The 128,822-nt window shown below is 34.5% G+C and overlaps 5 protein-coding genes across 6 annotated transcripts; 2 read left to right on the plus strand and 3 right to left on the minus strand.

The window, feature by feature from the left end:
• Nucleotides 1–5,924: 5,924 nt before the first annotated feature.
• Nucleotides 5,925–26,968, minus strand: LOC123532306 (uncharacterized). 2 transcript variants are annotated; one of them, XM_045313714.2, is made up of 7 exons: nt 26,899–26,968; nt 22,659–22,789; nt 20,923–21,087; nt 16,134–16,253; nt 14,820–14,952; nt 10,363–10,571; nt 5,925–7,872 (listed from the first exon to the last, which is right to left on the minus strand). In XM_045313714.2, the coding sequence occupies exons 2-7, from the start codon at nt 22,770–22,772 to the stop codon at nt 7,603–7,605; spliced, it is 1,011 nt and encodes a 336-aa protein (XP_045169649.2). In that variant the 5' UTR covers nt 22,773–22,789; nt 26,899–26,968; the 3' UTR covers nt 5,925–7,602. The 2 variants fall into 2 exon arrangements, with proteins under 2 accessions (XP_045169649.2, XP_045169648.2); XM_045313713.2 differs by lacking the exon at nt 26,899–26,968 and adding an exon at nt 22,962–23,099.
• Nucleotides 26,969–30,625: 3,657 nt separating this feature from the next.
• On the plus strand, nt 30,626–64,824 carry LOC123531459 (cell division cycle protein 27 homolog). The gene is made up of 19 exons (XM_045312449.2): nt 30,626–30,723; nt 35,332–35,407; nt 36,288–36,435; nt 38,409–38,632; nt 39,453–39,664; nt 41,490–41,680; nt 42,396–42,528; nt 43,720–43,817; nt 44,371–44,440; nt 45,234–45,432; nt 46,072–46,244; nt 47,407–47,559; nt 48,015–48,095; nt 48,707–48,834; nt 52,699–52,816; nt 53,341–53,469; nt 57,667–57,741; nt 58,669–58,825; nt 60,234–64,824. The coding sequence occupies exons 1-19, from the start codon at nt 30,700–30,702 to the stop codon at nt 60,323–60,325; spliced, it is 2,481 nt and encodes an 826-aa protein (XP_045168384.2). The 5' UTR covers nt 30,626–30,699; the 3' UTR covers nt 60,326–64,824.
• Nucleotides 64,825–70,601: 5,777 nt separating this feature from the next.
• Nucleotides 70,602–98,454, minus strand: LOC123531745 (uncharacterized). Its single transcript, XM_045312983.2, has 5 exons — nt 97,936–98,454; nt 77,417–77,484; nt 76,129–76,226; nt 74,348–74,515; nt 70,602–72,797 (listed from the first exon to the last, which is right to left on the minus strand). The coding sequence occupies exons 1-5, from the start codon at nt 97,996–97,998 to the stop codon at nt 72,703–72,705; spliced, it is 492 nt and encodes a 163-aa protein (XP_045168918.1). The 5' UTR covers nt 97,999–98,454; the 3' UTR covers nt 70,602–72,702.
• Nucleotides 98,455–105,431: 6,977 nt separating this feature from the next.
• LOC123532040 (heavy metal-binding protein HIP-like) lies at nt 105,432–109,358 on the minus strand. The gene is made up of 2 exons (XM_045313378.2): nt 108,837–109,358; nt 105,432–108,373 (listed from the first exon to the last, which is right to left on the minus strand). Exons 1-2 carry the CDS (start codon nt 109,255–109,257, stop codon nt 107,964–107,966), a joined length of 831 nt encoding a protein of 276 aa, XP_045169313.2. The 5' UTR covers nt 109,258–109,358; the 3' UTR covers nt 105,432–107,963.
• A 4,823-nt stretch (nt 109,359–114,181) lies between these two features.
• Nucleotides 114,182–118,936, plus strand: LOC123531725 (uncharacterized). The gene is made up of 2 exons (XM_045312942.2): nt 114,182–114,694; nt 117,010–118,936. Exons 1-2 carry the CDS (start codon nt 114,650–114,652, stop codon nt 118,831–118,833), a joined length of 1,869 nt encoding a protein of 622 aa, XP_045168877.2. The 5' UTR covers nt 114,182–114,649; the 3' UTR covers nt 118,834–118,936.
• The last annotated feature ends 9,886 nt before the right edge of the window (nt 118,937–128,822 follow it).

The following is a 128,822-nucleotide window of genomic DNA, read 5'->3' on the forward strand; positions in this document are numbered from 1 at the left end:
TAAAAAGAGGCAGCTTTGTACATGAAAAAGAAAAAGTAGAAACTTCACAGGTCGCTCAAGAAACCATGAAGCTCAACAAAACCTTTGCAGAGCATCTTGGACAACCCACTACTCCTTTCACTGTTCAAGATCTACCAGAACCGTGGCAACATGACCAATCCAACCTGACTATATACCAATGTTCCTGGTCTTCACCCTGGTACTTTAGATGAAATGGCCAAGCTATCCTTTACACAGGCCATGATCCAAGACACATACCCGTCAGAGACATGGACACAGGTGTACAAAGACGGCTCAGTCTCAGCTGCAATAAAACACGTAGGAGCTAGCATCTTCATACTGCATACCTCGGGAAGACCAGAGACAAATATTATTCCAACCGGAAGGCACTGTACCACCTATAGAGTAGGGGTTAGGGTTTTAAACTCATTGAGGAGTCTCCAGAGAGCTGTCCCAACGTGGTTATCTTCACGGATGCTCTGTCAGTTCTCCAAGCTCTGGAAAATTCCAAACAAACATCAGTCTCCAGGGCACTGTTCAGCTTGTGCAAAACAAGAGTTGTGTCCTTACAATGGATACCTGCACACTGTGGTGTACCTGGAAATGAGAATGCAGACATATTAGCTAAGCTTGGAGCTACAGATAACCAGCCACAAAATGCCATTTTTCACGAGGAGAAGGTGACAATGATCAAAGCCCTGACAAAGCCAAGGCCAATCAAGGATGACTACCACCTACTAGACAGATGGGAACAAGTCATCATCTTTAGGCTTCGCACAGGACATAACAGGTTAAATGCCCACATGTGCACAAAGCTTAAATTGTCTCCTTCTCCGATGTGCCCCTGTGGCCTGGAAGAGCAAACTGCTGAGCACATTCTGCAGAGATGTCCACGTCTGGAGAACCAAAGGAAAAGTGTGTGGCCAAACAGCACCCCAATGAAAATCAAATCGCACGGCAAGATGGAGGACCTGAAGAAGACGGCATCCTTCATTGCTGGATCAGGGGTGACGGTGTAGGCAGTGAACGCCAAGAAGAAGAAGAAGAAGAAGAAGATGATGATGATGATGATTTTGAAATAGGCTGGTCATTTTAACTTTCGGAGTTAAACAAATTAAACAGTTTGGTATGACTGAAGTAGTATATACAGGGATGAAACACAAAAGAAGTCAATACTGCATCTGGAATTCTGAAATGACGTCTAATACATAATATGGCCGTTATTGTGGACCATATATGCTGTATTATTCTACTTCTAGTCTACTATAGCTCCAATGTCTGCTGTGAATATCGGAAATAAAAAATATTTTAAGATTTCTAGGAACTTCTAGTTGTCTGTACTTAGCATTTTTACCATCTCTGTCAATAATCCTCTATGTGTAGAACTTGAAAACATAGAATTTTCAACCATAAGAATACAACAGAACTTGTGAAACACTTAATTTGGTTAATAGTTGCGCCGCTTAACAATCTTACTTAATATCTTACTTCCAGCCACTGAAAGTGTCAGTGTCTCTTAAGATTATAAAACAGCGATAAAACTTTGTTGGAATGAGTTTCGGGTTTTTACATTATTTCTAGTAATATAACAGACCTACACACAGGTGCCAGACACATAACCAAATATTTTACTTAATAGGCCTATATATGTATATTAGAGACTTGTATACATATATAGGCCTATTAAGGAAAATATTTGGTTATGTGTCTAGCATATGTGGACCTACATGCTAAACCATATCGAAACAATACGAAGAGGTTATTCGCCTGCGGAATAATTTCACGAGGGTGTAGCCCGAGAGAATATACATGCGGCGTATAACCGATTCGTACTTCTGGACAGTAATACAGTAACATAGGTCATTATTCCGTGACAGTCTTCATGTTTAGTCAGGAGTATAGGCAAAGTGAACATTACATAACAGGACAAAGAAAGTTACTATTTAAAATAGGCAGTCATAAACTAGATAAATAAGACTGAGTAACACTAACTTGCTTGGATGCAACGATCTGATTTATGTATCCCATATGTCTCTTTGAGAAGTCTATCCATATTATCATGTCCTGAGCCTATTGGCAAAAAGGAAGTCTTCTATCGAATGTTCAGCAGAATTGAGCCGCAACATGAGAAAACCAACATAGTGCATTTGCGCAGTCTGGTCAGGATCAGTGCTGGTCTCTTTCAAAGCCTATTGTAATTAGAGAAACCGTTAGCGAACAGCATGGATCCTGACCAGACTGCGCGGATGGTCTGGATCCATGCTGGTCGCAAATGCACTATGTTGGTTTTCGCATGGTGCGGCTCAAATGAAGAGCAACGTTTGATGAAAAACATGGGTCACATATACTTCTAATATTACATTTTTTACTGTTCTTACGTTGCGATAGCATCTACTTGTTTTACAGTCCAAAAATTGTTCGTTAAGCGACACATGCGTTAGAGAGTCTTGTAGATTTTTGGAGCGTTTGTATGCCAGAACTGGTTTATTGTTGTACAAATTTTGTACAGTGTTATTGTCGAAAATTTTCAAAAGATCCCAGTATGTGTTTATTGTAAGCCCAAAATGCGGAAGGTACGGTATATACAATGTATATGGGACAACAAATATATAACCTGGGTCTTTAATGTCTGTATTTGTGTTGATTAGAGCTTCATCTTGCGTAGAATTTGGCACATTTTCAAATGCGGCTTTAAGTTTGCTGCCTTGATAATTCCTACAACTATGAATGTTGATCTCTTCTTCTGGATTGTCAATTTTAGAGTAATAATCCATGAACACAGAAGAAAAACTAACTTTTTTCGCTGATGAAGGCAGTGAGATACTGCCGAAATATACGGTAAAAAAAGTTAGTTTTTCTTCTGTGTTCATGGATTATTAGTCTAAAATTGATTCCTGTAATTGACTATTCTAAGATGACAAGGTATTCAAGTTGAAATTATGATGCGTCGACATCGCTTCGCTGGACTGATTGGTATGCCGACACGAACCGTATTCCGGGTATTGATGAACACCTGTAGTATTACTACACTTTTATTTATACAATTCTGAATATTCAGCTTTATTTATTGTGATGGGTTATGATCTAGTTTAGTGATTACTTTTCATTAGTAGTGTAAAATACTGAAAAATCTCTGTTTTTCTTATGTTGCTTCAGAAACTAGAAACTTACATATTGTAATTGTGTCATCTAAGACAAATCAAATTCTACCATATTTTTCATATAAATGTTGTTTCTGTTGTCATGGCACCGCAAATTCCAAAGCACCCATGCATCATGAAAATATAGAGGTGTATAGATAAAAGGCTCGTGATGAAACTAAAAATATATGGTCAAGTTATTTTTCAGTAAAATCGCTTTAAACTGTTCCTAAATATTCAAATGTATGATGTTAAGTAAGTGTTACGCATAATTTGTTCCATTAATGACTTGAAAAATACAGGGCATGCACAACGACGTCATACTGTTTTTATGACGTTCTTAACGTCACGTCTCAAAATACCCTCGGTGACTAACTTAAAAACATTGTAGCTCTTAAGATAGTGAAGATAATCACTTCAAATTTTCGGATTTGAAAGATAAAAGAATGTTTTTTTATAAATATATTATTATCTCAATTTTGAATTTTTTGTCACTAATACGGGTTTTCTCATGGAACGCCCCATATATATTTATTTTGTTAAAACAATCTTATTAGTTTTGCCTGTTTTTTAATCACGATAGAGGCATATTCGCTCAGTGAACGTAGTTCATTTATACTCTTGAAATGTTACTGTGGTTACGCCTTTAAGAATTACTTGTGTCAAATGTTCTATATAAAAATCTAAAACATGTAAATATTACGGCCGTTCGGGGGTATAAATGTAGTCAGGTGGATTTTACGGCGAACCGGCACAAAAAGGCCATATATCACCGTATAAATGTATTTTATTGAAGAATGGCATTTGTTGAAATTCAGCATACTCATTATTATCATTAGATCTACTGCCAGACTTATTTTAGAAATATTCTTTAAGTCTGCGTCTTTTTGTATAATTAAACGTTCTTCTGCATGTTTGATTTTACTGCTTTCTGTGTGATTTTGATTTAGGACAAAACTTCAATCCATTTCCTAAAAGAATAAAGTCATTATAGGTTTGTTTTCTATCAGATAAGTTTAGTACCGTTTGTTTCCCACGTTGGATCCTCTTTATCTTCTTCTTTTCCTGTCTCCATTTGTTTATTTGATGCATATTCCTCTTCTAATCCCGTCTACATTTATTTTTGTTTGCTTCTTTGACGAATTATCTGTTTCTCCTTTTATGCCGGTTTTTTGGTGTTCTTCAGAAGAGTTTACGCTGTTGACAGGAGGCTGAGAATAGTGTCGTGTACTGTTGTTTCTGCCCCTGACTATGAAGCATGTCGTTTATTGTGATGTACTTTGTTTTGCTGGCTTCACCTTGGTTATTCACCTTTGCCTTCTTTGAAGGTTTTTTTTTTTTTGGATTTTTTATTTAAGACTTCTGCTGCTATATTTCGATCTTCTCAGATCGTTCAACAAGACTTCTATGTCGTGTTATTGGTACTGTTTAGTTTATCAGTTTGAACATTTCAGCCAGGGTGGTTCCAATACTCCCGCTTTTATAGCTTTCGGTATTGTATAATCACCCCTTGGATATAGTGCCTGCTTTTTAATTTTATCTTTTGGCAGTTCCTGTGATATGCAGGCTCAATAACCTCAGACTCCCTTTCTAAATTCCAGTGTGTTTAGTTCTGCCCATTGTTTTCTCGTTTAGGGCAAACCCATTGCTAGTATTTTAACTGGGGACCATATGCCGCTTTGCATGGAATTACACGCTACTAAGTGTATCATTGAGGTTCCATGTGCACCGCCTTATGAATACATCTGCGCATGTCTCTTAGTTGTTTTATACTTGTAGCATGTGTAAATGTTGAGTTCTGCTCTGCTCAACCCGGGGCTAGAGGGCGTGGATGGTAACATGCATTTCCACTACCGTCCATGAACAGGCTCAATCAAACCGAGCCTGCAACATTTTCGTTTTTGTCGTGTTGAGCGACCTATGGGGTTTCCACTTTTTTCTATTTTTCTTCAGTTTTCTTCTACAGAATTGGCAGTAGTTTGTTGTGTTATGGTTTTCAATTGTAAATTTCTCAGCTTCTTATTATGTTTTTTTCTACAAGCGTGTTCCTTTTTCTTTATGTTTTCTCGAACACCTTCTAGTGGAAATCAGATATCTTTATACCTGGTTTATTCTTAGCTTATCACGTAATATATCCATTTCTTCGCCAACTGGTGAGCCGTATCTATACGTTCGCATATTTCTAAAGACATCTTATTTCATAGATTGCCTGTCGATTGTTACTTTCAATTTCAGCTGTAATCCTTTTCGGACGCATTGAGAGTCGATGCAATTTTGAATAAAATTAGCGTGCGAGCCGCTTTTCTCTTTTTTTCATATAAAGTTATTCTCATTGCCAGCTACCAGGCGCCATTACATGTGTTAATGCTATTGTCTTTTACTTGCTTTAAGTACGAGAAGCGAGCTATTTCAAGAATTATTATGTCAAGAATGGGTTTAGTGTTTAATACTTCCGCTCATTGTCATCTATTATTGTATCAAAATATATTATACTGACTTCAAAGGAATTAACTGTACACCCTCTCATTGCAGTGTATCGTTGTGTTATATTATTTAAAACTCAATTATGTCAAAGTTAATAACAAACAATTCGGACGTAGGGGCGAATGAACGAACGGCCTGGACAATATTGCTCTTGTATTGGTTATAGTAATGTTCTGTCCGATATTTATCAAATGTTGCGTTTGAATATTTATTGAATGTATATCTAAAGAAATATGCAAATGATAGGAATTTCGTAGTATACATAAGGATTTATAGACAAGAAAAACAGAAACCTCAGAATGTCGTTCGAGCTTTATAAAATAAATACATTAGTCACAAAAAAATTATAAAACAAAAACGAGACATAATGGATAAACTAGGAGCAAACAAGTAAATTATATAAATATATACCCGTATTTTATATAAAGGTATATAGTTTATACAGTGAATGATATAAACATACCTAGAATATATGATAAACGATCGGTGATATAAACACATCTAGAAAAATTAAATAAATATTATATAATTACACAACTATAAATCAACGTAAAAACTGTACATGCATGTGTCCTTCTAGTCTGTCCAAATTTTCTGTTTCACTTTCACTACGTTTCCCATTGTTTGTTACAAGGTCCATCACAAAATGTTACATTTTTCAACATTTATCATTTCATTACATTTTTTTCTAGCTCCACGAAACCAAATTTTACAACAATTGACCATGACTGAATTTAAACATGAATTTAGGCAGATACTTGTATATTGGCATTTCACCCATATCTCAGTCAGTATCATCATGTCTGAATGTTTGTATGTTCGTTATGACATTCATCCATCTGCGTGCCAGAAGTATTTCATTAATCGTATTTCATAAACTTTTTTAAATTAATGATTTCATTTATTTTGGATATTATTGCATATTAACATTCTTCGGCGTTATTGGCTTATTTCGTATTTTGTAAATATACGATGTACATGCATTTTGAATAATTGGAGTTACAGACTAATACAGACATATTCCTCAATCTGACTAAAGTACATCTCCAATTAACGCTACGCTTTTGTCAGTACTTTAGTCATATTAACATATTCCTGTACGCGATTTAATTTTGAAAACAATAGCTTTTACTTTATCCACTGCAATTACACAATCCTATAAAAGAAATTCATTAATCGATGTTTTGGAAAACGTGTTAGTAACAAACTTCGAAAGATAATTTTATCAAGTAAGAAAAGTTTTTAGAGAGCCATTAAAACTATACATATTTTTGTATTTATACATGCATATAATATGTTATTATGTAATTATATATATACTATTATTTTTCTCAGTGGTAAGACCAATGAAGTAAGCTTCTATGTATGTACATAGTGTGTCCATGTATACCTTATTCACCAAACAACTGCTCCAGAAGCAAGTGTATTCGCCGTAGCTGTGCTAAAATCATTTGAGCCGTGCCATGAGAAAATCAACATAGTGGCTTTGCGACCAGCATGGATCCAGACCAGCCTGCGCATCCGCGCAGTCTGGTCAGGATCCATACTGTTCGCTAATAGTTTCTCTAGTTCCAATAGGCTTTGAAAGCGAACAGCATGGATCCTGACCAGACTGCGCGGATGCGCAGGCTGGTCTGGATACATGCTGGTCGCAAAGCCACTATGTTGATTTTCTCATGGCACGGCTCATTTTTTTGTTGTATAGGACGCGGTGTCTGTGCTGATTCATCAAAGATGATTCTAATTATCCAACATATTTAACGTAAGACCTCAATTGTTTAATTTCCGAATTATTTTTGTTTTGTTTATAGATTTCTGTATATCTTAAAACCGAATATAAGTAATAATTACCTTCACAGATTTGTTTTCAACACTGTAGGCGTAAATCCTTTCGAACGAACACATTTGTTCCAAAAGCAGTTTCAGAGATATATTAAGTATTCACCAACGGCAAATATTTTATTAAGTCTTTCTACTTTCAATTATGTCCGATTGATCCGGCAATCCTCTGTTGGAAGTCAACAGTTAGATGGACATTATCAAGACCCCTGAGTGTACGAAGATAGTCAAAGCTGTTTTTCTGTTCCTGTGTCCGAATTCCTAGACTGTCATACAGTTTCTTGAGGCCCGTACCGCGGGCCTTTTCGACTGTACTCAAATAGTCGGCCTCAGACACCACCTGTATTTTCTTGGACTCGGATTCTGCAGATTGTCGGATTTCTTTTGCCTGATTTTTAATGTCTGCTACCTGAAAATGAGATTTTATGTATTTGTAACATCGCGTCATGCTTCCTGAAATTGAGATTTTTCGCAGCTGTATCTTTTTTTCAACAAACGGAAGCTTTAGATTTATTTCTTGCTGTACCTTTGTATTTGTTCATAAGGGTGAATAATACTTAAAAATTTGCTTAAAAGGTAAAGCCAAATCGTCCTGTATTTTACTTCTCATCGTTCCTGTAAACAAAAAGACATCCATCTCGTGTTTATTTCTCAAAGCTGTTTAAAACACTAAAATCCAAACTACTCCGTTTATCTTAAAACTTAAAATGACAAAACTTGTCGTTGCTTCTTCAAAATTCTGCTTTCACCTAAAAACATCTTTTAGACTAAAAGAAAATCTTTTAGAAATATAGAAAACAAAACTAGTATCAATATACCATAGTCTGTTACACTGATCTGTCTAGCAATAATATGTAGTATAAACGCGTGGAAGAGTCTACAATATACCAAAGGAAAAAAATGAAGCTCAAGCCGCTACTATGACAAACCGTTTGCACCAACATTCCCAAATCCTATGTTCTCCACTCACATCACAATTTTTTCTGAGAAACTACTGAACAATTTTAAAAAGGACATCTAAAAACATAGTCTAAATAAACAAAGAACTTTCGTTCTCAGTAAAATTTTAGGAACCTAGGTTCTCATCATCAGAACAAAGTATTTGAAACATTTCGTATATATTTCTATGTGAAATAATCTTACATCGATTGTCTTGTAAAAAGTATATCTTAAATATAAATATTTACACTTCAGAAGCACCATTTTCTTGTTAAAATCGTTAAGAAAACGTAATTCTACATATTATACACAGAAATTCATCCTATCAGGAGAAGGTACATAGGCTTCTTTAGTAGTAAAGGCTGGTAGTAGTAGTAAAGGCTGGTGATATTGTACCGGTACCATATCACCAGCTTTTACAACTTTTCATAACATCTTCTTTGGTTGCTTTTTTATGCCCCTACTTTGTTTTGTGTGTGTGTGTGGGGGGGGGGGGGGGGGGGGGGGGGGGTTCCATCCGTCCTTCCGAAAATGTTGTGTCGCGCCTAGCTCCAAAAGTATTTGACGTAGAGTCACAAAACTTTACAGGAATGTTGGTCAGCATGTGTAGTTGTGCGCCTGGGGTTTCGCGTCCGGATTCATTCAGTCGTGTAGGAGTTATGGCCCCTGACTTTGTAAAAAATTGGTCATTTTAGTGTTGTGTCGCGCCTAGCTCCAAAAGCATTTGACGTAGAGTCACAAAACTTTACAGGAATGTTGGTCAGCATGTGTAGTTGTGCACCAGGGGTTTCGCGTCCGTTTCTGCCTTAGTAAAAAATTGGTCATTTTAATGTTGTGTCGCGCGTAGCTCCAAAAATATTTGACCTAGAGTCACCAAAGTTTACAGGAATGTTGTTCAGCATGTGCAGTTGTGCACCTGGGGTTTCGCGTCCGGATTCTTTCAGTCATGTAGGAGTTAAGGTCCCTGACTTAGTTAAAAAGTTGATCTGTGTCCTTTGTCATGTAGTGGGGGCGTCTGTGCCCCATGGACACATTTCTAGTTAAGTCTGATTTCATCTGAGCAACTCATCAAAAGTTTTCATAAAATCCTTATACGATCATAACATTAACGGAACCGTGCAACATAAAGGTCTAGCACTTAAAGGTGGTCAATCACATTTAAACAACATTTAATGACATTTTTTACTTTTTGTATATTCTGGTAGAGAATTATTTAAGGAACAAAAAGACCGATTACATGGAGTTAGATTCCTTTTTGAAATGTATATTTTATTATTTTTATAAAATTTTGTAATTACTCCCCTTTAATATGAAAGTATATAAAAAGCTGGGTATTTCTTTTTATTTCGATACAATGTCTAGTTTTACATTTGCATTTGATAGACATATCAACTATTGAACAATCTGAACCAAAATGCAAGTTTATAAGCTGTGTGTAGCTTCTGAATTCACTTAGGCAAAGGGAGGTAATAATAATTTTTCAAACTTGCGTTTCTAATGAATTCCATCTAAATACATAATTTTTAATGCAAATATTTTACAAATATATTACAATATGTCTAATATTTATACATTTCCTTAGGCAAAGTATGTTTATCAAATTTATACTTATGATAAAATAACTCTATCTTGGTTGGGCAACCAGGATAGGAAAATGAAATTTTAAAAATACCTCCAGTGAAAATCTAATTTGTATTAAGTGTTAAGTGAACATAAATGAGTGTAAATGATCAGATGCTAAAGTTTCGAACAAATCCGTTACATGGCCAAAATCTGATTATCCACCTTTAAAACTAAAATCCCAAATTCATCCCCTTTTTCCCATTAGATGATAACTTGTCTACATCCATCGTTTTGAAATAACAGCCCTTCTCACAAGTGTACAACAAAAGTGACAAAGTCACTATCTCTGTGGAAAGCTCTCTATTAATTTAGGAGAAAAAAATGGGTATGCACATACCTTCCCGTCTGTCTTTTTCCTGATGACAGTAGCGTTCTGTATATGCTTTTCTCTTAGGTTCTTTTCGACGAGAAGAAGATTTTCCATAAATCTTTCCATAACGTCATTGTGTATATTGATATTGGTGAGCTGAAAGTACTTCACATCCACATTAAGGGCCTTGAGATTGTCTGTACAGTCTTTGCGTTCTGTACAACCTTCAGGACATGCTGAAAACAGAAAGAGGCTCATGATGGCTCTAAGTCTCTAATCTGACCTTGACCTTTATCCATAATATATGTAGCTAACAATAATGCAGCTGAAGTTAGTCTGGAAATCATTCATTTCTAATTATATTAGGTCTGACCGAGTCAGTAAGCTAGACACATGAGAAGTGTGATCTTTTATAGCAATTATGAAAAGACACACTACCTGGCAATATATACCAATAACACTAAGCATTAAGAAGATTAAACAAACACTTAAAATAAAACAATGAATAATATTTTATAAAAGTAAGACACCTTAACAGACAGGAAGGGGCCGCTTATCCCATTTGAACAAAATAAGGAGAGGACCTTGTGTTTTCCAAGTTTGATGAGGACCCATCAAGCGGTGTATCTGAAGAAATCGTTAACAGACTTTCTAGTTTTTGTTCTAGTAGCAACCAAAAGAGCGTAACCCATTCCTTAATTTGCAACGACGAGAGGACATTATAATGATGCCACAGACCAAGTTTGATGAAAATTCATCAAGCCGTTCATAAGAAGTCATTTTAAGGTATTTCAATGTTTAGCTCTAGCAGCTCCTAAATGGGGGCGAGTTCCCCAACTTGAAAACAGGAGAGGACTTTACAATAATGCTACAGGCCAAGTTTGATGAAGACCCATCCAGAAGTTCATGAACAGTCGTTTAAAAGTGTTTTTATCTCTATTTTTAGCTCTAACGGTATCCGATTTAAGAGGGACCATGCGCCTTGAAATATAAGAAAGACTGCAGATCAAGTTTAAATTTAATGATGTTCTATTCACTTGTTCTTTAGAAGTCGTTTAAAAGGTGTTCATTGTTTAGCTCTAACTGTCCTAAAAGTAACAAACGCTCTTTCTGAAAAGGTAGGGAGAAGACCTTATTAAAATGCTACAGAATCAATTATGAAGAACATTCATCTTGCAGTTCACGAGAACTTGTTTAGGCTCTGTCAGTCCCTAAGACGGATCAAGCTAGACCAATCGAATAAAGTCAACAAAGGTCCGAGCAAGAACGTTTCTGATCAAGTATGGTGTAACCTTAACTAGTAGTTTCAGAGAAGATATTTAAGTAAAAATGTTGACGCAGGACGACGGACGAGGACGATGGACACTGGATCAACCACCTGTACCAACAAGCAGTTTTAGACAAAATGATTTGTATAAAGCTTTTCTTGTAAAGACATTTTATCCATGGACAAAGCCAAATTTTATCCCAGAGGCACATTTTAAACAAACTTTGTAGAGGTCCACTAAACAATGCTAAGTGCCACATAATATTATCTAACCTCCTCCGTAAGACGATGCTTGAAGTGCTTCTTATAGAAGTCTATATAAACATGTAAAAACCAGGGTGGGGCCAGTTTTGATCCAGGTTCATGATTTGAACAGACTTCGTACAAGACAATGACACAGTTCTATATATGGCGACTTTTCCCACCTTTGTTTAGTTTATACAGAATTTATTTTAGGTCGATTGTGAAGGAAGTTCTACAACTTATATTAATCACTCTCGACACCTCATTCCTGATGGAATCCATCGCCACGAGGGTATGGGAGAAGAGGCTAGTTTCCCTTTTTAATGCTGAGCACCAAGCAAGGGAGGTACTGGTACCATTTTTCACGTCTTTGGTATGACGCGGCCGGGGATCGAACCCACGACCTCCCGCACTCGAAGCGGACGCTCTACCACTAGGCTATCCAGGCATTGTTTCAGGTATCGGCGTGTATCTGAGCAGATCAACCGATCTTCCTTAAGTCAGCTGAATGGCTTCCTTACATGAACAATTCTAACCCCCAAGTGAGGTTTCGAACCCACACTGGTGAGAGGCAAGTGATTCGAAGACAGCGACCTTAACCGCTCGGCCACCACGAAAGCCCCTTGCAAGATTTAAACAACCTTGGTAGGGGATCACTAAATAATTATTCATGCAAAATATCTAAGCTCAGGCCGTTAGACTTTTAGACAATAAAACCGTTCATTTTTATGACGTGTGTGCATATAGCGTTGTTGCTGTCCGTACGTACGTTTTTACCGCAGTTATGGCCTTTTGATAACTTTGTATATAGAATATAGAGAAAAGTGTTGTGTCTAACTCCTCACACAATAATAGCCTAATTTGCTTCAAACTTTCACAGATGAACAAACTTGATGCGCAGATGACCATAAAGAGAGGACTTTTCTGTGATTATTTTTACCGCAGTTATGGCCCTTTGATAGTTTTGCTATATAGAATATAGAGAAAAATCGTGTGTGTCCAACTCCGTAAACACTATTGAAAAGATAAACTTGAAAGCTTTTTGTTCTAGAAATATGACCCTTTCTTAATAAAAGCGTTGCTACTTAGAGGATGGCACAGTATGTGGGGCATCCGTGACCTATGGACACAATTCTAGTTTTTTTTCCTGTATAAGTGAATCCAAGGGCGGTACCAATTTTATCCTAGGGGCATGATTTGAAACTATTTTGTGTAGAACTATTAGGCAATGATACATACCAAATATTCCAACTCTTGACATTGCGTGTTCGGAGAAGAATATTGCAAATTTGTCCTTTTCCGTTGTCATAGAATAAAAGTCTTAGAACAATCTTGGATGAGGACCATTATAAATGTTATAAACACTCGGGCCAAGTTTCATCAACCACGTTTGATAATTATCTAGCTACCAAGTGATTTATGAGAACTCATTCGAAGTAAAAATGTTGACAACATATGTCAGGTCATCCACTATACTTTTAAAGCATACTTAAAGCTTTAAATTTATGTAAAACATATGTAAGGACAGATTTATTCCCAAAATGTTAATAATCTTCATCCAGTCAAATTCCAGTATAGCCAAACCTATGTTTGAAACCACATAATTTCAACTTCAGCTGACTGAGAAAATACACAATGTATATCACCAACAACTATTTATATCCGGCATACATGAACAAAATAAATGTTTTAGATACCTTATAATGTGATCTAAGATATCATAAAATCTTACATAAGATACTTTGAAGCACATAAGCAAAAGCATACGGACACCAGTTTGATTGAGTCCGTTCGTTTGCTATACTCCGCACGATCTCAAGCACCATCATACATAGTAAACTGAAAATACCCCATGATCTAAAAGGGCAAACAAATCAAGCAAAGGTTCACTGACTAGATTTTCAAAGAATCAAATATTAGATCGGCTAAATAATAGATTTTTCATCCCTGGTCAAGGCTCAATGTGCAAGAAATTTTAATAAATCTGTCCAACAAGCAATACATACAAAATATTTATATTTAATAACATATCTTATCAATTATACGCGGGAAAGTCGTACATCTTGCATTTAAATCACAAAAGGTTCCCCCTTTTCATTTTCTTGTATCTTGTGTTTCTTGATATATACTTTTGCTGTTTCGCAGTATCCATACTCCCTCCCCTTACTGACATAGCTTTTCCTGTTTTAATTTCTTAACCGTTAAATTGAATAAAGTAAATTGAAAATTTACATAGTCTTTCATTTCCAAAATGTAACACATACAGAGAAATTAAGTGGGCGCCCCAGAGTTACACATCAGACTATGACTACAGACGGTTGATAAACATTTTCCAGATATTAAATCAATATTTAACATGATACATCTTTAAAAATAAAGCTATTCAGATCACCTAGAGTTTAGTGGACGTACCCATGGAAACATTTGATAGGAAAATTTATTGATGGAGATTAAATACATTGTTTTGAATACTGATAAAAATTGCCTTTTTCAGCTACAGTTTCTGATATCTCTCAGAGGAATACTTAAACAATCAAATATGTTCCAATCGTTGTCAGACATGTATCACTACGTTAAAATCGTTCCAAGCTTCTGAACAAAACAATTTTCTAACCACATTTCTGTCACGAATGTGTAAACTTTCATGATAAATGCTACATGTATTGGTACTAGCATAAGCATCAGGATATACGGACAAATTTATGTGGATTTTGTTCTTTCCTTACAATGTTTAGGTCAGCAAATCTTCTGACAGTCCTTAGTCCATTTTTGTCTGTTCTGAATCACGTAGACAGAAGCTTCAAAATAAGTATGTATTCAAATTAGATATAAGCCATAATGAAAAATTCTTGAAAAAAAAAACAACACGTTGCTTGAAACTTGAGAATTCTTATGCTAACGCAATGAATATCGGAGTATGTACGCGCTTGGCGATTGGGAATAACATTTCGTCTTTCGTTCACTATGTACTTACCGGCTGCATATGAATTACAGTCGGGTCTGCAGCACGTGCCCCCGAGCCTCTCCCTTACAGCTTTATACAAAACACGTTCAATTTCTGGCCGTTTCGTCTTCAACTCGGTTGTGTTGTAAACTGGAATGGCGCCCTGAAAATAAAGCCAAGTAATTTCGTAAGAAAACTAACCAACTTCGTTAAAGAACCAGTCCTGAAATCGACTTTTAGCTTAATTGTTTTTGGATCTGTTCAACCATTCAACCAAAATCCTGGTTTATGTAAGGTATACAAAAACATTGGTATACTGACTTGCTTTGATCTTTCCACAATGGTATATAAAAAACACAGACTTCACTTGTAACATTCTTCAAATTAAATTTAAGTTGACAGTCTCCTTAGGTGATTTCTAGGGTATCGACAGTCCATTATCATACCAATCCAATTAACAGTCTAAAATGCTACGTCCACAAAGTTTTATGTTGTTTTTTTTATCAGGAATAAGACGCATTATCTCTATCAAGAGCTATCAATGTATAAGAAGGTACAACTGCATCATCCACATTGGATACTAGCCGAAACTTCTGAAGTCCGCACGCAGTATCTATCATATTATGAAGTGTTCCAGACGTTTTACATATTAGTATTGAAATTTCTACAAAATCGAGTAATTCAATGATATCATTTCATTCTTTAAACAACCTCAACACAAATATCAAATACACACCTGAATGTTTTGTTTTACTAAACATGCAAGTATCATCGGGATAGGGACTAAATCTTTTCTTATATGCTTTAATATCAAGCCAATTTGTTATTGTGTCTAAGATATTTTAGAACAAGGAAGACACCCGCTTGTTATAAGTTTGTTTGTTAATTACATAGTGGATATTTCATGAGTGTCTTTTCATACTGAAATTATTAAACGAGTTGAATAAAATAATAAAGTGCGAGGCTCTGTCGAGCAGTTCATCAATTTTATTCAACGAGTTATATACATGATATATATTTAATGTGGAAAGTCATAAATGTTATGTAATGGCTTTACGTCAAACATATGATAAACTTGGATATACACCTCATCATCATACAACAATAATACGCACATAATAATATGTACTTGGTACCAACAAATTAGGATGGGACCTCGAAATTAATAAAACATAACACGAAGCCTACAAAATTGAATATATATTACTTACAACATGAGAAAAATTCATCAATATAATATCTATAATATGAAAGACATGACAAAATTATAGATATTTCGTTACGTGTGTGTTTTTATTATGTGTTCATAACAGAGCCGTCAGATAATTTTAATGTAAAATAAACCTTTATTGCGTCGACGGCGCTCCTACGCATTACATCTTCATAGTAGATATCATAGGCCGCATGTAGTAAAGGAAGTTCGTCCTTGCGCAAGAAATACTGCGCATGTGCAGTGATTGACACCTGTTGACAAAACAAAAGAATAATTAGATTAATATTATTAATTAATGAAAAATCTATAAGTAAATCATTATAAAAGTACAAACCAAACAGAGCCTATTCTTGAGAGTACGCCCCTCAGGCACCCTAGGAGAATTCTGTTATTCGGTAATATTGTATAGGATTCTTGATCAAAAAGCACCATTAATCTCCACAACACTGAATACACGGTAAACATGATACTAGAAAACAGTATGTGTTATACGTGCGTGCGTGCGTGCGTGCGTGCGTGCGTGGTGCGTGTGTGTGTGCGATGTAAAACCCTCAAAATAAAATTAATCTCCATACGAAGACATCGTATTGAGCAACCTGGTGAAGTGAGTTCCACATTATTCGTGAGTTTATATCTACAATTCATGAAAGATAAAAGGATTGGAATCTGAACTTCGAAAAATATATATTCGTTTTACTAATGCATCATTAAATTCAATGCCGTAATATCGAACTGGCCTTTAAAAAATTTACATTATGAAGGCCTTGTTACTTATTCATGTTTTGTATCATTTTAAAGTACAGGTAATCAGAAATTCCTGTGTGAATGGAAACCATTGATGATACTATTGTTTTGCCTGAATAATTCATTACTGGTTGAGTTCAAATTTAACGCAGTGTGAACAAAACTTTCGATTTTGTTGTGCACAATGCCAAGTTCAGTGGTTATTAAACAGTTAATCTACATATTGACATTAACCTTCCGCAGTTTAAAGGAAGATCAATCTGAGCATTTCTGAAATCACCTTTATTGAAGGGAAACTTGAAAATTTTAAAAAGACACGTGAGCAAATATATCCGTGCTATAGAATATTCAGAAATGTCAGTTTTCAAGTTAATCACAATACCAGCAATAAAAATATATGCTCACTATTTGAGGTAATTATCAGAATAATCGAAAATAGAAACTGCAATCTTTCAAGAAAAACACTTGCTATTTATAATATTTAACACACCTAGGCTTATCTCAACTTTCTTCAGGTATTGCCAATTTGATTGAAAACACTCGAGTATCAATACATTGAAGTCGGTCATTTTTATCAAAACAATCGTGAACTATTGATTTCATATAGTGGCTATTTGAACTAATTATAGCACACAATGCTACACACGCAGTTGGATAAGTCATCGTTAGGCGGCCTATAATCACCGCTGCTGGATCTATCAAGGAGAAAGCCTACCTAGCATATCAAGGTGCAAGGCCTACTAGAAGCGGAGTAAAACGAACTCTTTCCAGCAAACTTTCCGGTGATCATGTATAGGACTTACAAGGTCCCGTAATTGCACCCTTTCACCACTATGAAACATTATTTTGCTTCCCGAGTCTGTCAAAAGTTTGACGAACAAAATGGCGGGTAAAAACAAGGCGTATCATTACTCGATCAAACCAAATTTGCTATTATTATTTTTTTTTGGTTGCGCTCTGTGCTACCAAAGGATCTTCTTACATATTTTCAGTTCTGAGATCTGACTGGCTAATTGACCTTTCATTGAAAGAGATGGCTTAATATCAGTGTCAGTGCTACCGAGATAACAGATCATGACAAGGTGATGCAAACTTTGCGAATGACTCTGAAACTGGAATCATGGTAACTATCAAGATAGTAAAGTGAACACAATAGTTTTTCGTGTAACTTGTAACAGCATGCAAGGCATTAAGCAGCTTTGAAATTCGATTTATGATCAACTGTTGTGGATGTGACAATGGTGTCAATTACTATAGTAACGCTAGCTTGAGCATCGGTGACAAGTTATCGAAATTCAGCAAATGACATTAGTGATACTTCACAAAAACTCTTCCTCAGCTGAATGGAATATGTTACACAACAGCCTTCCCACAATACGTGCCAATCTAAACTCATGCTGCCGAAATGTAATTGCGTCCAAGAGCAATTTTTACAACCTGTGATTATTTTAAATCTGCGTGACTACCACAGTCAAGGTGAAACTTGCTGACAGAACTTGCAGCAGAACTTCCTTGATTATTATAAATCGAGCACATATGCGAACATCAACGGGACGGACTACCAATGAAATTAATTTATATTTGTACTATTATTAAATTTATTTAGGAATATTGTTTACTAGTACATGGATCAAACGTTCTCAACATTTGTTAGATTCGACATCTAACGACACAAATATCTCTCACCAAACTGGTCTTCGACTGGTCACTGGTACTAGTATTGGTTCTGGATCTCTAGAAGCACTGCTCTACTATTCAGGAAGGATAATCTGTTTCGATGCAAATGTTGGACGTAAAGCCCTAGCAAAAGCAGGCATTTAAGATAATTTTGTAGTCGGCTCCAACTGTGTCATCATTGTTGACATTACATACCACTGTTGAAATGACCGATCCTATATTTGACTCACTCGAAACCTCAAAGGAAAATAGATTACAATGCACAGTATACATATGTCGTACTATCCATGTATTGAGAGTTCGGCATCGTACTACATATAGCGTCCCTCATGCTACACATGAACCTGTCACAGTCTTCTTCCTCACAGTCGATGTAGAACACATCAATACAATAACAATCATGAATGGACTACGCGCTTCTGCACCAACGTTTCCACCACGGAAGATTTTGTTGTCATATCTGCTATATCATTAATAAGTATAGAATCATTACATGAGGTATGGTAAGTACAGCAGCCACAAGCGATGTAACATGCATTTTTTTTTTATTTATCTTACTGGTATGTCCGAGCTCAAACTGGAGCTGTCCGAAGTATTACACGAATACTTCCAGTTCAGGAGAACCTATATATGACTGAAATTACATCTTACTGTACAAGGATCGTGTCGTAATATCACCTTCTTTTTGTCAAGTCCTGGCTGCACTGCATGTTGCCGATCAAAGTGTTACTTGTATGACTTTAAGAACTGAGTTATCAATCTTTTGGCCTGGTATCACTCCAGCAATTGGAATACCCTACGTAACCCTTGTACACCACTATGTTCTTCTTAAATAACTTTATCCATTCCAATAAGCATGTGCTGACTTATTCCAATTTAAAGTATATACATGTAACTATTTGGTAGTGACAGAACATTATACCAACTAGCCGATTGTAGGAAGAGCCTGTAGTGGAGTAGACGGCCTGATCAACTATCATAGAACATTTTTTACTTTTTGAATGCCAGCTGAACTCGCTTGCTTCTGATGGTGGTACAAAGTTTACAGCTATTGCTACACCTTGGTTCCTTATGATTTAGGTCCTAGATATTGACCTTAGTCACCTTCGTCAACATTTGCCAGAGTTGAAAGAGTGGTTATGACAGTAGAGAGTCGGATCACTCTCAACCCTATCACCAACGCTCACTGCCACACACGCTATTCTTCAGTTAAGAAACACCCGGATAAGGATATAAAATAGTCACAACTTTTTTTCGGACCCATACGATACTTCATTCAAGTACCTGCGAGGAAGTTCAAACTGCACAGTACTTGCTTCAGACTATGTTATCCCGCGAGGATAATCGCCAAACAGAGTTGTGGAAAGCTAAGATTTTCGGCTCTTGCAGTCGAACATCACGTTTATGTCTAAATATCTTCTCAAGAGGGACAAATTTGTTTGTTTCTTTTTCATTCAGGTCGCCAATTAGATAAATACGCCGATAACACCGATACTCCTACTCGTGCCTCTCAAAATCTGATCATTCTGCTCTTATCGCAACGTGGGGCCCAGGAAGCAAGTTTGTCACGATATATCTTCAAAATATTATGATGTGTTCAAACGCACGGATACCATCTTGTTAAACTGAATATCTGATACATTTACATAGACTTTGTGCTTTCCAGACTTATCAACTTCTATTTGTAATGTTCAGTCAGCTTTGTTAACACAGAGTTTGCCATTTACAGTATCATATATATATCAACATATGCCTATCAACATGACCAAAGACTACTGGGCAGATGGAGGAATGTTTATATCTTAACCGAAATTTCTAACTTTTTTTCAATACTTTTTACAGTATCTGTGGTTATATCATCATATAGCATAATGAAATTTCAACAAAATCGAATTATTCAATATCATGTCACAAAATATGTACCTGAATGTTTCGCTTATATTCAATATCATTTAAATGGGATATTTGAGTGGTATACCTGAATGTTTTCTTATATATGACCATCAAGACAAATGTATTTTTCTAAGATACCCAAGTATTTTAGCTTCTATCATAACAAATTCATCCATGTTAAATATAGAAACTTGTGTAACTTTTAAAAATTGGATTCAGGTTGCAAAATGAATTAAGATATCAGAGCTTTTTTCAATTCTTTGAAATTTGAAGGTGTTATCGAAAACATATTGCTCTAACTGTATATGAATATTTAAAAACATACTACCTGCAATATGGAAAATATTGCAAAACATATCAAGGGAGACTCTTAGAGATTTCGTTGAGTGTATATGTTTGACCGTATTCAAGAGATTAATTCTATCTGTCTATTTGCAGATTGTATTCATAAAACATAAAGAATGGTTCTCTTATCTAGATAAATTCACTGGTAAAAAATGTCAATTAGATTACACGTAGTTCATCGTAAATAGTTATTTTGCCAAGCACGAAAACAATCCAATGTAAGTAAAACGCTGTCAAAATAGTTTAAATATTATAACTAACCTCTAGTTTATCTCGTGTAAAAACCCGGAAGTTGACCAGATCTAGAAATTGGGCATCTGCTTTGAACACTTTGAATTCGTAGTCAGGGCCTAGAAAGTGTTTACCGCCGGAATAGACTTTACTCGTATCCACAGTACCCGTACTCTTTTGTCGTCGGAAGCCATACTGTAATTTTCATTAAATTGTTTTATGTATAAGAATGTTATAAAACGTAGTAACTGTAAACATATTTATTCCAGGTTAGATCTAGGAAAGTATAAAATCATCAAGAAAAGTGATGTGTTTGTCAAATTCAAACTATTCTACTATGTTTAATCCCTTAGTACTACTATATACAATATATATTTGGTAAAGTATTTAATAGATCGACCAAGCTGTTCCTTGAAAATATATGCTCGTAACTACAGTCAATGTTTCCAATCCTCAATGCTCTCCACCCACCAGAACCTTTCCATCATGTCTTATTACACTTACAATGTGGAGATATATTTTTGTAAAAATTACAAGCAGCTACGAGTTACGGAGAAATGGAAAACTCTAACAATATTTAAAAACAAATCCCACACGAATCACATAATAAACGCCTCAAAACAGATGAATGACTGCATATTATACTATATAATCCCCCGTCTTAAATGTCAGTGCTACCGGATAAAAGCACAGGCGCGAGTAACTTGGAATGAATACAAATATCATGAGACTGAAAAAGACTGTTTTCATTTTGGTTTGATTTAGGATGAAACGGGTGTTTTTATCTGTCTGATTTATATGTTTGTAGTCCCGAATCCGATACTCATCCCTGTGATTGTGAAAGGCGAGACACCGGTTAAGTAATAGTTATAGTATGTGTGAGAGTGTGTTACCAGGATATATCAGAGCTAGGGGTACATCGAGGGTATTTTTCTCTGCACATATCGTCGAGGCCGGTAGGCCGAGACAGATATGTGAAGAGAAAAATAACGAGATGTACCCCTAGCTCTGATATATCCTGGTAACACACGAGCACTACATATTATAACTGTTTTATCGCATAGTTTATCATTAAAATTTATATATTACTTTCATTTAAATTTGTTTATTATTATTTTTACTATTTTGATTCCCTTTCTGCGCCTCGCTGACTGAGACACTAAAACTTCTGTTTTAGAAAATGTGTTGAACCCCAGATAAAAGTACCCAACAAATTTCTGCATTGGTTTTAAATCTTTGCATTTCATTGGCCAGACATATTGTAAAACTTGTTGTTTTGTTTGTAAAAAAAATCAAAGAAAAAGAAACATTTGAGAAATCTCAGAATTTCATATATTTCATGTATTTCTGAATTTGGCAATAACTATCAAGTTTTTGAAATATTCTAGTTTATTTATTCTTTTACTTTATAAATGTAGGTGTTTGTGACAATTCTTTCTCTGTGAACTGTAAATTGGAGCTAAAATCATCTTTTCTTTGAAAGGAAAAAAATATACTCCCTTGATAGGACCTCAATAGAGAAAAAGTGTTCCGATATATATCGGAACAGTTTTACTGTGCTGATATATATCGGAACACTTTTTTTCTTATGAAACTCTATAGAGATTTCCGTGTTGATATATATCGCAACAGTTTTGTAAGATATCAGCACAGTTTTGTAGTAATAATGTGTGTTACTATGTATAACATGCTGCAAAGATCAAAGGAAAATTGCCGCACTATGCGATAACATTAATAACAATATGAATATTAGTCATATAGCCTACCTCGTTGTATTCCAAAGTTACAAAACTCATTGGTAGTACTATAACAAGTATAAATCCAACAAGTGCCACCACAGCACCAATAACGTAAAGTAAACACCTGTTGTCTTCCGGCATCTTTCAATCCGCCTTCTCTGAAATGTTTTATTATCGTAAATGAAATTTCATGCACAGATTAGATCTAGATCTACTTAATTAACACAAACTTGCAGTTACTACTTTAACACTGCTGTAAAGCAATTCAGGTAAAACTCATCCTGTGTATATATGTTAACCTAAATGAAAATGTAAACAACATAATTTTACCTCTGCCCTGCCGAGTTTTCAATGTAACTCTCACACCATCTCCAAACGTACTAAAATAGAATAGCGTTAATGCCTACTGGTAATGTGGGTCTCTGTGTTTATCGATTAAAGATGTTTCTCCGGTCAATAATAAAAGTATTGGCAAAATACCGGAAAGAATAACGTGTGTGTAGAAGAAAATACATAAAGGATCCTGATTTAATGTAGAGAATTATGTTCTTCATCTTTAACTGAAACGTGAATTCAATAGAGTAATTGACACATAAATTAATAAAATAAAACCAGTAAAAACTGGTGGCAAAATAAATGTATATGTTCAGTGCATGTATACTTTAAAAATAAGTTTGAAGTCGTACAATAAGTAAAATGACATCATATTTGATATTTTAAGTAAATATTTAAAATTTGATTAACATTCGAGGACTATTTCTTGTAAGCACCGTCCATGAATTAATTTATAGTCAGGTACCATTAATCATTTTTGTGTAAGGCGTAAAAAATTCTTTGTTTCCGGTAACATGCTAAAAAGAATTAGGGTAGGTAGGTCGGATCTTTTTATTATTATTAGTAAGTGAGTTTTTTCGGAAATTATTTTGTGTCCAAAACTGAATACAAGTAAGGGGTTACGCCTTTAGAGCATCAGTAAATTGATTTCTAATATCACTGACCATGTTTAAAGCATAAAAAGTGCAGTTTTGCAACTTTTTGTTAAAAGGTTGAAAAATAAAAATACCCAAGGCCATAAAAAACATTTAGGGTCGGGTTAAAAATTTAGAGTAGGTCGGGATATCGGAAACAAACATTTTTTTACGCCTAATTCAGTGCTTGTATATATTTCTCAACACCACAAACGCAGTTCATGAAAAATAACATTTTGATGACAATTAATTCATACATGAATTTATATATGAAATATTTAGAAAACGAATTAATAAGTTTATTTGTAACATTGCTTAATTACAGGTGTTATAATACTTTTAATGCGGTCACCTGATAATCACATACACGTGCGGTTAGCCTGGGAATCCAGTCTACAATTTCTAACTTTTCTTTCTACCTGCAAGTTGATAACATCAGAAACTCGAATGCAAATTAACACTAATTAGCGCAAATTAAGTGGGATCTTTATGCATAAATATTAGGTATGATTTCTTCTGACAAAGCACAAATATTATCAACGGCTTCCCAGACTAACGTGCGGTATATAAACAATCCATGTGTTTGGACGATAAGACCTTTGAATTATTATAATTTCAATTTTATTTGTTTCTCTCAGGTCATAGATTTGTTTTCATTCATTGAGGAATAAGAACAGAACAGAAAAGAACAGATACTTTATTAAGACTTGTACATAGTACATCATCTATAATACATATTCTATACATATATAATATCAACGTGACAATAAACATGACATAAGGAATCTTGTATATTTTGTATTTTAGACTTGAATATAATTACATACACAGTAGAAAACATGTGGAGAATGTTCATAACATATCAACGTTCGACAGTTAGAATTGTATTTCTGATGGTTAGAGTTTCTTTTACATATCTAGATAATTGAATAAGTTCGGTTTTGTTATTTAAGTTAAGGAACTGTATGAACTTATACACCAATGGACGTCTAAAATATTCTACTTTTAAGTATTTTTCTTCTAATATCGGCGTAACATCTACATATAGAAACAAAATGGTATTCGTCTTCAATGTCTAAGTTGTTGCAACATAGACAATATCTTTCCTCCCGATTTTAAATTTTGGGCTACAAAAATAAAGTAACTAGTACAATAGACGATGAGAAACATAATGATTATGTGGTAACTGACTATAATTTAGGTTGGCGAACTTCAACGGTTCGCTAGACTTTTAGTAGTTATTACCACAAACAGAAAGTCACAAAGACTGCTGAGACTGACAACACAGATTTTTTTCATGCGCAATTCAAAATGTTCCGTGCTGTATATCAGTTTTACCATGAATTTGTTTAAAGATTGTTAAACTTGTCTGTTTCAATAAATCTATTTTTCAACCATTTTATGATCATGTTTTCTTCTAAAGGAAATATGTTTGAAAGTAAAAACAGATCTTTATAAAGGAGTGGCTAATTGCATTCAAACTAACTACATGTTTCTTTATTAAGCTGGCGTAACGTCACTCTGCTTCTTCATTCACTTACAGCATGCATGCAAAAAAAGTTTGTTTTTAGACTGTGCGATAGTCTTTTTTAAGCAGAAATAATGCCTTATGTTCTTACACAAACTAACAAAAACATCAGTAAGTTGATTTCTAACATCACTGACAATGATTAAATCATAAAAAGTGCAGTTTTGCAAGTTTTTGTCAAAAAGTTGAAAAAAAATCTCCAAGGCCATAAAAAAACAAAAAAAAACATTTAGGGTGGGGCCAAAAATTTAGGGTAAAACGGGATACTGGAAACAAACAATTTTAAGACCTCAATAGTGAAGATACCTAAGTTACTTTAAAAAGTAATGGAGTTTTCCCCAGGCATAGTCTATTGTTAGATTTCCTTAGATTATTTAGGCTTTTACGTGTTCTATTTTAAATAGGATATATGCGACTCATAATTTAAGGATCTTTTCACAGATTTTAGTAACAGGAAATAGTTCTCGAAGTTAAATCCAATTTTGAAAATTTTCTTGAATTGTCTATATATAATGTCATTTTATTTGTTTTACGACTTCAACCCAATTTTTAAAAGCCTAATGTCTAAAATTTACAACCGAACGAATTTTATTTTAATGCAGGAAATTCACTGTTTGATGTACACTGATTTGACAATGTCATTTACAAGCATAATTAGTTGTGTCACACATCATCTTTTTTTCTCGGAAACCATGTTGGAGATGGTACAGAATGCCAATGTATGTAAAGTGTTTTGTAATTGATGAGGACACTATATGCTCCAGGGTTTTGCAAAGAACACATGTAAGGGATATGGGCCTGTATTTTGCTTGTCTGACCTGCCGCCCTTCTTGTAGATAGGTTACATTTGCATTTTTCCACCGGGAAGGTATAAGATCACTCATCAATGGATTTCTGAAAGATAATTTCAAGGATTGGTGACAGTTCCTTTGAAAGTGCTTTAAGAATGATGGGCTTGATCTTGTCCGGCCCACATGCCTTATGAGGGTTGAGATTTGATAGGAGCTTTTCTATCCCATTGGCATTTACATGGATATTTGGCGTTATCGGGTACTTTTGACTGTCTGCAGGTGGTGAGTTATGTTTTTGATCAGATATGTCTGGAGTTTCATCTTGCGGTAGGATGCTAAAGTTAGAGGTGATTTTGGGATGAATACCGACTGGAATTGCTTATTTTAAGCTGAACAGCAACATTGCTTTTGAAGTTTAATCGGTGTGGAGTTTGTTTTGGTATTTTAAGGGTGGAAGGGATGCTGAATCTTGTTTGGAATGTTTGAGGAGGGAGTAGAATTTTTTGTGGCGTTTGTTTTTGATGAAGGCCGGGTGGTATCAGACTGGTTTACATTTAGAATATCTTCAAGGTATTTTCGGACTGTGTGTTTGAGGTCCAAGAAATATTTACGATCAGAGGATTTGTTTTATTTCCTTATTTTTTGAAGGCCCTATCACGCCTTCTGATTATCCTAGTATTTAGACTTTAATTTACCCAGGAAAGATGGTTTATAGATTTATAAATGTCGCAGTCCAAAATTACCCTGGCTAATTGGTTCGGTTTGGTTCTGCTCATACAAGTTCGAGACTTGGGCCAAGGGATAACTGGTCTGGAAATACACAAATGCGCGCCTATATAATATTTTATTTGTCAGCGACAAAAACTGTGGCCTTCGCCATCAATATTTCATTCCAAGTGCAAATACATAGAAATAACAAAACCGAAGAATAGCAAAATGTAGATAAATGATTAAGCATCAACAAAAATCTTCTAAATTACCTGGAAATACACAAATATGCGCCTGTATAATATTTTATTTGTCAGTGACAAAAACTGTGGCCTTCGCCATCAATGTTTTATTCCAAGTGCGCATGCGTTGTGCAAATTAGCCGGGAGATCTAAAATTAGAAGAGAGGCACATCCATGTGGTTATATAGTTATTATAGTTAGTTAATTATGAAATTTATGAATAAGTGATATGGGTAAAGACTGGACTATTGGATATGGTTTATATGAGGTGTATTGGATGAAGAATATTGCCTAAACAATACGGGACATACATAACATAAACATATAGAAAACATAAACTACGGGCAGCGTATACTTGACTCTGCGACATAAATACCGCTTTTAAATATATTAGCATCTTTCGTCTTTAATAGTGATAATTGTTAATAATTACTATCGTACTCACCCCAGCATTGTGTGAGTCAAAGTAACACTTGAAGACAATAGTTTTCAGAATTTATTCTTTATTTTCCTGACAACTCATATTTTATCTTGATTTGAGAAAAAGACAGAAATCTAATTAACTGTAAAAGTGATGAATAGCAAAATCTGCCTTAACTTAAAAAGAGGCTTTTACATAATTAAAACAGTTATTACATGCGTTTTTGTAGGTGGTTTGAAAACAGGTTATTGAATCTGTAGCTATGTTGAAAATACACGTGTTTGCAATTTGTTATTTATTTCTAAAGATGTATTGCTTTATGAATTAATTAATTGTTTTTAATTGTCCAAGTCATGACTTGACTTGATAACAATTTTATCATGTCCTGAAAGATTCATTAATCGTAAGTAATTTCCCAAAATTCCTTAGGGGTTTGAAAACTGGTAATTCGGTGGTATATTTGTTATTACAAAATGTATGTTTCATAATCTGTGTTTATCTGTGTTTACCAATAACAGATCTGTTCTATTCTGTTCTGTTCTGTTAACAGAGTTTACCATGCATGTCCCAGATTGAAGTTGAAATGTCCAAGGAGTTTGAACCTAAATGCTTGGTGGTAAATTGTCTCATGGGATTGAAATGTCTTGATGTCGAAATGTCTTGTTAACATCTTAAATACAAGCTGTATAGATCTATAGAATACTTTCTCTTTTATGCTGTATTGTTTCTCTATCTATCTTCCGTTAATGTCAAACTCCTCACGGGGACGTAGACATTTGGCGCGTCAAACCACAAAGAACATTAAAAGACTGAACTGTAAAAAGTTAGTTAAAAGCAAGGAAAAAAGTAAAAGTTTAAAAGCAGCTATCAATCAGTTTAAGGTGAGACATGATCAATACAGCAAATGGCTGCATTGAACTGCTCAGGGCTTGGGAGGTGGACAACAGCAGGAGGGAGATAATTCCAGTGATTCACTGTTCTGTAGAAGAAAGAAAACTTTGCGTAATCTGTAGTTGCCGTGATTATCTGGAAACTGAGGGAATGGAAGTGACTTGTTGGGTGAGTGAATAGAACTAAAAAGCCTTTTTGGGGTATGGCAACTAATTCATGGTGGATTTTGTACATAAGGGAAAGTCTACTATCAATACGTCTGAGGTCAAGGCGGCGAAGTTTGAGGGATTGTAACATGTCTTTTACTCTGGAGGTTTGACGGTAGTCAGCCTTAATCCAGCGAGCTGTCCGTCTCTTGGCAGCATCTATCTGGTTTATGAGGGTTTGGGTATAGGGTGACCACACTTCAGAGCCATATTCCAGCTGGAGTCTATCGAGCTTCTGGTAAGCCATGGACTTAATGGGTTCAGATTTGACCTTGATGTTTCTGTGCAGAAACTCTAACGTTTGATTTTCTTTCTTGGTTGACCTATTGATGTGGGCGTCTCATGAAAGATTATTTTATATATCCACGCCAAGGTATTTAGCTGAGGTGACTGATTCGAGTTGGACTCCATGGAGGTAGTACTGGGTGGGAATAGGATGTTTCCTTCTTGTGACGTAGATAGTTTGACATGTGGAGGGGTTAAATTCCATATCCCACTCCAACTCCCATTTTTCTAACGTTTTGAGGTCATTTTGGACGGTAACTGATTCATTTGCAGATGACAGTGTGAGATAGACTGCTGTATCATCTGCAAAGAGACGGACTTTGGAGTCATTTATATAAGTAAAAAGAGCCGGGGACAGGGATGGCATTGGAACTGGTGCCATTCAGGACAACTGATTGGATACGGTTATCAAGGAAACCTTTAATCCACTTGAGAATTTGACCTCTGACTCCATATTATAATTGTGCATTTTCAATAAGACTTTCTTATGGCTGACCTTATCGAAAACCTTAATGAAATCTAGTAGTATGAGATCAACTTGTTTCTTATCATAGACTGTGTTAACCAGGTCATTAACTAACATTTTTCACGAAACCCATGTTGTAGGTCGTAGAGGATACTGTGGCTGGTGAAATGTTTTACAATTGAAGAGAAAACAATGTGTTCCAATATTTTGCACAGAACACATGTTAGAGAAATAGGCCTATGTTTAGCGGGATTCGACCTTATCACCTTTTTTGTAAACAGGAGCAACATTAGCTGACGTCCGCTGGGATGGTTGGGATCCCTCATCAAGTGATTTCTGGAATAAAACTTTAAGATTTGGGCAAGTTCTTTATATAAAGATTTAAGTTTAAGATGGGTTTTAATTGACCGGCCTCTAGCCTTATGGGGCCTTAGGTTATTGAGAAGTTTCTCTATCCCATTTGAGCTTACACAAAGAGCTATAAAAATAAATAGATTGGCAACTTGAAAGGCATATAGAGCAAATCTCGCCAACCTCCCGTGACAAAAAAACGAGATCTCGTTTACCGGAAGTGGCGCTTTCTCCACGCGCCATTTTGTATGCGAAAGCAATTATTCACCGGTAAAATAATTATCGCCGTATGACCACGCTTCTTTCGATGGCAAAAAAAAACGTGTACTTCGTGTCTTAAGACCATTTCACATTAAACTAATTTTGTTTTAGAAGCTACCATGTATTTTAAATGTAGTTATAAAGGTACACATTGTAACTCCATGCTCGCCGATGTTTGTTTTTAGTAAGATAACGCCGAATCACGCTCTGACACGAGCTCATGCGAGATTACAGCCAGTTGCCATTCTGAGTATTTTATATTTCTTTGGCTTACATTGATATAGATATAGATCTGTCATGCCAGGGTTAGGGCTCGGGATGAAATTACCATTTTGATTAACAGACATGTCTTGCAGTTTCATTTTACAGAGTGAGGAAAGTCTCAGGGGAGATTTGGACTGTTCAAAGACGAGCTGAAAGTGCTTGTTTAGTACTGTGGCATTTCTCTTTCTCAGATGCGCGTCAAAATATATATCAAAATCTATCTCTTTCTACTTTTTATGTTGATAATGTTTACCTTTGTTAAAGGTAAAGGTAAATTTTATTTACAGTCGCTTTGTGAAACAATGAACATAAGCTCTGTAGAGAGCAGTTAAAACCAATTATATCTTAACCCCATCAATTCGTGACAAAGTGCCTTGCCCAAGGACACACCGCAGTGGGAGTAGCCAGGAATCGAACCCGGGGCCTTCTCGACCAGTGCGAGCTCATAAGGGCTTATGTTTATTTGTTGTTGTCTTGCCGACTCAAAATCTTAGCTTATCTTATATAGATCTATAGGTGTCCTTTTTTGAAGAAAAAATATCTCGCTACTTTCAACATCTTATTTAGCAGTTTAAGACCTAAATAATTTTCGTCCAAATTCGTTCTTCAAATGCGAAAGCGAGGTTGAAAGGAAAATGGCCAATTATCGACAGAAATTGTGTTTGTACGATTAATTCCCCATCACCATGCTTTTGCAGGAGCCTGTACAGGTAAATTTAAGAGTGAGCCTTCATTATTTGTTACTAGTTATGAGAAAGTTGCATGGGCATATTGATTATCGTGGGAATTGAGACATAAATTTGAAACTTGTTTTGTTTTGACTCGCCCAAACGGCGGAAAACACGAAATTTTTTTAGGTTGTGAATGCAAGTTAACATATTCAAGAGGAAATCAAAGTAATTGGACGGTCAGATTGTTTTATAACAGGGATGAGAATTTTCAGCAGTTTTATGAGGCCCGGGACCATTTCTGAGATCGTGTAAATTCTAAGAAGAAAATTTGAAGAGGAGGGGAATGTTCTTGGCCGCTTGACGCTAGTGACATTTTCCTTCGCGGTAGCAGTATTGTACGTTAGTCAAGCACAACTTGTTACGTTTAGAATTGTTTCCCTTTGTGCAGGTGCACTTCTTTTAACCGAGTCATTGATGAAAACTACAATGTTGTAAACCAGTCAAAGATTTTTATGGACTTGAAAATTATCAACAACACTTTCGCTTGTCGACCATGTGAAAAACAAATAAACAATCCGCAAAGATGTCGTTCAAAACATTGATTAAGTATGACGAAGTCAAAAGTGGTTAAAACAAATTTGCATGAGCTTGGATGGAAAGAGAAATTGATGTTGTTGTCATTTACTGTTGTGAACAATGGAATTTGGATTGGAAAAAAGTTCAAACTGTCATACTATTCATAATTTTAACATGTCCAAAACATTGTGGAATGATACTTATTTCACTTGGGTATTGATTACATTTTACTCGGACTTTATCATAGACTCCCTGTGTAAAATCTCAAACTTTTAACTAAAATAAAGCTATTAAATCGATATGATATTTCAATGAAACTTCAAAGTTTTGTCGTTTGTAGCATCATCTGGGACATGAGCAGTGAAAAATCTTAATTTGATTTCTAAAATGCTGTGATATTTGTTTCTAAAGTCACTATATGTTCATTGTAAATATACTTTGTTATACCCAAGTGGAAACTGGCAGGTACTTGAAAATGCAGCTCTCTGATTGGTCAGTTAGAACCCCTAATGTACTGTGATGTCATGATAAAGTTATGAATATCAGTAAGATTGACATACCTGGCAAAGCTCATTGAGTCATTGTGAGATAGCTTAATTGCCTATGGTGAAAGAGGTGTAAATGCAATAAATGAGCATTGTATAACATCAAAGAAGCATGCTGAAAGGGTGAATGCAAAGTGCACAAATTACTCTCTGAACTACCTGCTGCAAAGTCAACAAATTTCCCAGTCTCTATCAACGAGTGTACCGGCCTCTTCTGCAAAAAATAAATTGAATATTTTCTTTTTAAAGGCAGGATTGTAGATGTCAAGCGAAGCATTCCAATGTTGGCAAAAAGCCGGTCAATATGAGTATTGACCGGGCCAGCGGTCAATACTGGTTAAAACCGGTCAATACTGGTCAATACCGGTCAATACTGGTCGATTCAATACTTTGGTCACTCTTGGGTGTTCAATACTGGTTTATTCAACACTTTTACATAATGCACATTAACAGATTAGAACAAGCTGTAACAGTAATGTAAAAATTATAAAGCAATCTGAATAATATAAAATTTTGTTTGTTAAAAAGTATAGTGAATTGATGGTCAATACTGGTCGATTCAGTTTTGATCCTTATTTGGCAATGTGTTCTGGTCAGGCTCAGTTCTGGACAATATACTTAGACTGGTCAGTGGTCAATACTAGTTTATTAAATGCTTTTATCACTTTAAAGTATAGCCTTTATTTTGAATTAATTAAAAAATTATTACTATAAATTACACTCATTGAAATGGACAGTACTGGTCATTTCAAATTTTGGTCCTACACAGTATCCCTGATCAACACATATTGTGGTCAATACTGGTCATTTGAATACTTTGAATTGCATAACTAATTTTTTTTAGATAAAGTTACCATGTTCAAGCACCTCATTGATACAGTGGGATTATTGATCATGACAGCTAATAAGTGACTAGATAGACAGGCCTGCAACATATAATCTGTTGTATATTGTAAGACATGGTGTTAATTAGGCAATGTGACACTTGCTATCAAAACACAATTAAACCACTTCAATGAAAGGGTCCAGTTGTAGGCAGCAATTTTTCATTGAATTAAATACCAGTAAAAATAATTAGATTTATCACTTGTGAATCAAACACTTGACTGCTACAGTTTATGAAATACTTTCTACAAATGAAGTTCAGTTAAATTAGCAATATGATGACCAGTATCAACCAGTGCTGACAAATTGACCACTTCTGACTAATTTGGGAGTATTAATTTGGTTGCTTGAACTAAATATAATGCATGCAAATACCTTCATCAAGCCCCAAATACTCCTAACAGTCATTATTTAAATTGTTCATAAACTCAGTATTGACTAACTGACCAGTATTGACCAATCGACCAGTAGTGACCGGTATTGACCACTTCAGGGAGTATTGACCGGGGCGGTTTTAACCGGTTAAAACCGCTGGTTAAAACCGGGGGTGGTTTTAACCGCCCAACATTGAAGCATTCTAGTGCAGGGTTGTCAATAAGTTTTTGTTGAACAGGCTAAAATAGAAAAGTAGGCGGCCAGCTAGGGGGGTGGGGGGGCATGCTCCCCCGGAAAATTTTGAAAATCAGCGCTTAATTTCCTGCATTCTGGGGCATTTTGAAAGCATTTAAGAACATCTTTTCCACTGCATTTTAAAATACAGTATACCCTTATTTTCACATTTTTATGAGCTCACCTGGTTAATTTGGAGATAATAATAATAGTGAGTTTACATGTTCATGAATGCATTTTTCAAGTCTTGAAATGCTAATATCTAACTTGTCACCACACTTCAACTCTTTGTTGTACTTCTTTGCAAAATCAAATAGTTATTGCACTCCTGTATATCTAAATTCAAAATTCTACTGAGAATTAAACCTGTACTCGTATTTCTTTTGTGGGGAACAAGATTCACCAGATGAATTTTTACAATTTGGCATGACAAAAAATGTCACTGTTAGAACCATCAAAACAATGTACAGAGTTAGAAATAATACAAGTTTAGGCATAGAAAATCTACTGTTTGATTCTCATCCTCACCTATCCGTATCCAAAACCTTGATTTTTTTATTGATCAAAATCCAGATATCCAAAATTGTATGTCCAGATACTGTTACACTTTCGTAGACATTGACCAAATCTCCACTTCAAAGGATGTGTTGGACAAATTATGATGGTGCAAAGACAGTTTAACAGCATTTGACAGTATCTGATTAAAAAATTTACCTTGACATTTCCTCTTACTTAAAATGATTTAAGAGAAATATTTATCAAAAATCGGCCGGCTGATACCGCCACAATTACTGTACTTCCGATTTCAAAAACTTACAGAAAAAGGTAAAAGCTAATATATTTTCTGATGTAAATTTGATTGTGATTAATAATTTTTTATAGAAATTTTTAAAAATATCTGTCTCAGTTGTCACCACATTAAAATCAACACCTGGCTTTGTTATAAACAGCACTTCACATGGGTAAATAGGTGTGAAAATATAGTTATAAGCAATGTTGGATTATTAAATATAAAGGAGCTTGTGGATAATTTCTTTGCTTTGTTTTTTGTTGTCTTTTCTTTTAAATCAGGACCGTCGTTCATGATTTCAAAATTCTTGGAAATTATCGCGGATGTCCCATCACTCTTTCTTCCGAAGTTTTTGCTATGATAACTGATGAATATTTTTTCATGTATATCTCTAATATTAATTCAGTCCGTGAAACTTGATTTTCATCGCTTTGACATTAGCTTGGATTTCGTCAGTTATGACGTACGTATATCATCTTTTGTAAAGGCGGAGCTTAAATAGTTTTGCCGATAAAATACGTCACGCGTTCTACATCCAAAGCTGTCCTTGGTTTGTCGCGTGTTTTAACTCAAGTCAAAGATCGACAGGCACATGGCAGTGTATGAAATACACCTCGGCAATTAAGATTCATTGAACATCGCCCGTGATGACACGCTGTGTATTAATTATGAACGGAAACAACTGCGGGTAATATCGATTTTCATGACAGAATCGTGAAAAAAAAACTTTAAAAATACTATGGTGGGCGGGTTAAGGTTTTTAGGCCCGATTTTTTTTTTTCTTATTGACAACCCTGCTAGTAGTGTGTTGAAAAGTCCTGAAACACTTCTGTAAAACCGTATGCAGTCTCTGAATCCCTGGCGCAAAATTTTCAGAGATTTTTTACTGAAAGCCATTTTCATCCCTGTTTATATAATTTTTTTGATGGACAATGTAAACAATGGAGGATAAATCACAATACACAGTCATGTAAAGTTACTGATTTTTATGCGGTAAACGTTAATCATGACACACAGACAGAAACTGTTTCTAAACAGTAGTAGTAGTAAAAGCTAAGTTAGTCAGCTATCTGCATGTAGAAGTTGCATGTTAAGATAATTACATTGCATTTAACCAACATATAACCATTTTGATAAAAGCTTTAAGATCAATAAGATGTAATTTTAGGAATGATCCTGCAAAAATCACTAAGTATATGTTATAACACAATAATAGAACAAACAAAAATTTTTGTGTTTCAGGCTGCTGTATGGGATGCCTTGAACCATTATGACTATAAAGATGCCACTTTCCTTGCAGAGAGACTGTGCGCTGAAGGTAAGTCATTCCTAATTAAGGGTGACCCCATGTATTTGGTATTTTGTTCTTACCTTCGTTCTTGTCTGGTGAATGAATCATGTTTGTACCTGTATTGAAGCATGGCAAATCTACTTATCTGCTCGTAAATATGAGTAGTAATCTGCTGTGCAAATGGAATGTAATGGACAAGTGTGTTGTTTGTTTGTTTTTACCCAAAATACAGGAGCCACAGGAAAGTTGGACCATTGTCATTGATCAAAACAGAAGTTGATTTTATTGTTTTATAATTGGTGCATTAATATGAGGAATACAGTTAAAAAGGTATTTTTTCTTTTGTGAAATGCAAGACAAATCCAAATTCTAGCAGGACTTGTGAAAATCCTAAGAATTAGTCATGCATGACAACTTGCTTTCAAATAATTTGTTGAGCCCTATATGACATAATAAATATATATAATAAAATTTGGAGAAAAAAGAGCATAGTTCTGTATAAAAAAGATTGCCGGTCAGTGCCCTGCCCCAGTATCAGACCTAAGAAGCTATTATTTGTGTGGCATATGGTGTTAGCAGCTTGATCTGGAGTTGTTTGTTTGAATTCTGGTGAGGCTTCAACCAAAATTAATGTCATAGACACCTATGCTAGATTTTTTTTAGAATACAGACTCAAGCACCATTCCGATAAGGTCCCATGACGATGGACCAAAAAAGAATGGAAGTGTTAAAAAAGATGTTATGACAGTGTAATCTATATATATATAGTTAAGATGAAACACAAATGTGATATGTCTGTATGATAGAATAACTTAAAGATACTCTAAGTTACTCTGATGTCTTGTGACTCTTGTTTTACCAAATACAACCATCCATTTGTCTAGGAATGTTATATTTTGTATTTCAGTTGTAAGTGATGAGACGTTGTATTTATTGGCCACATGTTATTTCCGATCTGGAAAGCCACGACAGACATTCGCTCTGTTACAGAAGAGGGGCTATCATTCTCCCGAACTTAAATTTCTGTATGCTAGGTGCTGTATGGATGTTGGAAAGTAAGTTGTTTTTTTTTTGTCAAATTCGAAGCTACCTTTAATATCTTGAATCGGTTGTTAATGCTAAATAATAAAACTGAAAGTAACGTATAGTTAGTGCTTTCAGTTAAACACTTTAAATGGTATGCTTGCTAAGCTCCAAATACAGTCAGTCTCTGTTAACTCGAACTCAGTTTGAGAGAAGGGTGGTGTACGAGTTATCCGAGTTCGAGTTTGACTGTACTGACTGGTTCAAAGATTAAGGACTGTTCATTTTATATTGATCTAAAATACTATGGAACTAATTTTTGTTAATATCTGATATTGTCAAATCTACTGTAAAAGCACATATTTTCACTGGGTCAAAATTTCGCGAATTTGAAATATTTCAAGTATGTTCACGAAATTGTAAAATAATTAATCTGCTTGTTTTGGCTTTTAATAAGTCAGATGTACATAAAACTTTAAACAACATAAAGCATTAGCTAAAGTAGTGTTATTTCTAGAGCGACGCTGTGGGGCGCCCCGCCCTGCCCTTTTTAATTGCCGCCACGCTGCCCTTATAATGTGCCCTCCTGCCTTTGATCTTCTGCTAAATCCCGCCCTTTATCGTGTAGACATGCCTCGCTGATATTTTGATCAGCAAATTACGTCACGGCGAGTGCACACAGGTAATGAGAATCAATGAGGTGTTATGATTAATTGATAAAGTATTGATTATGACTTTTTTGTGTACTGTCAAAAAAGCGCCAATTAATAAATTATCAGTAAGCGGCCAGCTGATTACCGAGCACGTAAAAAGCGCCCTTTAAAATTTCTTCATGCAAGCTTTAAATTAAACCATTGTTTAGTATAATAAGAATATATCTTTGCAGTCTAATCCTACCTTCATCTTTACTAGAAAATCCACAAATTTTAATGAATTTCGAAAGCAAAAATAAGTTAAAGATATCCGTTCACAATTCTGATTACACCCGATGTCGTATGCAAACAACAACAACAACATGCAAATTTTCAATTATTCCGTCAAAAAAGCTGAATATCACTGTTTTTTTTTTATGATAAGTATCATCATAATTTGAGGAATTATCTCTGGTTTACCTTAGTGAGTCAAGTAAACTTAACAAAAACCACTTTCACATGTCATTCCGAAAGTGTACCAGTATCCGGATAGTACATTTTGGATACATTTTTTACAAACTTTTATAGCACTTTTCTGTTAATGAAATATTGATGAAAGACCTAATTAATATGACATAAATTTTGATACATATTAGTTTACAATGTGACCTGAAACTGACCTTTTTATTATGCTGTAACATGATCTTGGCTTCAAGCTTATTAGACACATATAACATATAAAAACCCTCCACTATATCATAATTATCCATATGAATAAGTTGACATCCTTGGTAACATTTTTTGAAAAAAAAGCTTCAATGAATGGTTTGAAAAAAAATATAAAGTAATGTTAAACCCTTTGTAAACTCTGTTACTGCTTTTGGGAACATATCTTTTACCACTTTACTCTGTGATTTAAAAGTATGTGCTCAAAAATCATAAGTGTAATAAATACAAAACTATAAACATCTAGAAATGTTACTACTGCTGCGGTAACTTTCCAGTTTAAAACGGCACTATGCCCCTTTTTGGCAGCACCCTGCCCCTTTTTAGACAGCACCCTGCCCTTTTTGAGCTCTAGAAATAACACTATAAAGACTGTCTACTGTAAATATCATCCATTATAGAAATGTAGCAGGGCAAGAGTTGTACATCTGTACAATGAAGCAGATCTGAGACTCTGCTTAAGTTCTTTAAATTTTGTTCATGGATTAAACACATTCTTTGCTATTTCCATTTTAAATGTCTGGCCATTCCATAACTTGAACAGAAAGTAATGTGTGATTATTCGAGGTAACAGTCAGCTTTGATTCTGTTGTATTTAGTTTGTTAAAATGATAGTAAAAATTGAACTTGAAGTATTTCGTTTGTAGGTGTGCAGATGCAGAGTTAGTTCTAGCAGGAAATATTTTAACCAGACAAAAGACTATAGATGAGATAGAGAAAGAATTTGGGAATTTAGCTAGTCATGTATTTAATATACTTGGTGCTTTATATACACGAACTGAGCGTGCTCAGAAAGCAATAGAGTGTTATAAAAGAAGTTTGAAACTCAATCCATTGTTGTGGTCTTCATTTGAAGGATTGTGCCAATTAGGTGAGTTAAAATATTTTGCTTTTTTTAAAAAAAAAAATCATAAACAGTTCCAGTTAATATTTCAAGAATTATCTTGTATTTTGAATAGCAACTGTTGTTGATTTCATATTCAGATGCTTGTAGATTGTCTCATTTGAGCTTTTTACTGCATTACATTTTTGTATGAGATTGTCAGCCTCCGTAGCCTAGTGGAATGTGTCTGCTTAGAGTGCAGGAGGTTGTGGGTAAGCTCCCATTCAACAGATGGGTGCAGTAACTCCCTCCCTCAATTCTTATCATTATAAGTAGAACCTGCTTCTTTCTTCTCTGATATCCTCGTGGTAATAGATACCATCAGGAATAAGATGTTCACAGTGAATACTGTAAGACCATTTTAAAGATGAAGATCTTTGATTATACACCTAAAATAAACTCTTGAGAATATTGCAAGTTACCTTTAGCATGCTTGTGACAAGTGATTTTGCCTTTGTGACCAGTGCAAACCATGATCAGCCCACATGTCCATGCAGTCCGTTCATGGTCTGCACTGTTCACTATTTAGTCTGTAAATTATCAGTGAGCACCACCTTGAAAAATGAATGGTACTGCCCTTCGAATAATGAACGGTACTGCCCAAATTGAATGATAGACCAGTCCCTTTTAGAAATTTAGCAGGGTAAATGTTAAAAGAATTAAGTGGTAATAGAGAAATTAAAGATACATCTATAAACATATTAGATATTATTTCTGTAAACATATTATAAACTGTTATGCACTGAGATTTGTCATTATCCAATACCAGTAAACTCTTGCAGCATTGTATCTATATTTTTGTCTGTAGGTGAGAAAGTAGATCCTACCAATGTCTTTCCCGTGCCCACTCAGGCATGTACTAACATGGTGATACAGAATACAAAACTGGCTCACACTGTGCAGAATACACCACCAATTATAGTCTCAGAGGTGCTTACACCTGTAGCCGAGGCACCTTCACCACAACCTCAGTCCCAACACCTCAATATTTGTACACCGCAAAATATACAAAACATGAAGGTATGTAAGTTTTGTTCATGGTTTAGGTTTAAGAAAAAATATATATTCCGAAAAGTTATTTTATCATTGAATAAAATCATTATTGGTAGTTCAGATGCTCTCATGTTATAATAATAAGCATCTGAATGAAAAACAGTGGTTTTATATGAGAGGAAATCACTACTTTGTTCATATTTTTTCTCTTAAGGCAACCAATTTTCAATTCTAACACAATATCAAGAACTGCTGTCTACATCCGATACACCAGACATTTGACTGTGTCATATTTATTGTCTGCATACCTCATGAAATTTGACGCTATGACATTTGACTCTATATGCAATGAACTGTTACATACAAACAGTTTTTTTTGCATAATAGTGTCATATTTTTCAGCCTTGTTAGTCCAGTAGGAAACAATTCAAATTGTGTTAGAATTTTAGTTCATTGTGTCAAAACCCTGTTTGATATTGTTTTCAAATTTAATTTAATATGTTACTGAAAGCAAACTTAATAGAGGTGTTATGATAGATGAAACTGTAGTTGGATTGCGATTGATGGTGAAAGATATGTCCTTACTGTTGTTGAGACTCCTTTGAAACAGATTGTTCTGATAGTTTACACAGAAAAAAGTTTTCAACCAGTTTCCCAAAATATTTTCCTGTACTGTCTTTAAATTGTGTCTTTTTACATTTGTCACATACAAAAATTATGGTGCAGCAGAACACACGCACTGTTAATTCCTTCAACCTAGCGCCTGTTAATTGTCAAATGTGCATGTAAGTACTGGAAATGGTCATCACAATACAAATAGAACATGTAATCTTCGTGCCAGCATCTCTGCAGTGGTAATATCATATGCATTGCGTAAGGTTTACATCACCACTCTGGCATTTATTTTTCATTCTGTATCTGTCCATAGTACTCAGAATCTGTGGGAATTGTCTGTTTTCAACATTAGAACGATTCACATGGTATAATGCAGACTTTACAGAAAAAAGTATCCCAATGCCCACGCATGGTTTATTTTAAGGTTGTACATTATGTTGTTAAATGATTTCTATAGATGTGCAAAAAGAATAACCAGTTGTGTTGAACTGAAATATAAAGTGTAAGCAGCATATCCTTTGTTCACAAATTAATGTGATTCTTCTGCTATAATAGGAACTGTATAGGTCTTTATCCCATCTGAAATTTCTTTCATATCATACAGTTCCCTCAAAAATCATCTTTTCATTAGGTATTTTCCATTGTCTTTGCCCAGATAACAACTTACCAAGTGATTTTTCTTCAAAAATCATAGACAAGGGTTCTTTCTCTCTTAGTAAAGAAAACCTTATTTATATGCCCCCAGCATCTACTGATGCGGAAGGCATATAGTGATTGTTCTGTCCATCTCTTCGTTCGTTCGTCCGTATGTACGAGGTTACCCAAATGGGACTATTTCGTCTAGCGTCAGTACCCCTTACTAGAATGACTTGATACTAATACAGATGTAAACTGTGACCATTCCTCATCTTCAAACATCACCTGACCTCAGTTTGACCTTGACCTAGTTTTGGACTTAGGTGCAAAATCTATCGACAAGGATGTCACTGGGGGCATCAAGCGTTTATTGAATGCAGCTTCTTGTTTAGATATCCTGTGATGAAAGTCTTCTGCTGCAGTGCCTTAAAATACAATGTATTTATAATTAAACATGAGTGAGAGATTAAAATCTTGTGTTTAATCAAGTTAAAACAAAATGATACAAATTAGCAAGTAGCATGTGTTGTAAACAAATTAGCAAATAGCATGTGTTGTAATTGCAATTGTAAATGAAATACTTGATTTTTCCGATGTTCAGCTTATGAAAACCCCAGACCCAAGTCAGTTAGAGAGTAGTCAGCACACACCAGAGAATTGTCGAGGTAATATACATGAACAAGTTATGGGCAGTATAACACAGGCTCCGAGAACAACAAGGAAGATCACAAAGACTCCTCAGACAGAGAACAGACTGAGAGAATGTTTGATACTGGGACAGTATTCACCAAGGTATTCTCTTCATTTCCCTTTAATCCGTTCCTTTATAAGATACTGTTTCATATGCGTATGTACTTTGCATTTAAGGAATAACTGTTACATGTATATTTACTCTTGTAAAAATACCGTTTTAAACATATATGTACAATGTATAAAATACTGTTTTACTTGTGTATGTAGTCTCAGTATAAAACAAGTGTTTTCCAGGTATATGTACTTCATGAATTAAATGCTATTTTACAACTTACTACTGTATACTATAAGATACTGTTTCATACGTATATGTACTGTTGTGTATGAAATAATGTTTTACTCGGTGTGAGTAAATCAAGGCAAATTTTATATGTTGCATTAAGCACATATTAAAGCCAGTAGCGTCCTTTTTTTCCGATATTCTGTATAATTCAGTTTTCACAAATTTTCATTCTGTCAATATGGATTAAAAGTTGGTTGAAAACTGTATTTCATGCAGTGTTTTCATAAGTTGACAACTTTGTTGTTTTATGAGTACATTTCTAGAGATCTTATGCTAAAGTTTAACTTACTTAGGTATATGTAAAACTTTCGTTAACATTATCAAATGCATTTCAACATTTATAGTAGTTTCTAGACTTGAATCTTTTCCAGAAAAGTTATTAGAAAATACCTGTTCGGTTTAATTCAATGTTTTGTTCAATGTAGTTGTAGTTACTGCAGTACTTATACATTATATTTGAATTTATTTCAGTTTTGGTATATTACCTATAAATACACCAAGTCCCGAGAGTTTACCTCCAGCACAGAGCCTTACAGCAAATTTTATAACCCCGTCTCCGGCTGCTCTGCATGAGTCCAGTAATGAATCAAAAGCTCCTAGAAAGGTAAATCTTCATTTTACATTGACACATATTATGCTTTTGTTGGTGGTGATTGTCAAACTGACACAATTATAGGTTAGCTACTTTCCAGCTTTTGACCCAAGGTCATGTGAATTATTTCATGCCCAAGCTGATGCTTGGATAGAAACACCGACTTTCAGTTAGCTATCTGGATGGCTTTCTCACATGAAAAAAATTCTACTTTGATGCCACAGCTTTGAAGGGCAAGTGATTTGAAGTCTGCAACTGTAAACACTCAGCCACAGAGGCCCCTCCATGACCCAGCTGAAGCAGTAGATTCAAGGAATGTTTTATCATTTGAGCAAATTGTAAAAGGATATATAATGGTGTTCATTTCTATAAATTGACTCCAAGTCATATATGCCTATGTTTATTTAACTGGTTATAAGTTACTATTGAGATACGCCTCAAATTTCTTGACCACGAATGTTAAAACGTGTTTGTCCTTCAGCAGAACTGTTGGTAGTGATAACAACACGCTGAAAATTAATTTCAAGCATGTAAAGGTGTTTTATTTTGATACATGTATGTTTGATATAAAAGTGATCACTTCTAAGTGTAGGGCTGTCATTGATTGGGTCTTAGGCGTATCGACGATACCGATATATCAGAAGACAAATATCGACGATACATCGATATATTGATTATTAAGTGAGATTAACGACCTATTTGTTCATATGCATACAATATACCTTCCTGTAAATGCTATTTTAAGTTTTATTGCCCACTTTCCATATTTCTGTTTGATTGTGTTGTATTTGCATTTATGAAATAAAAGAAATACATAAAAATTAATAACATCTTTCATTTTTATTTCCTTTATACTCCTTTTTTGCATTTATCCAAATTTACAACTTTGTGAACTTTAGTTGTTTTTTAGGGTCTAAGTGTTTATTTTGGTAGTTTTTTTCTCTCTGTAAAATATCGATTTTTGAAAATGGGAATCGATAATGGATCGACAAAAAAATATCGTTGATACATCGATATCGTTTCTATCGATGACAGCCCTATCTAAGTGAAGTTGTCACTAAACATGTTCTCACAATGGCCTAGTGATAAATCAGTGAATCACCTTATTTTGTCGTTGCATGTGGCCAGAGGCCTGTATTACAGACCTCATCTGTTTGTTGTCTATTTGTGAAGACTTATGTAAATTTATACTATATTCTTCAGCCGATTACAAGAAGAGCGAACCAGAATCAAACACTGATGCCAAAACCTCCAACCTTTAACCAGACTGGAAACACACAGGAGAATAATAGCAATATCAAGTAAGAGCCATTGAACTATACTGACAGGCATATTTATTTATGTAAGCAACAACGTAAAATGGTAATAATTGTCCAAATGGTTTTCTGTTTATCCAAGTGTCATACTTTGCCTCAATTTCTGTGTTGATGGCAGAAGGTTTAACATTGATAGAGGTAAAACTGGACATACAATCTTTGCACCATTTCTTATCTTAATGGACCTGCTATGTTTTAACTGCACAGATTTTAAAGCTACATGGTAATATCAATGATGGTTGTAGTGTTATTAATTTGTACATGTACCATTATGTTAATTGGTTAGCAGAGAATACAACTTGTAACAGATTTCTTTCAAATGTTGTAATTCATTATATTGGTCATCAGATTTGTTAAATGGCTGACATTGCCCTCTTGTTTAAGCTAAACAAATGATTCATAAACAGTTTTCATCATAAAGTTAATTTATATGAAATCTACTTTCAGAAATTTACATACTGTATACTCAATAAGAGGAATAGTGCCATTTTAGTATGTGTGTTACCTTAGTAACAAAAGGATATTTTTATAATTTCAGCACTCAAAATAACCCACCAAATGTACGGAGAAGCTCAAGGTTGTTTAGTCATAATTCCAGTTCTGTCAAGGTATGTGCCACAACAGAAACATGCTCTGGCATTCACCTCTTTAGCCATTTGCTGTAATTTCGTGAAAATGGCCCAAGCTTTCTTCATGTGGATCTTAGAATTAGGCAATTTTCTTAAATGAAGTTATGTAAAGTTTGCACAGAAATTTGCTTCAAACTATTTCAAGCTAGTCTGTCCCTTGATCTTGAACATTTACCCCCCGGTCTTTTTCAAGACCCTAGAGGGTTGAGTTTTATCTGACTGCACAGTGTTTATAACCCGTTCGCTGCTTCTCTTTCATGTTTAACATGTATATATGTTCAGTTTACAATCAGTTTTGAACTGGCATTAAACCCAGGAATACTAATGACTATTGTGTAACTGAAATACTTGAGAAAACAGAACACATGAAGCAACCAAATAAGAAATGCAAGTATATGGACTGATAAAAAAGGAAGAAAAGATGTTTATGTTGTAATACAGTTGAAGAACAACACTAATCAACAAACAGACCCATTCTTTTTCTGTAGAATATTGTAGTAAAGTATATTCATGTCCGTGGCTGAGTGGTTAAGGTAGCTGACTTGGAACTGGAGCCCCCTCGACTGTGTTGGTTCAGAACCTTGCATAGGGTGTAGAATTCTTTCATATAAGGAAGCCATCCAACTGGCTGTCACAAGGTTGGTGATTTACCTAGGACCTGGGGTCTTCATATATCAAAAGATCTAGAAAATTGCGAAATGACCTATAGTTGCGTCTTGTGACATTAAACACAACAAAAACCAAAATACAACATTAATTTTGTTCATTACAGGAAAATAACAAACAGCAAACAAAACCACGCTTCACAAGTCCTAAGGCAGTAGGCAGGAAGTCAAAAACCCGAATAAGTAAATCAAAACAGGAAATATCAGATGTAAACAAAGGGGAGATAATTACGGACAGTAAACCAATAGTGGTTCCAGAGCCACAACCTCAGATCCAGTTAGTTCATATGCAACAACAGTCATTAGGTAAGTTGACCAGGTTTGGGTTTGAGTCCATATTTTGTAGCTACAGAGAATGACTATTTTACCTGTTTATTTATTTAATATGTGCAGTTGATGGGACACTTTGTGTTTAGACCTTTTTACTAGAGAGCAGGAGAATGTTTGAAAATTCATTAACATTATGCTAAATTGACATATGGATAGATATTTTCCACAAGTACAGATATGACATTGGATAAAGTATTCTATGGAGTCTGTAAACTATGAAAAAGGTTTTGCCAAGAAATACAGTTAATGCATTGTAAGAGGTCAAAGATAACTTCTATTAATGTCTTGTTACAGTCAGGTATTTGCATATGAATGAGTCATTAAGCTATGAAGTTAAAGGGTTCCAATCTGCTCTCCAGCATAGCATGTCAACATCAGTTACAACAATCCAGTCCTGTTTTTCCAGTTGTCAAGAAACAGTGCATGTTGCAGAGACAAATATGTAATACCCTAGCCTGAGTGCGAACTTATTATAACATTTTATAATATAAATAAAAAACAAGAAACAATAAGATTTGTGCTCGGCCGTCGGTAGGCATAAACACCAAGAGTACTGTACTGATAAAAATCAGTGAAAGAGGTGTACTGGTTTAGAGCATGATTTCTTTGTTTCAGCTGGAATACTAACATTGCTCCAAGCCATAGGTAAAGCATATCAGGCATTGTCAGAATACAGCTGCCGTAAAGCGATAGAATTATACCAAGATCTGCCTCAACATCAGATGAACACGGGCTGGGTTCTATCTCAGATTGGCAGAGCTCATTTTGAACTACAAGAATATCATGAAGTAAGTGACCCAGGATGATGCTTTGTTCAGTTACATATGGTTGTATATAAAAGCTAAAGAAGACCTTTTCTTGTTAGTTATTTCGAAATAAAATATTAAAGATCTGTAATTATACCCCCACAAACAAAATTTGAGGGGTATATGGGTCGCAGGAGTGAGTTTGTCTGTCTGTCGGTCCATTGGTTTTCATGCTTTCCGGACAATAACTCGTGAAAGGTTTGACAGATTTAAATAAGTTTTGGTACACTGGTGAAAAATCATAAAATACAGGTCAGGTTCGACTTTGAGGTCAGTAGGTCAAGGGTCAAGGTCACAGTGGCCTTGAATTTTTAAACAGTTTCCGGATGATAACTTGAGAATGCTTGGGCCTAGGATCACAAATGTTTATAGGGAGGGTGGTCATGACTAGCAGATGACCCCTATTGATTGAAAGATCAGAGGTCAAGGTCAGTGTCCCGGAACAGTTAAACAATTTCCAGAGGATAACTTGAGAAAGCTTAGGCCTAGGATCATGAAAGTTGATAGGAAGGTTGGTCATGACTAGCAGATGACACCTAATGATTTTGAGGTCAGTAGGTCAAAGGTCAAGGTCACAGTGACCCGCAACAGTTTAAACGTTTCTGGACGATAACTTGAGAACGATTGGGCCTATGATCACGAAACTTGATATGGAGGTTGATCATGACCAGGAGATGGCCCCTATTGATTTTGAGGTCCGACCTTTGACATTGGCTTACTTTTGTGACAAGGCCGTATTGTGGGGGTATAATTCGTCACTCCTGTGACAGCTTTAGTTTTAATATGGGCACTGGTTGTTCAGAACTGACCAAATTTAGACTTTCAAACTCCAAAAGTTTCCAGTTTAACTTGACTAAAACTTTTTTGGATTTCAGTATGTAGTTTTTTTCAGGCTTCTAAATTTTTGAAAAAAAAAATTCCAGATCAGTTTCATGAATAGCTTATATCCATGTGCTTTAAGAAAGAAAAGAAAGTTTTTTTGACAGTTTGTGTTAAATATGCTTGTAAATAAAAAAAGTTCTTTTATCACAGGTTGAAACACACCTGGGTTCTAAGAGGAATTTGAAAGTGATGTCACAGCTTCTATAACTACAATTGTTTCATGAAGATTGTGTTTTCTATGGTCAGACTTGTCTTTTTTCAGGCAGAGAAAACTTTTAGAGAAATTTTACGCAATGAGCCGTACCATATAGAAGGGATGGAAATATATAGTACAACATTGTGGCATTTACAGAAGGAAGTCGAGTTATCCTACCTGGCACAAGAACTTACAGAAATGGATAAAAACTCACCTGAGGTAAACAAACTAGCAAATATATCAGTTCTAAATTTTATTTAAAAAAACATAGCATGAGTGTTGATATATCTCATTTAAAACTGAAGATAACACTGAAATCATGAAGTCCTTATGGATGGCTTCACATACGGAGTTTAAAAGTGCCAGTGAGGAAGATTGAGCTCCTGGTTATAATCACTGACTTCAAATCACTTGCCCCTCACTGTTTTGTGGGATGGAAACTTTTCTTGGGGTGTAGAATTCTTTTGTGTGAGAAAATATCATGTTTGCTTATGGAAGGTCTATGGGTCTGTCCAGGTGCCCACCAGTTCCTGAAATGCTTTGGGTTTGCGGGCAACGGGGGTCTTCCTCAGTCAAAAGCTGGAATGTCGCCGTATGACCTAAAATTGTGTCAGTGTTTTAAAGGCTTCTGGGGATATTTGTAGTTTTGTTTTAATTTGTGGTTTTCTTTTCAGGCATGTTGTGCAACAGGGAATTGTTTTAGTCTTCAAAGAGAACATGAAACTGCCATTAAATTTTTTAACCGAGCAATGCAGGTTGGTTTAATAGAATATACTGCCTAATGATAATAATTATATCAATGTTGTTAATTGTATTGGTGAAAGTGCTGGTATACAACATATATGTGTTATAATATACAGCAGAAACAGTCTTAAAGATATTAATTATCACACAAGTTAGTTCATATACTTATTCTTGCGGTATGAAACTTGTCCAAGTCATCTTCTTCAAAGAAAATATTTTGTCCATTAATAGTCATTTCAAAGTGAGTCGTTATGAAATACTATTTTCATTTAACATTTTGGTTTTTAAACCTGCCTGTCAAAAGGTGAATGTAATATCAGAAATGATATATAAATAGAATTTTGATTGTAAAAACTCATAAAGAATATGATGGTCACCTTAGTGCGAAAAGTGGGTAACTGCATTGAACTTGGGAATCACATATTAAGCTCTTTTGCACCGAAATGATGAATTATGTGTGTAATGTCTTGCTCCTGATATACAAGTTTTGATCTTCCATTTTAAATCAAACCTTAATGAGATGTAAGTATTATTTACAGCTTGTATAAATAGGAATTATTTTTGCAAATTTATGCTACAAAAAGTTTACCATTTGTAATGAAGATGTTCTCTTTGTTTACAGATAAATCCTTTCTTTGCATATTCTTACACCTTACTTGGTCATGAGTTTGTGTATACTGAGGAGCTAGATAACGCCATGGCATGTTTCCGGAGTGCCATTAGAGTTAGTCCAAGACATTATAACGCATGGTGAGTTATCTTACTACAGTACATCTTGCATTAAGTGATCACCTAGGGGACTAGCAAAAAGTGATTAAACTTGTAAATTAATACAACATAGTTTTTAGCTCGACTATTCGAAGAATAGTCTAGCTATTCTACTCACCCTGGCGTCGGCGTCGGCGTCACACCTTGGTTAAGTTTTTGCATGCAAGTACATACAGCCATCAATTAAAGGCATATAGCTTTGAAACTTATTTTTTCTTTTTCTAGGTCAATTACCAACCTCTCTGGGTCAAGTCCTATAACTCTGACATGTATTTTGAGCAAATTATGCCCCCTTTTGGTCTTAGAAAATTTTGGTTAAAGTTTTACATGCAAGTTACTATCTCCAAAACTAATGCAGATATTGATTTGAAACTTCACATGTGTCTTCGGGGTTATAAAACTAGTTGATAGCAGCAAGTCCCATAACTGTGACTTTCATTTTGGCCAAATTATGCCCCCTTTTGGACTTAGAAAATTCTGGTTAAAGTTTTGCGTGCAAGTACATACAGCTATTTTTAAAAGGCATATAGATTTGAAACTTATTTTTTCTTTTTCTAGATCAATTACCAACCTCAATGGATCAAGTCCCATAACTCTGACATGTATTTTGAGCAAATTATGCCCCCTTTTGGACTTTGAAAATTCTGGTTAAAGTTTTACATGCAAGTTACTATCTCCAAAACTAATGCAGATATTGATTTGAAACTTTACATGTGTCTTCGGGGTTATAAATCTAGTTGATAGCAGCAAGTCCCGTAACTCTGACCTTCATTTTGGCCAGATTATGTCCCCTTTTGGACTTAGCAAATTCTGGTTAAAGTTTTGCGTGCAAGTACATACAGCTATTACTAAAAGGCATATAGATTTGAAACTTATTTTTTCTTTTTCTAGATTAATGACTAACCTCAATGGATCAAGTCCCATAACTCTGGCATGTATTTTGGGCAAATTATGCCCCCTTTTGGACTTTGAAAATTCTGGTTAAAGTTTTACATGCAAGTTTCTATCTCCAAAACTAATACAGATATTGAATTGAAACTTCACATGTGCCTTCAGGGTTATAAAACTAGTTGATAGCAGCAAGTCCCATAACTGATATGCATTTTGGTCAAATTATTCCCCCTTTTGAACTTAAAACTCTTTTGATATTTAACCTTTTTGAGTAATATTTTCCTGCTTCTGGGACAATATTTCGAATAGTCGAGCTTGGCTGTCTTACGGACAGCTCTTGTTATTCTTGAACAGTACATAGAGGAACTGAAAAAGTTGTCTCTTAATGCATTTCTTGATAGACGTTTGTTTTTTTTTTTTGCGTAAATTTGACTATATAAAATATAATACTGTTATCTAAAGCTGTTTGAAGTCAACATACACTTGATAGCACTGTTAAGCAGATAACAAAGTAGCATTTATGTTTTTTAAAATACACTGCAGAATTTATGCACATAATTATGATCCTGTAATATGCTCAATAATCCACAGTTTTCACAATAGTTACAGAGTTTATATAAACATCCCACTTTTTACGGCCTCTTACCAGTCCATTCAGTAGACACTTAAGCTTCCAACCAGTAACTGGAAAATGCTTTTTACCTGCAGTAGCCAGTGTCCATAGGATAATTGTCTATGGTCATTAGCATAACTCTAAAATTTATAGGGGGTCAGTAGGTCAAAGATCATCAGAAACTTTCAAGACTGAAAATCGTTTCTAATCAATAACTAGAAAACATTTGGGTGATTACAGTGGTCAAACTTCACATGATTATTGTAGCCGGAGGTTGACCCAAAATGTTTTGAGAGTCAGTGGGTCAAAGTTCTATGTCACAGTGACCTTGAGCTTGAAAATGGGTTCTGCTCAATAACTGTAGAATTCTTAGGCCTAAAGCATTTAAACTACGTAGGAGTATTGCCTGTGGTCATTAGATGACCATGAATGTTTTTAGGGTCAAAGGTCTATGTCAGAGTGCTCTTGACCCTGAAAAAGGTTTATGAGAGACAACTGTAGAATGCTTGGGTCTGCAGTGGTTAAACTTCATTGAATGATTGCCTGTGGTCAGTAGATGATGGCATTTTTAGCTCACCTGTCACAAAGTGACAAGGTAAGCTTTTGTGATCGCGCGGTGTCCGTCGTCCATGCGTGCGTGCGTCCGTCCGTGCGTGCATAAACTTTTCCTTGTGACATCTCTAGAGGTCACATTTTTCATGGGATCTTTATGAAAATGGGTCAGAATGTTCATCTTAGTAAATTCTAGGTCAAGTTCGAAACTGGGTCACGTGCCATCAAAAACTAGGTCAGTAGGTCTAAAAATAGAAAAACCTTGTGACCTCTCTAGAGGCCATAATTTTCAATGGATCTTCATGAAAATTGGTCAGAATGGTCACCTTGATGATATCTAGGTCAAGTTCAAAACTGGAACACGTGCGGTCAAAAACTAGGTCAGTAGGTCTAAAAATAGAAAAACCTTGTGACCTCTCTAGAGGCCATATATTTCACAAAATCTTCATGAAAATTGGTCAGAATGTTCACCTTGATGATATCTAGGTCAAGTTTGAAACTGGGTCATGTGCCGTCAAAAACTAGGTCTGGAGGTCTAAAAATAGAAAAACCTTGTGACCTCTCTAGAGGCCATATATTTCACAAGATCTTCATGAAAATTGGTCAGAATGTTCATCTTGATGATATCTAAGTCAAGTTCGAAACTGGGTCACGTGGGGTCAAAAACTAGGTCAGTAGGTCTAAAAATAGAAAAACCTTGTGACCTTTCTAGAGGCCATATATTTCACAAGATCTTCATGAAAATTGGTCAGAACGTTCACCTTGATTGGTCAAATTCGAAACTGGGTCACGTGCCATCAAAAACTAGGTCAGTAGGTCAAATAATAGAAAAACCTTGTGTCTTCTCTAAAGGCCATAATTTTCATGGGATCTGTATGAAAATTGGTCTGAATGTTCATCTTGATGATATCTAGATCAAGTTTGAAACTGGGTCAGGTGCAGTCAAAAACTAGGTCAGTAGGTCTAGAAATAGAAAAACCTTGTGTCCTCTCTAGAGGCCATATATTTCATGAAATCTTCATGAAAATTGGTCAAAATGTTCATCTTGATGATATCTAAGTCAAGTTCGAAAGTGGGTCACGTGCCATCAAAAACTAGGTCAGTAGGTCAAATAATAGAAAAACCTTTTGATGTCTCTAGAGGCCATATTTTCCATGGGATCTGTATGAAAGTTGGTCTGAATGTTTATCTGGATGATATCTAGGTCAAGTTCGAAACTGGGTCAACTGCGATCAAAAACTAGGTCAGTAGGTCCTGAAATAGAAAAACCTTGTGACCTCTCTAGAGGCCATACCCTTGAATGGATCTTCATGAAAATTCAGAATGTTCACCTTGATGATATCTAGGTCATGTTTGAAACTGGGTCACGTGCCTTAAAAAACTAGGTCAATAGGTCAAATAATAGAAAAACCTTGTGCCCTCTCTAGAGACTATATTTTTCAATGGATCTTCATGAAAATTGGTCAGAATTTTTATCTTGATAATATCTAGGTCAAGTTCAAAACTGGGTCACATGAGCTCAAAAACTAGGTCACTATGTCAGATAATTAAAAAAAACGACGTCATATTCAAAACTGGATCATGTGGGAAGAGGTAAGCGATTCAGGACCATCATGGTCCTCTTGTTTATTATTATTAGGTCAAGGTCACGGCGTACTGATGACAAAAAATAACACTTCAAGTTACCTCTGACAGACCATCATCGGATTGGGTGGGGGCATTATGAGTTTTACAAACAACAGATTTTGTTTGTTTGAAGTATGACATGATTTTTTGTTTGAATATTTCAGGTATGGTGTAGGTTTGATATACTTTAAGCAAGAAAAATTCCGTTTAGCAGAGATCCATTTCCGGAAAGCTTTAATGATCAATCCACAAAGTTCTCCATTACTTTGTCACATTGGAGTGGTGAGGAGACATTCTTATTTTCATTAATTGTGTGGTTTTGATAGACGCCCAGATAATACCTTTTTTTCCCATGAAGCAGATTCATATTGATTTAGAGTATGTATTGAGCTGATGTGTATGTATAATATACTAAATATACTTCGCAGTTCCTACTTTTTAATTGAACTGGTATTATTGGCAAGAGGATGTGAAATTTCAAGATGACTTTATGTTTAAGCATATAAACACCAAACTTAGAAATACTTGCTTTGAGTTTGGATATTGTATGTAGTATGCCTATGTTTCATAACACAAGAGTTGCAGGGGTAGATTATAAGACCCCTAGTTCACAGGTTGTAGGTTTGAATCCCAGTGAGAGCGTTAGGCACAAGTACTGGTCAGAATTCCAGGATGTAGTCATCCAGTGTAAATTTTCATAAATAGTGAGAACTGACTTCCCAGTCAGTGTTGTATGTATAAATTTATTCTAAACAGTGCTTCTGATTTTGACATGTATTGCCATGTATTTTTTTTTCAACTTTCAGGTATTGCACGCTCAGCAGAAATCTGATCAAGCCCTGGCTACACTCGACAAAGCTATAGCTACAGATCCAAAGAACCCTCTTTGTAAATTCCACAGAGCCACCATCTTGTTTGCCAAACAAAAACATAAGGTTTGTGAATTATAGCCAAAAAATTTATGTTGTTATTTCTTAAAATCATGTTACAGATGCATGTCGCAAACTGTCTGCATCTGCTTTCTTCTGTTTACTACTCTTTCACCATTGTTGTACGCCTGTGCATCATTTCTTTGTATGGATTTTTGAGTCGGCTAAACGCTGTCAAGTGTTTGACGAGTCCTTGCTATGGCACGATTTCTCATTCTTAAATGGCCTCACAACACAGCGAAGTGATGTAGTTCCATTGGATTGTCTCTAATTTCAAAGAGTTCATTGATCGAATGAAGTTCATTTATGTCAATCCTATTTGCTATGACCAATATACGATGTAATCTGTCATATTTATGACTTGTAATTGTGCAATACTCGAATAAAGCCACGTATTTTCTTCCGCGGTAACTCATTAAGCATAAACACGCATAACGATTCTGCGGGCTTTGGTAATACATTTGCGCATATGATTATGGTGACGAATTTTATGCCCTTTTGTCACAAAATAGCAAATATGATGTTCACAAATTCAAATAAAAACTGCATATTAACTTATTAGCCAAATTATCCATTTGTTACCCTGTCCGTTTCAAAAAATAATCTTTAAAATCATTGCGCAAATAACAAATTTATTGTGCTGTGCATTTTATGAATTGCGCAGACTTACAAAGCTTGCGTAACATCCAGCGAAAGACAAAATATAGTTCCAGAACATACTGCTAGTATTTTATTGAGTGGGTACCTCTGAAAGCATTGGAATGTCTCTTATCAAAGAGTTTACCACATCGATGAAATTAAATTATGACAGCTTCATTTTAAATGACCCGAATAAGATATGTGCAGTACGTTAATTTTTCCGCGAGACTTCGCGGATGAATCCTAACTACATTCTGGACACTTCTCGGCGAACACGCATGACCTGTTTATAACAATGCTTCTACGACTTTGCGTGGGTTGAATTTTGTAGTCAGTAAACGGATAAATTATCAGAAGAAGAAGCTCTTACTGGTTTGTTTAGTTACTACTGATATTAAAAATGATATTAATTCTTATTTTTCGAGAAATAAACAAATCGGCGAAACATTAAATTGTATTTTCTTGTAGTTTTTGAAATCGAAAGTAGATCGTCTATGTTTGGCTGCTTTGACGAAACAAAACAACTTTTTTATGAAAAGATTGAAATAAGAGGTAATTTAACCGTAAACTTCAATGTCAGATACTGTCAATTGCTGCTAAATGTCTTTGTATCATCACAATTTGTAAAATATATTGTTGAAACTGGAGAAAAGTGTAATCGTATCCGGATATAATATTTTGGGTAAATATCGAGCTGTGTTATGAAATTTTAACATTCAAGTAACATACATGATAGATATTATTGTAACAGAAATGATTCTAGAATTTATTTTTATTACACCTACATATAATCTATGTCAGACTTGTATTCTAGTCCTGAGGCATGATCTGAAAGTAAAAAGATGAAGTGACAGTCATACTTTGGATATTGTAATACTAGAAAGAATCTAGATCGTAACCTTTCTGGAATTTTGACTGGTTTGGATAATTTGCTTACGATTCAGGTTCGCAAAAAAATGAAACCGTCACCCATTCTGCTTTTCATGATGACACATGGCTTGATTTTGCAGTCAGTAAGCGGATAAATTATCCCGAGAAAGAGCTCTTACTGATTTGTTTAATTACTACTGATTTTAAAAATGATTTTATTTCTTATTTTTCGAGAAATAAACAAATCGGCGAAACATTAAATTGTATTTTCTTGTAGTTTTTGAAATCGAAAGTAGATCGTCTATGTTAGAGTGCTTTAACGAAACGAAACAATTTTTTTTATGAAATGATTTAAATAATTTCACCGTAAACTTCAATGTCAGATACTGCCAATTGCTGCTAAACTGTCTTCATATCATCACAATTTGTAAAACATATTGTTGAAACTGGAGATTTTGGCAGTATAAAAGAAAGTGTAATCATATCCGGATATAATATTTTGGATAAATATTGAGCTGTGTTATGAAATTTAAACATTAAAGTAACAGACATGATAGATATTATTGTAACAGAAATGATTCTAGAATTTATTTTTATAATACATACATAGAATCAATATCAGTTTTATATTCTAGTGCTGAGGCATGACCTGAAAGTAAAAATATGAAGTGACAGTCATTCATACTTTGAATATTGTAATACTAAAAAGAATGTAGGTAATATTTAGAAATTGAAACATAAAATTTTCAGTTAGAAATCGCACCAAAGGCTGTATCAAGGGTCTACATTTTCAAAATTTCCTTGTGGTGATACCCCAAACCCTACTTGCAGAAAGGGGTATCCTTCCACACCCTCCCCCCATATTGCCACTTTACAGTTTGATACATTTGCCCTTTTACCACCTGCCACAATGCCCATTTCAAAATCTGACTGCAGTTCAAAGCGGGAAGGAACACCCCTCCCCACACCCACCCTGCTACCGACCACGTAAAAATGGCTCAAACATTTTTTCAGCCCAGTCTGGGCCTGTCTGTCTACATGAATCAAAACGGATAATTGAAAGTACATAGACTTGGGGACTACAGACATGGTTTTGAAGGGGTTAACAGGTCTGAAATAGAATAAATGATGGTTTTAACTAAAAAAGAACTGCATTTATTAATATAGGTTATCTTTTCCGAAATTGGTAGCTAGTCAGAGTAACTTCTCTTAGTTTCGAATGCGCAATTTTCCTGTCAGTGTAAACATTCATGACACTATATATTGACACTCAGCAACATTTACATATCTTTAAACGCAAAAGTAAGTATACTTTAAATTCACATCCTTTATAATATGATTAAACAATACCTAGCGTGTGACACGGTTATTGCCAGGCCCCTTATCTGTAAAATATCTGAACAGTTCTTTCGTCCATCCATTACAAATTGTATTTGGCAATCCACGCTATAAAATTTCAATATATAAATTTTCATATTCAAATTTTATCATGTGCGAATATATACCAGCCGATAATTGCCTGTTTTGGTAATGCCGCAGGCAAATGTTTACTGGAAAAATATTTATAGTCATGGGCAGTATCTTAGTGTCACCTGTCAAATTGAAGTTTGTACTTTCAACATTTTTATTTTTGCGAACCACTCTTCAATTTTAGAGAAATATATTGGGTTTAAATACTTGTATAATGTCAATCAAAGTTTTACTAGGCATCGATTGAATGTCCATTTCATCTATTGTATCAAAATCTCTATTCAGTTGGGGAAAAAAACTAAAACCAAACTGAAACTGGTAGACTATACTACCAGTACATCAATCATTAGCCGACTCTCAGGCCCTTCAGGCCTTTGATTATCTTTTTATGGATTTTCAAAAGTACAAATAAATATTCATGATTATAATACAAAGAGATGCACACAGGTCCAAGGTTGGCATCATACATGGAGTTCAAAGTTCAGGTAGCATTATATCAGTGTTCAGAGTGCTTGCCTTTCCTTAAGAAAAATGACACCTTCAAGATAGCTCTTACTAGTTGTTTTAGGACTGAGCTTTTAATACGCCTGTTTGAAAAACGGGATGTATTATGGGAACGCCCTGGGTGGGCAGGTGGCGTCCACAGACTTTGTCCAGAGCGTATCTTCTTCATGCATGGAGGGACTTTGATGAAATTTGGCACAATTGTTCATCATGAGATGGAGTGTCATGCGCAAGAACCAGGTTTCTGTGGTACAACATAGATATTACTTTCAAATTTTAGGTGTATTTTAAGGTATCCCTTCCTGGTAAGGATTTTTTTGTGGACTTTACAATAATTACTACGCAAACACAGAATTAAAATTCCATTTGCGAAAACAGGTGCTAGTGTAAAGAAATTTATGACGGGTGTATATTGTGAAATTCTGGCACTCTTGTTCAGCTTAAAATGCCATAATTATATATGCAGCTTGGTTTTGTTTTTGCTTGATGTAACATAGGGACAGTTAGGGGCTTCCATAACCCATAAAAGAATAAAATGGCCTTTTGACTTAAGATATTTGATGCAGCCATAACTGTTGTACAATTGTGAAATTTTGTACCTTATTTGAAATAGGAAAGTTCTTGTAGTAATGTAAACAAGAAGTTTATGTCTATGTACCAGGAGAATAGTGGGTGGTTATACACTTAACTATCATGATCAACATGTACACATATTTACAGGAGGCCCTGGATGAACTAGAGGAATTGAAGAGAATTATTCCAAAAGAATCTCTGATATACTTCCTTCTTGGCAAGGTAAGTCAATTGGCATCCCAACTTTTGAATAAATCAACCTGTACATTTTCATAACCTGGAGACTATTTATTATTTTCAGCCTAGTCTCATAAGTCAGATTACCAAATGATAGATATGGGATTTTACAGTGTCTGTCTGATAATGTGTATGTAATTACAATAATTAAGTTGGTAAACAATGTATACATACATGTATATTGACCACAGTTTACTGCACAGTTATTACCTGTATTACATTTGATTGACAATACTCCAGATATGAGGTATATGGGGGCTATTTTGGAGTCGTGCATGTCCATTGGATGTCTGTCCATAACTTTTGATCACTAATCTTAACTGCTGCGAAAATTTTCATCAGTTAACTGTTTTGACTTTTGCAGAGAGCATAACCCAGGACATTGTTTACAACTTGGGTCACTAGGTCAAGATCACAGAAAAAGGTTAAATAGCTTAACTTTGTGCCCACTCCATATAGTCTAAACCACTTGGAAGACATTCATAAAACTAGCATCATGAACACATGAGCACAAAGACCAAGGTCACACTTGCTGGTCAAAGATAGTGTCCACTCCTTACCTTCTAAATCACTAGCTAAGGATGAATTCCGTAAAATTTGAATGATTTTCTAGCATTACCCAGACTGCACACAGGATGCACATCCCAGGTCTCTAGGTCCAAGGTCAAGGCCACAGAGGTTAAAGAACAAGTAGTTCAAATTTGTCTGCTCCATATCGTCTGAACTGCTGGAAGGATTAAAACAACATGCAGAGTGTACAGTCTAAGACACTATAGCAAGGTCATAGTTACATTTGAAGGTCAGAGGTCATGATCACAATATTTTTCTTTTCCTGTATCAGAGTGGTGTCAAGGGGTATTAATCACCTTGAGTTAAAGCTCTTGTTTTGATTGCTTATATTTCTCTTTTCAGGTTCATAAAAAATTGGGTAACACAGATCTAGCATTAATGAATTTCTCGTGGGCGATGGATTTAGATCCTAAAGGACTCAACAATCAGATAAAGGAATCAATAGAGAAAAGATTTAACATAGAGGATGATGACTCCTTAGCAAGACTGAGTGAATCTGGTATGGTATTTCTATATCATTCCAAGTTATGATATTAAACTACAAGCAGTAGAGCAGTTGAAGTTGTTGACTTAGAATCACCATCACCTCTGGGATATAAATCCCCTTTTGTGAAGTAGAATTCTTTACTGTGAGGAAGCTGTTCAAGTGGTTTATGGATAGTTGATGGTTCTACCCAGGTGTGGGGCTCCGTGGCCAAGAGATTAATGTCACTGACTTAAGATCTCTTGTCCTTCACTGATGTGGGCTAGAGCCTTACTTAGGGCATATAATTATTTATGTGAGGTAGCCATCCAGCTGGCTTATTGAAGGTTTGTGATTCTACCTAGATGCCCTGCCGTGATGAAATAATTCCCAGAGGGTCGGTCACCTTGGGTCTTACTCCACCACAAAAAGCTGGAATGTCCCCATATGACATGTAATTATGCTGGTGTGACATTAAACACAACAAAAAAAAAGCAACCCAGGCTCCTGCCTCTGGCTAAAATAATGCCCAGAGAGGCATCTTGAGGGGTCTTCCTTCACCATTTAAAGTTGGAAAGTGGCAGTATTTCTAGAATTGTGTTGGTTTGACTTAAAACCTAATCAAACAAACAAATGCAAGCAGTGTTCAAGTTCCTTGTGCTGAAAATTTCTTTGTTTGAACCTTCTTTTTCCAGACATTCAATTTGCAAATTTTGAACATGATTGTCTACTAGGTTTGTAGGTCTTAAGGACAGGGTTTGATTGGTCTAAGGACAGTGTTTGGTATATCTAAGCTCTGTTTTGGGGTAAATTGGTCATAGGTTATATTAACCTTCTGTCTGAAAATGATTAGTGCAGCTAACACCCTGTGTCAGTATGGATAAAAATATAGATTTTTGGGTCAGGTCAAAGATTTAGTTAAGATGGTATCATAGAGAAAGTTTAATTAAATCAGTGACTCACAGATGCTTCTTTGTTTGGAATTCACTATCATAATTCATGTTTGACTGTAAAGTCATACTGACCTTATTAATAAAACTTCTTAAAGTAACATTCTGAGAAATTTAGAAATGTAAAATACCTTTTATTGTATGATGGTTGCTCCAGTTGTATTCGTTTTTGGGGTTTATGAAATGTGGTAAAGAATATTGTTTTTATACCAGAGACATTGCCCATTGGGGGTATAACACTGTGTATTGCATATATATTAGGCCAAACTGCAATCTGAAAACTGTTTCAATCATTCCTTGTATGACTACATGTTTCCAGATACTTCGCAGACCTTAGATTAAAATACTGCTGAAAGAGCTGTGAAAATACACATATTAGTTTCAGTTGTTGCCAAAGTTGCTTATTTTTGTCTCTTGTTGAAGTTATTATGGAGAATTGAATCTGCATTCTCCTAATATTATCCTAAAAATACGTTAACTTTGTTTTTTTCCAGATATGCCAGAAGTAGCGCCCTCTGGTAGTAACTCCTCATTGATGGATGCGGACGATATGTTACAAGCAGTTGAAAGTGATGAGAGTTTATGACATAGGCTTACAGACTATACATCCGAAAACATGTCAGGATAGAATTGACTATATGGTACAAACAATGTGTGATACCGACTTGATAAGGAACGAATATGTTACATAGATGACTGGATCATATTTACGATGGTTTTATTTCTGCTAATATTCACATACGTTTTGGCGATTTGCCAATTCTAAAGTCAGGAATATTATGCAGCATTATCTGCCTCCGTGTCCGAGTGGTTAAGGTCGCTGATTTTAAATCACATGTCGGGGCCTTGATAGCCAAGTGGTTAAGGTTGCTGATTCCAGATCATGCGCCTGTCTCTGCTCCTCTGGGGTTGTAAGAAGAGAAAACTATCCAGCTGGCAAATGGAAGGTTGATGGTCAGTGCTGGAACTAGCTTGTAGCAGAGATGATACCTCGGGCCTTTATTCTCCACGTCAGACTGGAAAGTCACCATATGACCTATAGTGTATTGGTGTGACTACAAACAGAACATTCTGCGAAAGTAAAACCAGCAGACTTGTTGCATCAGGACTATGGCTGTTGTCCATCAAACTGCTAGATACAAATGATATGAAAAGTTCCCAATCAACTCCAGTTGTATTTAGACATGAAAATTAGATGACGTTTTGTCATTGAGGGGTTTGACAAGAAGGTATACAGACTGAATCATATGTATTACAATTTTACCGAGATTATTCATAATGAAGCAGGTTATCAGTAGACTATCATGAATGTGTGCATAAAGTGATTGATGTTATGACACTGTGTAAAAGGGTTTTGTACTTCTTTATAAAAATTCTAGTGGGATTTTTTTATAAACAACTTGTTGGGTATTTTAACTTTTTCCTATGAATATTGAAGGAATTTGGATTCTTGTGTTCTATGGTTAAATATTTATATGTCTGGGTAAGTTATTTTGTATTACAGATTTTTCAGTTGCACTTTCCTAATTACTCAAGTGATCTCATTTCCTCTATATTTAAAATGTAAATAACTACGGCGAAGTAATCAATTTAGGTAATGAATAACATTGTTATATAACTCCTTTTATAAATTGTGGGTCCATAGTGTGTGCTTTATGTGACCAATCTTTGTTCAACTTAATGCTTGATGGGTTCAAGTTGAAACAGATGTCATATTATTAAACACTTATTGAATGGCTTGCTGGTTAATAAGTGTATAATATCACAGTATGTTGTCTTGGTGGGTTTATTGTTAATGGAATGGATTGCAAGTATTTGTTCTTTCCTAACACCATCTTTTCTTGTGAATTTAATATTGAGAATATGAATAATATGAATTACTTGGCAGAGTTGTAAAGCCATCAAAATCAAAAGAGATCTTATGGAGCTTTAGCAAAAGTGCATTTTTTAAAGAATGAATAAAATGTTAGTTTCAAGGAGTCCCAATTTTATTGCATTTTACCATTTTTTTTTATTGGAGTTCAGTCTCTGTAGATACCATAATTTTTTTTTTTTTCAAAATTGATATTACATCACTGAGATATTAACAAATGATGAAGTTATACAAAAAGACTCTTGACAAAGATATTACATCATCAGTTTGTTCACTCTAAAAAACATGTTCATCTGGATTGAAGTTAAATAAGGTTAAATTAAAACTTAAGGTCAATACAGCTACATGATAGTTGACCATTTCTGATGTGAGAGCTAAACTATTCCCCTGTCTATTATTCAGGAAGTCTTTGCATTTAGAGACAGGCTTTATCATTGAGAGTGACGGATGTATTTGTACCATTTCATACTTATGTAAAAGCATTTTCACCTCTGATGTCAATATGCTTGCAGGGATTTTGTTCAAATTTTCTAAAAGCCATTTTTTTGCCAGTAAATGTAACTAATATTTGTAAATTTTACTGATAGAATGTGGGTTTTTTAAACCAATTATAAATCATTATTAGCACAGAGCAAAGCTTTCATGTAGGTAAAATCTCATATGAAAATTACTAGAAATGTACACTGCTGCTTATTACCGTGTATGTTGGCACGAAATTTCATGATTTTGGCAAAAAGGCCTGTTTAGTAAGATGAGTTTGTGGGTTTCAATATTTTTTGTAGGAAAGTAATGGGAATTTTACTTCTTTGCTTGGACTTCATGTTGTGGATTGACCTGACTATGAAATCTATGAAAATTAGCTGCCCACGGTATTTTATGATTTCACAGTATGAAGATAGATGCCATTAGTTTATATACTTGAATTGGTTGCTGTTCAGTTATATTATCCATTTAATTTCCCAGCTTTGTCTAGAAAATAATTTTAAGCAGTTGAAATTGTGATAGATGCCTCTTAGAGAAAGTGCAAGATAGGTAACCATGCATATGTAACACTTACTTTATAATTGTTGATTTACCTCCCTTCTGTACCATTTTTTCCTGCAACTAAATCAACTTAAGGAAGTTTATTGCACTAAGTCTTGAAACAAACTTCTACCATAAATATTTATTGTTTTATCTCTTTTTCTACTTTGTTGCATTTTTATTTCTACTTAAATAGTAGATCTATGTAATAAAACTTGAGAAACTAGGTCATTTGGTCAAATCAAAGAAAAACCTTGTGTATGTGATAGAGGCTGTATTTTTCAATTGATCTTCATGAATTTTGGTCAGAATGATTGCCTTAATAAAATTTAGGTCAAATTTGAACATGGGTCATCTAGGGTCAAAAACTAGGTCACTAGGTCATATCTAAGAAAATGCTTGTTTAATCCCAAGAGGCCAATTTTTTGGTCTAATCTTAATGAAAATTGGTCAGAATATTTGTTTCCATGAAATCACTAGGTCAGACATGTTTTACACTGTTATGGTGTGTTTCTTAGGTGAGCGACCTAGGGCCATCTTGGCCCTCTTGTTTATTTTGAGTTTTATGTTAATATACAGGGAACTTGAAAGTATTGCTTTAAGTCACAAAATTTTAATAGTTTATAAAAGTTTCCTGCAGTAAGTGTTGAAGTATGTTCTGTTCAGTGACTTGGGGCATTAATTTGTAGCAAAGTGGAAAAAAACTACCTCAGTGGAGTTCATTGCTGTATGAAAAACACCTTCACAGTGTGCACTTTCCCATTTGGCTTGAACATTTAACATTAATCCAAATCATTTCAAGGTTAGTGGCAGTTTTTTTACTTTGTTTTAGACTTTGAATCTAAAAGCAATTCCTTAAGCCCAGAGAACTCCACTATAAACCATTTCTTTGTGTAAACCAAAAAAAATAGTGTGGCAGATAAGTATACTTTTCTGGACTGGTATTGTTGATTAGGTAGATTTTATCTATCAATTTTTGTTTTGTTACACAAAACATATGTCCTTGATCTTCTATCACATTTTATGTATTATTGATGTAATTCATCAGTGATTGGAATATATGTAATCTATTTTTATCACTTGACAGAAGCAACTCAAATGATTCATTTAGCTGGGAATTATTAATATAATTTATTATAGCAGCATACAAAACTACAAAGTGGGACTTTTTCATTCTGAAGGATAAGACATTTTGTGCTGTTGAAAACGAAACTCATTTCCATTGTGCCAAGTTTTTAGGTATAAAGAAAACTTGATATATGGATGCTGGGAAACTTTCTTGTAGACGAAAAATTTTGAATGGAAAAGTAATCTACCTGTGTTGCGACACTGCATCTGAGAGTCCTAGAATTCTTTTCTTTGGCATTGTTAAAATTCTAGAATTTGTTTCATACATTGACGCACATATATAGATAGTAGATAATTTTTTCTTCCCATCAGTAGCTTTATCGGAATATTTTACCTTGTGAAATTCAGTGGGTTTTTACTTTTAAAAAAGTTGCCTGTTAACAAATTCTGCTTCAGAAAATATCATAATTTCCCTGAGGATATTCCTTGATTTTTTTCTTTTCAAACCAGGGATTACAGAGCAGTAAAGTGGCTGATCAAATTCACTTGAAGTAATTATGCATGCTTTTTCCATGCATAATTTGCTGAGTATGAAAAGTACCTGCTCATTGAAGCCTACAATAAAGTTTTAGCAGAGTTATCTCCATTTATTTCCAAATATTTTAACCACGATCTTTTTTTTTGCTCGAGTAACTTTTTCAGAAACCGATCCTTCACTTATTTTTTCAGATGGTGAACCTACACATACCTCTAAATAAGTGATGGCTACTTGAATTTTGTATTTTTAGTTACCTCTTTAAGATCATCATTTTCAGACTGTAGATGTAGACTTGTAAAGTTCCTCTACATGAAACTACAGAAAATACTGTCCTTTGTATTTTACTTGTTATTGTGATGTATTTAATTTATTGACCCTTGTATAGGAACTTGATTGTTTATATAAAAAAACAACAGATCAGTGTGTGATTGTTTGAAATGTAGAATATATTTAACATTGTTTGACCAAAAATGAAAGGTCAATGACATATGTTGTTAATGAATGAAAATATTGCACCTTTTTATAAATCTTTTTGTATGTTCCTGTACAACAAATGCAAGATAAATACAATATTTGAAAGGTTGCCAGTTTTGTTTTTGACTGGTTGAATGTTAAGCTGGACTACTTTTAGCTCACCTGAGCACAAAGTGCTCAAGGTGAGCTTTTGTGATCGCCCTGTGTCCGTCGTCTGTCGTCAGCGTCAACAATTTGACTGTTAACACTCTAGAGGTCACAATTTTGGCCCAATCTTAATGAAACTTGGTCAGAATGTTACCCTCAATAAAATCTTGGACGAGTTCGATATTGGGTCATCTGGGGTCAAAAACTAGGTCACCAGGTCAAATCAAAGGAAAAGCTTGTTAACACTCTAGAGGTCACAATTTTGGCCCAATCTTAATGAAACTTGATCAGAATGTTACCCTCAATAAAATCTTGGACGAGTTCGATATTGGGTCATCCGGGGTCAAAAACTAGGTCACCAGGTCAAATCAAAGGAAAAGCTTGTTAACACTCTAGAGGTCACATATTTGGCCCAATCTTAATGAAACTTGGTCAGAATGTTACCCTCAATAAAATCTTGGATAAGATCGATATTGGGTCATCTGGGGTCAAAAACTAGGTCACCAGGTCAAATCAAAGGAAAGGCTTGTTAACACTCTAGAGGTCACAATTTGGACCCAATCTTAATAAAACTTGGTCAGAATGTTACCGTCAATAAAGTCTTGGACGAGTTTGATATTGGGTCATCCGGGGTCAAAAACTAGGTCACCAGGTCAAATCAAAGGAAAAACTTGTTAACACTGTAGAGGCCACATTTATGACTGTATCTTCATGAAGCTTGGTCAGAATGTTAATCTTGATTTTCTATAGATCAAGTTCAAATCTGGGTCAGGTGGGGTCAAAAACTAGGTCACTAGGTCATTTCAAAGGAAAAGCTTGTTAACACTCTAGAGGCCACATTTATGACTGTATCTTCATGAAACTTAGTCAGAATGTTAATCTTGATGATCTTCAGGTCAAGTTCGAATCTTGGTCATGTGGGGTCAAAAACTAGGTCACAGGATCAAATCAAAGGAAAAGCTAGTTTACACTGTCTGTAGAGGCCACATTTATGACCATATCTTAATGAAACTTGGTCAGAACGTTAAGCTTGATTATCTATAGGTCAAGTTCAAATCTGGGTCAGGTGGGATCAAAAACTAGGACACTAGGTCATTCAAAGGAAAAGCTTGTTAACACTAGAGGCCACATTTATGACTGTATCTTCATGAAACTTAGTCAGAATGTTAATCTTGGTGATCTTTAGGTCAAGTTCGTATCTTGGTCATGTGGGGTTAAAAACTAGGTCACAGGGTCAAATCAAAGGAATAGCTATTTAACACTTTAGAGGCCACATTTATGACCATATCTTAATGAAACTTGGTCAGAATGTTAATCTTGATGATCTTTAGGTCAGTAGGTCAGGTGAGAGATACAGGGCCTTCATGGCCTCTTGTTCAACTTACAGAGCTATTGTTGTCATTATTGCAGTAGTGTTAGCATCCACATTGAAAAAATTTTTCCAAGTAAAAAGATTCTCAGAAACTGGTGGACCAAATACTTCCAAACGCTACAAAAGTCTTCTGAATCTTGAGGTGAATTATGTCATTAACTTACCTTTTGTCAAAATCGGGCCAGTTTTTAGCTTGACTGTTCGGAGAATAGGTAGAGCTATTGGACCTACCCGTGTATCCGCGTCGACATCCAGATTTGGTTAAGTTTTTGTTTGTAAGCTGGTATCTCGGTAACTACTCGAGGGAATGGATTTTAACTTCACTGACTTATTCTCTGTGATGAAATGACTTACAGTGCACAGGTTCCATGTATTGAAACTTCACACTCTTGTTCACTGTGATGTTCTGACATGCAGTGTACAGGTTCCATAACTCTACTTCGCATTTTTACAAAACTTTGTCCCATTTTCGACTTGGCTGTTTTTATACTCCCACCAAACATGTTTGGAGGGGGTATATAGGAGTCAGTTTTGTCGCGTCCCGTCCCGTCCCGAAATCTATTATCTCAGTTATTACTAAATGGATTTGATTCAAACTTAAAATAGATGTTCCACCTTATCACCCACATCATGTGACACAAGGTGCATAACTCTGACACCAAGTTTTCATGAATTATGTCCCCTTTTACTTAGAATTTAAGGTTAATTTTGTTGTATTTTCACTATATCTCAGTTATTACTAAATGGATTTGATTCAAACTTAAAATAGTTGTTCCACCTCATCATCCACATCATGTGACATAAGGTGCTTAACTCTGACATCAATTTTTTTATGAATTATGTCCCCTTTTTACTTTAAATTTAAGGTTGATTTTGATGTATTATCACTATATCTCAGTTATTACAAAATGGATTTGATTCAAACTTAAAATAGATGTTCCACCTTATCACCCACATCATGTGACACAAGGTACATAACTCTGACACCAATTTTTCATGAATTATGCCCCTTTTTACTTTAAATTTAAGGTTGATTTTGATGTATTTTCACTATATCTCAGTTATTACAAAATGGATTTGATTCAAACTTAAAATAGATGTTCCACCTTATCACCCACATCATGTGACACAAGGTGCATAACTCTGACACCAATTTTTCATGAATTATGCCCCTTTTTACTTTGAATTTAAGGTTAATTTTGATGTATATTCACTGTATCTCAGTTACTACTAAATGGATTTGATTTAAACTTGAAATAGATGTTCCACCTCATCACCCACATCATGTGACACAAGGTGCATAACTCTGACACCAATTTTTCTTGAATTATGTCCCCTTTTACTTAGAATTTAAGGTTAATTTTGATGTATTTTCACTATATCTCATTCTGATTGGCTTAGAGCCAAAGGGAAGTACGGTAACCTTTTTTTTTGTACTGAGTTTCTTCCCCTTAAATTCCAGGAATAGATTTTCAATATTTTTGGTATTTTTCTAACTTTTTTATTATCAGTCCTATGTAAAAAGTAAATACATTTTTCTGTGGTAACATGGGTGGGTAAGACGCTTTTTTGGTATTCACTTTTAGTGTATCTCTAATATTAGAGATTTTTTATATTTACCTCATCCCTCATCAAGGGCACATAATTATACTAGTATTACTTATATGTGGAAGCCCAGGATGAAGTACTCCAAAGACGAGTAAACTTCTTTTTAAGTATTAAGCTTTTTTGACATTTTTACATTATTCTAAGTATTTTTAAGGTTACTTATGGTTGCCATTCTTCTGTGACAAGACCGTATGGTGGGGGTATGAGTCACTGCTGTGACAGTTCTAGTTTGTGGTTAAGTTTTTGTATGTAAGCTAGTATCTCAGGACCCACCAAGGGATTGGATTGAAACTTTACACACTTGTCCACTGTTGACCTGACATGCATTGTACAGGTTCCATAACCCTGATTTGCATTTTTACAAAGTTACGCCTGTTTTTCAAGTTATAAATTCATTCAATTGATAAAACTGTTGAATAGTTGAGAGTTGCTGTCTCCCGACAGCTCTTGTTTTGCCTACCTGTGCTCAAAATGAGCTGTTGTGATTGCCATGAATTTATCTTCTGTCATTAATAATCGTTAGCCATCAACAGTTTTACTGTTAACACTCTAGGGTTACAATTTTGGCCAAACAATTTACAAGTCTGCCAAACAGGATGTGATCACCTGCAGCAGCAAGTGAGCAGGAATTGTCTACCGAAGTTATTTGCTCTCTAACTAGTGTAGCTCTTAACCATTGTTAGCTGATCTTGGTCAACATGTTTAGGGGCATAATATCGCGGTCAAGTTTGATAACCAGCAAGATGTGGAGGTATGGCCCTTGAATTGCACAAAAATTGTGAAAATGGACAGTGTCTGCTCTCTAACTAGTGTAGCTCTTAACCATTGTTAGCTGATCTTGGTCAACATGTTTAGGGGCATAATATCGCAGTCAAGTTTGATAACCAGCAAGATGTGGAGGTATGGCCCTTGAATTAAACAAAAATTGTGAAAATGGACAGTGTCTGCTCTCTAACTAGTGTAGCTCTTAACCATTGTTAGCTGATCTTGGTCAACATGTTTAGGGGCATAATATCGCGGTCAAGTTTGATTAGCAACTGGCTGTGGAGTTACAGCCCTTGAATTACACAAAAAACGTGAAAATGGACAGTGTCTACTCTCTAACTTGAGCAACTCTTATCCAGTGTTCACCAAACTGGGCCATAAGATTTATGGGCATAATATCTTTGATCAAATGTGATGACCAGCCATACTGTCTCAGTAGATCAGCCCTTGAATTGCTAAAAATTGTGAAATAATAAGAGTGTGCCTTCTAAATTGAGTAGTTCTTATCCAATGTTCACCAAGCTTAGTCTCAAAGCTCGGGCATAATATTTTTAGACACCTTCAATAACCAGCTGCATGTGCCCAGCCACTCTTGAGTTGTGGCCCTTGAATTACTTAAAATTTCAAAAATAGACTGTCCAGTTGATAACTTTAGCAGTTCATATCCAACGTTCACCACACTTAACTAGCATATATATGAGCATAAAATCTAGACCAGGTTTGATAACAAGTCAGACAGACTTTGTTGCTCTGGAGTTGCGGCCTTGGAAAAAAGTGACAAGTCTACTCAGTAAAATGGAGTATTTTAAAAGCCGAAAGTAATTTACTGTAACTAGTGTAATATTGTGACAGTTTGCCACTCTTGATAACCTGATACACATATGAAACATGGTCAGAATGTTTGCATTAATAAATTCTCAGACCGGTTCGATACTTCGGTTCAGATAAAAATCTTGATAACACTAGGGGCTACATTAGTTATCTGATCTACATGAAACTTAGTCACAATATTTGTCTCTGTGTCATGCTCAAAAGTAGGTCATCTGGGGTTAAAACCTAGGTCACTGTCAATCCATAAAGCAACATTGTTAAGACTCTCCACACGCTATACACACGAAATTTGGCGAGAAGAATTTTTGCCTTTATTACAGTTAGGTCTAGTTTAAAACTGTGTCATCTTGATTAGAAAGGCTACGAAGTAGTCACAAAAAAACTGGGTTAATACTGAGAGTTCACATTTTCTACCTGATCTATATTGTCATGGAATTCGATCTAGGTCTAGTTTGAAACTGGGATTTCTGGGGATCAGTTGGTTTTATCATGGACAGTATTTAAAAACACTATAGAGACCACAAGTTCCATCTGATATATGTGAAACATTGCTTAGAAAGTTCGTCTTTGTGTCAGGATGAGGTGGATGATCCATTTTCCGTCATCCTGCGTCATCATTTTACTTAATTAAACAACATCTCCTCTCAAACTACTATACAGAATTCCACCAAACTTGGTTTGTATCGTCTTGACAGGTACGTCTTCAAGTTTTTTCAAATGGTTTTGCTTGATCCCCTTTAGGGGCTACTGAAGTTAAAAATAGAAGAAAAACACATTAGAACAACTTTTTCTCACGAATCACTTTATGAATTTTCAACCAAACTTGACAGAAGCACACTTGAAAAGACTGTCTAAAGTTTCTCTTTGGAGCCACCATAGTTAAAATAGATTTTTAAAACAACTTGTGAATCCGTTTTAAGCTGATCTATACCTGTTTAACTAAAATCAAAATAACAAATTAAGGCAGTGAGTTTTGTTAAATAAGTATTTTTAAAATATTTGGAATTACATCTATTAAATTTTACAGATGTTCTTTCTTTACCCCTCAAAATGAGTTCCCATATTGGATTGGGAAGTAACTGGTATTGCAGAGGAACTAACCCGTATTTCAGGGGAAGTAACTGGTGCAAAATTGGACCAAGGAGTAGACAAAAGCAAAGAAGTTTATATATTATAATAGGTTTATTTTCTATCACAGATCCGCTTTATGCAATGAAAAATACACTGTAATAGATCAACAATTTTAACAATAAAACAAACAGCACATTCAGAATGGCGAAAAAAATAAGCATGACAAACGGTTATATCGTAAATATATATCATAAAAATAGATCTGTAAGAAACAAGAAACAGACATTGTTCAATCAAAATTACAAAATTATGTTCTTGATTCAAAAACATACGTTGTACAAATTATGAATACAATATTGTTTTTCGTTCGCCAAAGAAACATTTTGCTGACAATTACAATTTATGTTCTTTATCCGCCAATTAGATAGACATCGACAAATTATTTTTACGTGTTTTGTAGATTCTTCAACAATGAACAAATCATGATTACAATATTATGTTCTTCTTTCGCCAACAGACGTACACATTTTGTTTACAAAACTATTTTCCTGATTCGACAATAGAACTTGATTACAAATTCGTTTTCTTGATTCCCTAGTAAACCTAACCTTGTACAAACCATAATTAGTTCGTTAACAGGCGTTCTTCAAATCATGATTTCAATATTATTTTCTAGATTCGCCAATATATATTGTACAAAACCAGATTATAATTTTATGTTCTTGATGCGCCAATACATATTGTACAAGTCATTATCATAATATGTTATTGATTCACAAATTACTTGAAACAGCTACTGCCATCTGTTTCGGACTCGCCTTTTCTGTAAGCATTTTTTCCCTTTTTTAAATAAGAGAACTGTTTCTCTTTTAGAGCTAGTATTTATATAAAATCTTTTTATTTTGAAATAGATCTACTACATGTATAATCAACTGCGTTATACAATTGATGTTGCATAAATGCAGCAGTTAACTGCCATTATATAACATTAAATAGCTTCTTTCGGTAGGGTTGAAATTCCGGGAAAACATTTTAACACACAATTGCGTAGGCCTATTATATTATACCCTTTTCCCAGTGGACCTTAGTACAACATAACACAAAATCTGGTCTCGTCGTCTTTTACTTGGAATGGTTTCCACTTCAAATGTCAAGATTGTAGGAAAATGGTGAAATAAACATGTTATTTTAACTAGCAGAAAGCAGAGATTTCATATACCAGTATATCAATAAGCGGATTATCTAATTTGGTCAAATTTGTTTCTATAGTTTTATTAATAAGATGCAGATTATTTATTGGCCTTCTAGACCATGTTATTTCAAACCTGAATTTCATTAGATCATTGAATGATCTGTAACCTTAAATGTAAAATACACATACATTCTATCAAATCCCTATGGCAATAACGAAATCTGTGTAAGGAATATTCTGACTGTGTGAATAGTTGGATCGTATTCTTCACAGCTGTGGAGAATGCGATTTATGAAAAATATTTTCAACTACGAACATAAAAAAGCCCTACAAATGTACTGAAATGCCAACATTCGGCATTGCCATATTGATTTTTTTTGTGTGCAAATTTCCAATCTAAAAAATGAAAATGCAAGAAAAATATATGTACAGACAGCATGACAGATACAGTTTCAAACAACATAAAACATAAATGCACCATGCTTAAGAATTTCTGCAGAAACAGTTGTGGACGGAATTCAAAAGACAGTGATTATAATTTCAAAAATAAATGCATGTAGACATTTATGTAGGCAAACGTTCTACATTTCTGTGAAAAAAAAAATGTTTATACTAATTTGATAGACATACCCCATATCGACATTTAATGAACGTATGGCGGCCATATCCTCATGATTATTGTCACATACAGAAATGGTCGTCTTACACGACTAAAGTTCCACCTTTTAAATAGCAACATTTCATGCGTACCATTCATTGCTTCATTTCCAAAGAGCTTTCTTACAGAACGCATGTTTATATAAATGTGTTATTCCATTGTCAGCATCTCACGAATTATGAAATATCTTCAGGCCTTCTTGCCTACCTTGAAACAAAGATCATAACGTTTATATGTTCGTGACCTTGAACTTTTCATTCGTGTTAAGTAAAACCTGTATAATTTGTCTTTATGAAAATGATTGTCTGCACGGTGAAAATGATTACTAAATGACTTTGACATTTCACGTAGGATGTGCATGACCTTGTGTAGACTCATCGTAGGGAGGGGGAAGTGGCTGGGTTATGTCTAATGACGTTACCATCCGCATGCTTGTTGCTGAAAGAATAAATATACCGTGGTAAGACTGAGACGGAAAGCCCGCAAAATACAGAAATTTGTCAGTTTATATCTAATTAAATTGTTTTATCTGAACCACACGCACTGACCTCCCAAGAAGAGATCCTTTTCTTTAGAACAAACATTTACTACTTGTAGGTCCAAATACAGTCAATATTTGTATATGGAAATAGAGGGAGAACGGTAAGGTTAAATGGTTTTTGATATAAAACTGGCATGAAGTTAATTGAGAAGGTAAATTTACCAATTTCTTACGATACTTAACTAAAAATGGAATGACAAAAACATTCTAACAGAAGTTACACAAGGAATATCAACTTTTGCTGATTCACGATTTTGAAATTCAAGAGACTGAATTCAATAAATTACAATAGTCAACAAACATTAACGACACTAATTAAGCTCTATTTTGAATTTTCAGGCAAACGCATGAAAAATGATGAATGAAACAGATACATATATCTGTATATATTCTTTTAATTTCGAGTTGCTCTTGATCCACATATTTTAGAATTCTAATTTCCTGTATTCTCCGCGGCAATACTTTTAGTTATATATGTGTTTGTTTGTTTGGGGTTTAGCGCCGTTTTTCAACACTGTTTTTATCAAACCGTCAATGCGTCATGTCATAATGGGAATATAGCCCGAAGACCAACCTCCCGACCCCGCGATCTCCGTACTGAAAAAAGCGGGCTGACTTGTTACATATACTTTAAGAAACCATATTTTGAAATGGAAATAACAATATGAATAGATCACAAGACTGGCAATATTATTATGACAATTAAAAGTGGAATACATTTGTAAAAATATATTTATCACCGATGGAAGCAGAAATAATCATCGCTATTTTGTACAAAACAGCTTAAAACAAAACATCTTTCGAAGGCTGTTGCAATCCATAAGGCGTAAAAAAAAATTCTTTGTTTCCGGTATCCCGACCTACCCTAAATTTTTGGCCCGACCCTAAATGTTTTTATGGCCTTGGAGAATATATTTTTCAACTTTTTAACAAAAAGTTGCAAAACTGCACTTTTTATGCTTTAAACATGGCCAGTGATGTTAGAAATCAACTTACTGATGCTCTAAAGGCATAAACCCCTTATTTGGAATCATTTTTTGACACAAAAATAATTTCCGGAAAGTCTCCCTTAATAAAAAAAAATTCCAAAAAAAAAAATAATTTTCGACCTACCTACCCTATTTTTTTTTGAGCATGTTACCGGAAACAAAGATTTTTTTTTAGGCCTAAATAACAAGTGAAGATGCAGGGAATGTTATTATAGAACCGATCATGCTAGATAAAACGTGACTCTTTAGAAAATACATTTCCAGACAATTACACTTCTAAATAGTGACATGAAAGAACCTCCGTTTTTCTTGTTTATCACGTCAATTGTGCAATAAAGCAAAGCAAATCAATAGCATTTTATAGCTTTCAGTGTCTGTCGCGATGTTTGATAAGATATATTTAGCTGAAAAGTTATTAAAAACATATGCTCTTAACAGTCAGACTGGGCGGTACTTACGCGGCGGCTGGTACCCATAATCGTCGTTGTAGTAAGGTATTATACCCGGCACTGTGGTACCCGATTGTTGGCGGGTTGCTTCATCATATGAAGGTGGTTTATGACTAGGTTCTGCATAGCCTGGGGGACCAGTAGGTACTATATGTATCGGAACTGTTCGTGTGCTTCCTGAATAAGCAAAATAATGTTAAAGTACAAAACTGCTTCCAGTTACTAGAACATTTTATCAAAAACTCTGTAAATGACGTATTTCTTTCGATAATAAAAATATGGTGGCTGATTTCTGCCATATCATTCTAGTGTGTTGGTCCGACAAATGAAGCGCGTCGATACAACAAATGAGACATTTGTCTTGTTTTGGTGTCCCACCAGAACGAAAATACCTTGTTTTTTTCGTATCGGCGCGTTTAATGTGTCGTTCTGGCAAATAATCAATACTAAGTAGGATTTTATAAAATTGCCTTGTCCTTTGAAGGGTTGTTCAATATTTTTTTTGCAATTGCTGCCCATGGTCTTGTTTCTATGTCTTATTTGTGAAGTGCATTTTTTTATTCAATTTTACTTGATTGAACTCCCTTAGCTAGTGTCTCCCTTGTCAGATTGCATTAGAAGTCTACATCAAGTACGCTTGTTGGAAGATATAGTACTTGTGCCGCCGAAGAGGCGTGATCCTTACGCCACTATGCCCTTATACACAGTTGGTGTTTAATTGTGAAGTTTTAAACTACTTTTTTGTAGGACACAGGGTTTCTACAACATCCCTTTCTGTCAATAGGCAGTCCCTTAAGAGACACACCCAATACACTCTTTATTTCTTTATTTAAAATTTGTATTCTTTATAACGAAATATCATTTCGTTTTTTTAAGATTCAAGATTTTATTTCAAAATCATGTCTTATTTTGAGCATGTAACATATAAAACAAATCAGCTCGAAAAATAAAAAACAATAATCACAATAACAGAGCAAATTTAACTATGCTGGAATGTAAATTTTAACCGTTTTACCACTTTTGCTGTTCGAAATCTAAATTTGTTTTACTGAAATCCTAATTTGTTGTTTTAACGAAATAACAGTAAAACTTCCAAAAACAGAACAAAAAAATGCGAAATAGAAATCGGTGACTTGGAAAAACAGAAAGAATTAATTATGTCACTAAAGGGGCACCGTATGATAGTGATTTTCAAGGTCGGTAAGTTCTGAATGATTTACTCCGTTACCTCGCGTGAGGAAAGATATAAATTTTGCCGTGGTTTCATTTTAATTATTCATACAGTACAATGACCAGGAAAAGTGGCAATGTGCTTTCAAGTAAATCAATTTCTGTTAAAAGGCTTTTAGAAAAATGCGATTTCTGCGATTGTGCGACAGAGCCGATTAATGTATTGCTAAAGAGAAAAGTAAGCGCATTTTCTGCCTCTGTTAAAACATATACTTCCTAATGTATTGGCACACGCATGACATTACAACTTAATCACAAAGGCTATATCTCAAGAGAGAATTAAAGAAAGCAAAAAACAAAAAACTATGAAAATCCTTTCATCAAAAAATTATAATGTTTACGTATCCCAGCGCAATATATAAACAAGATATAACGGTCATCCCACGTGATCAGCTATATAGTTTGCTCTTATAGATCATACTCTGCCTAATAATTCAGTTTTAAAAGCATATAACATATATGTAACCCTTTCAACACCGGGTAAGGTCATGCATTACGTCTATTTAAGTCTATGGTACCATTTAACTGTCTACAGCTCATTTTCTATCAGTCGTACTTACTTCTGCGTCTCCTCGCACGTGAGCGTTCTTTCGTTCGATGTTTGATGTATAAAATGACTAAAACTGCTATCACTACAACAAACAGCCCCAAAACAAACCTGAAAAGAACAATTCAGACGCTTTCAACATGGTTTTAAGAATAAAGCATTTTATCATAATAACAACTTAAAGTACAGTAAAAAATAATGTTAAAATACTTAGAAATGAGAATCTGTCAAACTTGAAAATACAAAAAAAAAGAAAAGAATGTACACTGTCAAAAATTCGCTTCCTCTACAAAAAAGAGAGGGAAAAAACAGTCTGAATGACCTCTCATAAAGAGACTCAATCAAACAAAGCCTGATTTTACTTCCATGCTTCCGAAGGATCTTTTACATAGATTTTATTAACTATCACGATAGCAGCCTTTAAGTGCCGTGTCGCGGTCCGTTCTTGAAATTGGTCTTGTTACTAATAAGCCGGCGCTAGGGGCCGTGAGGGGTGCTGAGCATTTCAATATCTTTCATGAACAGACTCAGTCAAACCGTGCTTGTTATTACACTGCTTGGTTACCATCTGCTGTGCTTCCAAAGGATCTTTTCTTTATACTGATTTATTTTAAGTTGACTGTGAAGCAAGTTTTACAAGTTCTGTATCAAACATTCTCTTGCACCATCCATCGTCACAAGGATAGGAGAGAAGAGAAGCTAGTTTCCCCTCTTAATGCTGAGCTTGGCACAAGGGAGCTACCAGTATCATTTCAGGTTTTTGGTATGACGCGGCCGATGGTCGAACCCACGACCTCCAGTACTCGAAACGGAAGCTGTACCATTAGGCTACTATGGCGATTAAATAACCGACTATGTATAATAATCAAGGGTTCATTAACACACAAGATCACAAATTACCCCAAAATATAATTGAACATAGCCTGATGGTAATGTTTTAGTAGTTTTACAAGGTTTTACTGTTTATGCAAGGTCAGAGACTAACTTGTAACATTGTATACTAGTACTAGTGGCTTATTGAAGTTGTGCCTTTATCTTTCACATTTTAATAACAAGGGATAAAAAAGACGACTTATTTTATCTTATTCTTACATTGACTAGACATGTTATTTATTTCTGACAGCACACACGCACACACATACCATCCAGGTAAATAAATGTTCAAGAAATTAGGAATTCGAGATAAACATTAATGATTTATTGATAAAATGAGTCAGTGTCACTTTAGCATTGTATCGAGATTACTGGGTGAAATGTTCGTTATTATATATTGTTTCGTTATAATTCTTTGTTTTACTTACCATATATACCAAAGTGTGTACCAACATCCCGAATCTTCATTATTGTCTCCTGAACATGCAGTGCAAGTCTGAAAATACAGAAAGTGTGTACATGTCTGAAAATATACTGAGATAGCGTCCAGACAGTACGTACGGGTCTTACAAAACGTAGTAAGTGTATAAAAGTCTGAAAATATGCAAAAATGGCTACCAGTCGAAAAGAAATGAAGAATGTGTGTAAAGATTTGGAATTATGTGGAAAGTTTGTATAAGTATGAACATATACTTAAACAGCCTTGGATTCTGTAAGTACACATAGTGTGTACAGGTCTGAGAATGTACAGAGAGTGTGCACGGCTCTAAAAATGTACCGAAATATAAAACGGGAACTGTACAAACAGTGTGTACAATCGAATGATGTACGTAAGTAAAGGTAGATGTTAATATGCAGAAACTGTGTACATGTATCAAAATATATTGAAAGTGTGTACATATACAGAAAGCATGTACAGTTCTAAAGATACAAGGAAGTGTGTACAGGTCTGAAAATATATAGAAAGTTTAAATATATCTAAGCATACACAGAATGTGTACAGGTATAAACACATACAAATACCACAGGTATACAGAAACTGTGTACATGTCTGAAAATACACAGAAAGAGTGCGCAGATCTGAAAATATACAGAAACTGTGTACAAGTCTGAAAATATACAGAAACTATATATATGTACAAGTCTCAGATTATACAGAAACTGTGTACAAGTCTGAAAATATAGGGAAAAGGGTACACGAAATGTAACAACATTCATGCGCATTCACTGTTATCACAAACAGCTAAAGGCATGTTATATAACAACTATAATGACAAGTGATTAATTAACAACTACTCAGCTAAGAGTTCAGCCCCCATGCTGAGCTGGATAATACCACGTGTAGTTTACATTACAGAAAAGGTTTTATATTTCTGTCATTGAAAAGCTTACATTGATCAAAGTTCGGTCTAAATATTTCAATAAATTGTAAGTATTTTGTCGTATGAGAAATTTTATAATGATTACACACTCGCGTTGTTTACGACTCATGCAGTGGGTTTTAGTAGAAACGATGTTTACTATAACAGGTTTTGTTACTTCCACTCCGTGAATTTTATACATCATTATATTCAATTAACCAGACCACGTCCGTGCGGCTTTCTACAGTTGCAAGGAACATTCGCATGCTCGGGGATCAATTGGCCATTTAGAACGGTTGGCGAGGAGAATCGTAATTTATGAAACATTATTGTCATGCAAACTTTTAAAGAAATGTAGCAAAAAGACTGAGAGCCCAAAAGCTATAGAAGTCATCATTCAACAACTTCAAGAACAATAACTGTTTTAGAAGTTGATCCAAATTTTACTAACCTTACAGATGATGAGAAAATAGTTTTTTTATTCTCCAACAATGACATGGTAAAATGTATAGCCAACATCTGTTACTTGGAGTTACAGTTGAGAAACAATATTCTCTACCCATAGGTTTGACAAATGTTTTATGGTTTTACTGTAAATATTGTAAAACATTGAAGTTTTATTGTAACACAATAAGTTTCAATAGAAAATAGATATTTTTAGCTCGACTTTTCGAAGAAAAAGTAGAGCTATTGCACTCGCCCCGTTGGCGTCGCCGTTGGTTAATGTTTTTGATAAAGTCAAACATCTCTATTACTATCAAAGCTATTGACTTGAAACTTTAAAAGTTATTATCTATTAAGGTCTACACCAGGAAAAACAACCCCCATAACTCTGATTTGAATTTTTGACAGAGTTATGTCCCTTATTAACTTAGAAGTTTTTGGTTAATGTTTTTTTTTTTGATAATGTCAAATATCTCTGTTACTAACAAAACTCATGACTTGAAACTAAAATAGTCAGTATTGACTATCAATGTCTACGTCAGGAGAAACAATCCTCATAACTCCGATTTGAATTTTGACAGAGTTATGCCCCTTTTTATCTTAGATTTTTTTTGTTAAAGATTTTGGCAAGTCAAATGTCTCTGTTACTATCAAAGCATTTGACTTGAAACTTAAATTAGGTATTTACTATCAAAGGCTACACGATAAGAAGCAATCTCCATAACTCTGATTTGAATTTTGATAGTTTTTTTGATAGAGTTATGCCCCTTTTACTGGCAAAGCTCTAATTCAGAGTCAAGCACTGAGAAAGGTCGAGCGTCCTGTCTTATGGACAGCTCTTGTTAGATTTAGGATAAAATGTTACTTGGTGTTACAGTTAAGAAACAATACTCTCTACCTATAGGTTTGACATATGTTTTATGGTCTTACTGTAAATATTGTAAAACATTGAAGATTTTAGTGTAACACAAAATTTTTTAATAGCAAATAGATATTTTAGATTAGTTGTAAAATGTAAGATAATATGTGTTTTAGACTATTATAAAATGTGTGTTTTTTTAACAAATGTACATTATAGTCTCTTGCAAATCTGTATAGATTCACTTTGCGGTACAGTGTTAATATTCATCTTATATGTATGTATTATATAATTGTACACAAAGATGACACTTACATAAAATGTTGAACTTGAACTTGAAATAAAAGTTTTACTTGCATATATTTTTTCCGAGTATCAATAAAATAAAGACAATAGGTTTCTTAATTATAGTAAAATTCAAAATGGCAGACATCAAATTTTAAGGACATATTGATATAGTATAAGGTTGATATCATCCGAGCAAGTTCCAGTAGCCATGCAAAGCATTTAACACGTTCTTAGTGGTAGAGTTTTGACCTGTGCTTATAAACAGTGAGTGTGATACCACATACTATAATATCCATCACTCTTTTCGTTAAAATAACAACTTTTACACATGTATAGGATCGATCTTTCTCTAGAGCAATAACCATAAAAACTTTGAATTCTATGGGTATTAAATGAGCTTTGTATATCAAATGTAAGAATAACAACAGATATTTGTTATTGTTTTACTTTTCCTCAAAATGTTAGCATATGAGCCGCACCATGAGAAAACCAACATAGTGGGTTTGCGACCAGCATGGATCCAGACCAGCTGCGCATCCGCGCAGTCTGGTCAGGATTCATGCTGTTCGCTAACAGTTTCTCCAATTCCAATAGGCTTTAAAAGCGAACAGCGTGGATCCTGACCAGACTGCGCGGATGCGCAGGCTGGTCTGGATCCATGCTGGTCGCAAACCCATTATGTTGGTTATCTCATGGCACGGCTCATATGTTTTGTACCACACTGAAAAATTTATATTCAGACGTACAGAATTTGTGACGAAGTATTTTAAACCTAACAAAAACGACCTATTCTTGCTGCATGTCTGTTACAAGGTTAAATGTTTAATATTATAGTAATTTCACTTGACATAATTATAACAAAAAATGTGTAATTTTAATAATTTGTATGTCGATGAGCTGTAATATGCTTAGGACTACAATTAATATATGATTTTTACTAAATCAGTTCAAGTAGTATGTATATGGGATGTGTACTCTTAGTATTTCCATACTGTCAGTCCTAGGGAATGGGCAGGAATATGCAGACGACAGTGTTTTGAGTCGGCGGGTTTATATTCTAAAATTTTGTCGTAGAAACTCGATCAAGTTTGTATCGCTGCCACACACCTTCTTTCTCCCGTCCACTCACCAAACTTTCAAACCGCTCCTACCACTATGGAACTCACTGATATTTAACAATGACTAAAGGACAATGTCATTATAACCAAGAGCAGCTATCTATTTATCAAAGAGTTTTATGGTGTGACTTTTTATTTACCGTCTTGATGTAATAATCAGCACGATGACGACAATCGCTGACAGACCCTCGTACCCTGTCTTATTAACAACGACTATAACTGTAAGCTCACAGCCTGATTATCAGAATAATGATTCAATTTCTTAACGAATCAATATAAGGTTGTGCCCCGCGGAAACCAAGGAAGTTCGCACCGCGCAACCGCGTTGTCTCTCAAAATTAGCGGATTAACCTTTTAAACTAATCTAACTCATTAAAACAGCAAAGTTTGATATAGATATGCAGTTTTATCATGACATTATTGGAACATTGTTCTGCCGATCGTTAATATTGACAGATGAATATATCATCATATTTGTGTGATCCTCTATTGAAAACATACCAAAACTGATAGTGTGTCAAAGTAATTTCATTTCATTGATATAATAATATGATAACATTAAAAAAAAACAAATAGAACTGGGCCATCGGCAAAGATAAAAGTTCTTATCTAACATGGTTAGTCACCGAACGTCCCTACCTGGAATGAATAGGGTTGAGCCCTTAAGGTCCTGATAATATTACCTCCGCAGCATCCAGTCTGTTCGAAACAATGCAAAGTTAAGCATGTGTCGTTAATAACGTAGCAAAACTGCTACTGTGTCATTTACTCCCTTTTTCAAATCACTTGATATATTACATGACGACAAACTTTTTCTTTGACAGTGATAATGGCATATACTCCAATATATTTCAAGGGAGATAATTATTAGACAGACGAGGGCATTCAAAAAGGCGTCCCGAAAGTTGAGTTTGTAAGAAAATGCAGCATTTAACGTCTGAATTGGAAAACACTTCGCTCGTCCAGGTGAGGGTTTAAGATAATTGCAGACCAAACTTGAAATTACATCATCTGATCTCAAGTTTGAAACTGACAAATAACAAGGTTTTACTGTGCGACTAGTCTCCAAACTCAGTTTTTATAATACTGAGCTCTGTTCCTATTCCTTTAGACGATTTTCGATATAGCATTGGTTATGATCCTTGTTAGATAGAGTGTTTGTCGCGTTACATCATTAAACATAAATATTATTTCAGTATTTTAACTTGTACATATGACTGTGTCCTTTAGCTTCATTTATTATGGAAGTATCTAGCCTCTCTCTCCAGTACAATGTATGAAAGTTAATACCCTTTTCTGTTTTATGACAGACTTGGGACTCTATAATGTACTGAAAGTTATGGTTGACATAAGAGTTATTGTGTTGATAATAAAATAAAGTGCATGGTGAAGACCTATAGCTCACTTCTAGAATTAACAACACGAATCGAGGCATTCAGACACCAGTATGTTTCTACAAGCAGCCATAAGAATTTGAAGCAAATTTCAGGTTAAAGATAATTACAAAACAAGGTGAAAATGGTAAGAATGTAATAAATGTTATAGGTTGCAACTGCCTTTGCGGTACGCGCCGTGCCATACTTCAATACCGCTTGATTTAACCAATATGTGCTGGCTATTGTTTACCAAATATGTGCTGGCTATTGTTTACCGACGTCAGCATCACCTAATTTAATGACGAAAGTTATGAGCAATGTTACAGTTGTGCTATTTGTGAGTTGTTCTAAAGGGGTTGCACATATGGTCGAATGCGATGACCTAATGTTGCCGACAGTCCAGTGTGGGACTAACAGAGCTATTTCACCAAAACTGAAAAAAAAACTATAGAACAGTTAGTAAATAGTTTTTATGAAAAACTTAACTGAAGATTATTATCGCGCTGTTGGTGAAGTAATATGAAATAATGTTATTTATTTTATATACGGCGTCCCCGCCAAAATAAACAGTGTGCAAACTCACTTTTAGAATTAACACCAAAAATCGAGACATTATTCCTACAGGCAAGAAATTCCAGGTTGAAGATTTTGACATAAGTTGCATCTTACTGAAACATATGAAGGATAATCTAATCTCCATTCAATATGAACATTTCATTAACAACCTCAACACCTCTTCAATATCTGCCATTCGTTCAGTCAATGGGGTCAATAAATACATATTTAATCATAATTATAATCGTTACCTCATTTGGTGTAAAAAAAGAAATTTTATGTATAGTAAGATATAACTTAAAATCTTTTTCAAAATTCACAAAGTCCTCATTTCCTTTTTGTCTATGTCAAATGAATAAATTATCATGGCAATGCTTGGATGAGAAAAAAAGATATCGTTATGTGCAAAGGTCTAAATTAAACTGACAATATTGTTGTTTGTTTTTTTACTTTTTAAATGAAACTTGTTATCTCTGGCGGCAGGTGGTCTCTGTTCACAGGCGGTTTTACTGCAGGTTTGACAAACCTGTGTCTTTCTTATAATCATTAAAGTGTATGTTGTGTTCTATTCTATTTCTTTCTTGGCATGGCCGAAATAGGCTGAGTACTGTTCTGCAATGGCATTTTCAATAACCTTCTTAGATGATTTCGGGATGTCTTTTTTTTATTATTAGCCGATAACTTAAAATAAGCAAGCCAGTCAACTTAATTTTAGTAGCGTTCTTGGTTAACATCGTATCATTATATTATCAAAATTGGCAAATTACTAAAATTACTATTATAACTTAAGGAAAAAGCTTCATCAGGCAACACATTTTGAAAAACAAATAGACCTATACGAGCAGGTTTGGAAGCTACAAGTGAAGAAGAAATATATTAAAATGTGAAAAGTCAAGCAAAATACACCGGCCTCTTTAAAATCTTATCCGTAGGCATTATTTTTAGTTCTACGACATAAATTGTCAAATTGTTACAAAATAAGATTATCTCATTTATAAGATATTATTTTGTCCAAAGTTGCAATGCATCTTGTCTTTCTTTTTCATATACTCCCACTAATGCATTGTACCGGTCCTTTTGAAAGAAATTTGCCTCGTGTAAATCAAGAACAATATGAAGGACCATATGCTTTTGTCTGAATGTTCTTGCGTATATAACAGTAAATTGTGCCGCTTTATATCAATCCTATATCAGTTTCCACGTGTTTTATTTTCATTGTTTACACTGCACGACCAGACAGTCGCCCTAAACATGCGAAACCTGTGGCAGCTTTTTTTTTTTTACTTTTACTTCATACTTATCATAAAATTATGTTGTTGATAAAAGCCGCGACATATGCTGAACTTAAACTTAACATCGTAATGCGGTTCACTATAGTCAATGTTGACCTTTTCTTACTTCTTCAATCTTCGAATATATTCAAAATTTTCTTTTCGAAATTAATACTTCAAAGGCACGTAAAAGCAATTCATCTTGTTGAATAAATTTCATTGTGAAAACCGTAAACCCTATGTAACTCGGTACACTTTCTCTCTCCTGTGTGTGGACATAGTACCCTGGACTCATTTTGTGGAACAGTCATATCTTCAAACTATCCCACGCCACAGATATCAAAGTCACAAACAAATGGCTACAGTATAACAAGAACGGACTATTTCATTCATTTTAACATAAAATATACACATACAATTTCTTAATTATGAATTTAGTTACTTTGTAACTAATGTAAGACAGTCATACATGCATTTATGATCTGAGAACGAAGTGCATGTATATAATCGTGTAATCATGAAGTCATAAAGAACGAGCATTAAGTGACAAATATCATGTATACTCCATTATACAGGATACTAAGACTAATTAAACTCGCTCACTGTAACGATTTAATAATTCAAGCACGAACTTTAACGATGCTGGTAGAATTAAATTACCAGAAGCGACACCGTCATCAAAAACTGTTTACCAATTCGATATTAATATGATATGCTGAGCCATCTTTATTTTAATCAGACACGGATCACCAACGTATTATATTTTTGTATATTAGTTACAAAAACCGCATCGGCACTAAAAGACAAAATCAGAGAGAATTTCGTATTCAAGTATATAGCCGCTGGAATTACCAGGAACGTTATGTAGCAAACTGACCCCCATAAAGATATAAAGTTTTGCATACAGAGAAGCAAGTGTCATCAAATTGTGTTCCAGTGATACAGCTTCAGCCTTAAACTGCCTACACAATTTACACAATTTTCAAATTGATGATAATTGAAAAATTATATGTTGCTTCCAACCAGAAAGTGTCTCGTTTATACTCATGTTTAAAATGAAATTTTGATTGCTATATATGTGTCACCGAATTTTGTTACAATCAGTTTTAATAGAAAGGAAGCGGTTTTTTTGCCATATGCAGGACATGTTGTAATGTAGCGAGCACAGTCAGTGACCCCCCCCCCCCCCCCCCCCCAAATGTTTTGACAATAGGTCCAGATTTTTTTTCACAAAATTTATGGCTGGCTTAAAACTTGAAGGCTTCCCATACATGGATTATTAAGTGCTTCACTAACGTCATACATTTTCTGCAGAAACTGCAAAATATTGCATGCTTTTGATAGAGCAATTCTTTATAAAAGACAAATTAGTATTTGTTCTATTAGAGACGTTTAGTTTTATGTTACTGTAAGGTAAAAGTGAACTTTTCATAACAGCATTGTGCTACACTAAAACACACTTAACAAATCTTCTAATTTAACACTTGTTATTTTGTCATTGTCATGAAAATAAATGTTTATGCCATTCAAAACTTCAACAAAATCAACTATTTTCGTCATAGTGCTTTATTCATATCACGACCATTACACATTTCCTAAAGTCAAAATATACACGTAATAACAACTTTAGGAAAATAATTGCAATTACTATTAAGAAAATTAACATTTTATCTAATGTGTGAACACAATTTTGAGAAACGTTTCAATTGAATTTATATCCGCTCCACTGGTAAATGCAACACACATTTATGTGCATTTATACGCCTGCACGTATAAAAATATACTGGTAGAACGTATATATTGTAATACGTGCATGTATATTTTGAAATGTGCGCGCACGCAATGCATACTTTCGACCAAAATGGTACACCATAGTAATGGTTAATGTTAATTACTGTGTAAAACTGTCTGTAACTTTTGCCGTTTCTGCAGACCCGTGATGGAACGTACATATCAAGGTCCGAATGATAAATATAAATACAAGCAAAATACTATAATTGAATACATTTCAAATATATTTTTAACTCGTTCGAAAGAAGGAGAAAGACCGTTTTTATTTTAATCTGGAATTTGTTATAAGAAATCTTTTCATCTCCCGGGGTATTTCATTTATTCATATACCTTCTCAGTAACTGTGTTTCTGTAAACATTTGGAACCAATCAAACTGCTGCTCACACATATAAGTGGTCATTATAACGCATATATTTGGACGGACCAAGGGCCAATAGTTTTGACTACTGACCGGCTAGCTATTCAGTAAGTCTTTTACTAGTATTACATGACATTGGAAATTAATTTTCACACTTTAATGTTAAAAGTTTTGACTTAGTAACAGAGTAAACATGTGCTGAATATGAACCAGAGATAAATTTATATAAAGAATTATATAGTAAATTTAATAATAATTCTTTGAAAATAAAAACAGTGGTTTCTGTTCACATGTGAAGGTTCTCTTTCGTAATTAAAATGTGTATTTTGTTCTGTTCTGTTTCTTACGGAAGCCTATTAGGGACATTTTGTCTTAGTTTTTATGCATAACCTCTTATGTATGACATATTATGTGTTACGTGTTATCAGTTACCTCTTACATGTTACGTATTACCTCTTAGGTGTTATATCTTGTGTGTTACGTATCAAAAGTTAGATTTGCCTAGTTCTCCATATATAGAGAAACAAAATTGGCGGACGTTAACGATTACTGCTTATGGCACTTAACCCCTTTTGGTGACCACTAGAGCTGAAACCAGAAAAAAAGCTTTAAACGACCTATGCTATGAACAGCATAATGGATCTTAATCAAACTTGGTCTGTACCACCATTATAAGGTCATTTCCAAATTTGTTTCAAAGTGCGCTGTCAACCGACAGCTTTTGTTTCTTGTTGTTTTATGGGAGACCTAAAATTGTTCTTGTCAGTACGTCTGTCAGAATATATGTCATGTATATCTCAAAAAGTATTTAACCTAGAGTCACCAAACCTAGGATTGTTATTAAACATGTTACGTTGTACTTCTAGTGTTGTGGATTGAGTTTACAAAGCCAGACCATGGCCATGACTTGAATAAAATATATTATTGTAAAAGGAAGTCGGGGTTTGACTGTTCCTAAAAATAGAAAATGGCTTAAACTGGCGCAAATGGGCATATGCAGTATTATGTATTTCATTACTGCCCATAAACAGACTCGATAAAACCCGTTCTTATTTCCTAGTGATTTACTTCAGTTTGTTGTCTTGCATGATTATATATTTCATTACTGCCCATAAACAGGCTAAATAAACCCATTTCTTATTTTCTGTTGTTTTTTTCTCGGTTTGCTATCTTGCTGCATTATATATTTCATTACAGATCTTGATGAAATACCTAATGCCTAATACCTTTGACATAAGATGTAAGATGAAATACCTAATGCAAAATTATATACATTTTATATGTGCAAGAGCTGATAAATAAGACTTTAGTAGGAATTCGCAGTTCGCGCCGTACTAAGGACTGAAGTTTTCTTCCAGCGTATTTATAACTTCACCAGTATCAAAAGCTATTTAACACCTTACACCAACGTTTAAAAACAAAACATGTATCACTTCGGCAGTTTAGTGTCCTTTTTCAGCTAAGAATTTCGATGAAAATATTCTTAAAGCGTACGTGCGATTTTTGCTACAAATCAATGTTCTGCGTAAACCCAAGTTAAATTTACATAAAACTTCCCTGAGGCAAAGGAATTGGTTCAAACGTCATAGAAGTGTCCCCTAACCAAATTTGTATCATATCCAATGGTATCTTTATTTTCACAGATGCAATGAAAACTGATATGATGAAATGAAAGATATTTTCATTATGTTAATAAGTGATTAAATCAAACTTTTCTTCAACAAGTGTTAATAGCTCTCTATATAGCATCTTGTACATGTATGGAAATTTGAACACTATAGGTTTGAGCAGTCTTACAAGACATTCTGAGTCTTGGCTATATATCTTCCTACTGGAACCACACATTTCACAGCATATATTGACATCTTCTTAATCATACCGATCAAATACTTTGGTAGCAAAGAACATTAGATCAGGCTTTCCATGCGGAATGTAGATTCCAGTAGCTATTCGGTCGAGCTTTGTGAAAGAAAACTTTATACATTCCACATATCAGTAAAGGATTCAGTTCATGTTTCCCGCTTCATCTCTACCTTACGTGTATAATCTAAGAGGTAATAAATAATACGTAACGCATAATACATCACACATAAGAGGTAATGCTTAAGGTGGAATGCGCCCCAAATTTTTTTTCCGAATTTCGTCCTGGAATTTATACTATACAAAATTCAGGATATATGCGATTAGGTTCCGATTTTACTTTGTCGCCATATTGTTCGAGTTTTTTGCTATTGTGTCACAAACATGGCCCCTGACGTCACTTTTCGTGCAACGCCCAGTTCCGAATGCTCTCGGCATTTTTCCTTTCCTGCGTTCTGAATGTCATAAAAATGAAAAATACAAACTAATTATCACTTTGCGTACAGAAAATGCTACTCAATGGTACAAAAATCAGCGAAATAAGATTGATGCCTAAAACATCAAAGACGATATTGTGACGTCAGAACGAAAAAACTCATATCAAGTTTTGCTATAAATTTTGCCTTAAAATCCAGTTTACAAAAAATCGGCTCGATAAAAAAATGTATAACTTTGGTATGTTGTTTCACAGTATGTGGTCGTCTAACAGACACATTAATACTTAGGGGTCACCGACTTCTATTTTTCGCAATATAATATAACTTTACCCCCACCCCCACATGGTTTTAGGCTATATCACGTTAGAGTTAAAAAGAATGCGTTTTCAACTTGCACAACTTACGTTCGTGTTAAAAACGAGATGTATTTATTATAAGAAATGTTCACGATATATTCGATCTGAAGTGCAGAAGAAAAGAAAACAACTTTGAAAAAAATGTATATACTTATATTTTTGTCCGTAAGTATTGACCGGGCACTCATTAATCTTCGCTGATATTTTCGGGCGTTTTCGTTACTTTACGCAATATTGTATCCTTAAAAGATCTATTAGTACACAAATAACCTTTATAGTTAACCGTCTGACTTCCACGCACGTTACCACGGGTAAACACTTTTGACAAAATGTATGTTTTATACTATTGTCCGTAAGTATTGACCTGGCACTCATTAATCTTCACTAATATTTTTGGGCGCTTTCGTTACTTTTAAATTACGCAATATTGTATCCTGAAAAGATCTATTATTACACAAATAACCTTTATGATTAACTGTCTTACTTCCATGCACGTTGCCGCGGGTTCAAAATTACCTCAGACCATTTTTGTATATTCAATGTACAAAATGTAATATAGTGTTATCGTTATTGCTTGTATTCTTACATATCTTTGCGACAATATTCACGCATTTTAATTTGTTTTCACTTGTAGTATCAATTTTCGGGAGTAATTTGTCTTTTTATCTAAGATACCTTTACTCGACACATTCTACAAAATATAGTGAATACAAGTGCATTTCTTTCAATAAATGAACCATAAAATTTGATCAGGTAAGTTTTAATTTTCCGGCCTGTAAAATTTGGAGATGAAATTTGAAAAATAGATTATCAGACAGAGAAGTCGAACCCACAACCCCGAGATTGATGGATAATCGGTTTGTCCCCGCAGCTACTTAAACATGCGATATTTTGTTTATCATCAAGAAATATTTATGCTATTTAGGTCCGGGCACGGAGAATTAAATTACGGAAATGTACGGAATATTCATGAGTGCCAGGTCAATACTTACGGACAATATCCACTATTTACTATCTATTGTTTATTTCCTATTGATGTTTTCAAAATGCAAATTCAAAGGTTGAAGAATAGTTTAACGTTCACACAGTCTCTTGCAAATGCTAACTTAGCTTTGTAAAAAGGCTTGTATGTGGTCCGTTGTCGATTTAATATCGTGAAAATAGGTACTTAAACATGTTTTTAACATTTAGAAAGTTCGTTCAAATGTAATTTTATGAAATGAGCATTTGCCTGATTTTACCAGAAATATTTATCGACGCATGGCAGACGGTTGCTCCACTTTACATGTATAATCAGCACGAAAATAGTATATCGGATCCTATATCTGATAAGAAATTATTATTTTTTACACTAATTAATTTATGGTGAATCATGAAATAAATTCTACTAATTTAGACATCAATCTCCACATCTCATTCATGCGAGATTACGAGTTGAGAAAAGAGTCTATTCTATCCGCATAAAGCTGAGCAAATGGTATCATTTTTCACATTCTTGGTAAACGACTGGCGATCAAAGTCATGATATTTCGCACCGGAGGCGGACGCTCCAGACAAGATGACTTCACTGAAAATGGAATCGTGTGCAATTATAGCTCAGTGGAAGAGCGTTCGCCTCTGGAGCGCGAGTTTCGGAGTTTGAGCCCCACCGGAGAGACAGAGAGAGAGAGAGAGAGAGAGAGAGAGACAGACAGACAGACAGACAAAGTGACAGAGAGGTCACAGTTAGGTAGAGTAGCTAGTCCAGTGAAGAGACTTTATTTCTGAAAGACATATCTTCAGATGACGATAAAGTATTGCAGCTGGTCCGACGCAGAGAATTTATTCTTGAGTGTCTTTTTATTACAATTAAGCACAGCTGCAGGTCCGATGCAAAGAATTCATTTCTTGGCGGAAACCTTTTAATCAAGTGCAGTAACAAACTCTTAATAAAGTAATAAATACTAGAAAAGATGTTATAAAACCCTTACCAGTTGCAGTGTTCAGATTTACGGAGTACGGAGATTTAGTAAAAGTCCTATCTGTTTCTCCGAATGTCCTGGATGTAGAAATTATAGTTTCGTGTTCACATTCTGAACACTTAAATTTAACCAATGAACAAAGTTTTTTTTCGATAATATCCTTAGATACGACATGTCGTTAACATGATTTACACCCTTTATCAAATATCTCACCAAGATATTTCATATCTACAATTCTTCTTTTCGGAACATGTCCGTAATCACTGAATGTTTCAATTTATTACATGTTTTAAAATATCTGACTTTTTCTTTAACACTTTCTTAGCGAATCTCCCCTTATGTCTCTCAATACTTTCCGATTTACCGTTGATACGTGCAACTTCGCATACTATTTAGATTATTTTGTTAAATAAAACACGATTTAGCGTGAAAACACGATTTAGCGTGAAATTTCTTAATGGGGTAGGGGTAAAATATCGTCAAATATTGAAAAATGAAAGTCGGTGACCCCTAAGTATTTATATGTCTGCTAGACGTTCACATACTGCGAAACAACATACCAAAGTTATACATTTTTTTATCGAGCCGATTTTTTATAAACTGGATTTTAAGGCAAAATTTATAGCAAAACTTGATGTGAGTTTTTCCGTTCTGACGTCACAATATCGCCTCTGACGTCTTAAGCGTCAATCTTATTTCGCTGAATTTTGTACCATTGAGTAGCATTTTCTAAATGCAAAGTGACAATTATTTTGTATTTTTCATTTTTATGACATTCAGAGCGCAGGAAAGGAAAAATGCTGAGAGCATTCGGAACTGGGCGTTGCACGAAAAGTGACGCCAGGGGCCATGTTTGTGACACAATAGCAAAAAACTCGAACAATATGGCGACAAAGTAAAATCGGAACCTAATCGCATATATCCTGAATTTTGTATAGTATAAATTTCAGGACGAAATTCGGAAAAAAATTTTGGGGCGCATTCCACCTTTTAAAAGCTAAGACAAAATGTCCCTAATAGGCTTCCGTAGTTTCTTGATTGGTATGGTCTAAATAAGTTGAGTACCGTTTTAATCTGACATTTTCAATAACTCAAGTCTTCAGGTATTCTATATCACTGTCTACACGTGCACAATGTCATAAGTATGCAAAAACCGAGGTATCTTTTTAAGTTTAACTTCATACTGACAACGAACTTAAAAAACTTAAAATTAGGTCGTTGACAATATCTGTAACATATTCTGAACTTATGAACTAAACATCGTAATGCATTGCGGCTTAATTTTACATTAAATTAGCTTTTGCCTAAATCAATGTTGACAGCTTACTATTATTACTTTTTCAATGTTGGAACTTGGTCAAAATTTTCCTTTCAAAACTGATATGTAGTAGCAAAGTTAAATCAATTTATCAAACTGTATATTCAATTTCATTGTCATATCGGCATAACACGTTTAATGTCACTCCTGCACGCGGGAATACTGTGTGGAACACTCGTGTACTAATATGTAAAATTTTATATGAGTTATTTTTAAAACTAATGAAAACCATACATGAAAGAAGCCATTCAGAACGAAGCACATGTATATGAAGTCATGCTAGCATTAAAAATAATGCTAGCATTAAAAATAAAAATGACATCGACTAGTTACGCTAAAAGGAAACAACTTCATTTAGAAAGAGTCTCTTTGGGTTTACATACTGCAATAACTGGTCTTCAGCTTGCCAGTGCATTTGCAATTCATCATACAGAAAACAAGGTATGAAAGCCACCATCGAACTCGAAAGCTTTAAGCTTTTTTTAAAAAAAGAAAAATGAAAATCCTATCTCAATACCAGCCCGTCGATACGGGCTGGAATAATTAAACTCACCCACTGAAACGATTTAATAATTCATGTTATACGGCAATAGACACTGAAGCAGCCATAACATTTTCGCTGGAACAGCACGAATGTTAACATGACTTGACATTTTTCCCCCACTTAACAGAAGTGAGACGTAACCACCAAAGGTTTGCCTAGGATATTCATTTGTTTGAGGAGTATTAAACTGTATACTTCAAAGACAAAATGTCTGTGAAAGTAATTTATTTCCTTTACTCTTGATAATTAATTTCATTAACAATTTCATAATTAATGAAACTGAATACAATTCATTCATAACTGAGTAGCGTTGTTCTAATATCAACACAATTTATAAAATGAAGGATTTCCTACTTCTAAGTCACTGGTTCTTTTGAAAGGTCTCAAGTCTATCTCCACTCGAACTGGGAGCCGAAATGCTAATTTTGATTAGTTTTTTTTTTGTGTTGAGAAAGAAGATTTTCGATCAAGCACCTTCGAAAAGCTACTTGCAGAGCTTTTCATTTTCCAAGATGGACTCTACCTCACAACCCACTACGATTAGAAGAAAGAAATCATTATATGTATCCAGCCCCTTTAAAATCACATTAAAAGTTCAAGCATGCTGTCCAGTTACAAATGAAATACTGTAAAACCATATCAAAATGCGTGTTTATGAGTGTCCATCATTGTAAGACATTAGTGTTTATGTGATAGGTTAACTGCATATTCAGCAGTAACTTGGGTTGATTCTGACGACCCGCGATGGAATGTACAGCTAGGGATATCAGTTAGTCACTTGTATTTCATGTCTTGTGACTAGCTACATTTGCCTTTTTCTTTGGCTATGAGAACAAGTTAACATGCTGCACGGTTTTCAAAATGTATCAAATAATCATATACTTTTAAAGGATATACTTTATTTTTACGAAAAAGCACGTATGTACCTGGATATCGGAACATGCATACCTGAAGGTTCATTTACATTTATTACCATTTATTAAAGAAAATCTGTTTACTTTGGTTTCAAAAGATACATATTGACAGCAAAGTATACAAATCTTATCTTTAAGTGCTCTTCATATCTAAGCATTTACGATGATAAAAACATAGTGGAAATTTAGATTTAAAAAGTATGGGTGAATGTACACTTGTATAATATCTTTATGGTCTATCGTAACTTTGCCCAATTGCATTTATGTCTTCCGGGTTATTTGAAAAGAAAGGGTAATTTACATGACGTATTTTTCAAGCATAATAACGAATACAATATTTACCTTTATTTCGAACCAATAACTACATGACTTTTTCAAGGCTTTAGATATTACCTTTATTTCACGGTATATTTATAATTGCCGATAATTGTGCATGTTTTGTGAAATTGTGATTGCTCAATATAAAACGTTTTAGATAAGACACTGCAATTATGTATTTTTTTTTTCGAGGTAATGTACATTTTATACCTCTTTCCTATCAACACAGAGTAATTTTTGTATACTGACATGAGAATAAATTTAGGAGACTTTACTTTCCTTATAAAATAAGCCCTAGTACGAACAAACATTAATGTAAAAAAGATAAACGTACTTTTTGCAATTCATTTTAAAACGTGACACCTAAGCTATTTCATAAATATATATGAGCCGCGTCATGTGAAAACCAACATAGTGGCTTTGCGACCAGCATGGATCCAGACCAGCCTGCGCATCCGCGCTGTTCGCTAACGGTTTCTCTAATTGCAATAGGCTTTGAAAGCGAACAGCATGGATTCTGACCAGACTGCGCGGATGCGCAGGCTGGTCTGGATCCATGCTGGTCGCAAACCCACTATGTTGGTTTTCTCATGGCACGGCTCATATATTTCTACTGCAATGTTCAGTAAATGTTCAGAAGACCCGGGAATGGGTTGATGGTTTACAAACACGTGACTACGTGACATAGCGTTTATTACTTTAATACACTCGATGTAATTAACTTTTTTTTATACAGAGCTAGTGGTATTTTTTTTTCAATTTTAATCAATTATTTACAGCAGATTCTTTTTTTCACTAATGCAATATCGATTTAATAATGAATAACTGAAACTCAACACTAGCATGTGAAAGAGTTTTATAAAAAGCTTTTTAATTTAAATCAATTTTTAAATATATACATAGAATATTTCATTTAAGTAATTGTCAATGCACTGCCTTTAATCACAGTACAGCAGTAATTTTAACCTTTTAGGAGACTTCGATTAAGTGCAAGTTAGATCTAAATATAGAGGCTGCGTTAAAAACAACTATTGACACGGTTCCAATCGATCAAAGGTTATTATAATATAGGAATGCCATTTTTGACTCTGTATATACTTACTGTTAAATGTGTCTTATAATATATACGCAACAAATATCATATAATTCATGATTTGTGCATTTGTATCACAGTTTGCAATGAATGAAGATGTATTTCTCAAAGCATAGGTACCCATTAAATTACTAAATTCTATATGGAAAGGAATCTCCGCCAGGACATGCATGCTGCTAAATGACATTGCTATGTTATTTACTTACATATGCGTTCTGCAACATTGCAACTGCATTTTAGGGAATTTCCGCCAGGACATGTATGCTGCTAAATGACAAATGCATGTTGCCTTGTGTTATTCGTTTTAAACCAAATGCAACATCCATGCGTCTTTGTGTTACCTTCCATCCGTTAGTAAAACATACCTTGCATCTTTCGTCACTGCACGTATGTAAAACGCATATTCTTGCGTGTAAATGGCAAATGCATCCATTCTGTGGCATATTAAAATGTTAATGAACAAGTTATAACTGTTTTGTACGTTTTACTTTCTGAAATTGATTAAATCGTTCCTAAATTATATAAAACTAACACATGCATGTTAACATTTAGTTGTTGTCCGTTGTTTTTCGTTTTTGATATATAGGTCCCTGTTGTAGACCTTTTCTATGTAGGTCCCTACTTTAAATTCATGGATTCTTAGTATTGCAATGATTGAAATTTATGCAAGGCGAAAGCAGTTTTCTTAGCATTTAGAAGCATTAAAGATGAATTTCTTGTAAGGCAAATGTAAGAAACTAAAATGCAGTTGCAATGTTGCAGAACGCATATGTAAGTAAATAACATAGCAATGTCATTTAGCAGCATGCATGTCCTGGCGGAGATTCCCTTCCATAATTCTAGACACCTATGGCAGTGCTCTTGAAAAATGGCATTTGATCTATACCAAATAAAATATATCTGTTATTTCGTATATAGTTCAAGAACTATAACTCTTGGATGTTAACTTTTTAAAAATTATTAATCTCTGTTTATGTCCCTAAATCAGCAACGACCTTTTCAACTGATCCAGACAAGAGAATGTCACACACAAGTTGATTTTATTCAAACACCGTCCGTAAAGTTAATGTTCAATTATGCAATTCAGTCTTGAATGATCATTAATTTATTTTACAGAACTTAATTCTTCATATTTTTGTCCAGACTTTAAACTTCAGGCAATTAAATGCAACTTAATGGCAATATTAAGAACCATAACTCTATCTTGACAATCAGCAACTTAGCTCCCTTCTCAAATATTTGCAACTTCTGGAGTTATGCTGGTATATTGGCGTACGACTTTATCTTCAATGATTACTGAATGATCTTCCATTTCAATGCGGGACTGGAATTCTTTACTTCGCAACTTTATAGTGTTATTTCGTTTTGTATAATACTTAAAGAACAGAAAACCATAAGATAAATCTGTTTGAATGGAATATCACTTATGAATGGATGTTGTAATTCAAAACTATGTCACAATTCTTACTGACCTCGATTTGTTTAATACCTTTGGACAAAACAACACTTTAGTAGTGATATATTAACGCATAATCGCACATTCTTTCGCTAATCGTTTAAGATCCTCTTAAACATATTTAAAAACAATGCGTAATCTTACATTTGTTTTGACCTTCTGAGTTTCTGTAAGCATTAACTATATGTCTTATATACATTGGTTTCACTCAGCTTGATTTATAAAATTCTTACACAGTCGTTGCTGAATTGTAGGCAGCTTTTTGAACCTTTGAAGAATCCTGCAAAATCCTGAAAACAGCAAAACTCTTGAATTTCGCATTTCACTTGAAATTTTTTATGGAATTTACTTAAAAGAAGGACAAACGTCGGAGTTTTCCGTGGCTTGAGTTTGTTACAGGGATCTATGTTAAGTTTTGAATTTATTTACCCGGCTATTGTCAAGTTCACTTGGCCTAATAGTATTTCAGTTGTCACCAATTAAACTAACGGTAAAAAGCGTATATACGTGGTCATGATAATGCATGTACATAATTTATATCAATTAACTTAGTTAATATCCCACAGTGTTATTTATTTTATGTTAAGGCAGATAAAGTAGCTGTCAAAGTAGAAAATGTGCATAATTGCACTGCAAGGCAGGAGCACTACTTTCAATGTTGCACCTGACCTTATACTGTTAGGACAGGGTAATCAAGGGAGGTAATAAAAAGAATATATGTAGTATTACTTTCTTCTATGATAGCCAACTATTCAAACTCATGACAAATATTTGACATAACATTTACAGAAAATAGGAAATAGCAAGAAAGTAATATATTTTAAATTCGTACCTTAAACTGTAGCACCTGCGTTATAACCAAAGCCATTATGAGCCCTTAAAGCATATCAAGTTGGTTTAAATGTATGTTGATAATTTTGATGTTAAAATGACCAGTACAAGTACAGTGACAACAAATGTTTGAAAGTGTATACGTACTTTGAAAATGCAAAAATATACCCATTGCCTTTTAGATACAATAGTGTTTTGGTCGTTTGTCTGATTATATATTGAAAATGTTTCCCCGTCTTCATTTCTCTAACAATACAGCAATACAAAACGATCACTTCATACTACAGTAATGTTCTACAAATTTATTAAAATATACAGCATTTTCTTACCTTTTCACATTTTAATAGATTTGTAGTATATTACCGATACACTTTGAATGTAGAATTTCATATTACTTGAAAAAAAAGCGTTACAATAAAATTACAATAATTTTGTACCTGTATTGTATGTGATAACAAAACAACATTTGTAGTAATAATCCAGCTAGGCGTCCTCATCATAACATATTTTGGGGTTTAAACGAAACCCTTCTATATCGTCACGGGTGTTGCTTTCGGCATATTCTAGATAAGAAGCGTATTTTGTAACTTTCAATGTTTTAGGTTTTACTCCATTCATATAAAAATATGATATGAATTGATTTAATATATTGAAAAATAAATCACTTTTTTGAAGCGTGATATGCACAATATAAATCCGTGTCCAACAGTAATGTATTGAACTTTGATGAGCCGACAAATCGAATAGGCTTACTGTTAATATATAATATGATAAATGTCTTAAGATGTCCTATAAATCAGGAATATTGTATCCGCTAACATGATAACATTTGGCTTTAACGTTACTGGTAGCTTGTATGTCGTGTTTAACATTTAAACTCTGAATTCAATATTGTACAATCAATTTACATTGTCGTCGCGTTTTTCATTGTAGGGAAACTATATAACGCTAGCTGTATATCGATAAATCCGAATTTATAAATAGATGGCCGTTCAGATCGGGTATGTATATCGGTTTTAAAGGCAGAACAAATATTGAAATACTGGGACTATGGTAGCTCTGTTTGTTCAATGAAAACATAGCAGTGCACAGCCATTCATTGATTGTAAGCTAAACTATTCTACCAACTCCAGAAACTATACGCACTAATTAAGACAGTTTGTTCACGTGCGCACGAGTGATCTCGTGTCAGTTGTTTTTACTGGGGATCATGCCGTATAAATATGACATAGATACACATACGCACGCACACACGCGCGCGACACACCTTTAAATACAAAGAAGTTTAATATTCAAATTTTGTTGAGATTATATTCTTTTGTATAAAAAGAAACTGAAAGAATAAGAAAATGCTCGCAGTTACGTGATAACTTTCGGGGGTGGTGAATAATAGCTTAAGGGCCACAGGCGCAAGTCTTGCGGGCACCAGTCAAGCTTAAAGTGTTTAATATTCATGATTTCGTTAATCAGTACTGCAACCCGAAGACTGGTTTATTTTATTTGTAGAACTGAATAATATGTAAAAAACGTCATCAGACTACACCATATATCCGTCACGAAACCAGATTCACTAGAATAAACAGCAAAATGGCTACAAGAGTTTTGATGCTTTATTTAAGCATACGGTTAGATGCGTCACATGATTATGGTAAAACTCTTCGCATTTAGCCCGCCAAAAGTTTTCAAAGAGGCAGAAATTTAAAATGGCCGCCAATTTACCTGTTATGTTTTTGTAGTTCATTTCGTAAGTATTGACTTGTAAGCATTTTATTCCATGAAAACTATAAAAGTTGAAAATAATGACTTTAAAAATGTCCAAAATTTAAAATGACTGTAATGTAGATTAACTTTTAAGAATAGTATACGTTTTAAATTGTTCATGTACAACGACTAGAATGTTGTTATTTAATCTGAAGGAACGTAATGATAGGGGATTGAGACTTCAAAATTCTGACGAGTTACTTCCCATAGATTGTAATTTTACACCATGGAAGTGTATTTATGTTGAAGTCTGAAATGCATAGTAAAAGAACCACATGTACAGTAGCCGATGCTCTTCTTTCAATATTTTTCTACCACATTCCTACAAACATAATATAGCCGGCCACTCTACTTGTAATACTTAGTCATTGACGACGTTTTCAAAATAACAAATTCATATAGATTCTACTGGAGTTTTTCTGCCGTTGTTTCTATTCTAACATATAATGTAAGAAAATTCTTATATCTACTTGCAAACCTGAAACTTTTTTAACAAGACTGGCAAGGCATTGATTGCCTTGTTTGGCGCTAAACATTGAAAAGGAAAGTGTTTTTCTCTTCTCTCATGCACCCACGGTGATGAGTTGAAGAGACTGATAAATACAAGTTGTAGAACTTGTTTTACAATCAAATAAATAAGTTTAAGGGTTCAAAGGAGTAGGCAATATCCAAAGAAGTCTCGATTACAGGAGGTATGATTATTTGCTACGTAATTTTTGAAGTACTTCCTTTTATTCTATCAGTAGGACATGAATATAAGAAGCGACAAACTCGCCCGCACTCTGAGAGACATGTTGTTTTAACCATGATGAGAACTGACCTAGATTTAAACCATATATCAGTAAGAGCAGTCTGTCGCTTCTGACTATTGACAATAAATAACAAATGCTGATTGAATGGGATAAGGCCGTGATTTTTATTATTTATTTTATTATTAAACTATCATAACAGAAAATTAATGAAATATCATGGCATATTGTATGAGATAGAAGTGAAATGAATAGATTTCTAGCCAAATTGCATAGAAACAAAATAGGCAACGCTATGATGCTGAAGCTCTATTTATGATAAGCACACATGTACTAGACAATGGAAGGAGAATGCATTGTGCTAGCAAATACAGCTACCGAAAATCCGAGGCCAAGATGTTCAACGAATTCTCAACATCATGATGATATATTCAAAGGAAACAAAGATATGAATCCAACGCAAGTGCAAGATAATACATTATTATAACACTATTATACATTGTACGCAACAGACACGGATGCAAAGGTGAGGATCTTAATGCCGCGCAATAGTTAACCCTCCAAGCAATCAACTGCACTAAGCGGCACTCAAGAACTTAAACACGGGGTGGGGGGGGGGGGGGGGGGGGGGGGGAAGGGGGTGATGTCTGTTTCAACATACCAAAGTGTTAGAGGTTTGTAGCAAAGTGATCCACAAATATATAAAATATACAATATGTACTGACTTACAAGTACACATTTATAAACAACTTTAGACGGATCAAAGATCAGTTGGCCGAAGAGTTGTAATCCCTGTTTAAAATAAGATACAGTCAATTCGAGGAATTTGGTTGAACGGCCGACCATGTAGGTCAAGCCCCTTCTAACGGTTAAGAAGCGCACGCCCTTAACACCAATGATAAGTGAAGGCCAGTCGAACGCCAACATAATACTGATCTAGTGGCCAACCTAGGAAGTGAGCTTGGATTTTTGCGATACAGCCGTTGTATCAAAAGCCATTTAAAGGCAAGCCAATTTTGTGTATAAGCTCACATGTAGCGGGCGGACATCAGTTACTGTATAACACGGCTACTAAACGCTAGCGCCACCACCAAATTGTGGTGATAAGGAAAAGAGCTATCGACATTTCCGTGGTGCAGCTATCGCCCGTTTGAAAATGTAAACACGTGAGTAAAATTTATATTTTATCTTATATTTTTATTGAAAGAACTTTTTTCAAAAATCGGAGAATGTAGTTCCGTGTAACAACACTTTAACTAGCGGTTGGCTGTGATTTTATTAAAATAATATGCAAATTGTGGTGTCAGGAGCTATTCTCCCGAATCTGACAGTCGCACATTTTCATATCGGCCAGTATTCGAACACCATTTCGATTAATGGACACACTGTAAGAACATACCTGCGCATGCAAATAGTGTAGAAATGATAAATAACTGTATAGGCACACACCATGAATAATAGAATCTCGGGTTAGAAGAATATTCCAGGATTTTTAAAAGTGGTGGCGCTATAACTCTAGTGATGGCGCTATACAGTAGTGGTGGCGCTGTTACGGCATTAAGTAATACGAACTGCTGACGCATCCGGAACAAAACAAACACCAACATTCTCTAACTGATAATATTCCTGCAAGGAATCATGTTATTAAAGAAAGAAAAACACGATCATAGTTTATTTACCTTTATGAAACATTCTCTATCCAAGAAAACAAAAGAACAAAATACTCACATACCCTTGGGACTCTTGTAGTCAAAGTAAATTTCCTTTGTTTAAAATGTTAATGTAGAATTATTTTCTAACCTTTAAATATTCTACCTAAATACAAACGTAAGTGTACTTTAAATTCAGGTCATGAAAAATAGTAGCAATACTTTTATTTCAAACAAAGATTTGTGTAGAATTTATTTGTTATATTTTTGATTCTGAAAGTTACTTGCCTTTGTATTTTTACGTCGTTTGCATGCATTGTAAACAAAAGACCATACTTTCACAATTCTCTCTAAAAAGTACAGTACAGTTTCAATTCCAATCGATTAAATATGATTAATCAATACAGCTTAGATGCACAATCTGAATCCATATACATGTAAATTATTTTGCGATCATGTACAGGTTACTACATGTATTTTGTTGAGTAACGTAATTTGGGTGTAGTGTGGGATAGGTTGGTAACATCAATTATTGTAGAAATTTCCGCGGCTTGCAGTCCGACATTTTCATATTTTAAAATTGAATATATCAGCCACTAATCATATACAACAGCGCCACCACTACTGTATAGCGCCACCACTTGGGTGATAGCGCCACCATTTTCAAAAACAGTCGTGTTTTAACTTTTTAACTGTGTTTTTCGTAATTCTTTGGTGTACTGGATTACGTGTTATTTAGTTCTACACGATTTGCATGCGCAGGTATGTTTTTACAGTGTGTCTTATCATCGGAATGGTGTTCGAATACTAGCATATATGGAAATATGCCACTGTCAAATTCAGGAGAAAAGCTCCTGGCACCACAATTTGCATAATATTTTAATGAAATTACAGCCAACCTCTAGTAAAAGTGTTGTTACACGGAACTACATTCCCCGATTCTCGAAAAAAGTTCTATCAGTAAAAATATAAACTCAAATATAAATTTTACTCACGTGTTTACAAGTAGAAACGGGCGATAGCTGCACCACGGAAATGTCGATATCTCTTTTCCTTATCACCACAATTTGGTGGTGGCGCTAGCGTTTAGTAGCCGTGTATAAATCAGAATAAAACTGCCAAAAAGATAGATAGATAGATATATCTTTTATTCCACCATAAGATGAGAAATATAAATACATTTTACATACAGTGAGCAAATATGTATAAACACAAATAAGGAAACATACATACAGCACAAATATATACAAACAAACGAAAAAGAATAAAAACCCAATAGTTTCACAGTTATTTTACAATTTTCTCTAAACAGAAGCCCTACACAGACACCCTATACGTGGGAATGCGAAAAGTATAGGGAATCTATAGGCCTGTTGAGTTTTAAGCTTTGTCCTAGCAATTATTTTAATACAGAAAAATCTATGTCGAAATCGAAAGGCATAGATAATCTGTATGAACTGTCAGAATATGTAGTAATAAATAAATAAATAAATAAATAAAGGTTTTAAATAATCAAATTGATTACAGCAGGTAATTCAATATTTTTGTTAAGTGATGTATATATCTCAGAATTATCTTGAAGCATTTAATCCGCTTTACATCATCCATAATTAGCGAGATAAACCCTGATAACATTTCAATAATCTGATCCGTGCAAGGCATATTACATAGGTTGTTGACGTTATCATCACCCAGGGATTTATGCAAGATGCGCCACATACTTTGTCTTATATTATCATTTGTTCGACAAAACAAAAAGAGATGTACAGCGACTGATTCTGTCGTCAATTTACATTTAGGACAGATTACTTTACTGACTACAACGATAACAGTCTTACAATAAGGCAAGTAATCTCTATATAGTTGACCAAAGCGCCATATATTCTCCGTGAATGCTCCTAAAGCCATACAAACTTCCTGAGTATGCTTTTTTTAACAATTGATTTCCATTCAACAGTGCCAGGAAATTTTGCAGTGATCACATAATCAGGCAAATGGTGTCTTAGACCGTATTTTCCAAGTATACGATAGATATCTGGCATATATCCAATAGTTTTGCTAGGTTTATTTAAGTACTGTATGACACGGACATTAGATAATTCTTTCACTCGTTTAAGTGGGTTCATATTACTCAACTGACCAAGAAATAACAGTTTACGTTTATCAATTTCTTGGTCAAGAGTTAGAGCACCAATGCATCCAAGAGCTATATCTGTCCTTGTACGCCGCGGCATTGACTGCATAAATTTAATACACTGCCGATGAGCCCTTTTAAGTGACTGTAACTGCGTGTCCGTTATGTTACACCATAGTTAGCAACCGAACAAAGCTTTCGGTAAGACAATAGTCTGATATAGATGCTTTACGGACAGAGGGTGAATACCGTTCTTATTTACACCAAAATCTGACATACCAAAAAACGTTTTACGTATTTTAGAACATGCATCTTTAATATTTTCATCAAGATACATGTATTTATCGCAAACAATCCCTAGGTGAACATATGACTCGAATTCATCAATATTTTGGGTACCTAAACTCCAGTTTCTATCAGTTTCCTTAAATACCTTTTCAGCCTCATTGAAAAAATAATACTACTTTTTTGGCATTATACATATACCTTTCTATTGTGGAATTTCTATAGCATATGTCTAATAACTTTTCTAGACCAAATTTGCTGTAGGAGAGTTGTTTTTTGCCATGTTTATGCAGCAATATACCGGCCACGATAGGAACAAAAGTCACGACTAACAATTAAAACTTAAGTTTTTAAAATGATATTTTTGGCTCCTAAGATGATATTTTGCAGCAAAATAAACAAGTCCACTGTTGCCCGCGTGTTTACTTGATACCACATAATTATCATATTCTACAAAATAATTTTTTTTCTTTACTGAATAAAATCAAACAGTTTCTTTTGTTACATAACCTTAAAATTTTCACTGAATCTATTTCATTTTTGATGACAGCACTATTTAAAAGGGAAGTCGGGAAACTGTGAGCCGGCTGCCTAACCCCTAACTCCTGTTTATATATCTTTTTTTTTTTACCCTCATCTTTTAGTTATTTATTTTAATTTGGAGTGGGAGGGGGATGTAGTGATATCCAAATGCTGCAAACAGAAAGGTGTCTCCACCCCCGACTTCCTTGATCTATTACATTCGTTTTTTCTGGTATTAAATGAAAAATGAACATGATACAGGTCATAACATTTAGACAAATTTAATATTCAGATAAATACTCAAATGAACTGAAAAAACCGCTGAATTCCGTAAATGAAACACTTTCATATGCATAAGCAATATCTAAAACAATCCGTAATGAAGCTTTCATATACTTGGTGTCGAATTTTTGACTTCTTGGGAGGAATAATTGTCTTTATCCATAAAAGACACTGTATACCGGCGTGGAAATGTGGCATGACCTGGTATACTGGCGCTGAAAAAAACATAAATTTCATACAGCAGCTGAAATATTTTCAGAAAATGTTGGGGTGAGGAGGGTGGGTATTTTTGAAGTGTCGACTTGCCTGCTTAGTTTTTTGTGAAGGAATGAACCGGTTTGAAATATAAAATGATCAAAATGACCACACCCATAACTGCTCCTGCGTAAAAGTGATTAATCGGCGCACGTTATATTATATGGACTGGATTAGAGTAACAGAAGCAGAAATTATAGCTCTTGCGTACGTACTGAAAAATAACATAGATTTATTTCTCAAGAGAACATACATTTCTTTATTCAGTTAACTCCATACGAACTAAGAACTAAGGGTATCGTGTAATTCTTTAATGCCCATATCATATTAACATGTTCATGAGACGAATATAACAGGTATACAAGTTTCAGTTCAACTTACATTCCAGAAGAGGAATTTAACAGGTATACTCCATTCTGTTCAATTTACATTCCATTAGAAGAATGTATTAGGTATACAAATTTTCGTTCAACTTACATGCCATAAGAGGAATGTAATAGGTTCACAAGTTTCAGTTCAATTTACATTCCATAAGAGGAAGGTAACAGAGATAAAAGTTTCAGTTCAACGTACATTTCATAAGAGGAATGTAATAGGTATACACGTTTTAATTCAATTTACATACCATTAAAGGAATGTTATAGGTTTATAGGTTTTAGTTCAATTTACATTTCTCTAAGGGAATGCAATAGATATACAAGTTAAATGTACGAGGGGAGGAAGGTCAAAAGTCCCGATACGGAAGTCATACTTTATTACTAGTAGACATATACATTTTAAATTCAGTACACTTATATTATACATAAGAACAGAAAATATTTCTTAGGTCGGACATTTAGCGTGAAAATTTTAGTTCATTTCGCACTTTACATGAACCACGGTGAAATATAGTCATGATGTTATTTTAGACTAATGTCATTTGCAATATACATCTAACTAATTGAGGTTTTGATCGAACAGAAAATAAATTGTTTATATTAAGATATGTGACGGAAGGTTGAACAGTAGCAATAAATGATCTGCGTCTTTTGTCATGAAGCTTTGATTTCAACTTTTGTGCATTTAGATATGCAAATGCGACCTCAACGCCAGACTAGTGCCTAATTTTTTTATGCAGATAGCTTTAAACTTCAAATGAATTCTTGACAATATCTTTCTAATAAGTCAAACGACATGTATAATTTCTGACTGACAAAACCGTGGTGGCCTCACTCATATAATATGGTGATAAAATTGGTGTGTTATATATCATAGGGCTCTTCCGAACATATTTTAAGGCACGAGGGCACCACCTTGTTAGCAGATATACGTAACGGGGAAAGGGGAATTACTTTTTCACGGGTGCTAAAAAGTATAATTTTGATTATTTACCTTTTCAGTTCAGTATACACCACATTTAGTGAAGAAACGGAATATTGCGCGACTTTAGAAAAAAAATGAAGTAAATAAAAGAATTAATGCAACGACACAATAAATTACGTCACGCATGCGATATGAAATTCAGGCGTCAGTGTATGGAAAAATATAGACGTTTCCGGTACCATTGTAACTTAACGGGAAATAAAAACGAGTATGTAATAATTCCTGTTACTTATAATTCATCTTCTTCCACGTTCTTAAATTGTAACTGTCCGTACCAGGGAAATTATTTTTGAGTTTACAGCTACGGAAAATCATATACACTGGTACAATATTTACAAGGTGGTGAACGAACGTATACGAAATCCTGTCTGTGAACAAGGAAGTATAAATGCGAAAAATGTCTTGAAATAATAAGCAGCACTTGAAAGTACATAGGCAAAAACAGACCAGTTGTATCTGACAACTGCACATGCAAGGGCACTTCATAACAATATAACTGACCATATTTGGTCGAAATCCATCACGCTATGTAAACAACAGTTAGTCCCAATCATTTTCGGCAGAAAACACCAACAAATCGCACTATTATGAATATGATGTATATCCAATTGTTGTACTAAACAAAAGCATTAATTAGAACATCAGGTAAGCAAAGTTATCCTTGCATTATTTACATCGAAGCGCGACCAGAGTGACACTGTGACACATGTCTGGAAGGACAAGAAGTGTCACAGATTTTTTCACGGTATGTTGTATGGTAAGTTCATTACTTTATCAAATTGTTCCTGTTTTCTCTAGATCGTTTCATAAGTATTTGTTTGTTTGTTTTGGGTTTAAAGCCGTTTTTCAACAGTATTTCAGTCATGTAACGGCGGGCAGTTAACCTAATCAGTGTTCCTGGATTCTGTACCAGTACAAACCTGTTCTTCGCAAGTAACTGCCAACTTCCCCACATGAATCAGAGGTGGAGGACTAATGATTTCAGACACAATGTCGTTTATCAAATAGTCATGGAGAACATACGCCCTGCCCGAGGATCGAACGCACGACCCCTACTGAGCTAAGCGGGCGGGCTCATTTCATAAGTAACCATGTAACAATTAGTATTTGGAAATGCCACGACAGTAATTTGGCATAACAGATATGATAACACAATAGTGACAAATGAATAAGAATTTTGAAGATGTCATTAATGCTTTGCCTATTCATCTATCTTATCTTCAAGTAGGTCCTTATGCAAATATTCACGACACAGTAATAATTTCAGCATGTTACTTGTCATAGTTACATGTAAACATATGTATAAACTTTTAATATCAACCTAAAACAATACATGAATTGAAACATCCGTCCCTCTGTTGTAAGAATATGTACTTTTAACAGGCTGACTTTTTTCTTTCACAAACATATCTGTCTACACTATGTCCATTATTTTAACGTTTCAAAGTGAAGTATCATGTTTTCTTTCATATTGCTAGAATAAGTACACCGGAGAAAGAGTTCCAGTCATCCGAATTAATAAACACTTTGTCAAATGACATTCCTCCTACTCGAACCGTTTCGCCTTTCCGCACCGATGCAACAGCGCCAAATGATGTACATTTTCCGTCGCCTGAATCTGCAGGTATTCTGTACTCTCCCTTGACAATCCAAGTATCGTCAACTTTCAGATGATAGTCAACGTCAACCTGTTTTTTAATACAAATGTGAGCATTAAATTGATACAACCCATCTACTGGAGCAGTAAAAACACCAGTGTCTTTGCTGTATGCTTCGCCTTCATTTAAACGAATGTTTTTGAAAATCATATTAGAGCCACCGGAATGGTCCATTGCCCCATACACATTGAAAGCAACGAGTGGTATCTTCGAATTTTCTGAAAATATAAAAATTACATTTGATAAATAATGTATTTGTACATTTCAATTAGGCTTAAATCAATTATTTGAGTTTTTAAAGAAATAAATCCGACCTGTTAGACAATACATTTTCTTGTTTAAGAATAACTCTTTTGGTTTTACCTTCATATCTACTAGATTCTAAGGACATTATTGGGTACTGTCGGTATTGCGGATATTTTGCTCTGCTGGACGAAGTAAAAGTACAAAAGGCTTTCAACTCAAGTTAATAGCTTAACTTTATTGTAATAATATGTATATGATTTAAATTCAGAATTTTGGTATTTTCTGATTTTGTCCAAAATTGTTTTATTACATAAAACAGTTGATAAAGTTATATAACATATTTGTTATAATAAAGTGTTTTTGTACGTATAGCAACAGGCATAAATAAAACTTTTGCCTTAAAAAATCATTGCTATATAAATAACGATGGCATACTCATTTCTTCCATGGTTTTAACTTTTTGTTCCATCGTTTCGGTTATACTTGTTTTGAAATCTTCAAACTTCTTCCCGAAGTCTTCTATTTCTTTAGTTATCCCTTTAATATTCCGTTTCACTGTGTCAGAAACATTCGCCTGAAATTCTTCAAACTGTTTTTCAAAGTCTTCTAACATTTCAGAAAACCCTGTCAAGTTGTTGGATATATCAGTCTGCCTGTCAGTTATGCCTTTCATAGTTGCCATATTGTCCGTTACACTGCTTAGCATGTCTTTCTGCATATTTTCCACAAAGAATTCCATGCGAACCATTTTTTCGAGTAATTGCTCTTCGTAGGCGAACTTGGAACAGACTGGTTCCATCGGCGCTGAAAAGACTGGCTTTGTAATACAAAACAGTAGTAATCCAAGAATAATCATTTTGCCACAGTATCTCAATTTACTTGACTTTCAAGTAAAAAAATAACAATTCTTACTAAACGAGTGTGTGAGAAACAAAAAGGCAGAATCAGGACTGAAAGATGTTGAATATTTCGCTACTTATGTTTCTCATAAACCCTTATCATATCAAAATCAAGCATCAGAAAAAAGTTTTTACGTATTACATTTATTTATGTTTAATAGATAATGATGTTTTCCTTGACGGAGATATATACAAACTGTCAGCATGGTTATTGAGTGAATAATTACAGTTGAGGTCTGTTAAGGTAAGTAACTTAGATATAGTAAACTTAAAATGTCTGTACGGCTATAGACTGGCTTCCGTCCTTATGCTTTTTTTCTGTCATTTTTTTTCAAGTAACTCCAGCAGATTGTCCTATAATGACATGTTTTAATCCCCTGGCTCCGAACCTTGGGTATGGTTTAGCCATCAAATAAAATGTGCTATTTCAGAGGCTTAAAGTCTAGTAATAAAATACTAGTATTTGCAGTATTTAAAAAGAAAATAACCATGCAGACAGGGAGCCAGGGAGCCAGGCTAGTACGGTTAATACATATGAATATCGCACCAAATCATAAAGTTTTCTGGTATAATAGTGGAGGGCGACTACAGGTGCCCCACTATATAATCATTAGGTACATGTGATCATTTGGATGGAACCATCAATCTTCCACATATCAACTGGGCTTTTGCTCTTTAGGGAGAATTGAATTCTACGTAGTCGGGTTTCAAAACCGCAGTCGGCGGGGTGTAGTAGGGGTGCTAGTGATTCGAAGTCAGCGACCAAAGAGGACCCAAAATGTCAACAGTTCATATTCTTTAGTGTAACATTACAATATGAAGTAGACGTTATAGATATACCCAGAAACACTACCTGTTTACCTCAGATATTGGGTATCGGTTTACCTCAGATATTGGGTATCGGTTTACCTCAGATATTGGGTATCGGTTTATAGTGATGAGTAGTATCCATATCACCGTATAAATGTATTTGTTTACTAAGTAACTACTGTAAGCTAAATCATATAGGCTCTTTTATCCAATATAGAAAATAGATTTTATGCATTTTTTTTTTACGTGGACGCATATCAAGATGCAAAAATATGCTGCCTTTTTATGTATACCAGTTGTGTTTATCTTCCAGGAATGAATTAAGAAGATGTGGTTGCTATCAGTTTCCAGTGCGTTTGATAATTACAGACCCAATAGAGAGAATGTTGATACATTTCACTAAAGACCCAACATGACTTACCTTTTGTAACTGCAGTGGTCATATCTAGGTAGACATTTTAACTACAGAAGCTTGAACGACAGAAATAATATGAGAAAGGATATATAACTGAAAAATGCCAACGTTGTTTCTTAATACGTATAGTCTGTTATCTGTATGAAATTCTAAAAGTAAAAGTCTTAATCATTTTTATTAAACACGGCAATACTTACTTCACGTCGACATATTATATGGCGCCATATAGGCGCCGAGAAAGAGTGCTACCACATCTGGTATACTATTTTGTAAAGAAGACAATTCAGTATCGAAATATTTATGAGTGAATAAAACTTTTCGCCGTGTTTTAATATTGGTGTGTTTCCTCATAATTTTGATCCACTTTTTACATATGAGACATATCAGAATCGAACTAATATATAGTGGAACTACGAAGCATTTTTAAAACATATTTAAACACCCTCCGTGTAGAACACTTTCCCTTTGCGTATAACTTCTTCCCTGTGTTTATATATACTAAAATATTGTTCAACGATATATAATTTCTTAGTTATGTGTTGCTTAGCATTATCAAATGATGTTCTACGAGTGTATGTCCAGCTTCATTATTTACTTTAAAACACATATAATATACCGCGATTCTGAAAAAAAAGCTTAATGTCTTTAAGAATATTACTTAGATATTTTCTAAGTTTTCTTATCAGGAGCTGGTAAAATGTTTTCTCGACTTGCCAGATCATTCTTTATATCTTTGACACTGGCATGTCTGAAATGTGTTTATCATGAAATCTTATAGTATTTCTCACTACCAGTTATGTCACTTAAACGCTTTTACATTACAATCTGAGACTCATCAACGAAACTCCCGCATTGCCTCTGCGTCAGACTGTTTTACTTGGTGACTTATATATTTCATGTTTCTGTAGTAAAGGGGCTAGAAAACCAAACCAGGGTTTAAATTAGATATTCAACTCCCATTGCATTCCAACTGAGGCTGGAATCTTTCCCTGGAAAATTGTTAATCCATGTCGATGTCCTCTATTTCCTACAAGATTTCCACGTTAGCAAGTGTAGAGTCACAATGAAAGTTGCCACGTGAAAGGAACGTTGCTTCAAGGAATTTAAATCCGGATGATGTAAATATAGACAATTATCCAAGGATTAGAGACAATTATCCAAGGATTAGAGGAGTGAATAGTCTGCGATGGAACATCATATTGATCATAACAAAAATCAATCGAAATTACAATAAATTAAGGCTGGCCTGGTTTTCACGTAATGAAATCTTGTTTGATTGCATTCATAGATTTCCGTTTGCTTGTTTCAGATTCGTAATTTTCGTGATATTGGATTTGATGTATATTTTGAGACTAGTTAATGCAATATTTTCAAATATGACGTCTATAGTTCAGTACCTTATAAAACGAGAACATTATGACCTGATATACGTGAGTAGAACCGTTACTACTTCTATCACATTTCTAACTTTTATACATTCAATTATGATATTTGCCGGTCACAATATAAGATCTAGGTACTTTCTATGTCGTTTTTTTAAAAATGTTCTGGATGAACCGGTACAGTTATATGGCAAAACAGGACTAAAATTTAGTTTCGGATAACATTTATGTCGGAATAATGATGTGAGGTATAGAGCCAAAACTTTTGTACCTGCTGGAATCACAGAGATACTGCAAAACCATGTGCTCAGACCCTATAAATCACCCTCTACGATCATGCAAGGGTAAGGTAGTGGCTCCAGTTCCATTCATACACTAGTTGTCGTCCCAGAACCATATAGGACTTTATCTGTATGTGAAAAAGCTCGCTTCATGTTAGCATTTGGTTAAGAGAGTGTATTCCTTAGTTATATCGAGTTGTATCAAATTCAGCTTAATCAAAAGCGAAGAATAATATTTTATTACGGTATGTTTCACTTAAAAGAAAGCTGCAAGTCGTCAATAAACTTCATTATATATTTGGCCTTGCATTTATATATATGTATATGCACTCTTGACACAAGTCTCATTAGGACAGTAATAACGATACCCGTATATGAAAATTAATTGCTAAAGGAATTATTGTTGGTTATGTAGATAAAACACGCAGTTTAAAGTATGTTGAGGCCCAAGTTCAAGTACGCTTTCCATTCTTTAATCCTGTATTTGATTACATGACACAACTATTTATCACAATGCAACGATGTCCAACGTAAAGGTCATACTCAAAGGTCAGATACTGCCGAAAGATCTCACAGATTTTAAAGAACAGATGTAGACAATATTCATCGTCCCGCCGGTTCCTGCACGTCCTCTGCCCTCGTCCCGCCGGTTTCTGCACGTCCCCTGCCCTCATCCCGCCGGTTCCTGCACGTCCTCTGCCCTCGTCTCGCCGGTTCCTGCACGTCCTCTGCCCTTCTTCGTATTTAATCTGACCATGACGGGCAAAATACTTCTTTTGATTTTCTTTGAATAATTCCAGATGTCACAATACATATACCCGCTTGCAAACCCTGAGTTCAAACTATTATTGTATACGATATTTGTCTATCTTTACGCTGATAATAATCAACCAGACACTACTTTGTTTAATGAACAATTCAGTGATCTGCTTGTCATGGTATCTACTTTATCTATTCTTTAATAATTTCAATGAATGTTAAATATAATTATGTATTTTTTATGATTTCGGCTTACAGATACCGTATGGTATACACGATCTTAATGACTGAACTCGTTGCCACTTAACAAATATATTTTTAAATGTACATGCATTATCATTATTATCATTGACCTTATAATTCAGTAATCTCGTGGTAAACCTGAAGTATAGAATTTTGAAATATTTCAGATGATCTTTTATATTTAATCTAATAAATATGAATGCCATTTTGCGGGCTTTATACACTGCAAGACTGTGCCCAGACAGAAATGCAACAAAATCCGCGGTCGACGAAATGCAAAATCCGCGAGTAGCGAAATACAAAATCCGCGAGTAGCGAAATACAAAATCTGTGAGCAATAAAATACAAAATCCGCGAGTAGAGAAATACAAAAGAATCCGCCAGTAGCGAAATACAAAATCCGCGAGTAGCGAAATACAAAATCTGTGAGCGATAAATACAAATTCGCGAGTAACGAAATACAAAAGAATTTGCGAGTAGCGAAATACAAAATCCGCGAGTAGCGGAATACAAATTCCGCGAGCGACGAAATACAAAACCTGTGAGCAATAAAATACAAATTCGCAAGCGGCAAAATATAAAATCCACGAGAAATACAAAATCCGTGAGCGGAGAAATACAAAATCCTAGAGAGACGAAAGTCAAGTCTACAGATAAGCTGTGAAATAATAACATCTCTTAGTATTGAATACATAAAATATCAGTCAAATGCGTTTTCAAATGGACCAAAGTTTAAATGTTAAAATATGTAAATACGAATGGGAAGTATCACCTCAGCGCTCTATGGAAGTGATTTGTTTTACATATTTTAGGATTAAATTCATCTCATAGATCTTGCTCCAATATCAGTTGGAACACAAGCTGCGCTCACGTTTTATTTAGCACTGTATGTGATTATATGATTCAATAGCAGAATATTTGTATTTACATAAAAGAATAGTACCAATACACGACTGACCCGCCACTGAATAAATATTTCTTATCAATGTAGCAAATCAATTGATAATTTACATAAAAGTAGCTATACATAACCTATGGTTAACATTGATTAAGAGGAAATAGTGTTTTCAGTATACTGTGATTGAAAACGGACACACTTGTAAATATAGGAAATGAAAATCAAATAAGATTTATATATACATGCACCTAAGTTTGAGATGAATTCCTTAAAAAAATGGGAACAAATATAAATAAATAGTTTCCATTTTGTTTTAAATAGTTTGGAAATTGTGATTTCAGACCGAAAAAGGAATTACAAAGTGAAGTTTACAAGTAATGATTTAAAAGTGTTAATGGTGAACTGTAATGAAGACTGATATTAGGATAGAATGGAGGTAGCCGGATATCGATGAACCTGGCAAACTCTTTCTAGCGTAAATGGAGTTTTCATGTTAGAAACTTAACTTTGCAAATGATAAATATCTGCATACTACTGTATTGATATTCAGCTGATGTGACAATGTTTTCAGGAGTTGTAACAGGGGACGTGCAGAGTCTACTTGAGGTATAATCTGAATAATTTTTGATAAATTTTGACTGAATGAACCAATAAAATAGTAAAGTATATAGGTGGTTAGGATAATTGTTTAAGAAAAGTAAATCGAAGAAAAAGTGTGTCAGATAGTTACATTGAGAAGAGTAATTGTCAAGAGAAAAATAATCTGTATTGTCACCTACTTTCACTGCTTTTATTGACTTTAAAAATGCTCCCGATTGTGTCAGTAGGGTATAAAGTAAAACATTAAATGCAAATAGTTTAAATCATAAAGCTTAGACAGTATCTGTTATTGATCTAAAGGAAACATATCTGTATGTTGGAGTGTAGATCTATCTCTCCCAATGTCATCACACTCGCACTAAAGTGAAGGCACCAAATAACGTATTTACCAGATAAAATGTTTAATTTTAGTTCTTATTTATTTTCACTTCATTTTTATGGCTTATACCACGAAGAAAGTTAAATATTCATGTTTGTGCTTAACTAAAGTTTAACAAGACTGAAAACACAATGTTACACGAGTAATTTTAAGACTAAATTAAGACTAACACACCATGTGATATGAGGAAAAACAAAATGTGATACGACAAATTACAAAACCAAAATACGATTTTATATGAGAAATTACAAGACTTAAATTTCCATATTTTTTCTAGTCTATATATAAAAATATTCAGATCTGGCAAAGGTGGTGCAACCAGCTTAGTAAAACTCGTGTATGGTTTAGACATTTTAGCAGTAATCATACATAACCTTCCTTTCTGTGACAGAGAAACAGGACCTGTTCAGCCGCCCTTTCACGTTTTTTAAACGAACGCATGATCAGTTTTGATACGAGCCAAATATCACAAATTTATATATTCAAAAGAATCTATATATTTTGATCGCATGTTTCTACTTATCTGATTGACATTTAAGTGATCCTTTGCGTAACATGATGTCTCATGTCGTATTCAATGGATCGTGCATTACCAATCTAAATCTTAATCTAAAATCAGTCCCTCTGATTTAAATAACTAGACTAAATAGAATAAATAGGCTAATGTTCGAATCGGAGCCGATCAGACCACTTGTCAAAATTTTTATTTAGATGTCTGTATATGGCTTATCATTCAAACATTTCAGATATTATAGATAGTGTTAGATACACACGCTGATTAAATCATATAAGATTATAATTTATTGTTATTTCAAGTACATGTATCTTTTTATTTTATCGTTTTATCATGATTTCCCAGATATTTGTATGCAATTATGTTTGTACGTAACTTAATTTATATAGTCAACATAAACTCTCTTTTAGAAGATATTTAGTTGATAGGAAGGTGCAAAATACAGAGGTTGCTCCAGCCAAAAAATATGTGCATGGTGTATTATAATGTATGTGTGTCAATCTGTTTGCCTGCCCTCATAGCTACATGTGTGTTTGGTGGCCTGTAGGTCAATTTACATTGTCGTTTGTCTGTCCGTTTAATCAATGGTACAGTCCTATCTGTTAAACAAACTGTCTTTAAGGATGAACTTAAAGCACTAGACCTATCCTTTGACAGCATGTGACAGGCATTTTTCCTTTTAAAATACCCATTTCTATGCGTGGGAAAAATATTCCGATTTTACAAAATGACATGTTAGCGATTACTTCAAGTACAGTTCATTTTTTGTATTAAATTATAATCATAGCTTTGAATAGCATATGTTTTGTAGGCATAATCCTATTAGGTTACAATAAAACTCTTTCCGTTCCGGGTATATGTCATCATATAACGCACCTAAATGTTGATTCAAATGCGCTTTGCAGCTGAACGATGCATGTTAAAATGTATCAGCACTTCACTGGGATATCAGAATGAAGCGGGCACATTACGTTAAGGTCTGGAAATTAGTTATATTATAGATATAATTGTTCATATAACTTTAAACTAACTGGAGAGTGATAAAACGTGTAAGGCAAATTGCGACTTTTAAAATTAACTGTGGTTAATTCAATTTTTCAAATAAACCTTACGTTCTATTAAGCATTTCACTAGGCTTACAGTATATTTAAAAATGATATCAGTTGTAACTAAAACTGTTAAAATAAAAATAAATGGAAACTAATGAAGTGCTATAGTGTGCTACAGTAATAATAATGATAATAACAATAATAATGATGACGATGGTGATGATGATAAATGCATGAATAAGAAAACTGAACAAATTCTTTTGTAAATAATAGCCTAATGAATAAATTAAAATTTGGAATATGTGATTTTAAGGACGTCATAAATGAAATAATTCATGTTATAGATTCTACGTGTTAATTATTTTTATTTTAATTGCAGACGACAAATCATCTTTCTCGTTTAACTACACGCCAGCAAAGTGAGGAATCCATTCATAAACAACTGGCTGCATTCGAACGCCTACTCCAGCACACGATGTCCAGATACTCGAATGAAAACACATACTACCTCTTACGTCACATCACGCGATGGGCAGAAGCCAATCAAACGTCGTCTCAAAAGAACGCTACGACAGTTTCTGTCAAGCTAACTTCTGTAAATCAAATCCAAGAATTCATGGAATTGATGAAGACTAAGGTAAAGACAAAATCACCTGACGAGGAAACGGTATTCAAAAATTTTGAACTCTTCTTAAATGATCTCCTCTACCTTAAAGACTTGAAGAAATACTTTGATGATGAGATATATGCAGCTCTGATGAAATACCACTTCGATTCAAATGTTGAAACTCTCCGTTCTGATGCCACAAATGACAGCATTGAGAAAATGAAACACATACGAACCATTAAGCCAGAGGATGAGGACAGCGGTAACGGTTCGCAAATGGAGACAGACGAAAACCGAATATTCAGAAAAGTTAACACGTTCAAGAAAAAGAAATCAAAAGCAATACCCGACAGAACAAAAGGTGACGAAGAGAAACAATACAAAGAAACAGTTGCCGAACTTCGTTTAATTCTAAGCAAATGGGATGGACTTCTGTCGGAAGATACACTAAATGTAGACGATTTCGATCCGGACAGTTACCATGAATTAATGCAATTTAGTAACTATGCGCAATTTGAAACCCTGCTTAGACTCGTGCCAGATATATTTGCTAAATGCTATAAAAGCATAGATCTTGCCAAAACGTGGCTGCGATTATCAAATATTGTCATGAAAGAGGAACCTCCAGTCAATCTGTCTCCCGTTAGTGACTCGGTGGAACCGGAATTGCTTGATCATGTTGAGATGAAAGAATCTGAGAAATCAACAAAAGACTTTTTGCAAGAAGTTAGACATATTCAAAATCAAATACAGAATGTAGACAAATCTATTGGTGAAGATGTTTCACTTTTACATAAGTATAACAAAGAAATAGACATTCTCGTCGGACGCGATGAACGGTTTTCTACAGTATATTCACACGTGGAGAAAATTGACTCTCTCATAACAATGGCTGCTGGGGAATATCAAAAATCAAAAACTGAACAGTATGCAGTTGTGAGTAAGATGAAATCCTGCAAGAAAGGGACGCCGACTTATGATGAGTTGAAAACTAACCTGAAGAGGCTTGACACAGAGGTGGCACAGAGTCACTGGAAAATAAAACGACTGGAATATGAAAGGACTATGTTTCAAGAGGACTTACTTGTTGAGGCGGAAGTTCGTCCAAGCTTCATAAGATTTATTGGTGACACAAAGGAAAAAATGAGTGACCTTGAAAAACTACTTAATGTCAAACGCGAAGAAAAATTAAAGCTCGAAAAGCAGCTCGCGTTGATGAAAACAAACACAGACCGCATGCGTAAAATCATGCGCACGTATTTAGGCAGTGCATCGACTAGAGGAGACGATATTTCACGCGAGTCTTCCCTTCTCTCAGATGATTTAAGTGAAATCCCATTGGTGGATGGTAACGAGGCTGACGATGATTCATCTGGTCCCTATGACAAAGAGAGAACATTACATAATGTAAATCATAACAATTCAGCAAGTGCGGTATCTCGGAAACAAAAACTTGCGGTGAAGGACCTACGACCGTCTTCTGAACAACTTTCTAAGTCAAGTCCAAAACCACTACCAAATTTAGGTAGAGTCTCAAGAGTTGGACCCAAAGCTGCTTTAAAGACAACACCGAAACGCGTGTGGGAAAACGTTTAAGACTCACAGTTTGTGAATGAACGTTCCGCTAACAACGTTTACAAAAACCATGTGCATTTGTGAAATTAATGTACAAAAACTATACTGAAACGTGTTTATTGAACTGAAATAAGTAACATATAATCTTTAGTATTATGCCGCAAACTTGTATCATTATCAGTAATTAATTGTAAACATTCTTGAAGATATATTTTGCGCAATTTGGGAATAAACAAATAAATACGAAAAGGGAAATATAATTTTCAATGAAAAGTGACAAACGTGACTAAATTAATTTTAATATAACAGTTAAAACAAAAACAATCTTGATATTTGAGATAGTGTGATATTTAAACATATTTTACGTTTACAAATGAACTTGATTTGGAAGTATTTTTAAACGGCTTTTCAGTAAAATGTAATGATTAAATTTACTGTGTTGTATTTAATGATTCTTTTTAGTTTTCTTGCTGCGAAGTATAACCAGTTGTAAATATTTTGATATCCCAATTATCTTTCACTGGCTGATAAACTTCAAAGATTTATAGCGTATGATATAAATGAAATTTCAGCTTTTGAAAAATGGTTGTAAAGTAGAGATTGCAAAATATATATTTCTATATATCGATTGTGGGCGTTCGTCCTCAATATTTGAAGAAACTAAGGAAGTAGTAGAACTAATACATGTAATGTAATTAATTTACCAGTCTTGAAAGTAATATACATTGTTTGACTGCTGGAAAACTTATTATTAAGCAATGTATGTGCCCATATAACTGTAGTTCTGCTAGCAGACAGTTTGCGTATATTAGCATAAACAGTCGTTTTAAAGTTCTTTCTTGCTGAGAATTTTACATCATCCAGAAAAGGATGCGAACATTATACTTGCTTCACAGATAGGTCATGTATCGTTTCCAAATTCATGTTTTATGTCAGCACGCGATGTTTTAAGCCGATTAATTTCAATGCGTCTTAAATGATGTTGGTACATTACATTTGTAAAATATCCCCAGTTTTGTGCGTTTTGTCTGCATAGAAATATTCAAGTATACGTTGCCTTAAAGGCTTCGGTGTAATATATGTAAACTTTACAATTACAATATCTGTTGTAGGATAAATACACATAAAGCCTGGGAGAAAGGACATGGTTTCTCAAACTTCCAAATAAATCAATTTAAATTTTGTTTGTTTGTTTTGGGTTTAACGCCGTTTTTCAACAGTATTTCAATTATGTATTGGTGGCCAGTTAACCTTACTAGTGTTCCTGGATTCTGCGCCAGTCCAGTAAAAACCTGTTCTCCGCAAGTAACTGCCAACTTCCCCGGGGATCGAACTCAAGACCCCGCGATCTGTAGATCTGTACTCTCCCTATTGTGCTTAGTGGGTCTTTTTAAATAAAAGCTGATATAATCTGTATTGTAAATTTTCAAATGTTTTTTTCTTGTGACCTAATGTATGTTTACCAAATTAGAAGCTCACCTGCTTCCTTCGTTATAAAACCCTCATGCAGCGACGCGTCCTACTCCATCACAGCTTCATGCAAAGACTTCTATTTGTTGTGGTCTTACCATGATACATTTCAAAAGACAAGAACAATCGAGACTTTAAATGGTAATAGGTCACTAATAGTAATGTTTACAAAATGGCCTTTGCTTGGTATGTTTTGAAAGGTAACCGTGTTTTGCACTATTTTGTAAATTTTAAACAACTTTTACCGTGCCGTTTTTTATAAATTTTGAATAACTGATGGTATCTCCTGAAGCTCAAGTAGAGACAAATTTCAAAGTGATAGCCACTATCAAAAACGTTTGCAGAGAACTCATTTTACCATTAATTTCAATAGAAAAAACATCAAACTATTGGTAAACAATTATAAGACACCAAATAAAAATGTCAATATCATTTTTTTCTATGGTGCCTCAAGTAAACGGATTTAATGAGACAGAATTCATACTTCAACATTGAAAAAATAAGGTCGAATGATGTGCTTCTGTTTTGGATTTTGCTTACTCCATTTAAAAATAGCCTTAGGGAAGATGTAAAACCTACCTAAATTTCTTCCACAATATGTAACCTTAGAGTGAAAGCAAAATAGAGAACTTTCACCGCGTGTAACTCAATATCTTTAAAGATGTGTAACTCTACCCCTTCTGTTTAAGTAGTAAATTCACTTTGAAAACCAAGAAATCGCTTATAAGATTCATCTTTTCCCATTTTTGTACAAAAAATCAATAATAAGTCTTAAAAGAAGTAAAAACTTACTAGTAAAAAAGGAAAATAAGGGAAAAAAAATTTGGTCCCAGTAGGGCTTGAACCTACGCACCCCTAAGAATTGCAGTAAAAGTAGGTTTATGGTAGGAATTGAATACTCTTCAAAAAGGAGGTTCTGTATTAGTGATTTAAACAAATAGTTGTACAGTATCATACAACTAAAGGTGACAGCTATATCAATGAAAACACTTTTAGATAACTGTTAGAAGTATTTCATCCAAAAGACTCAATTTTGTATATATTGTATACATTTGGAATGGTACAGTATGTTTTTCAATGTTTAATTTTCTAAAATTACAATAATTCTAGCCAGTAATAAACCAGAACACTTTGATTAACTTATTAAATACAATGCAGATATGTAAGAATATAGGCTACACCAATCTTGTAATCGTTGAACATGTATCAACGATTACAAGAAATAAGTAATTCTGCCGATCTGCTCTTCGTTACAGGTGAAAGTCAGTGTTTTAACGTTTGTGTCTTTTCGGCGTGGGTTGCTCTTTGCGATTATGCGTTTCTTCTTTGATCAAATGTTAGATCATCACGCTAAGCCAAGTAAAAACCAGTTCTCCAACTAAGAGCTATACAGTGTTTTTTCTAAGCGTTTCAGTACATTTGATAAAATGACTGTTCTTTACTAGAATTCACTCAATAATAATCATAGCCGTATAAGATAACGTAATACGCACTTGCTTCAGTTTTAGGTGAACGGAGATTTAAGTAACACATAGAAACAAGTTTACACATAGTATAACCTAAATCCACAATTTTATTGTAAAAGCTCTCGTCTTAAAAATTGTTATCATGCATTTTATGACTTGAAAACAGAAAATAAATTACCCTCAGGTTTGTTACCAAAAATATGCATATCACGTGACAATAAATCAAGAAGTTCAAGATGTTCTCCCAATTTCGTAGGACATACGCCAAATAAAAGTTCAGGTATATTAATCATAGGATAAAAAGTTTGCTAATATAGACTATTTGCTAATGTACATTTACGAACTACAGTGTTCACATTTGAGATAACCACACAAACCATAATGTGTATCCGCAAGTGTGACAGTTCGATTTGAATGTTATTTATACCGCTTAGTTTTAAGACTGTCCCAAAGAGAGAGTGAGGGTTTAGGTGAGGGTTTTGTAGAGTTTGGCATTTGCTGCCCATGCGGTTGGAACCAAAATAACTGAGACCGAGTGATTAGCTTCCCTCACGTGACACAAGAGAAAACGTTTTAATTCATGTAACACTTTACCTATAATTTCCTTATTATTTGACGGATTTTCATAACATAAAGTGCGTCAAAGACAGCAAAATGAGCTTTTTCCTCCGCACAAAGCACCTACTTCTTCATACTTTTCTCAAACACTTCGCCCAACTCCTTTCCGTGGACACTTTTGCTGTTGGGGGAAGTGTTTGAGAAAAGTACTGACAACTGATCGTAGACGTTTTGTGCGGAGGAAAGCACTCATTTATCCATCTTCAGCGCTTTTTATCTTATGAAAATCCCTCACGTAAAAAGGAAATATAGGTACAGGAGATCACGGATCAGCACGGGCTACACGGATTACTCGGCGAACGGTCTAGACTGCCGGATCATTCTGTTCTACTGGCTGAATTTAACTTAGGGTATTCTATAAAAAAGATTATAATAATGACGCAAACGACCCCAAGCAGAGTGATGTGCGATTTAAGTTCAAACAAATACCGGCGGATTTTAATGAACAGTGAAAAAACCTCCCCACGAATGGAAAGCGTTGCATAAAACGGAATTTTCTGATATTCAGTAAATTCTAATTAAAGTATTAAGTAGTAATTACTGCTGTAAAAATGCTATTTTCAATAACATCTAAGGCAGAAGTAAATATTCCATTCAAAATTTATAAATGCAGTTTCTAAAAATAGCACACGTCACCTACATGATGGCACTGAAACATACACGCCAGAACATTACGGCATATAAACACGTAAACACTTGAGTCTGGAAGATTGAATTATAATTTATTTACTGTCAAATTAGAATATAGTTGACATTTGTGGTGCCTACAACGCAGAAATTGTTAACTACGCACACGACACGATATATATACACCGATGTTGAAGCTGAAACGTACCGGGCTGAAACATTTTATTACGGTAAAAATGTAAACAAATAAATTCATCAGTTAGAAATTGTTTGTTTCAGAAAAGTTGATGTACTTTTTATTACTACTACTTAGCACTGAAAAAGTCGAGTACTTAGTCGGCATATAACGGAAGCAGAGTAGAATCTCACAGTTATGTTACAATCGTAGGGTGGAATGGAACAGCTATATTTTATCGTAGATTCATGTAAAGGCGATTTTGCTATATGTTTATATAGCAACTGCTGCGGATCGTGTAAGAATAACTGATAAAATATAGGAACAGATTTATTATTTCTTAAATCAAGAACAATAAATCTGTATTTACGTCATTCATTGACCTGAAAAAGTGTTTCGATTTTATCGACCGTGGCATGCTTCTTTACAAACTGCTTCTGAACAGCATTGATGGAAAAGTTTACCAGTCTATAAGGAGCATTTATGCTAGTTCCACTTCGTGCGTACGGATTAACAACAAGCTCACAGACTGGTTCCACTGCACAGCCGGTGTAAAACAAGGCTGTAAACTTTCACCTACACTTTTCTCAATATTCGCCAATGACCTTTTAATGGAAATAAATGACCGTGAACTTGGAATTAATATTGGCAATGTCATGGTGTCAATGTTGATGTACGCCGATGACATTGCATTAATTGCAGACTCAGAAGCCAAGCTACAAGCTATGCTGGATGTTCTTGATCAATACAAATAAGTCAAAGTGCGTTCACTACAGAAAAGGCCGACCTGAACGTAGCGATTTTACATTTAAAGTCGGCGATAACAATTTAAGAGACTGTGGAACAATATAAATACTTTGGAGTGATTTCAACAAGAAAAAAGACTTCTCATGTAATTTTGAAGCACTTTCAAAAGGCGCCGGGCGTACAAAATCGTGCTTTAGGGTACTTTCTAGGAGTGCACAGATTTGCCCCGAACTTAGCGCTGTACTGTGACACGGGTTGGATGCCAAGCGTATACCGGCGTTGGCATTCCATACTAAGGTTCTGGAATAGGCTTATCTCCTTAGACGACCGTAGACTGACAAAGCAAGTTTTTCTTCACGATTACAATATTTGTGCAAATAACTGGTGCACTGATTTAAAGTCGATAATGACTGATTTACAGTTAATACAACATTTTAATAATAAGACACATATTAACTTAATTTTGAACTATTGTTCTCGTAAGTGGGCCGGAGATATCCAAATAGTGCGGAAGCTTAGGACTTACATAACGTTTAAACAAGAATTCAGATCTAAGGATTACGTGTTCTTAAACCTGAGATCTCTATTTTGCCAATTTCGTGTCGGGATATTACCGCTACGGATAGAGACTGGCAGATATGTCGGAGAACCCCCAAAGGAGATACTATGTAGATTTTGTGATGTGAACTGTATAGAGGATTAATCCGGTATATCATAAAATACAACTATGTCATAAATGTTTAACCATGTCATTACATCAAATGTAAATGTTATTTGTTTTTGTAAATGTACGCTCTCATCTTTGTATATATCTATTTAGGTGACATATAGTCCCACTGAGCCGGGTCACCTCACCTCACCTCACCTCACCTATGCTCTTCACACCCATTAATGTATAAGGCCTTAATGCGCCTTTGTTTGAGCCGGGTGCTTTCATTTATTTGTTTTTGTGTATATGCTTATATATTTTGTAATTGCACATGTCACTATAATAAAATATTTACTTACTTACTTACTTACTTACTTATATGTAAAATGCTACCTGAATGATTATTCATGACTGGCCTTCTATTGTGAATGTTGAAATACAAGCAGTTAGTTTATAATTATATAAGGCAAGTTAAATTTATTTGATGAGGGTTTTTTTTTTTGCATTTAGTTAGTATCTAAATAAAAAATAATCTATCTTAGCCAAAGATGTGCATTGGATATCTTTAATAAAATTTCAAAAGTTTTAACCTCGCACCTGTATTATACACTTTATCTATTAATCAGTTCGTCGATCATACAGCAAGACTCAATCCTATTCTTTGTGATTTGTCAACATCATTTTTCGCATTGATATGATCCCATGTCTTAGTTTAGAAAATCATTACTGACAACTTTTTTTGCCGGTTCAATGGTCGTAATTATTAGCACAAATATTATTAAATATATTGTAGACATTCATTATATTGACTGAGTTTAATAGAGACATAGTATAATAAATTACGACAAAATTCTACATTAAAACAATGATTGAGAACAATTAAAACAAAGTCAGTAGGTTAGTAGAGGAGTCTTTATCAGTTTTTATTTGCAAGTTTTATAGTTTTATAGTTTATTTACGTCTCATTCACTAACAAACATATAAATTTACATACAGCATAAAACAATTGTAAATGACCGTTCTAACTAGAACTACAAGAGACAATATAAATATTCAAATGTGCTTTTATACAACGCTGATGAATAAAATCTCTGTTCAAGATGAAACTAGCTAAAAGCTGAGAGTTGCAAATCAAGTGAGTAAGTTCAGAGAGTACATGATACATGTACTGCTGTTGAGTGAGTACATGAATTAACTGACCATTGCATTGGAATGAACAAGGTGCTTTAAATGATTTAAAATTATGACCATTTTTTAGAACACATTCTGTTATTTTGAAATATTGTTTGCATTTCAAAACAGCCTTTGATCAGGTATTTTCCACTGAGTTCAAAATAATTTCTTCAATAAAAATACATGCCTCATGATATAAGCTATTCTAATATTTTCCTGTAATTAATTTGTCATTTCACTATTTTATACAAGTGGCTTTTCTCACAATAAGCATTTCTTTATCCATAAAGATTCAAAGTTAAAAGAAATTACAGAAGAAAATTAACGTATGAACGTGAATTTACAACGCTGCATTTTGAACTGCTAGATATCGATCAAATTAATGAAGACTGAACCCATTTTTATTAATGGATTGCAAAATGTATCATTTAGTGCATTATTCAGTATGCTTTGTGTAAAAATAAAATATGTGACTTCTTAAAGGGAATAGCAAAATAAATTAAAGGTAAAAACGGGAGAATTTATACACTGTATGATTGAACTGTTACTACTGGGACACATTTATACTTTAAGAGGGCTTCAAGACGCTAATCAACAAATGACTCATTTTCATAAAAAAAGCAATAACATTTACATGTTATAACTCAATAACATAAATTTTGTTGCAATTAAACGAGGCAATAAATTGTTAAGGCGTTTTTTTTCTAAAATGGAAAATTTAGAATATAAAAATCGGTATAATTTGTTACAAGATCTGTCAGAATACATAAAACTCCATCAAAAAGGCTTATCGTTTTATAAGCACAGTCTCATTTAATTAACCTTTACCCTGCTGCATTTCCAAAATGGACTGGTCCATCATTCAGTTTGGGCAGTACCACTTATTATTCAAAGAGGTTGTCACTGAACATTTATTGACTGAATAGCGAACATTACAGACCATGATTAGCCTGCACAAAGGCTGAAGCACTTAAAGGTTAGGAAAAAATTATATATTATAGTTACTTCTCACAAAAATGTACCTTCTTTAGGCTATATTTCTTACACTGTCGTAAATTGCATTTTTACCATGACATTGGTTAGGCACGGACGTCAACATTCTGTGATAAGGTTCTTACATGTCCATTACATGTATCTGTAGAACAGAAGTCCGCCTTAACTGTGGGGTGGGCATGAGCGTTTTAACGTTTCGTTGCGTTTCATTGCGTTTCTTGAACAGACTTGACCAACATGATTCTGATATCATTTTGCTTGAGTACGTTCTATGTTTCCAAGGGATCTTTTGTATACATTTTATTAGGTTTTCACAAAGTTTCTATAACCATGAGGCCATATATAAGGAGTGGGCTTTTCGTGGATGTCTTTAAATTCCACGGATAAGATACAGGCTTTATCGTGTTCAATGTTTTATCATATGCCCTTAGATGTCTTTGATAATGTGTATGCATTACGACCTGTGCTTTTGTTTTACTTTAACATTATGCACTTTGCAGTCTGCAAAATCTTTGAAGAAAAAACAAACTGTTTAAAAATTCTTTGAACTGATATAAACGTTAACATAAAGTGTTTTCCCTTTTCTCTCTTTTTCCTTATTTTTCATCAAGTTACGTTCTTTACCTCTTTACTTTTTGTTACCACATACAAAGTGTACATGAAAATATATTTTATACACACCTATACCTTATGTCACAAAATATTTGAAACATTATTATTTTCACTGCATACTCTGTATACACTGTATACAATGTATATGTCATGTGTATTAAGATTTGAGTGTATGTTCTGTTCTGTAATTTAAGGAGTGGGCTTTTCGTGGATGTCTTTAAATTCCTCCGATAAGATATAGACTTTTACAAGTTCAATGTTTTAGCATATGTCTTTACATGCCTGTGAAAATGGGTAGGCATTACGACCTGTGTGTATATTTCTTTAACATTATATTTTTGCAGCCTGCAAAACCTTTAAAGAAAAAAAAACACGTTTAAATATTCTTTGAACTGATATAAACAATAAAATAAAAGCTTTTTCGCCCTTTTTCTTTTTTTTCCTTTTATTTTATCAAGTTACTTTTTGTTTTCTTTACCTTTTTTACCTTTTGTAACCACATACAAAGTGTACTTGAAAATATATTTTATACATACCTATACCATGTCCCAAAAATATTTTAAATATTATTATTTTCACTGCATACACTGTATATATGTCATGTGTAAAATTTGAGTTTATAAAGATGTGTCTGTTCTGTTCTATATTTTTACGCCTTTGATAAAGCTTAGTCTTTAACAACATATGATTCCTTACTTGTCTCTGAAAAGAGATAGGCTTTTTGGTCAGTAAATAACTTTGATATAAAATGTAAATTTTACAGGAAGTCTTAACTTTCCTTTAATAGTGGATATGCTTTAAGTTTAAAAGGGGTAAGGCGTTTACGTGATTCTTTACTTGCCTTTGAAAATTGGTATACCATTTTGTAATCATAACTTATATGATATTGCTATATCCGTTGAGAGATATAAAAAGACGTTCTAAAATGTATAGTTTTATATTCCTTCTAAGTATAATATAAAAGGTTCAAACGCGAACGAACAGATGAATGCAGTCACTGTTATATGTCTCCGATAAGATGTGGTTTCATTGTCTTTGATTATGTTAATAGGCTTTTTAGTTGAGACTGATTTACCTGTAACGAGAAGTTGGGATTTTTAATGATGATTTTAAACAATATCTTTTGCTTTTCAAAAGGCGCTCAATTCGTATTTTAAAGGCATTACAGTGAAATATTAACGTGCATAACCTACTGAAAAGCGGTTTATTTTTTTAACACTGGGGTCTATAATTGACCATTTTCAAACTGAAATTTACAGTTATGATATTCGAAACATGCACATAGTAGATGACAATGTGCAGGTTTTGAATGGATGACAGATGCGTGACAAGCGATTTTGGTAGAAAGAACAATGTTCGACAAATCGTGCAGGGACAATACAAAATGGTCACCCCTCGTACATTCATACAAATGTTGAAACCTATATCTTGGTTGGGCAAGCAGCAAGTTACAGAATACATAATTTAAAGATTCTTCAGG

Source organism: Mercenaria mercenaria, chromosome 11 (assembly GCF_021730395.1).
Source record: "Mercenaria mercenaria strain notata chromosome 11, MADL_Memer_1, whole genome shotgun sequence".
In the NCBI taxonomy this organism is placed as follows: Eukaryota; Metazoa; Mollusca; class Bivalvia; order Venerida; family Veneridae; genus Mercenaria; species Mercenaria mercenaria.

What these genes read in the sequence shown, in the direction of transcription:
- LOC123531459 (XM_045312449.2), top strand. Translation starts at nt 30,700, where the DNA reads ATGCTTTTGCAGGAGCCTGTACAG. An exon ending in AACTACAAGAATATCATGAA is followed by an intron (nt 46,245 to 47,406) that starts GTAAGTGACCCA and finishes GTCTTTTTTCAG; the next exon opens with GCAGAGAAAACTTTTAGAGA. An exon ending in TACTTTGTCACATTGGAGTG is followed by an intron (nt 52,817 to 53,340) that starts GTGAGGAGACAT and finishes TTCAACTTTCAG; the next exon opens with GTATTGCACGCTCAGCAGAA.
- LOC123531725 (XM_045312942.2), top strand. Translation starts at nt 114,650, where the DNA reads ATGTTTTCAGGAGTTGTAACAGGGGACGTGCAGAGTCTACTTGAG. An exon ending in ACGTGCAGAGTCTACTTGAG is followed by an intron (nt 114,695 to 117,009) that starts GTATAATCTGAA and finishes TTTTAATTGCAG; the next exon opens with ACGACAAATCATCTTTCTCG.
- LOC123531745 (XM_045312983.2), bottom strand. Translation starts at nt 97,998, where the DNA reads ATGATGAGGACGCCTAGCTGGATTATTACTACAAATGTTGTTTTGTTA. An exon ending in TGTTATCACATACAATACAG is followed by an intron (nt 77,485 to 97,935) that starts GTACAAAATTAT and finishes CTGTATTTTCAG; the next exon opens with ACTTGCACTGCATGTTCAGG. An exon ending in TACACACTTTGGTATATATG is followed by an intron (nt 76,227 to 77,416) that starts GTAAGTAAAACA and finishes TGTTCTTTTCAG; the next exon opens with GTTTGTTTTGGGGCTGTTTG.
- LOC123532040 (XM_045313378.2), bottom strand. Translation starts at nt 109,257, where the DNA reads ATGATTATTCTTGGATTACTACTGTTTTGTATTACAAAGCCAGTCTTT. An exon ending in TAAAACCATGGAAGAAATGA is followed by an intron (nt 108,374 to 108,836) that starts GTATGCCATCGT and finishes TTATATTTTCAG; the next exon opens with AAAATTCGAAGATACCACTC.
- LOC123532306 (XM_045313714.2), bottom strand. Translation starts at nt 22,772, where the DNA reads ATGCCGGAAGACAACAGGTGTTTACTTTACGTTATTGGTGCTGTGGTG. An exon ending in TAACTTTGGAATACAACGAG is followed by an intron (nt 21,088 to 22,658) that starts GTAGGCTATATG and finishes TGAAAATTACAG; the next exon opens with TATGGCTTCCGACGACAAAA. An exon ending in GGAAAAAGACAGACGGGAAG is followed by an intron (nt 7,873 to 10,362) that starts GTATGTGCATAC and finishes TCTCATTTTCAG; the next exon opens with GTAGCAGACATTAAAAATCA.